At 35.7% G+C, this 143,132-nt stretch overlaps 8 protein-coding genes, 1 long non-coding RNA gene and 2 pseudogenes across 20 annotated transcripts in view; all 11 read right to left on the reverse strand.

Moving 5' to 3' along the window:
- LOC115991700 overlaps positions 1-499 on the reverse strand; it is a 2,430-nt gene extending 1,931 nt beyond the window's left edge. The window contains exon 1 of the long non-coding RNA XR_004092289.1: positions 273-499. This is a non-coding gene — a long non-coding RNA (uncharacterized LOC115991700). The remainder of the gene's footprint in view (positions 1-272) is intronic.
- Positions 500-4,048: 3,549 nt separating this feature from the next.
- On the reverse strand, positions 4,049-11,097 carry LOC115991691 (G-type lectin S-receptor-like serine/threonine-protein kinase RKS1). Of its 8 annotated transcripts, none has more exons than XR_004092286.1 (11): positions 10,804-11,097; positions 9,022-10,612; positions 8,744-8,921; positions 8,394-8,589; positions 7,840-7,903; positions 7,450-7,687; positions 7,196-7,346; positions 6,810-7,114; positions 5,451-5,505; positions 4,555-4,925; positions 4,049-4,345 (listed from the first exon to the last, which is right to left on the reverse strand). XR_004092286.1 is itself a non-coding variant. In XM_031115546.1 (8 exons), exons 2-8 carry the CDS (start codon positions 10,367-10,369, stop codon positions 6,812-6,814), a joined length of 2,625 nt encoding a protein of 874 aa, XP_030971406.1. In that variant the 5' UTR covers positions 10,370-10,612; positions 10,804-11,097; the 3' UTR covers positions 6,666-6,811. The 8 variants fall into 8 exon arrangements, 1 of the variants encoding a protein (XP_030971406.1); XR_004092285.1 differs by having other exon boundaries at positions 4,652-4,925; positions 7,840-8,050; XR_004092284.1 differs by having other exon boundaries at positions 4,644-4,925; positions 7,840-8,050.
- A 29,648-nt stretch (positions 11,098-40,745) lies between these two features.
- LOC115991231 lies at positions 40,746-42,367 on the reverse strand (annotated as a pseudogene).
- Positions 42,368-42,393: 26 nt separating this feature from the next.
- LOC115991232 lies at positions 42,394-46,870 on the reverse strand (annotated as a pseudogene).
- Positions 46,871-52,419: 5,549 nt separating this feature from the next.
- Positions 52,420-58,290, reverse strand: LOC115992054 (G-type lectin S-receptor-like serine/threonine-protein kinase At4g27290). 2 transcript variants are annotated; one of them, XM_031116097.1, is made up of 9 exons: positions 58,210-58,290; positions 57,401-57,971; positions 54,937-55,754; positions 54,444-54,572; positions 54,189-54,346; positions 53,867-54,077; positions 53,428-53,665; positions 53,197-53,347; positions 52,420-53,094 (listed from the first exon to the last, which is right to left on the reverse strand). In XM_031116097.1, the coding sequence occupies exons 2-9, from the start codon at positions 57,862-57,864 to the stop codon at positions 52,786-52,788; spliced, it is 2,478 nt and encodes an 825-aa protein (XP_030971957.1). In that variant the 5' UTR covers positions 57,865-57,971; positions 58,210-58,290; the 3' UTR covers positions 52,420-52,785. The 2 variants fall into 2 exon arrangements, with proteins under 2 accessions (XP_030971957.1, XP_030971956.1); XM_031116096.1 differs by lacking the exon at positions 58,210-58,290 and having other exon boundaries at positions 57,401-58,165.
- Positions 58,291-58,909: 619 nt separating this feature from the next.
- Positions 58,910-72,583, reverse strand: LOC115992053 (receptor-like serine/threonine-protein kinase SD1-8). Of its 2 annotated transcripts, none has more exons than XM_031116095.1 (14): positions 71,073-72,583; positions 68,801-68,923; positions 65,044-65,213; positions 64,701-64,911; positions 64,379-64,616; positions 64,148-64,298; positions 63,737-64,037; positions 61,509-62,726; positions 61,049-61,192; positions 60,454-60,578; positions 60,113-60,323; positions 59,728-59,965; positions 59,502-59,652; positions 58,910-59,393 (listed from the first exon to the last, which is right to left on the reverse strand). In XM_031116095.1, the coding sequence occupies exons 1-14, from the start codon at positions 72,322-72,324 to the stop codon at positions 59,097-59,099; spliced, it is 4,830 nt and encodes a 1,609-aa protein (XP_030971955.1). In that variant the 5' UTR covers positions 72,325-72,583; the 3' UTR covers positions 58,910-59,096. The 2 variants fall into 2 exon arrangements, with proteins under 2 accessions (XP_030971955.1, XP_030971954.1); XM_031116094.1 differs by having other exon boundaries at positions 60,454-60,581.
- An 8,872-nt stretch (positions 72,584-81,455) lies between these two features.
- On the reverse strand, positions 81,456-82,989 carry LOC115991233 (protein FAR1-RELATED SEQUENCE 7-like). The gene is made up of 6 exons (XM_031114964.1): positions 82,595-82,989; positions 82,281-82,452; positions 82,090-82,158; positions 81,710-81,763; positions 81,533-81,586; positions 81,456-81,461 (listed from the first exon to the last, which is right to left on the reverse strand). Exons 1-6 carry the CDS (start codon positions 82,987-82,989, stop codon positions 81,456-81,458), a joined length of 750 nt encoding a protein of 249 aa, XP_030970824.1.
- An 852-nt stretch (positions 82,990-83,841) lies between these two features.
- Positions 83,842-84,300, reverse strand: LOC115991234 (protein FAR1-RELATED SEQUENCE 5-like). Its single transcript, XM_031114965.1, has one exon. It carries the CDS (start codon positions 84,298-84,300, stop codon positions 83,842-83,844), a length of 459 nt encoding a protein of 152 aa, XP_030970825.1.
- A 4,601-nt stretch (positions 84,301-88,901) lies between these two features.
- LOC115988474 (G-type lectin S-receptor-like serine/threonine-protein kinase At4g27290) lies at positions 88,902-93,675 on the reverse strand. Of its 2 annotated transcripts, XM_031112045.1 has the most exons (7): positions 92,318-93,675; positions 91,659-91,799; positions 90,532-90,689; positions 90,209-90,419; positions 89,827-90,061; positions 89,602-89,752; positions 88,902-89,507 (listed from the first exon to the last, which is right to left on the reverse strand). In XM_031112045.1, exons 1-7 carry the CDS (start codon positions 93,594-93,596, stop codon positions 89,196-89,198), a joined length of 2,487 nt encoding a protein of 828 aa, XP_030967905.1. In that variant the 5' UTR covers positions 93,597-93,675; the 3' UTR covers positions 88,902-89,195. The 2 variants fall into 2 exon arrangements, with proteins under 2 accessions (XP_030967905.1, XP_030967906.1); XM_031112046.1 differs by lacking the exon at positions 88,902-89,507 and having other exon boundaries at positions 89,656-89,735.
- Positions 93,676-99,085: 5,410 nt separating this feature from the next.
- On the reverse strand, positions 99,086-107,549 carry LOC115988896 (receptor-like serine/threonine-protein kinase SD1-8). The gene is made up of 7 exons (XM_031112532.1): positions 106,107-107,549; positions 100,820-100,990; positions 100,546-100,736; positions 100,243-100,453; positions 99,872-100,109; positions 99,631-99,781; positions 99,086-99,519 (listed from the first exon to the last, which is right to left on the reverse strand). The coding sequence occupies exons 1-7, from the start codon at positions 107,374-107,376 to the stop codon at positions 99,208-99,210; spliced, it is 2,544 nt and encodes an 847-aa protein (XP_030968392.1). The 5' UTR covers positions 107,377-107,549; the 3' UTR covers positions 99,086-99,207.
- A 25,082-nt stretch (positions 107,550-132,631) lies between these two features.
- On the reverse strand, positions 132,632-136,624 carry LOC115988895 (G-type lectin S-receptor-like serine/threonine-protein kinase B120). 2 transcript variants are annotated; one of them, XM_031112531.1, is made up of 7 exons: positions 135,180-136,624; positions 134,442-134,552; positions 134,088-134,332; positions 133,789-133,999; positions 133,409-133,646; positions 133,160-133,307; positions 132,632-133,056 (listed from the first exon to the last, which is right to left on the reverse strand). In XM_031112531.1, exons 1-7 carry the CDS (start codon positions 136,498-136,500, stop codon positions 132,745-132,747), a joined length of 2,586 nt encoding a protein of 861 aa, XP_030968391.1. In that variant the 5' UTR covers positions 136,501-136,624; the 3' UTR covers positions 132,632-132,744. The 2 variants fall into 2 exon arrangements, with proteins under 2 accessions (XP_030968391.1, XP_030968390.1); XM_031112530.1 differs by having other exon boundaries at positions 133,409-133,649.
- Between the last annotated feature and the right edge of the window lie 6,508 nt (positions 136,625-143,132).

Below are 143,132 nucleotides of genomic sequence, written 5' to 3' on the forward strand. Positions count from 1 at the left end.
ATGCAACAACAAGACCCATATAGTTGATCTAGCAAACCAACCCTCAAATACCCTTTAGAAAACTAATCAACAAAAACCTTTTATCAAAGCAAAAACTCTCAAATGATATGAAATTTTCGGATTTTAACAAAACCATTGCAGCCCAAATCATCTTAACCCTCTAATATTCCATTATTCACCAAAACCCATTAAGTATTTACCATAATAATCATTAAATAGCAAAACCCAAAGGATTTCATTGAAGAAATTGAGATAAAAGCTTAGATTTTTACCTTGGGTTTAATCCACTCCAAAATCTCATGGAGTTTTAGCTACTAGGAAAACCAATGGAGACATAATCCTCCCTAACAAGGAGGTCTCAACTAGAGAGAGAGAAAGAAATAAGGAAAGAGAAAGAGATATGGGAGCTTGGAGGTTCAGTCATCATTGGGGAAGAACTAAGAAGAAGACTGAATATGAGAAGAGAGGGGAAGGGAGAGAGGGAGAAGCGGCTGAAGAAAAATAGGGGGGCGGGGTGTGTGGCTTACCGTATGGTGATGTATGGGTTATTATAGACCACTCATCACAAAAATATCATGGGAAGAAATTTACCATTTCACCCTTAAATTTCTTCTCTTCCTTAATCCTCACTCAGCCCATCATCACAAATCACTTAAATGCCACCTCAAGCTTTTAAAATTTAAAAGACCTCTACAAAAATAATTAACAACCTTATTGAAAAACATAAAATTCACTTGAGATATTATTCGCATTGTAAAATTGCTTTAAAAAGTTTGAGGTGTTACAATTGGTGTTATGAATTGAAGGTGGTGAGGTGTTCATGGTCCCCCCCTCCCCCCCAATGGGACAAGTCAATGTCTAGATGGCTCATACAAATGATCCTAGAAAAAGGCCCGACGAAGGAATACTGTCAATACTCAATAATGCCAAATAATGCTAGATCACAATGATACAAATACATGAAAATGCACTATTATGAATCAACTCAACAACGGCTTTCTCTTGACCTTATTGCACAAGTTAATGATTCCACTTTATCTAAATCTAAAACCATTACTATTATAATTTTATCCATTCCCCTTTCATTTTTTTTTTAATCCAATGAGTTTTCAAAAAAAGCATTCAAATGGCTTCTTAATCACCTTCCTAGCTAGTCTTAGGAATTGGCTATCCCAAAAAAGGCATTCAAAACATGCTTGAATTTGGTCCCCATTGAATATATGAACTATCCCAAAATCCAAAATTTTAGGATTCATCTAACCATCTAAGAGAACATTGCTAGTTTTAAGATCCCTATGTATTATTTTTAATCTTGAGTCTTGATGAAACTACAAAATCCCACGAGCGATCCCAATGATGATTTCAAAGAGTTTCCCCCAATTAAGCAATGAACATCTTGTATGATCTACAATATAATTTAACTCCAATATACTCAAAATGTGATAAGAGGGAGAGAATTATGAAGTTTCACCTCTCTTATCTCTGTCTATGAATATTTTTATTTCAGGACTAAGTATCCCTTCTTTCAATCCAAAGAGTAGCGTATCAAAATGGATGTTGGGTTAAGTCAATAAGTCAGCTTACATAGTCACTAAGCATTGCAAGTCCAGAATTGCGTCAAGGGACTGAAGGCATTCTAGGCATCAATTTTCACCGACTAGCAGATTAAATATCACAATACTTATCTTAAATATATTTTTCTTAAGTTTTAGAGAAACTTAATGATGGCTAGAGTGACATGATAACTTTTGGCATGTATTCCCTACTTTATTGAGTAGTTGATAGTTTGAATAGGTTGGCAAATAAGGGCTGTAGAAAATGGGCTGAGATTGGCTTAATGGGTTTGAGTTGTGAGGTTAACAGTATGTTGTAAGTTGTAACTATCTCAAGACCAAAATACATGGACTTAATAAAGTCTTTTTATTGACTCTTAATAGTGTAACATAATAATCATCTCACTTATTGTACCATATCTCCCATCCATTACAAAATGTGCCATATGAAGAAAGCAAATATGGAAAACTTCAATAAATGATTGATCCTTTGGTCTAAAGTAAGTAGAAAGACCAATGGTGGTCAAACTGATAATTGAGACATTATTAAAGAATGGTAAAAAATATGAATTAAGTGAAAGCTCGAATTTGTGCTAAAACCCAAGAGCTTATTTAGACCCCTAAATAAAAAAATATAGCTAGATTGCTTTTACTCTAACTTAAACTAAATGTGGAAAAAGAGTAAATAAGCGCAATGAATCGATAAAGCTACCCTAAGCCATATCCATCCATCATCAATAATAAAATGAAAGATTAAAGAGTAGAGAAGAAAGATGCAAACACAAGATAACACCAAGACGAATTATCAAAAAGGAAACTGAAGAATTTGATGAAAAACCTCCCTGCAACCCTCCAAGTCAAAATTGATCAACTAGAAAGTAAAGTTGTGAGTACACGAATAACAAAAAACCCTCAAGCCTAGTCTATCCCCATGTACTTGAGCCCAGCAAGCTCTTGCAACCAACGGACTTCTCGGAGTCTTATCTTCTCTAGCTTTCCAAATCCTACAATTTAGCCCGATTTCATTTGCCAATGATTGGCTCCTTCCACTGCTTCCCAACAACATCAAAATCTCAATTGACACTCAGAATGGGTGTGGTAAGTGTTTGGGCTAACAACCTCTCAAGGATTTAGAGATGGAGAGGTAGGAGTTGAAGAAAACCACAAGAAAATATGTAGATGATTGTGAGTATAATAATCTCTAACTCTCAAGTGTATTTGCTAGGGTTTTCTCTCTGAAAAACACTCCTTACAATTTGTGGGTAATGAGGCTATTTATAGTGTGGATAAAGAAATTGGTAAAGCATCACAACTTGTTGCCAAACAGAAACGTGCGTGAGTACTTCGTGAGATGGCCTTTCTTGCAAAACACTCGTGAAATTGATAGCCTGGCACGACTCTTCATCTTCCAGTCATGTGCTCCACACGTGGCATTTTCACGAGTTGCTTATTGCGAGCTACTTGCAAGCTAGTCATGAATTTCACTAATTCATCATTTGAAGCTTGATTCTTCATCGATCTCTCACACTCATCCCTTACAAATAAACCCACATACATTCAAAGAAAATGATTGAAGAAATTACAATCAAATTTGGCATGGAATTAAAACCAACACAAGATAGTTGGAAATCACAACTTTATATTAAGGAATGGTGTGATTAGGTAGCTAAAGAATACCTTAGGACCCATGGTGACTTTGACAGCAACAAAAATTTCCTCCACACACTTTAGCATAAGACAAAGAGCTGAAGTCAAAACCCCAAATTTTATATCTTTGGTTGCATAGTTTCTTCTCCAACTCAATCTATTACCCTTCTAAATCACACATACACATAAACAAAACACAAGACATAGAGAGAGGGATCATTACAAACATTAACTAACATAAATAATCCTACAACCACTGATTGATTCTCTCACCTACTGTTGGGTGCTATTCTTAGTGAGCCATCCATCTTTCTCAATAATACCACAATGCAATCACAAACAGAACACTCTCAAGTCTCAACAAGCTTGCATTTTTCTTCAACAATGGAGTTGGGTAGTACCATACAGACATTTACAAATTTTACTATATTGAGCTTATAAAAATATGTCCCACTAATCATAAATAGACAATTCAAATATTTATTTATGAGGAGGTATAAGTCTAATCAATTTGATTGGAATATCGGTTTGTAAGTTTTATCACTTTATGTAGTAAAATTTGTAATACCTTTAGCATTTTTCTTAATGTAATAGGACCTATGTTAAATGATCGTTCCTCTATTTACCCAAAAAACCAAAAGGCAGGTATCTCTCTCTCTTGAAAAAAAAAATAAAAAAAAAGGTAGGTAATGTCACGCCTCAAACCCAAAAGGGTCCAAAGTTTAAGAAAAGAACCATCAAGAGAGAGACTGTAGGAGATTTTTCTTTTCTTTTCCATAGGATAAGAATATATAACCATACTAAAATCTCCACATTACATGTCAGAGCTCTATAACACATTTACGAACAATAACAAAAAAGTCATGTGCCTCCACATAATACATGAATATATTACAAAACTCCAATTGGATTACACAAACTCACAATCTTACCAAGAATAAGGAACCTTAACACCAAATCTAGACATACCACACCTAAGACTAACAAACCTCAAGTGACCAACCTCCGATAGAATCAATTAAGGTTTCATTGGACATAGCAAAATCGAGTCACCAACCATTTACAGCAAAAGTCTCCAAATTTAACATAGCACTTCAATCATCACCAATGAAGTAAGCTCCATACCCAAGGTATAGCTAATTAATCTGAAAAATTATGAGAGGGTGGGATGAGATAAAGCCCAATAAGTAGCATAATTAATGAGGGCGAGGGAAATGCAAATTTCATGATGATAAATAGTTTACAAATCATGTTTTAATTTGGGAAATTCTAATTGAATACTGGAAGATCATTTCAATAATAGTATGACAAGAATGATTAAATAATGGAGCACAAAGTTTCTCAAAATAAATACCTTGAAACTATATACTGTAATTTGTGAGCACTAGCAATATAATTCCAAAGCCGTAAACTCAAATATAAGGTAATTTATCTCAAATATACCACACTACCACATAGACCGGTCAGAAGATCCACCCATTCACAACTGGCATGATATTGTCCTCTCTGATATACAGTCTCTTGGCTCCATGGGCAGCAGTCTGACCCATACCCTCAAGGTTTTTCTCTACCTCCATGGACAGCAGGTAAAACATGTCAAATAGGACCTCTTTTGCATGTGGTCTTTTGGCAGCAGCCTCACCCACACACAATTAAGGAACCTCTTCCTCCCATGGGCAGTAGGGAAGAACGCGTCATCCAAAGTGAAAGAGCACTGACCTAGATCTGATTCCATTACCACGAAAACTATGGAAATCAATTAGGTGATCATTGGGAAATCACACATGACATAAGGTTAAAACAACATAAAGCTCACAAGTATACATGTACTTTCAAATACAGAGTTTATATCCACATAATTTCAGAAAAACCTTAAATAATCTAACTTTCACAAAATTTGTAAGATTTTCAACTTCATTCTTGTCAAAAAGATTTTTTATCAATTTCCCAAATAACAAGACAAGATAAGCATCTTTAAATTTTCTAATATACCATAAAATCCATGATTTCCTTATCAAAGATTAAATAAAAGATGCTCATTTTTCCATGTCAACAATTCATGCATTTCCCCAAATACAATACCAAATATGATGCATTTTTCATAGATAGTCATATACATTTAAGGTTATGACACAGTAGTTTTTAGGAAAATATAGTTCCCATAAGTAGTTTCCAAAAATTTGTCTAACCCAAAAACAATGTTTATGCAATATGATTATTTTCCAAAAATCCCATTAAAAAACTACTTACCTCACAACCCGCAAGATGCCAATTTCTCCAAGCTCTAAAGGAGATTAACTAGAATCTAAACAATATCAAGCAAACCTATCACAATAAGCATATAGCTTGAAATTGCATAAAGCTTGAAATTGCATCTAGCTACAAATTAGAAATTGTGAAATAAGCACTTAATTAGGCAAGCCTAGTATTTAACCTCACAAATAATATATTCCACTTCCAAAGTTTCTCAAAAATTTAATTCACAAGGCATGGACTCCAATTTATAAAGCTAACCCATTCAATATCATCTCCAACATTATGACTAGCTTCCATAATATTTACACAATATCATCAAGAGACCCATGAAAGTAAAATCACAATATCCTCCAAGACAAGAAATTTAGAACTTCAACGAACGCTAAATAAACCCAATAGTAATGGAAAAATTAGATTTACCAACCATTACATGTTATAACTCAAAACTCCTAAATTTCCATCATAAATAAACCTTAGATAGCCACCATTAGTACAAACCATAAACTCACTCATCAAATAAATCCACCAAGACAAAACCCATACAGATTAACACATGAATATTACTTCCAAAGCTCATAAATCATATGAATATCATTATCAATGCTTAGACTAAAGAACCTCAAGCAAAAGCATATAAAACCCACCAAAAAGATTAGAAAATTTTAACTTAAATAAAATATGTGAAGGTGCTTAGAAGTTTCTAAGGATTTTCTAGTGATTTTGCCGGAAAAATGATGGTCGAGACAGTGGTTTGGAGTGGAACCCGGTGGGAGAGTGTGGGAAATGAGGGTGTAAAGTGAAGAGAAAAGAAAGAAAATGAAAGGAAGAAAAGGGATGGCCGGCCAAAAGAGAGAAAAGAGATGGTGTGAAAATGAGCGGTGGGGAATGTGGGGTAAGTGGGGGGCACATGTGAATGTAAATAAAAGTCTGACCATGCCCTTTTTTTTCCTTTTTCTAAATTTTAAAAGTTGAGACGTTACAGGTAAAACCTATATGAATAATTTACCAGGTCACAAATGAGCTTAAATAACTTCTTGTTTCTATGTGAAATGTATTTATTTCATACTTTGAATTAAATATTATGTATTTAAAGCTGTATTGAGAGAATCATTTTCACTTTTTCACGCCAAAACCACGCAAGAAGCTAGCAACCCAAGCCAGACATCACAGTCTTAAGCCTCACCAGCAATATCGAAAAGAGACAAAGAATAAGAATAATAAATAATGTTTGTTCCTAAATACAAAAAGAGTATATGTTAATTTTTCCTACAAATCCCTATAGAAGCAATCTAGATGCAGCTAACTAGAATCCTTATAGGAGCAAATTTGATGCAGCTTAACTAGAATCTTTACCTTTAGCGAGCTTCAAACTTAGTTATTGTCACGTCATTTATAGAATAAAACCCCTTTCCTGTGACTGATCCGAAATCCTTGGTAGGTCTTTTGAAAACAAAAGCAGGTTGATTCGGAGAAGGAAGAGTTGTTTCACAACTTAGCATGAGAAGAATTGCCAACATTGTTGGTCGATCTGTTGCATCTTCTTGCACACATAAGAGCCCAATTTGAATGCATCTCAAGACTTCATGAGAAACAAATGACTCAGTAATCGATGAATCAACTATATCCAAGGCTCTATCTTCTGTCCATAGTTCCCAGACCTGTATGGTTTATAGCATTATCCAAAAGGGGTTGTATTATAAATGCAAATGGAAAAAGATTGTTGTTTTTTTGTTACTTACATGCCCTATCAAAGTTAGGGAAGGGTGTGTTTGATAAGAAATGTTATTCTTCTTGCCACTAATGATCTCCAACAACATGACACCAAAACTAAAGACATCTGATTTTGTTGAAAATTTCCCAAATATCACATACTCTGGTGACATATAACCACTGCATGTGAATAGTATTAAAAATAGAGTTAAAGCTTGCATAGGCCTTCATTTTCTATATATGTGGAAAGTGTGCAAGGCTTTGTGTGCACATGCGTACTTACTATGTTCCGATAACTCTAGTTGTCTTGTCTTGAATTTGGTCCCCTTTGAATATACGAGCTATCCCAAAATCTGAAATTCTAGGATTCATCTCACCATCTAGGAGAACATTGCTAGTTTTAAGATCCCTATGTATAATTCTTAATCTTGAGTCTTGATGAAGATACAAAATCCCACGAGTGATCCCAATAATGATTTCAAGGCGTTTCCCCCAATTAAGCAATGAACTTCTTGTATGGTCTACAATAAAATTTAACTCCAGAATACTCAAAATGTGATTAAATAGTGTAAAAATATTTGGTTGTATGTAGTCCAAAAATATTCTCTGAATATATATAATAAAAGAAAAAAAAAAAAGATGAATGCAATAGATTTATAGAAAGAAGACGTACCAAAAATGAAGAAATCCAAGCTTTTGTTGGGCATGTACTCATAAATCAACATCTTTTCTTCCCCCTGAATGCAACAACCAAAAAGCTTGACAAGATTCCTATGTTGAAGTTTTGCTATTAACATAACTTCATTTTTGAATTCCTCTATTCCTTGTCCTGAACTATTGGATAGCCTTTTTACAGCTACTTGCTGTCCATTAGATAATTGACCCTGAATCCATGATCCAAAATTAAGCTTAGTCGTAACAATTAGTTCAAAGCAATTGAGTTCAATGCCACAATCTGATTCTTAAATAACTTATGTCTTGCCAAAGGCCTTGTAGCTGAATTGGCACCTCCCCATGCACAAAGTGCTTGGGGGTCTAAGGGGGAAAGGGTTCGAGCTGCAGGGTTAGCAGCATGTTGTAATTATTTCTCAAAAAAATAACTTATGTCTTAGATTATGTAAATCATTTTCCTGTATTCACACTCTCACAATAATGGAAATTGAAAAAGAGAGGAAAAATATGCAAGATGTCAACATTCAACGATGCCATTATGAATTGTAACTTTACCTTAAAAACAGAACCAAAGCCACCTTGTCCTAGTTTGTTGATTGGAGAGAAATTGTCAGTGGCAGCAACTATGCAGCTTAGATCAAAGATCAATAAATCTGGATGTCTACTATTCTCCTCTAGCTCATTTCCCTCCAAATAGCCCACGGCACCGGTAAAATATAATGATTGATTGTGCAATTTTCTCTTCACTGTCCTAAAACATATTGATAGATTTATAGACATTGCTGACTATAATTTTGCAATTGAGCATTTATATAGCTCAAGTGGTCTACTAAAATGACTCTTGATATATATATATATATTCCTCTGTGTTTGTGCGAACAATACAATGGAAGTGATTTTGTTACCTTTTGTTTTCCTCTTCTTCTTTTTTTTTTGAGGGGGATGTTTTCCTCCTCTTCTTCTTCATTAGGCATATATAGCCTATCAAGCATACCAGAAACAATGTCACCATAAGAGAAATTATTGTAATAGCCCGCTGCCTCTTGTGGCCAAGAAAACCATTGGACTTCCTTGTGTAAGTAGCTGAAGGACAAAAAAAAAAAAAAATTGAGTCCACGATTTGTAAGGTGAAATAGGCAGAAATGAAAATTTACGAAAAATACAAGCAAGGTGAGAAGGCCACCTAACTCAGTTGCATCTACACGCACATTTAGATCCCACCTTACATATGAATTCTCCGAAACGTCAACCAATTCACCATACCATGCCAAGCAACGGGTCCCCTTCCCATCAATATTCATGCTGATAAAAGCCGTGCAAGAGCAATTTCTCAAGCATGCCTGCTCGCACTCTGAGCTACTCATACTCATGTCCATCCAAACTGCATTAAATGAATCAGGGCCCTTCAAACGCTCCACCTTCACAAACCCTTCTCCATTCCCACACATCGACAACCCCAACTGCTTCCTCACACACCCCCCAGAACCATCTCTGTGATACCAATTCTTCCAAGACTTGGGTTCATACCCTGGCAAACACGTACACTCAAACTTATTAACATTGTCATCAGACTCACATTTGCCGTAGGCACCACAGTGTCTATAGTTGTCACACCGGTATTTAGGTGCTGACCAGAATTCCTTCCATTGAAGGTCACCATCATTCCACATAAGTTTCTGGATTAATCCAGAGTTGCCAACCACTTCTTTAGAAATGATAGAGGGGTCATCAAAAAAGTAGTAAGATACCTCATCTTCGTTGTTAACAAAATAATACTTAAAACTCGATGAGGATGTTGCTGCTGATAATGATGTGGGCCACGGCCATGGAGCTGACCGCCAATATAAAGTCGAACCCTTATACAAGACGACCTGTGGAGAGCCAGTAGGATTTATCTTACAGAAGTAGTCCCCAGTTCCGGGGTCATCTTGTGACTTCCAAGATGTCAAGAACCTGTCTAACCCAGTCATCCGATTCAACCCAAGCCTCATGCCTGGAAGCAGTGTGTCTGTAGGATGATCAAAGCTTTGCCATATAACCTTTTTGTTATTGCCTTGGACCAATACCAGATTTCCTGAATCTTGAAGCTGTGCAACAGAGGTTGTCCCCTGGACAGACACATTTGTAGACCAAAGAAGACGGTTAGAACTGTCATGGAGGACAAGGTTTCCATACTGGTTGATGGAGAGAACACCGGAGGAATCAATAATAGGATCATTCCTGTTTGCCACCCACACTATAGTTTGATATGCCACTTTGACAAACCAAATACCAAGATACTGGTAGCTAGAATTTCCGGGACTGAAGAAGCCTAAGGCGAAATTATTTTTGTTGGAAATCAAAGACTGGCCATCCTTGATGGATTGGTTTGGTGTTAAGGTGTCAACGGAAGTGCAAAATGGGAAGAAAAGCACGATCAGAATCAATGGCATGACCATGGTTTCAGGATCCATGTTTGTGCGCAGTGGTCTTTCACTTAAAATAACTTTTTTTTTTTGTTTTTTTGGACGGGGTGGTTGGTGGGTGGGCATGAAGTCTTCTTACAAGAAAAGAGAGAGAATATTCTGAAGTCTTCTCTTTCTGATAACTATTGCTGACTAATTGTTTCTTTTAGGACTACACGCCTCTCTTCTTTCAGACAAAGAAGCAGCCTATCCAGAAGGATTTTGCTCCAACTCAGTACCCGTTTGTTTCGGCCTTTAGAAGCCAAAACGCACTTTCTGAGAGCAAAAATGAAAGTCGGGTGTTTGGTATTGTTTCAAAATGAGCTTTTTCTGCATTATGAAATGTAAAGAATTAAGCCAAAACGTGTGGGCAAGTTTGAGAAGCTTTTACAAACGCAAAAGCACTTTGATCAATATATATTACCATTGAAAATGCAAGAAATGACCCAAATTACCCTCATCTCACTAACCACAAAATACACTAAAAATTGAAGACAAACACAGAAAATTAGAGAAATTACCTGTGAAGATCTAGGTGAAGAAGTGCGTGGGTGTGGGCTAAGAGAGGTATTGAAGATTTTTGGTGAAATTAAGAGAAATTACTTGTGAAGATCAAGATGAAGAAGTGTGTGTGTGTGTGTGTGTGTGTGAGATGTGTGTGGTTGAATTTAGAGAAAAAGAAAAGAATAAAGAAGATCAAGGTGAAGAAGTGCATGGGTGTGGGCTGTGTGGCTAAATGTGTGGAGGAAAGTAGAGAAAGAGAAAAAAGAAATTATGTTCTAGAATGAGAGTGGACGAAATGGTGGTAGTCTGGTGAAGAAGAAAAGTATAAAGAAAAGTCAAAAGTGAAGATAGGGAGAAGGTAAAGAATATGTGTGTGGAGGAGAAAAAAAGAGGAAAAAAAATATAAATAACGTGTGGATGAAAGAAAAATAGATAAAGAGAAAAATTAAATTAAAAATTAAAACTAAGAAATGTTACTATAATATTTTTATAATATTTTCACAATAAATCTTAAGTGGTGGGTTGTTACTAGTTAATATGAGTGAAAAAAAAAGTGGTGTATTCAAATTAAAATCAGTAATAATTTGCCACGTATGATTTGTTGTGAAAATATTGTAAAAATATTTTTACAACAAATTTTAGTTAACAATAAATTATTATTATTATTATTATTATTATTATTATTAAGTAGTTTTTTTGAATAAGTATTATTAAGTAGTTAATTTAAGTATGAAATAAACCCTCTTATATATTCATTGTCTTTTTTGGTAATTTATAACTCAAACTGCCACTTTTATAAATGCTAGCCAAACACTCAGTTTTTTTAAAAATCACTTTTTAACAGTTTTTATCAATCACTCAGCTTTTTAAAAATACCTAATTTTATACTGCACTTTTTGAAAACCCACACTTTTTCAAAAAACCCAAGTACAAAAAGCTGAACCAAACTCACCATCAATAAGCCAAGCATCACAAGTCAACTGGAATTGCGTCTAGGGATTGGAGGCATTCAAACATCAATTTTATAAAGGGAAATGTTAACAAGCACCGTGCAATGCTTGTTAACTTTTCCTTTTTTTTGTGTTTCACTTAAAAAAAGGAAAAAAGTTGTCAAAAAAGATTAAAAAAAAAATGTCAAAAACTGAAAAACTGTCGAAAGCTGAAAAAGTTACCCAAAAAATTACCTAAAAGTGTATTGTTAACGAGCATCTTAAAGTGTCCATTAACACAACCCATTTATAAAACACATGGATTTTCTAATATCCTTTATTGACCAGTCAAACTCAACAGTGTAACATAATTGACAACATGAGTTGAACTTAGAATCACATATTGAGTACCTTCTCCAAAAAAAAAAATCCTGACTTTCATGTGAAATCGTTTACTTTTTCAATAACGGCGAATCCCTTTTTGCTATTTCTTTTTTTGACCACGATACCAGAAGAGAATATATATATATATATATATATATATATTAGAAATGGTGTGGTAGTAAGGTGTTAAACAAGAAGACGAAGACAAATCGTTTTAGGCCCAACATGAAAGTAAGGTGTTAAACAAGAAGATAAAAAATCCTACCTCCTCCTCCTCCTCCTCCTTCTTCTTCTTCTTCTTCTTCTGGTGGGTTTCGGACCTTTTTTTTTTGGGGGGGGGGGTGTTTTCGGTCCTGCCAATCTGCCTTAACTTTTTTATTTGTGTGCTTTACAGGTAAGGTACTTGTTAGCCTCCTTTTAATGCTATGTCCTCTATTTTAAAATTTTTTTCTTTGTTTTGTTTTAAAATTTGAATTTTTTTTCTTTGTTTTGTTTTTTTGAGCCCCATGTGACTAATAATAAAAATAGAATGTTATAGCTTTTTAAGGGTTTATTTGGATACTACTTATTGTTGAAAATTAAAAATTTATTGATAAAAAATTAAAAACACTATAGCAAAATAATTTTTAAAGGTATGAAATAGTGCCATGAAACCCAATTTTAAAATTAGATTTGTGTTTTTTTTGTACTTACAGGTCCTATGAATAGTGCATAGGGCCTAGCCAAAAAAACACAGACACGCAAAACGCCACTCTTGCCACTATGGAAACTCACACTAAGTTTTAACCCTCTTCCACTATTCCACCTATTAAGAGCATTTTCATTAAGAGTTTTAAAAATTTTAGCATTTAGTGTCACGACCCAAACCTAACTTCAGAGTTTAGAGCATGACCGACATGTTAATATCAAGTTTACCTCAATACTAACACAAACCAACCTAAACTGAAGGTACTTATCAAGAATTGTTTCTTGAATTTTTGCTTATTTTCTTGCACAAAAGCCAAAATATACAAAAATGATGGCAACCTTGAAATTTCATTTCCTTCGAACTTGGAAAATTACTACCTGGTTGAAACTTAAGGTATACATGCAAATATTACATAGTTAAATGTTTAGCAAAACTCTTATTACAAACCTAACCCCAAAGACATACAACTGGGGTTCAAAACAAACTAAGGTACCGAATTATATCTGTGCTCAAAGGATCAAGTACATCTTGATTCCTCCTATACAACAAAAGAGCTAACTGCTATACAACAAAACTCTACTACATTCGAACAAACGAGAAAACACAGAATCCTTGCCACCTCTAATACTCTCGCTGCTTCCAGGAAGAACTTGTGTACTAAAATATAATAGGGTGAGTTGCGAAGCCTAGTAAGGTTTTAAAGCTCCATGGGCCTTTAATAAGAATGCATGTAAATCAAATATTTTATTGATATGCCAGATTTGATAAAATAGCCTTCATATTGTTCATATTGTTCTTAAAATAACTTAAGAGCTTTTAGATGAGAATACTTCATTTTCCTTTCATATAATAAATAAAAGGACATAATAAGGATCTTAAATATAATTCAGTAATCTTATCTTTGAACAGACTATCAAATACTTTATCATAACTTCTCATCAGACTTATAACACATTCAATATACCTTTCTTATCATCATACTTTTCTTATAATTTTCAAATAGCTTAATAGCTCATTTATAATACATATTAGTTAATCCAATTGTAAGTTTGTCACAACTTTGGGAGACTTTCAGCACAGAGTGTCAAGCATCCAACATTCCTCACAATGCCAAGTAATTCCAGAATCATATCATAATACATGTTTTCAACCATGGGGGTAGGTTGACATCCTCCACAAGTTGGTTGTTACCAACAAGGGCAGGTACAGCAAAGCCAGTCCCACTTTTAATGGCCAATCAAAATCTCCATGGAAATACTAGTACTATAATCCCTACTGGCTAAGTTCAAATCATAACAATGGAATAACCAAAAACTATATTTTCTGATAACTTTGCTTTTACATAAATGTTTCACAATAGTAGCATATCCACTTCGTTCTTAAATATTATGTTCGTGATATAAATAATAGCATCAATATGCTAAAATTATTATGTATATAAAATTGAACAACTCACGAACACATATTTTACTTAAATCATGCATATATGTAATATCTCTAATCAAAAGCTTTAATGTTTCTAAACAATTTTTATACTTATCAAAAGCACATGTCACAAATTCCTTACCTGAAAATAAAAGGCGCAAGAGATTGTACAAGAGGAGCTCAAGTGTCTGTGTTCTCGATCTCGCCACCTAAAGGAAAAACCAAAACTTATTACGGAAAAACTCTTCCTAATATATAAACTTATACCTCAATCACAACCTAACTCTCAAACTTAAAAAAATCTTAATTCCCATCACATAAAGTTCCCCAAAGCATAAGATACAATCATCAAACACATTACGCACCCAAACCATAGAGAAACCAATTCATAAAATTTATATATGCTCCAAACATACCAAAAGATGAGCGTATTAAATTATAGCTCAAAACATACACCCTAACTTGAGAATTAAATCCACAAAGTCAGGCGTAGCATATGTTGTTCACTGCTCATTTCAGCAGCGTATGCTCCATTTGTAAAATACAAATGAGCTGTTCACACACATCCAATTGTCATGAAATTTTACATAACTACTCCCCTGTATGTACAGTATATACCATGATTGACTAAAAATCACGCAAGACAGCATATTCAAATCTATCCTAACATAATTTATTGCAACTTAAGAATTAAACCATTATTTTTATGTTCATCCAAATTCTGTGAGATCACTTCCATCATAACCATGTGTGTCTTAGAATTCATAAAAACTACTCCTAGCATCCTAATTCACAAAATATGATTTAATAAATATTGTTTTTGTTGTAAACATCAAATCTGTCACAGAGACAGCTTCAGTACATAAACTTACAAAATCATCAACAAATAGCAATAGGCCCTAATTTCATTTGGGTATTTTTATACCCATACTATACATATTAAAATATGTTAATAAGCATTCAATTGATCAAAATATCATCAAACTTTCAAATTACTAAAACAGAATCACAAGTTTAGCTTCTAAAATCAGGATAGAGGATAAAGAAGTAGAAATATACACAAAACAATTATGCTATCAACACACCCAAATTCAAATGAGGTTAAATTTACTTACCCACACACTTTGAAGATGAAACCTTAGTGTTAGGATCTTAATTTCTTCTTAGAGAGAGTTGTCTATGATTTTTGGTGTGAGGGTGAAAGAGAGGTGCTGCCGGGTAGAGCAAAGGAAGAAGAAAAGAAAAAGTAAAGGAAGATGAGCAAAGAGTGTTTTCTGGTGCAGCAAAGAAGATAAGGGAATTTGACTTTTGGGGTGGGGTACATGGGATGCTAGGGAAGAAAATATCATGCCCACTTTTCAACTTTTTTGCATTCACACTCACACTTTTCTACAAAAATAATATCACTTTACACACACACACACACACACACACACACATATATATATATATATATATATATCCTTACCTTTATAAAGTTATATCCATCACATTAAAAGAGCATATATGTTCTATAATATCACAATATTAAAGTTTTATGCACTTAAAAGTAATTAAGATAATAACATGCATATAAACCCATAAATTAATTATGAAATTAGGTTGGGGTGTTACATTTAGTATCTAAAAAATCATCTTTATAGCATTTAATACATCACTTTATAATATACCTAACATCAAAACTTCTATTTTTTTTACCACTTCATTAAAATATTATTTATTTATCATTTTTTGTTCTTTTTGAGAGAGAGCAGAGAGTGAGATCTGAGGGGAGAGAGAGAAGGGGAATAAAAAATGAGTAGCAATTTGTTACAGTAGGGTGTTAGAAATAACATCTTACTATAGCAAGGTGCTAAAAAAATTAAAATTTAGCACCATTGATGTAGGGGCTTTTTTAGTGGTTTTGTTGCTAAAAACAACTTTTATCATTTATCCCACCTTTGATGAGATTAATATCTAGGTTTTTTTTTTTTTTTTTTTTTTTTAATATTATCACTCTTATTATATTTTATAAATGATTGAACCGATACTTATTATTATTATTATACCTTCTTTAAAACCCTTACTAATTTATATGGGTCTTTTTTTTTATTGATAGTATATATTTTTTAGTATAAAATAGCGGTAACTTCGAGACACCCTGAAACAGTACGCCAAAATAAGCCAATATCGAAACATTCAATTCCAATGGGCAAATCGAAACGGGTTACGAAACGGTATTCATAACATTGGACCCTACAGTTTTTTATAAACTCTTCTATCTCTTATATTTAGAAGGTTATCTTTATCACAAAAAAATTCTTACACTTCAAATTTGAAACTTATCATTATAATATAATTTTTAAAATGTACATGAACTTTATTGCCTTATCATTATCCCAAAAAAAAAAAGTGATCTATAGATTTTACACATTACTTTTTAAAAAAAGTTTTCAAAAAAATATCAAAAATAGAAATGGTCTCCAAAACTTTTTTTTTTCAATATTTTGAAAATCAATATTGTAAAGTTGTAATTTACAACTATGTGTTTTGTTGACTTTTATTCCATGCCAAATTTGATTGTAATTATGTTCAATATTTTGTACCCTGTATTTCATGTGGGATTTATTTGTAAGGGTTGTGTGAGAGAGAGAGTGTGTGTGAAGACTCAAGGCATTGAAGCCTAAAGTATTTTCGCGGGTAGCTCGCGAGTAAGCATCCCGCGAAGTGATGCATGTGTCTTGCACATAACTGGAATACGAAGAGTCAGGATAGGATGGAGATAGCTGGTTTTCGCGAGTATCTCGCGGGTAAGGCCTTTCTGTAAGACACCCGCGAAACATTCTGTTTTGCCAGGCTATCATTTATGATACACACTTTCTATACCTACACTATTTATACCCACATTACCCACAGATGTTGAGGAGTGCTTTAGAGAGAAAACCCTAGCCACAAACCTTGAGAGTTAGAGATTGTTATACCCATAATTCTCTACACAATTGCTTATGGATTTTCCTCAACTCCTAGCTCTCCATTTTCATACCATTGAGAGCTTAATAGCCCAAATACTTACCACGCCCTTTCAGAGTGTTCAGTGAGATTTTAGTGCTACTGGGAAGCATTGGAAGAAGCCAGGCTTTAACGGATGCAATCGGGCGTATTGCGGGATCCGGAGAACTAGACAAGACACGGTTCCGAGAAGCCTTGTTGGAGTAGGAGCTTGAAGGGCTTAGATGTATCTGGTAGATAAGGCTTGGAGGGTCTCTTGCTAACCCATGTATCCCAACTTATTGTCTAGTGGATTGATTACTGCTTGGAGGGTGGCAGAGAGGTTTTACGCCGAGTACTTTGGATTCCTCTTCGATAACACATTGGTGTGTTATTTTGTGTTTGCATTCTTCTTCCCTACTCTTTTAGCTTTCATATTACTGCTATGTTATATTGAATATGGCTTAGAGTAGTTTGTTTGTTTATCCGCTCGCATTTACTCTATTCCGCACTTAGCATAAGTTAGAGTAAAATCTATCAGGTCGTAATTTTTAATTTGAGGGTCTAAACAGCTCTTGTGTTTTAACACATTTTCAAGCATTCAATTGGTATCAGAGGAGATACACTCGTTGTAATTTAATTACTTGAGTGTGATCCTAGACCCTTTTGTAATGGACCAATCACAATCGCTCAATTCTCCACCATTTTTTTATGGTAGCAACTATGTGTTTTGGAAAGTCCGCATGAGGGCTTTCTTGTGTGCTATAGATGAGTCGGTATGGGACTCCATCGAGAATGGGTATGTTAAACCCACGACAGCCAAGTCCGAATGGGACAAGGCAGCTCTTGCTTTGGCTAATGCAAACAATAAAGCTATTAATGCTATATTCTATGGTGTGTCCACTGATGAATTTCATAGGATATCACATGTGGAGACAGTGATGCAGATTGGTTAAGGAAGAATAAAATATTTTAATATTTTATGTTGTTTTTTCTTTCCTGGTGGAATTAGGATTTATTTGCTTTTACAAGTTCAATTAAAATCATTTTCCTAGTTGAATTAGGATTTTAATTGTTTTTTCTTTTCCTAGTTAAATTGTTTTTCCTTTTTCAACTAGAAGTAGGTTTTATAATATCTTTTCCTAAAAGGAGTAGGAGAAATTCTATTCCTATAAATACTCTTTATAGAGGGGTTGATTGTTATTGTTATGTGTTGATTAATAAAAGCTTGTTAGAGAGGTTTTCTCTATTATTTTGCCTACTAGCTTAGTGTTCTTGTAGAACTTAGGTTTCATGGAAGAGTTGTAGTAATTGTGTGTTACAGATTCTGCTTCTACATGCCTATGCTGCATCAATTGGTATCAGAGCAAGGCTAGGTTCCTACCATGGCACAAAGAGGAGCGTGTGGGGGAAGACCTGTTGCCATAGATGACGTGTATGAACGTGATAAGGTTGCACGCGATGCACAATTAGAGGCGTTCTTTCAATGAACAGAGGAGTGGTTTGATACGCTTTCAAAGCAGCTCACCGCCTTCGCCATTGAAAACTGACCTCAAAACTACCATCCAAATCCATGTTATGTGAAGGAGGAGGAGTATTTTGATATCAAGGAGGAGGACTATGATATCGAAAATGAGGATGAATACATTGAAAGAGTCTGTGTAGTAAATTGGGATTCTCCACCAATTTATGATGACTATCTTGAAGATTATAGTCAAAGAGACAAGATTAAGCTTGATGAAAATAAAGTCATATACATATGAGGTGAGCCCATAACTCACACCGTTGATGAGACTTTTAACATTAAAAAACAAAAGGTTATTGATTTTACTGATTACAATCATAGGTTGGTACAATCGGTTTGTTCAGTAGTAGAGGAGTTCTCAATTGATGAACAAAGTTTCAATCTACTAAAGCTTGAACTTGAACACATTAGACACTATGATTTCATTAGGGTTGATAAGCTTCTCTCAAATTTTTTTGGTAATACAATTAACATCAATTTGGAAAGATTAATGGAAATCGTTATTGATCCCTTCTGGGAGGATTTCATTGAACAAGAATTGATAGAGGTCAACAAGAGGTGTGAACAAGTGATTTTAAGTAATCTTTGTGGAGGAGGCAACATGAAGTTGATGGATGTGAGCTTGGATTCTTTTTTAGTACTTGCTTCATATATCCCACCGTGGCAAAAGAGGTTAAGAGTAAAAATTCTTACATCAAGATTTATTATGAGTTGCATATTGATTCGTCTTGTCTTGCACAAAAGAATAGGATAGAGAGGATTATTTAGGGTTCCAATTGATCGTGGAAGATTGCCTCAAAACTCGAGGACGAGTTTTCCCCAACCCCGAGAGAATGATGCAGATTGGTTAAGGAAGAATAAAATATTTTAATATTTTATGTTGTTTTTTCTTTCCTAGTGGAATTAGGATTTAAAATCCTTTTCCTAGTTGAATTAGGATTTTAATTGTTTTTCTTTTCCTAGTTATATTGTTTTTCCTTTCTCAACTAGAAGTAGGTTTTATAATATCTTTTCCTAAAAGGAGAAGGAGAAATTTTATTCCTATAAATACTCTTTATAGAGGGGTTGATTGTTATTGTTATGTGTTGATTAATAAAAGCTTGTTAGAGAGGTTTTCTCAATTATTTTGCCTACTAGCCTAGTGTTCTTGTAGAACTTAGGTTTCATGGAAGAGTTGTAGTAATTGTGTGTTACAGATTCTGCTTCTACACACCCACGCTGCATTAGACAGCCAAGGAAGCTTGGACGATTCTCGAGACTACCTATGAGGGTACCAAGAAAGTTAAGGACACGAATCTCCAAATGCTTACCACCAGATTTGAAGAGCTCAAGATGGGTGACGATGAGTCTTTTGATTCATTCTATAGGAAGCTCAATGAAATCGTAATTGCTAAGCTCAACCTCGAAGAGAAGATTAAGGATGCTAAGGTGGTGAGAAAGATTTTGAGGTCCTTACTGGAGAGCTTCCAAGCAAAAGTCACAACTATAGAAGAAAGTAAAGATTTGGATGAGATCAAAATCCAAGAGCTCATTGGATCTCTCCAAACATATGAGCTGGGACTGCCTTCTCATAAGTTGAGCAAATCTCTTACTCTCAAAACCATCACCGAGAGAATGGATGACTCCACTGAAAAAGATGATGTGGAGAAGGAGGTGGCATTCCTTGCAAAGAACATTTCGAAAATTTCTAAAGATGAAAAATAGTGGGAAGCCATTCAGCAAAGGAAAGTTTTCATTCTTCAAGGTTGATAGGAAGGAGTTTAAGAAGAAAGGTGGGAAGAAGTTTCAATCCCCTCAAGGAATTGTGTGTTACGAATGCAATGGCCATGGACATCTCAAGAAGGAGTGTCCCAACTATTTGAGAGGGAAGAGCAAAGTGTTTGCCACTACCCTTAGTGATTCTGACAACTAAAATTCAGACACAGAAAGAGAATGTGACAGTGAAGGAAACTACAGAGCATTCATGACAATTGCCTCCATTGATTCTAAGAATGATTTGAGCAATTTGGTTGATGAACTTGGTGATCTTTCCGAAGATGAGGAAATTGATGAATCAGAAGATGAAGACGTGTGCCAAAATGAAGGGAAAATCAACCTACAAGAAGCATATGATTCTCTACTGGAAGATTGTGGCAAATACGCTAAAGTTGCGAATATTGCTATGAAAAAGATAAAAAAGGTTGAAGAAGAGCATAGGTGTATACTTGTGCAACATAAGAAAGCAAAGTGTGAAGTGGAAAGACTCATGGGAGAGTTGGTGGAATCTTACTCTAAGATTAAGTTTCTTGAACTTGAAATTATCCAAACTAATGTCAAGGTCAAGGGCATCTCCACCAAGAAACGTGATAATGTGTTGTCCTCTTAAAAATCTTCACATGATAAGACCGATTTAGGCTATATCGAAGAAGGAAGTTCTCAAAGCCCTCATGTTCCTTTCGAACTTGAACGGTTTTAATTCTTTCCCCTCACCGCCAATTCAAGGGTTTAATCAAAGGAAAGGTTCTTCCAAGGTGTGGAAGGAAAATGGCTTCAAGTGATTCTGTCACTTTTCCATCTCTCTTCTTGTTTTTTTTGTGTGCATTACTTATGTGTTTTGCTTTCAAGTTTTGAGTCAGTCTAGTTTTTATGCATTGTGTTTTTTTTGTTTAACATTTTTTTTTTTTTTTGGTTTTGTTTTGTTTTGTTTTTCATATAAAAATATAAAAAAAAAAAAATGAAAAATCAGAAAATACAAAAACAGTGTGTGTTATGTGTACATTGGTACTTGTGTACCTTGGATGGCCATTGAAACAAAATTTTCTAAACTTTGTATCTTTTGTAGTTTAGATGAGCATCTCTATGCAAACTAAGTAAGTGAGCTTTGTGGCTCTTGTTTGTGATGAGTAAGATTAAGTTATCTCTTGTACTTAACACTCGTATCACTCCTTTTTTACGGAAAGGACTAAAAAATCCTAAGAGAAAGGCATTAATATGACACCTGTATGCTTCGACATAGCAAAAGTGCAGTGTCAATAACATTTGTGTGCTTAGGCATAGCAAAATTGGAATGTCAAATATCATTGGGTATTTCTTTTCTCTCTCTAATATGCCCATGCATGATATGCTTAAAAAGAAAAATATACAAAGAAAATAAAAAGCAAAAAAATCAAAAATGCTTTAAAAATGATTGCAAGCGTGTATTATAGGAGATGTGGGAGTTATAAGATGTACCTCAAAGGTGATAGTCCCAATCAAACAGTTATGATTGTATGTGAGTTAAAGTGATTTTCTCATATTTCAAATCGTCATAACATGTATACACTTATGCAATCTTGCGATGTTTTTCACACACAACATGCAATATTTTTTGCTACTCTTGATACATGTGCAGGTACAATGTGATTTGGCCATCACAAGGTTTTACATGTGTTAATGTATGCTCACTAATCTGTCTTGACTTGTTTTTGAAATATAAAATTGGTTAGACTTGTTGTGTGTGTGTGTGTTTTTCTTTTTTGAGATCCATGTGCTTAAAATTATTGTTGAGAGATGTTTTTGAGAGCTTAATATGTTGATTGGATCATTGGTTGAGTTGCATGTTGGATTGCATTCATGTCTGTGTTTTTCACATCTCGAAAAACTGCTTTTAAAAGCTAGCTCGACACCTTCTCGATACCTTGCTGTCTGTCGAGCTTCTTGATGTGCATGAAATATATACAATAAAGTACTCACATATTTACATATTTAGCCTTACTTTTATGTTATTTTGTGACTGATTATATGACTGATTATATAATATCTTTGTGTTGTAGGTAACAAGGGCTTTACATGCAAAGTGGGGCTAGGCCAATTGAATCAAGCCAACTTACATCCAGCCAGGCATTAATTCAAGAAAAGACCAACCCAATTAAATTTAAGTCCAATTGGAGTAAGGAATCAAAGGAAATTTGCGCCAAATCCAAGTCCAATTCGGATTAGGATTCCAGACTGCACATCGGTTAGTATTTTTGGCATAACTTTCGGCTCAGATGTCCAATCGAGATGATTCAAGTTGGGCTGGAACGTTAACTTAAAGGGCTACAACTTTTTAGTTTACCAAAAGTCCAAATTCTGAAGTTAAATGGGCCAAAACTGTCGGTTAAATGAAGCCTAAAAATCTGGGATTTTCTCTAAACGGGAATTCAACTTGTAATAGGATTCCTTGACCTATTTAAGGACTCTTTAGGGCAAAATTCAGGGAGGCTGAGGCTGAGGCAGAGGCAGAGGCTAGTGCTAAGGCTGAGGGCTGAATGTATAGAGAGTGCGGCTACTTCTTTGGTTTTCTTCTATGACAGTTAGTTTTATTTTATTTTTCTAGTTTAATGTTTAGTGTTTTATTTTTGTGTTTTCTTTCAATTACTATGAGTAGCTAAATTTATAATTAGGGTTGAGGATGAAACCTTGTTAAGGATTATCAGTTATATTTATGTGATTTGATTTTTCCCACAATAGTTGTTCTTTAATGATTTAAATTGTTCTTGCTTCATATCAATTGACTAAGATGGAAATCTAGATATGAGTTCAATCATGTTTTTCTCATGATTTAGGATTTGTCTTAATTAATTGAATGCTTGGTTTATTAATTCTTGATTATAAAATTGGATATCACTTGTGATTTGTCTGTCAATGGATACAATTTATGATTTGATTTTTAGAATTGGATATATCTTGTGATTTATTTGACTACGGATACAATTGATGATTTGATTTTATACTTAAGAAGCGAAGAAGAACATGCTTTAGATTTTTAAACATAAGTTTTAATGATGATATTTTCCATGATAGCAAGATTGATTTCTAGATTATCATGTAGTGAGTTGGGAAAAGTTAATGATCATAAATATATGCTGATATGACTTACAAGGTGGATTCCAAAACCTTAATTCCTTTCTCTTGATTGTTTACATCTTTTTCTTGCTTTATATCTTTTGCTTAGTTTAACTATTTGCTTAACTTTATTATTTGTTTAGTATATTTAATTGCAAAAAAAAACAGTTTTTATTAAACTAGATTAGGATTAGTTTGGTTAAGGTTTAATCAATTTTCCTACATTTATTCAAGTCCTTGTGGGTTCGACCTCGTTCTTGTCCAACTATACTTCGGTACGGTTCGTACACTTGCGAGTATTTTAAAATTTCACAACACTTCTTCAGCCTTTTCTTATCGCAATCTTGACAGCTTCTCGACACCTGGTGGATCGATCGACAAAGTTCCTAGATCCTCGATAGCTTCTCGACACCTGGTGGATCAATCGAGCTTCTGTTCTTGTATCTGTTGGTTTGCTCCTCGACACCTCATCGATACCTTCAACTATCAACAACCATTTTCTCGACACCTTCCTCGATAGATGTCTCGACACCTCTTGACACCTTCATCTGTCGAGATTTACTGAGGGTCTATTTAAGCTTCCTCATGCGATTCGACCTTCATTTCTCTCGATCTCTCTCTCAATAGATCTCTGTTTTCTCTCCCAAACTATCTCATCTCACTCCAATCTTTGTTCCACAAGGTTTCTTCAAGCTTCTTCAAGTTTTTCATATTCATGCATTTTATGTTTTGAAACCTAGGTTTTGGGGTTTTTGAAAAATTTTAGGGTTTTTCAAAATTGATGAGTTTTTATTGAAATTTTGGGATGGGTTTTCACTTAAATGAGTTTAAAACCTCATACATTGAATCACATTAGCATTATAATAGTATTGTCATGCATTTAGATGTGTGCTATCTGTTTGTATGCTGATAGGTTTGGATTGGGCTAAGCCCATGATGCAATTTCTTTTGCATGTCACATGTTCATGCATTTCCCATGCATACGTACTCTCTTTTCAATATAATTGTTATATTTGAAATTGCTTAGGACTTTTCTAATTGTCTTTTCTTTCTCTCCTTTCCTTTCTATTTATGTTAGTCGTGTCTATGGCACCTAGGTGTAAATCTACTCCTGCTTGGAACCCTCTTCATTTCGAAGCTTCTTCATCTTCTGATTCTGCTCCTTTCTCTCTTTGATTCCGTGATGATGATGTCCACAAGGCATTCTCAGAGAACTTTTCTAGACGAGGTGTTCATTCGGAACACCAAGTCATTTTGGCGAACTTCGCCGACACTGACCTTCCCACTGTCATTCACAGTCGGGAATGGGAGTCACTGTGTGATGTCCCGGTCACCTATCATCTCATGCTTATCCAGGAGTTTTACTCCAACATGCATAGGATTGATCGTTCAATACCTCTTTTCTTCACTTGTGTTCAAGGTACGCACATTCCTATCACACCGCAACTTGTTGCGGATGTGTTTCAGGTCCCTAGGATAGAGTTTCCTGACTATCCTAGTTGTGAGCGTCTGCGGACTATGTCCAAGGATGAGCTCATGACTACTTTCTGTGAGGGCTCTTCTAATTGGGGTGAGCGTCAGTTTACACCATGTAGGCCTTTTGCTAAAGGTCCTAGATTCATGAACATGGTGATGACGTTTGTTTTGCATCCACTCTCTCACTACAACTCCATCACAGAGCCTCGTGCTCAATTTTTGTTGTCTCTTCTTAAGCATCTTACTATAGACTTCCTTTCTCATTTCATTCTCTCTATTATAAATGTTTATCTAGATTTGACGTCCCGTGATAAGCTCATCTTTCCTTCCACTATCACGAGGATCTTACGCCACTTTTCTGTTCCTTTTCCCTCTTCTGACCATTTCATCTTCATGTGTGCCATAGATTACGCTACCGTTAAACGTAGTGAGGCCCAGTTTCGGTCGAGGCAGTCGAATTCAACAGTTCCTCCCTCCCGTTCAGTTCCATCTCGTTCTACTCCATCCACATCTGCTCCTTCCTTCGGGTGATGTGACTTTAGGAGACATCATGGCGCAACTGTAGCGCATGGATGCTCGCCTAGATACACTCTCTATGGAGTTGTATCAGCTAAACGTTCATGTCGGTCGTATTACACGCCAACAAGCGTCCATGGGTGGTTTTGCTTCTGAGACTTCTCCTCCATCATCTCCTCCCGTGGCTTTTGATTCTGAGGATGAGGATGATGGTGATGGTGATGACGATGATGTTTCGGATGATGCTGATGGAGATGCTAGCTCTACCGATGAGATGTCTACTTGACACTCTTACCTTTTGTCACTCATGACAAAAAGGGGGAGTAGTTTTGGTTATAAGAGTAGTCATTCTTAAGGGAAGAGTTAGTACAGGACCATTTTGTTAGGGGTAGTGTTGATATGTTTTGAGGGATGTAGTGAGGATATGATGTATCTTTTCTTTTCTTTCTTTTATAGATACATTGTTCTTGTACATTAGGTCTTGTGACCATTTATAGACATACATTGTACTTATCTCTTTCTTTATATTGATGTATGTTTTTCTTTCACCTGCCCTTTCATATGTTGTTTCTTTTCTCCCTTTATACACATGCTTCTTATTACTTGTATGCAATCTATTACTTCTGTTTCACACAAAGATGCCTTGATGAGTTTTGTTTAAAGTGTTTTAGAAATACAAGTTGTCAAAGTCTACTTGCCATAAACTCTCTTCTTGTAAAGTTTTTCAATAGATTTTATTGTATTCAACAAGTGAATATGAGTTGAGTAATTTATGACTTTTCTCATATGTTCATTTGTTTGTTGTGGTTTTGTTACGGATTGTCGAAGGGGGAGATTGTTAGGACATATGTGTTTCACATGTTAAGAACATATGTCATGATTTTATGTAATTGGCTTATCATTTGACAAAACGCACTTTACTTGTATTTGGGTAGATTTAGGATGTGTTTAAATATTTCAAGAAACCATGTTTCAAGATCAAGTGTTGAAGCCTTCAAATTTGTCCAAGAAAACAAGCTGATAGTGTAAATTCATTAAAGCTCGACAGCTACATCTATCGAGCTTAAGAAAGTTATTCAAGCCCCATGTGCTCGACACCTACTCAACATCTCCTATCTGTTGAGATTTAGGAATTTCAGAATTCTAATATGATTTTCTTGGGATCCATGAATATGTCTTTGGGCTTTTTTTCTCCTAACCCTAGACATATAAAATGATTGTTTTAAGGGCTGTCAAATAGTTCACAAGTTGCACAAGCGTTGAGCAAACTCTATTCAAGCAATTTGTAACCGGAGACGAAGTTCTTGCCTTAGTTCATCTCTTTTTCTTGAAGAAGTTGCTGTGTATGTACATCATAAGGTTTTGTAACCAAGCATCTTTTTGATCTTCATCGTGTGGATGAGCTAAAGAACTTTGCAGCTAACAACCTTTTTAGTTGGTGATTGAAGTCGCGTACTGGGATCTGCACAATTGGTTAGTCACGTACTTAGGAGCCGTGCATTGAAAAGGGGAACTATCACTATAGAACAAGTCCAATTGGATATTGGGGTAAGGGTTCAACTGTAGGTTGGTAAGGTACTTGGGATTCCTTTACTTGTAACCGCTTGTTAAGATATTAGTGAAGTTTCGAGAGTGGTGACCTGAAAATCATCTGGTGGGGTTTTTGCCGTTAGGTTTTCCCCATTCATAAACAAATCACTATGTTATTTATTTTCTGCTGCATAATTAGTTTATTGATGATTTTTTTGTGCTACCACGCGTTTGCATGATAAATTGATTAATTAATAACTTGGCTAATTAATTAATTAATTTCTATCATAAGGGGTCATTCAGTTTGTGGCCTATCACAAGTTTTGTTTTGTACTTGTTTTGTTGATCTTACTTTACTTGATCCATTTTTTAGTGTGTTCAAAAAATTCAAAAACCCATAAAAATTGAAAAATCTTCAAAAAGTTTGATCGCTTGTGTTGTGTATATCACATGTGAGTTTGGCCTAGTACCTTCGTACTAATGGCGTAATGCATTTACGAGCTTAGGTTGTTATGTATGCACATTTATTTATGTGGCAGAAATCTCGAAAACTATATGTGATTGTTGTAAATAGATCTTCAAGCTTGTCATGAATGATTGGTCAATAGTCTTGATGGTCTTGATACTTGCAAAAGTCGTCGGATATATACTAGTATTTGACTAGAAAAAAGGGAAAACAATATTTTAAAATTGAAATGTATTGTGCTCAAAAAGCCAAAAGCTAACTCTCAATGTTGAAATATCAAAAATTTCAAGCACCGATCTCAAAAATGAGATGTATTGTTCAAAAAGATCAAATGTTATGATTTGTACAGAAGCCAAATGAAAAGCTTCTAAGATTTGTAATCATTTCCTTGTGGGAGATTATATATGTTCATTTCTATAATTGAGATAGACCACTTGATTTAGTACCAGTTGTGTATGACTTGTTTGAATTGATCATTGAAACTTCACTCTGGTCTAAGGACTATTCCACATTTGATACTCACCCACAACACACACGACTTTGTTCAAATAATGCTTATCTCATTTGTGTGATTGTACATGTTCAAATGTGATGTGTATGCTCAATTACTTGTTGATCAAACCCAAAAAGATTTTTGAGTTTTTTATATGTTTTTGAAAGTGATTTTATACTTTCGTGTTTTTAAGTTTTTGTTTAAAATATTTGTTTGTGTTTTTCTTCAAAAACTAGTTCAGAGGCAGTTTCGCGAGAAGCTCGTGACTTAGAGCTTCCCACAAAAAGTGTTTAAGGGAATTCTAAAAATTTCAATTTAAGACAGAGAGTATCGCAACTACCTCGCAACTATTTTGTGACTAAACCCTTCTCGCGAAATGATTTTTAGGAAAAAACTGAAAAACACAAGTTTCATATAAAGGCTATTACGACTGTTTTGCGACTAAAAGCTTCTCGCGAAAGCTTCTGTGCTTCAATGGTGTTTTTCACGACTAATTTCGCGACTGCCTAACCTGCATAAAATGCGTGTTTTCAATTTTATAAGGCTGATGTGACTATTTTTTAAACACTCTCTATTTCCCTCGCCTTGCCTCTCTCAAACACCTCTTAACCCAAAACTGTTTTTTCCTTAAAACCCCATCACTTTCAAGCAAATCTTTGCAAAATCAATCTCAAAGGTATGTTCTTAACATTCTTTTCATCTTTTCCACTTAGATTTTGCAGAAATTAACTTAGGTTTTTAAAAATTGGGGATTTTTCGAAAAATGTTTGGGTTCTTGATTTTAACCAAAAAATTTTCGAAATTTTGATTGGGCTGTCCCATTTCACTTGTGCGTATCTGTGTTAGCCCCTTATGGCATTTTGATAATGTATTAAGGCATTTTTCTATGTGTTCATGCATTGTTCATTCGTGTAGTGCAGTGTTGCATGCCAAGTGCTTGTCAAAATGTTCAAGTAACTTTTTGTGTTGAATTGGACTCAAATGAGTCTCATTGCTTGGGTTTACTCTTAATTGAACATGTTTGACATGTTTTAGTCAATGGCTGTGTTTTTTACACACTTTGCCCATTTTTTGCCTCAATGCCATGCCATACACCACCTAGGCACTCACTAAGCACACACTATGCATCACCTCCTGCACACACATGCACAGTTGTTTTTTTTTTCTTGCAGTTTGCTCATGTGTACACAGTTTAGCACTAATAGCATGTTGTTTTAACTGTGTTTTGTTCTGTTTTAAGTTTTTATTCTTATGTTTTGAACTAACTTGAATCTAATCAAGTTTGTGTTTTGTTTTTGTGTTATTGCACATGTTTGTCTCTTGCTTGGTAATTATGTGTGCAGATGTCTCCATTCAAAATGTCAGCTGTGAAAGGAGACAGCAGCAAAGGAAAAGAGCCTGTGATTGATGTTGATAACCTTTCCCCAAGGCCAAAGAGGACTCGTTCTTCAACAGGAGTGTATGAGCTTGACAAATTCAGATCTTATGCTGCGTTTCAGACCTTTGAGAACTACTTTCGAGAGAGGCTGCACTATTGGTAGAAAGAGCCATTGACCAGCCATCTCTCATTGACACCAATATTCCCAAATGGTTTGCCACCAAGGATTGGAACTTTCTTCTTTGCACACTTGATGATGCATATGAGAACTTGGTGAAAGAGTTTTATGCCAATACCATTGTTGAAGGAGAGGAGCTCAAGTGCTGGGTTAGAGGAAAGAGGTTCTCAGTTACACCCATCTACTTGGCAGAAATCCTACACATCAACAGGCCAATATTACCTATACCTCGGTATATAATAAACTGAATCTGGATGAAGAGGTTCTTCGGGAAGCTTTAGGAGATAATTTGGAGTTCTCATCCAATGGGAAGTCAGTAAGTGTGGCCTCTCTATCTCCCGAACTAAGGCTACTCACGATGATCATGTTTAGCAACCTTTATCCATTGTCAAGCACCAGGTACATGAATCTTGGTTGAGCATTATTCTTGCATGATCTGATCACTGACGAAGAGATTGATGTGAGTTCTCATATTTTCCATATCTTGGCAAAAACGGTTGAACGGAGTGCTTCAAGGAACTGTCTTCCTTTCTGCTCCCTTATCTTAAAAATCTTAAAGCTCAAAGGTGTGCATCCCTCGAAAGAAGAACGCCCATACCCAAAGCCAAGTCCAATTAACATCCGTACTCTCCATGCAAGTATGAATCACACCAAGAAGAGTACTAAACAAGAAAGTCATGCTGCTCCAAGAAGTGCAAGCTTAACCTCCCATGCCTTTAATGAACAGCTAGACAACATCATGGCTGCACTTCAAGAGATTAATACCAAGTATCCGGACTAGCTACCATCATGCACTCCCAACACATTCGTTTTGACACAAAATTCACATCTCTCCAGACTTAGTTGGACCAAATTCAAAGGAAGCTAGAAGAATATGGAGACTAGCTATTCCATGACAAAAAGGGGGAGATGGTGTCATTGATAGGGGGAGTGTAGTGATAGAGGGAGGAGAAGCTAGTAGCTGCTGTTTGTTTACAAGTTTTATTGCTTTTTTTTAAAGCTTTAGTACTCTGTTTTTATTTTCAGTTTAATATTCAGTACTTGTGTTTATTTCAATGCTTTGTAGCATTTTTTTGTACTTTTAAGATATTGCTAATATGTCTTAAGTACCTCACACTTGTAACCTTGTAGGATCTTGTATCCTAGATGCAAATACTTCGTGTACTTTGCATTGGTTGTGTGTTAGACATTGTAATGTTGAATTTATTCAATCATTAGTTGGCTTTATTCCATGCCAAATTTGCTTGTAATTCAGCATTTAGAAACCCTGTATTTAGGTGAGAATCATGTAAGGGTAGTGTGTGAGAGAGTGTCAAGAAAAGCTCAAGAGTGTGCACTCAAGATGGGCCTCGCGACTAGCTCGCGACTGGCAAGTCGCCAAAGGAGACACACATGTGAAGCATGCAGAGGAGCTTAAGAGTCACACCAGCTAGAGCACTACAAGACAAAACTTCCCATTCTGGCTAGGCAGCTAGCTCACGACTCAATCAAGTTGCGAGATCAAGTCGCCAGACCACTTTATTTAGGAAAAACTGGCCTTTCACATTCCAAACACCCACCAATATAAATACCCCTTATACCCATGTATTGTAGAGAGCTTCTAGAGAGAATTTTGAGAGAGAAACCCTAGAGAAAAACAAGATTGGCTCATCCACAATTTTCATCCTTTGATTCTCCAAATTCCTCTACTTTCACCCTTTCCATTATTACATCCTTGAGTGGTACATTTAGCCAAATCCTTTTCTCACCATACCCATATCTGTAAGAAGATTATTTGGTGCTTGGGAAGCAGTTAAGAAGGGACCAATTAATATTGGTTGATGTTATGGGCTATAGCAGAATTCGGTAAGCTAGAGAAGACAAAGGTTCAGTGTAACCTCGTTGGAACAATAAGCTTGGAGGGCTTAGGTACACTGGGTAGATTACGCTTGGAGGGTCTTCTGCTGTTCATGTATCCCAACTTTATTCTTTAGTGGATTATTAATTGTTTGGAGGGCGGCGGAGAGGTTTTACTTCGAGGACTTCGGTTTCTTCTTCGATAACACATCGCTGTGTTGTCTTTGTGTTTGCATCTCTCTTCCCTTAATCTTTGCCATTTAATTTTTGCTGTGGTGGTGATTTTATTTAGTTTAGATTGCTTTATCAATTCTGTTTTAGCTTATTTTCATATTCCGCACATATATTGTTTGATAATAAGCTTGAATTGGTAATTTGTTATTTGGGGGTCTAAACGTTCATAGGTGTTTTACACACTTTTTGAACATTCAGACATGCAATTGATCATTATGATTGGTCTTTATTGCTTTGAATGTCCGGATGAGCATTTACTTGCTAAATGTTCATTGTAGTCATTCTTTAATGACTGGCCTTGTTTGATCTAGATATGCTTACATGTTATATAGTGTTTACAAACTTGATCGCACTTTACTTGCTTATGTACGTACTATGTATTCAACTTCTCATAAGCTTAATGAAAGTTTTGTTTGTGTGCGAGTGTTACAAGTTACAGGTATATACGTGCAAGTGCTTCATAGCTTCTACATTAGGTGTGAGTGAGTTTTGCCATTGTTCCCAAACTCACGTTTAAGTTTAGAGTCTGTTTTAGGGGTTTTGTCACCAAATAGCCAAATGGGAAGATTGTAAAGTTGTAATTTACAACTATGTATTTTGTTGGCTTTTATTCAGTGCCAAATTTGATTTAATTATGTTCAATCTTTTGTACCCTGTATTTCATGTGAGATTTATTTGTAAGGGTTGTCTGAGAGAGAGAGCGAGAGAGTATGAAGACTCAAGGCATTAAAGACTAAAGTGTTTTTGCGGGTGGCTCGCAAGTAAGCATCCTGCGAAGTGATGCATGTGCCCTGCACATAACTAGAATGCAAAGAGTCAGGACAGGATAGAGATAGCTAGTTTTTACGAGTATCTCGCAAGTAAGGCCTTCCTGCGAGACACCCGCAAAACATTCTATTTTGCCAAACTGTCATTTCTGATACACACTTTTTGTACCTACATTATTTATACCCACATTAGCCATAGATGTTGATGAGTGCTTCAGAGAGAAAACTCTAGCCACAAACCTTGAGAGTTAGAGATTGTTATACCCACAATTCTCTATACAATTGCTTATGAATTTTCCTCAACTCCTACCTTTCCATTTCCATAATTGAGAGGTTGTTAGCCCAAACACTTACCACACACTTTCAGAGTGTTCAGTGAGGTTTCGGTGCCGTTGGGAAGCATTGGAAGAAACCAGGCTTTGGTGGATGCAATTCGGTATATTGCAGGATTCGGAGAGCTAGACAAGATACGGTTCTGAGAAGTCTTGTTGGAGTAGGAGCTTGGAGGGTTTAGGTGCATCGGGTTAATTAGGCTTAGAGGGTCTCTTGCTAACCCATGTATCCCAACTAATTGTCTAGTGGATCGATTACTACTTGGAGGGCAGCGGAGAGGTTTTACGTCAAGTACTTCGGTTTCCTCTTCAATAACACATCGGCGTATTATCTTGTATTTACATTCTTCTTCCCTACTCTTTTAGCTTTCATATTACTGTTGTGTTATATTGAATATGGCTTAGAGTAGTTTGTTTGTTTATCCGCTCGCATTTACTCTATTCTGCACTTAGCATAAGTTAGAGTAAAATCTATCAAGCCGTAATTTTTAATTTGAGGGTCTAAACAACTCTTATGTTTTAAAACATTTTTGAGGATTCAAATATATATATATATATATATAAGTTGAGATCTTATGTGAGAGTGCATGAGGTACTACCATATGGCGAATTTTGAATTTAACATTATTTTACCTTTTTTCATTAAGTATTTTTTACTGTTACCCAAAAGTTTACATTAACTTAGGACACGTTTGGTAGACTATAATAGACACTGTAATGTAATAGATATTCCTATGACATAATTATTCGGTTGTTTGGTTATGTTTTTATTACAGTGAATAGTTATTCCTTATGAATAGCTATTCTTCAAAATGAGGAATAACTATTTCTTATCAAAAGTACTGAATATCTATTCTTTCACCTTATGTAATAACTTTGAAAGTTCAAATAATGTAAAAACACCCTTGAACGTTTAGACCCCCAATTTACAAATTAACCAATTCAAGTTTTATGTCAAACAACAAGTGTGCGAAAAATGAACATAAGCTATAATATAGAATTGGAAAAACTATTTAAGCCAAATTAAAATCACAACACACAGCAGATAATAAAAGGCAAAGATAAAAGGGAAGAAAGATGCAAATACAAAGACAGCACGCGATGTGTTATCGAAGAGAAAACCGAAACCCTTGGCGTAAAACCTCTCCGCCGCCCTCCAAGTGGTAAATAATCCACTAGAAAATGTAGTTGGGATACATGGACAGCAATAGGCCCTCCAAGCCTAATCTACCCAGTGCACCTAAGCCTTCCAAGCTTCTTGCTCCAACGAGGTTGTGCCGAACCTTTTTCTTTTCTAGCTTCCCGAATTCCGCTACTAGACCGTAGCATCAACCAATGTAGATTGATTCCTTCCTAACTGCTTCCCAGAACACTAAACAGCCCTCTCACAGTGATGAATATGGTGAGAACAAGGTTTTGGTAAAATACCTCTCAAGGATTTGACAATGGAGAGGAAGAGAGTTGAGGAATTTGAAGAGACTCAAATGTATAGATTGTAGGTGAATCAATCTTGTTTTTCTCTAGGGTTTCTCTCTCAAAATTCTCTCTAGAAGCTCTTTTTCATTTGTGGGTATAAGGGGTATTTATACTGGGGTGAGAGGAGAATGTGAAACGTCAGGTTTTTCAAAACAGGGGTGGCTCGCGGCTTGGCCTCGCGACTTGACTGAGTCGCGAGACCCAGTCGCGAGATAACCATATGGCTAGTTGTCCTGTTTTGTCCTGTAGTGCTCTAGCTAGCATGACTATTCACCTTCTGGCATGCTTGGCACGTGTGCTGCGTCTGGCGGCTTGCAGCCACGAGTCACCAGTGAGATCAAGCCGCGAGTCTCTGTTTTCTTGCACACTCTTAAGCAATCAACACTCTATCTCACTACTACCCTTACAACAAACCCACCTAAATACAAGGTTACTAAATGCTGAAATACAAACAAATTTGGCATGGAATAAAGCCAATAAGATAGTTGATTAAATTCAACCTTACAATCTCCCCCTTTGGCTATTCAAAATAAGATGTGAGTGAGATAGAGTGTTGATTGCTCAAGAATGTGCAAGAAAACAGAGACTCGCGACTTGATCTCGCGGGTGGCTCACGGCTGCAAGCCGCCAAACGCAGCACACGTGCCAAGCGTGCCAGAAGGTGAATAGTCATGCTAGCTGGAGCACTACAGGACAAAACAGGACAACTGGCCATATGGTTATCTCACGACTCAGTCAAGTCGCGAGGCCAAACCGCGAGCCACCCCTGTTTTGAAAAATCTGGCGTTTCACATTCTCCTCTCACCTCAGTATAAATACCCCTTATTCCCACAAATGAAAGAGAGCTTCCAGAGAGAATTTTGAGAGAGAAACCCTAAAGTAAAATAAGATTAATTCACCTACAATCTATACATTAGAGTCTCTTCAAATTTCTCAACTCTCTTCCTCTCCATTGTCAAACCCTTGAGAGGCATTTTACCAAAACCTTGTTCTCACCATATTCATCACTGTGAGAGGGCTGTTTGGTGTTCTGGGAAGTAGTTAGGAAGGAACCAATTTACATTAGTTGATGCTACGGTCTAGTAGTGGAATTCGGGAAGCTAGAAAAGAAAAAGGTTTGGCGCAACCTCGTTGGAGCAAGAAAGTTGGAGGGCTTAGGTGCACTAGGTAGATTAGGCTTGGAAGGTCTATTGCTGTCTATGTATCCCAACTACATTTTCTAGTGGATTGTTTACCACTTGGAGGGCGGCGGAGAGGTTTTACGCCGAGGGCTTCGGTTTCCTCTTCGATAACACATCGCGTGTTATCTTTGTGTTTGCATCTTCTTCCCTTTTATCTTTGCCTTTTATTATCTGCTGTGGGTTGTGATTTTAATTTGGCTTAGATAGTTTTTCCAATTCTATATTATACCTTATGTTCATTTTCCGCACACTTGTTGTTTGACATAAAGTTTGAATTGGTTAATTTGTAAATTGGGAGTCGAAACGTTCAATGGTGTTTTTACACTTTTTGAACTTTCATCTTTTTAAAAAAATTTCCTAAAAAGCCATTAGTTGCCACATCTTCAAAAGGAAAGAAAACAAATTTTCTTTCTTGTTAATTATTAGCTCTATTTTGAACACCCTAAAATAAGTATATTTTAGGAAATTTGACTTAAAAATGATTTAATTACACCTTCTTTTTTTACTTTACTAAATTGTGGATGCATATTCAGAATTCTATTCCTAAATGGTCATCAAACTAATGAATAGTAATACTTATTACATTCCAACTTAATGTATTCATTGTAATACTTATTCATATTCCTATGTAATAATCATTACAGCGTCCAAACATGCCCTTATATGTTACTGTTATCTCATTAATTTCCCATTGATTGTCTAATCTTATACCATACATCTCTCTCTTTTTCATGTCTTTTAGCATATCCACCATTTTAGTATTAAAAACAAAAGAAAAAAAAATAATTAAGGACTAATAGTAATAACTAACTAGATAAGGCACTGGGAAGAGATAGAAAAACACGAAAATATTGTGGCCTGTTAAATGAAACGCAATGTTTCACTATTACCAAAATAAAAGGCCTGAGTTTGACAAAGCATTTGTAAGAGAGAAAGAGAAATAGAGAGGAATCTAAGGGGCCACCACCTCTTTCATCATGGCCTCCTACCAACATCAAGCCGCCAAAATCTCTACGGGTATTTTTTTTTTTTTTTTTTTTAACCATGGTTTTAAATCATTTATATGACATATGCATATGAACTTGCTCACACCATATATTAATGTCTCATTATCAATGGGTGGAAGGTAATGAGAGAGTTGGGCATACTTTCATTTCATGGTATGCAATCTATGAACACAAATTAATTGATTTTCATGGTCTTGCTACTCTTTCGCATTTATTTTTGGTTTCATGATTTTTTTTTTTTTAAATTAAACTTACCTTGAGAATGTTACAAATGTACAATGAAACTACTAAACTAATATTTAATATCTCAAAATGTATATGTTTTTGTACCCAAATTTAGATTAGTTTTTCATTATAATATATGTATAATATATTCTCCAAAACTGTCTTACATAAAACGTTATAAAATTATCCGTGTATCGCATGAGAAACTTACTAGTTGTTTTTAAAAAGGGAGCCAAACACAGATAATGTAACAATTATTATTTGAAAACTAGTTTCAATTTCAAATTTTTGAAAATTGTTTTCATATTGTTTTGAAAATAAAAACAAAAATCCTTTTACCAAACAGGCCCTAAGATTTCATAGACTTGTTCTATTTTCTTCATTGCTTAGTTCTATTTGGATTGAGGGGGAGGGAGGGAGACTAGAGTAGAATAGACCCAAAATTAGCCTATTTTCAGTAAACTCTACCCTACTCCCCTTTACTCTCCTCCTTTCCCCCTCAATCCAGATTGGCTCTTAGTTTATTCTCTGTTATAATCCTTGCATCACCAAATCTCAACAAAGATCACAAAATTTCATCATTAGATTGCTATGGAATAGCTTATACACATAATCAAAACTGAACTTTCAAGTGGGACACTAAAATCCTTCATATTATACAAGGGGAATCCAATTTTGTGAATCAATAAATAATTTGGTAAAATTAAAAATTCTGTTTGGCCAAATGTGAGAAGCATAATACTTGGCCAAAATTAGACATGCCTTTTGAAGAGTATGTGCACTAAAGATGACTAGCAATTCAACCGCTATACTGTTATATATTTAAAAAGACATTGTCAAACACTTGAGGTTAATTATTTGATCGCAATTGTCCAGATTTCATTATTGATATATAAACCCACATGACCACTAGCAACTTCCCATGGTAGATCGACCGTCGCCATTGCCTCCATTGCCAAGACTGTAAACAAAAAATTGGAATTCTATAATTTTGAACCAGACAAACCCTTCAGAGACACCAATTGTACAAACCCATGACTCTATGTTTCTTTCTTCGTCCATTTCGTCTTCATTTTCTTTGATAGTTTTTGTGCTAGATTAATACAATTTATTTTTGGGTTTGCACTAAATTAATACAAACATACAAGCAAACTCAAAACCCAATTTATGAATTCCTTCTCTATAATTTCTCATGATCCCACCCTAGTTTCAGACCTTTTGAACTCTTCCCTATGAATCCCTTCTTTCAGGATCTACATCTGTGATCACAATTAGACCTTCTAAGCGACCCCAAGGACCACCATAAAAATTTCACTACACAATTAGACCCTACACAACTTTCTGCCCATTTATGTAAAATCCATGTTTATGTTGGCTTTATTCTGAACCAAATTTATTTCTAATTATTCTCTCTTTTTAATGTGTCTTTCTAGGATTTTAATGTAATTTGAGGTAGATGTACTTGAGCCTCTCCCTCAACATTGGAAAGCTGCATCAACTAGTGATATATCCACAACCAGGAGGCGATTTACTAGCGACTAGATAGCCTGCAAGTGACACATGGCAAAAGATCCAGAGAGACTATTGACAGGACCATCTCACAACCAATTAGCCTGCGACAAGGTTGCGAAATACCCACTAGTAGTCTGCTCTGTTCTTATTTTGATCTTCTTTTTAGCCCACACCACATAAGCCAAAACACACGTCCTTTGCATGTGTGAATAGGAAGTAAGTGTGTGAGTAGAACTTATAAGATCAAAAGAGAGCATTTGTTCATCCCAATCCTTTTGTATGAGAGAGAAAGTGCCTTAGCCTAGAGAAACATATCTCTTTATCCCCTCTTCTCATTTTCTCTTACAAATGACATATCCTTCAGAGAAATTTGTAACCTTCACCTTCATCACCAAACCTTGAGTGTTGTGAGTTTGTTGAAGGGCTAGAAACTTAGTGAAGCCAAATCAAATCCAAATCTTTTGGTGGCTTTCTGTTGGCAGCTCAACGGTGGTGACTCTGGTAAGCTAGATGAAGAAAAGACTCAGTGAAGTTGGTTGCTAGCTGGAGCTTAGAGGGCTCAAGTACACAAGGAGATATAAGCTTGGAGGGTTTATAGTCATCTATGTACTGCAGCTATTCATGCTATTGGAGTTTACTAACAGATGGTCGGTAGAGAGGTTTCTTCACCAGGGTGATCAAGTTTTCCTTTTTGAAAACACGTCTTGGTATTTTCATGTGGTTTGTTCTATTTTCCGCATCTTTCATATTGCTCTTTACTTACTTTAGATTGTTCTTTATCATGTTTGCAATATGAAACTTGACTAGACACTTATATTGGACTAAGTTCTTAATTTAGTATTAAAAGTGATTAAGCAGTAAAAATTTGTGTTAAAGGGTCTAAATACTTGCTAGGACATATATAACATATTTTCAATTTATGTCAAAAATTTACTCTTAAGTAGTCCCGTAGCATTGCTTTAAACTCTCACAAAGAATGTGCACCCTGTGAGATTTTTTTTTTTTTTTTTTTTTTTGGCAAAAGCCTTGCTCAATCAGGAAATACTTAGGTAATCTTTGACCTTTCACAAAGTGGGTGAGCCCCATGTTGCGACTCACGCGTAGGACCCACCCACTTTGTGAGAGCCCAGAGCAAGGATTAGGTAAATTTTTTCCACCCAAAGCAAGGACTAGCTATATTTTTTCTGCCCAATCGAACACCCCAGTGGGCACGCCTTTCAGCTCATAGAGAAGTGCAAAAGTTGAGAGGTTGTTTGGATGCATGCAATTTTGATTGATATGGTCCTATTTTCATCACTCATCATCCAAAATTGGTGGGACCCACGGAAAACATTTTGTTTGGACTCATCACTCATGTTTGGTGATTCTATCACTCAAAAAAATGAGTGACGAAGAGAGAAAATGAAAACAGGTTTCACTTGTTTTCATCACTCAAAATCTGATATTTAGTGGCATGTTCGTAAATAGTTGGAGATTGTGGGCCCCAAATCTGACATCCCACCGGTCACTCTCTCTTTTCTTTCTTTTTTTTTTCTTTTTTTCCTTTCCTTTCTACTTTTCTTTCTTTCTCTCTTCTTCTTTATCTCTTCTTCTTTTTGCTTTCTTTCGATTCAGTGTTCTTTCTTTTTTGTTCTTCTCCCACCAGTCACTCACACGTTGACCCACGCCGACCCAAGCCGAGAGGTCATCGGCGTCGATCTTCGATCACACACCGAAAAGCTCCACCGCACGCTCGTTCTCCTCATCGCTACTATCGTCGGCATCCACAGCTTTCTTCCAATCTGGCCGAAGCGTCGAAATCGGTATCCATAGCAATGGTCTGGCCGAAGCATCGAAATCAGCATCCACAGCAACGATTCGATCTAGAAGCTTGTTCTTCGATCTAGAAGCTCTGTTGTTGGTGCCGGGAATAGCTCCGTTGGAAGCTTGTTTTTGATCTGGAAGTTCATTTTTTTTTTAATTTTTTTTTTCGTGGTGTATCATAAATAAGTATGAATGGAGTTTTGAATTTGGGGGTGATGAGCTGCTTTAGGTGGTGTTAAATTTTTGAGAGTTTTTGTTGTTTGTACTTCTTTGGTTAAACTGTGATGGAGTTTTTGTGTTAAACTGTGACTGGTGGTGGCAAAATGAAATGTGCAGTGAAGAAAATGGTGGGAGATGAGGGTTTGGCGGGTAGGCTAACAGCAGTCTCTAAACATTGCTCAGGTATGGATCCCAAAAAAGTAAAAAAATTTGAGTGATAGAAAGTTGAAAATATGTGCCAAATGGGGGAATTAGGAAATTTGGATATTTTGAGTAATGAGTGATAAGTGATGGGTAATGAGTGATGGATGATGAAAACTGAGTGATGAGTGATGAGTGACCATTTTTTTTAAACCAAACAAGCCCTGAATGTCCTTGCTTTTAGCCAACCCTCCCTCCACAAACATCAACCAAAAAAAAACCTTAAGTCTTCAAGTAAACAGAATGCAGTATACCAATAGTAATATAAGTTTCCACTATTCCAAATCAGCTGCAAGACACATAACTCACCAACACAAACACCAATAACTAAACGAACTAGCATTACTATATCAGCAATTAACTATAAGCATCTGATCTGATTATTCAACGGGGGTGAGGGCAAAATGTGACCAAATAGTTGCCACCAGTGCAAGTAGAAATGCTAGTAGGATCATCATAAGCATAAGAGTAAGCCTTAGGACAAGCCGCCTAGAAAATCCTAGAGTATGCTGTGGGTTTACAAGCCTGAGGATTTCCAAAGCTCCCAGTACAACAATACCTCGGCAAGTTAAACGCGAAGCAAGCACTCTCACAAGCCACAACTCTTCTATTATCATGGGACCGAACTTGAAGTCCAACTGGGCACATCATGGAGGTCGCTAACACACCCAGCGTAGCTGCATTTGCCTGAGCCTTTGATGGTTGTGATTGAAATGGCTAAGTTGTAGCCATCAACAAGGCTTACAGCATTGAAGTCTTGCTCGTTTCCAAGAGTTTTTTCTGCCAGAGTGGCTGGTGGGGTGCCACCTAGACCATTGCAGAAGAGTGAGCCGCCACAATGACCAGTGGCGCAGAGGCCACGTCCGGACCAGAGAGCAGTGAGGTGGAGAGAGTAGGCCTTGCTTGGTTGGAGCTTGAAGCCACCACGGGCTAAGATGGGCTTGCCTGCGCCGGGTTGAATGCCCGGCCAAACTGGCTGGGTGCACTTGTTGTAAAGGTTTATGGTTCTTAATTGACCATATGAACTTTCCCAGAGAAACTATTATTAATTTATGTGCTTGGATTAATCACAGAGAGACATTTATTAATTTAAAAGAAAACCACAAAATCCCAAAAGAGAAAAAATGGAAAGATCTATACAGAGCAAAACAAACCTCAAAATAGAAAGGAATTACCTTTAGCCGAAGCAGAGGCAGAGAGTGGTTTGTGGTCGAGACTGGAGACTGGAGAGAACAGAGAACAGAGCAGAGAAAGAAGGGAGTTCAGTTGGTAGAGACTAGAGAAAGTGAGTGAAAACAGAGTTAATGTTAAGGCGCGAAAAGAAAATGAATAATTTGTTTTCCCACCCAAGTTCTCCCTCTTTAGTCTTTTTCTTCTCCAAAAAAAAAAAAAAAAGAAAAAAGAAAAAAAAAGAAAGAAAGAGTGAAGAAGAAGAAATTTCATTTCAAACAATCAAAGAGAATAACCTAATCATTTGATTCATTTCAATCTTTTCTTTGGATATTTTATTCAACCCTTTGTTTATGAGATGTACAAAACTATATTGAGCTACATTTGTGGAGCTATTAAATTTAATCGCGAAGGATGAGACCCTACACAAGTATATCTTACTTTTGGATCACTTAGTAAGAAAAAGAGATTTTTTTTTTTTTTTTTTTTTCATTCATTTCATCAGATTTAAATGAAAGAAAAGACATATTATTTTCACTTTACATACGGGAGCTAAACTAGGAGAAAACAAATAGAGAAGTAGTCCATGTCTCAATTATTGAATCTTATGGCAATGACCAAGTTTTGATTTTTTTTTTTTTTTTTTAATAATAATTCAATAGTTACAGCAATGGAGAGGGAGAATTCAAACCCTACTAATCAAGTTAAGATGCATTCAGCCTAATAGTAAGAATATAAGCAATAACACAAACTTACATATGTTCTTTATTACAAAAAGATTAAAATGTTATAGTCTTACAAATCCTTACAGAAGCCATTTAGATGCAACTAACTAGAAGCTTTTTTAGCGAGCTTTAACCTTAGTAATTGTCACGTCATTTATAGAATGAAAGTCTCCCCCTTTCACTAATCCCAAATCATTGGTAGGTCTTTTAAAAATAAAAGCAGGTTGTTTAGGAGAAGTAAGAGTTGTTTCACTACTCAGCATGAGAAGAATTGCTAACATTGTTGGTCGATCTATTGCATTTTCTTGCACACATAAGAGCCCAATTTGAATGCATTTCAAGACTTCATGGGAAACAAATGTCTCATTTATTGATGAATCAACTATATCCAAGGCTTTATCCTCTCTCCACAGTTCCCATACCTGTGTTGTAACGACCCTGTCCCAACTGTTTAGATATTGTCCGCTTTGGGGCTCATGCCCCTCACAGTTTTGTTCTCTCCCAAAGCACAAAGAAGTGGAGAAAAAGGTCTCTATCTATACATTAAAGGGAGGTCATTCCTTATAAACACATTCCCAAGAGCTTTTATAGGCGATGTGGGATTCCATGGATTGCAAGATCCCCATTTTTGGGTCACTACAATCCACCCCCCTGACGAGCACATGCGTCCTCGCATGTGAGGCCCACATTTCCGACTAGGGCATGGCTCTGATACCATCTGTAACGACCCCGTCCCAACTGTGTAGATATTGTCCGCTTTGGGGCTCATGCCTCTCACGGTTTTGTTCTCTCTCAAAGCACACAACAATGAGGGGAAAAGGCCTCTACACATTGAAGGGAGGTCATTCCTTATAAACACATTCCCAAGTGCTTCCCTAGGTGATGTGAGATTCCATGGATTGCAAGACCCCCTTTTTTGGGGTACTACAATCCACCCCCTCTTACGAGCACACGTGTCCTCGCGTGTGGAACCCACACTTCCGACTAGGGTATGGCTCTGATATCAACTATAACGGCCCCGCCCCAACTGTGTAGATATTGTCCGCTTTGGGGCCCATGCCCCTCACAGTTTTATTCTCCCCCAAAGCACAAAGCAATGGGGAAAAAGGCCTTTACACATTGAAGGGAGGTCGTTCCTTATAAACACATTCCTAAGTGCTTCCCTAGGCGATGTGGGATTCCATGGATTGCAAGACCCCCCTTTTTGGGTCACTACAATCCACCCCCCTTACGGCCACACGCGTCCTTTGTTCATAACTCTTTAATTGGTAGGAAGCATAAGCTATGACTTGGAGTTAGCTGCAGTGGTGTTTGCATTGAAGATTTGGAGACATTATCTGTATGGTGAAAGGCGTGAGATTTATACAAATCATAAGAGCTTGAAGTACTTCTTTACTAAAAAAGAATTGAATATGAGACAATGAAGGTGGCTTTAGTTGATTAAAGATTATGATTGCTTAATCAATTACCATCCAGGCAAGGCTAATGTGGTAGCTGATGCACTTAGTCGAAAGTCTTCTGGTTTCTCAGTTGCCTTGTTAACTACTCAAAAGGAGATTATTAAGGACTTGGAGAGGATGGGAATTGAAATTATCATGGGTGATTCCCAAGTCTTTATGGCCAGTTTGACAATACAACCCACATTGATTGAGAAGATTAAGAGTTCACAGGTTGATGATGCACAAATTGTAAAGATCATAGAAGAAGTACAAGAAGGGAAGAGACCAGAATTTAATGTGTTTATAAGGAATGACCTCCCTTCAATGTGTAGAGGCCTTTTCCCCCATTGCTATGTGCTTTGAGGGAGAACAAAACCGTGAGGGGCATGGACCCCAAAGCGGACAATATCTACACAATTGAGGCAGGGCCGTTACATGTGTGGTTCATAGCATTATCCATAAGGGTTGTATTATAAAAGCAAATGGTAAACATTGTTGTGTTTTGTTACTTACATGCCCTATAAAAGTTTGGAAGGGGTGATTTTGATAAGAATTATTGTTCCTCTTGCCACTTATGATCTCCAACAATATGACACCAAAACTAAAGACATCTAATTTGGTTGAAAATTTCCCAAAAATTACATACTTCGGTAACATATAGCCATTGCATGTGAACAATGTTAAAGATAATGTTGAACTTTGTGTATGACATTATTTTTGTATGACTGGCATGTGTTTGTTTGATACTTACGATGTTCCAACAACTCTAGTTGTCTCATCTTGAATTTGATCCCCTTTGAATATACGGGCTATCCCAAAATTTGAAGTTTTTGGGTTTAGCTCAATGTCTAATAAAACATTGCTGGTTTTACGATCCCTATGAATAATTCTTAATCTTGAATCTTGATGAAGATATAAAATCCCATGCACAATCTCAATGATGATTTCAAAGCGTTTCCTCCAATTCAACAATGAACTTCTTGTTTGATCTACAACAAAAATTTTCTCTAGTGTACTCAAAATACATTGTTTTATGTACTTCAAAATTATTCTTTGAACTTATATAATAAAGGAAAATAAGATCAATGAATGCAATAGATCTTTAGAAAGAAATCATACCAAAAATGAAGGAGTCCAAGCTTTTGTTGGGCATATACTCATAAATCAACATCTTTTCTTCCTCCTAAATGCAACAGCCAAAAAGCTTGACAAAATTTCTATGTTGAAGTTTTGCAATCAACATAACTTCATTTTTGAATTCTTCTATTCCTTGTCTTGAATTCTTGCATAGCCTTTTTACAGCTATCAGTTGTCCATTAGATAGTTGACCCTGAATTCATAATTCAAAATTAAGCATAATAATAAGTCATAACTATTAGTTTTAAGCAATTGAGTTCAATGCCTATTATGTCTTAGGCTCTTACCTTATGAAATTCATTTTCCCCCATGAATTTCAAAAAGTTAGGGGGGGGGGGGGAGGAGTCATTATGAATTTTAACTGTACCTTAAAAACAGAGCCAAAACCACCTTGCCCGAGTTTGTTGGCCAGAGAGAAATTGTCAGTAGCAGCAACCATGCAACTTAGATCAAAAATCAACAAATCTGGATGTCTACTACTGTCCTTAAGCTCATTACCTTCCAAAGAGAAATCAGTGGAAGCAATTTTGTTACCTTTTTTTTCCTCTTCTTCATTAGCCACGTAAAGGCTACCAAGGATGCCAGAAACAATGGCACAGCAACGGATAATATTGTAATAACCAGTTTCCTCTTATTGGCAAGAAAACCTTTGGACATCTTAGTGTAAGTAGCTGAACCAAAACAAAACAAAAACCCAAAAAAAAAAAACGTTGAGTCCACGGTCCATGAAACTGAGATAAGCAGAAGTGAAATTAAGTTTACACAAAAAAAAAAAAAAAAAAAAAAAAAATGCTAGCAACCAGAGAAGGCTACCTAACTCCTTTGCATCAACACGCACATTTAGATCCCACACTTCATATGAATACTCCACAATGTCCATCAATTCACCATACCATGCCAAGCAACGGGTCCCTATCCCGTCAATATTCATGCTGATAAAAGCTGTGCACGAACAATTATTCAAGCATGCCTGCTCGCATTTTGAACTACTCATACTCATGTCCATCCCACACATCGACAAACCCGACTTCTTCCTCACACATCCCTCAGAACCATCTCTGTGATACCAATCCTTCGGAGACTTGGCTTCATACCCTGGCAAACACGTACACTCAAAATTATCAACATTGTCACTAGACTGCGGACCACATTTTCCATACGCACCAGTGTCCATAGTTGTCACACCGGTATTTAGGTGCTGAATAGAATTCCTTCCATTGAAGATCACCATCATTCCACATAAGTATCTGGTGCAATCTAAGTTGTCAACCACTACTCTAGAAATGATGGAGGGGTCATCAAAAAAGTAGGCGTAAGATACCTCATCTTTGTTGTTAACAAAATCATACTTAAAACCCATAATTGAGACACTTGTTGATGAAGATGGTGATGATGTTTGCCAAGGCCATGGATCTGACCGCCAATACAGGGTCGAACCCTTATACATGGCGACCTGTGGAGAGCCACAAGTAGAATTCATCTTATAGAGGTAGTCCCCAGATCCAGGGTCATCTTGTGACTTCCAAGATGTCAAGAACCTGTCTAGCCCAATTATCCGATTCAACCCAAGCCTCATGTTTGGAAGCAAAGTGTCTGTAGGATGATCAAAGCTTTGCCATAACACCTTTTTGTTATTGCCCTGGATCAATACCAGGTTTCCTGAATCTTGAAGCTGAGCAACAGAGGAGGTTGTCCCTTGGACAGAAACATTTGTAGACCAAAGAAGACGGTTAAAACCGTCATGGAGGACAAGGTTTCCAAACTGGTTGATGGAGAGAACTCCAGAGGAATCATTGATAGGATCATTCATTTTTGCAACCCACACAACAGTTTGTTTTGTCACTTTGACAAACCAAATACCGAGATACTGATAGCTGGAGTTGCCAGGGCTGAAGAAGCCCAAGGCAAAATTATTTTCATTGGAAACCAAAGATTGGCCATCCTTGATGAATTGGTCTGGTGTTAAGGTGTCAAGTGAAGTGAAAAATGGAAAGAAAAGCGTGCTCAGAATCAAAGACATGACCCTTTTTTGGGGGAAAAATATATTGATATGTGGTTTGATTGAGGATTATGAAGTCTCCCTACCAAAAGTGAAAAGTCAGAGAGAGAACTTTATACAACAACCATTTTTACTTCTTTATCAACCTATGATTCAAAAGTCTTTATTCAACAATGGAGTTGGTATTTTGGCGATCAAGAGCTGAAGTCACAGTCTATTAAAAAATAATCAGAACAATTTATAATAATAAAAAAAATGACAATCACACTAACACAAACAGACAAAAAGGAAAATCACAAATATGAAATATCTACTGCAGTACTAGAGCAATAAACATCGTGGAGAGAGAGAGAGAGAGAGTATGTATTAATTCGGCCGTTTGTCATGATATACACTCTGGGACGTTTGTTGTCATATTAATTCAGCCGCAATAGGCCACCCTTGCTTGCAATGAAGTTTGTGGCACTCGGTGGCTTTCATAAGTCAACGTATCCTAGTTGACTATGGCATTTACAAATTAGTAGAGACTATGGGATGGCTTTCGCTAAATGCTTTGCCTTTATCCAAAAAGAAAAGGTTGAAACCCATGTCTTGAAGTAATTTAAAATAGGTCAAATAGGGAAAGACCACACGGGTTATTAATTTTAGTTTAAAAGACTCTCGGAATTCACAACCAATCATATATATGAGATCAATGTATACTTTATCTGGCATTTAAGGCTTATGTACAAGGTAAACTGTATTGCACAACCAAAACACATGGGTTCATAATGTTTTTTGTTGACCCTTTAATAATGTTATAACGGTTCAAGTCTCTCTCGTTGTTGTAGCTAGTGAATTATCCAAAACAAAATGTATATAGTCACCTCATTTGTTGAACAATATCTCGCATCCAATGCAAAATCTGCTATATGAAGAAAAAAATGCAGATATAGAGAATGTGAGGGCCTTTTTTGCGTATTGTGCGTTGGGTTGGGTTGCCTCCTATGGTAATGGGCCCGAATGTTTTTGAGTAAGGGAGTTGGGGCCGGTCCAATTGTAACTCAACTTGGGCCGGTTTGTGCACAAACTATACCTCGTCTATCAGGAGTAGGCTTACGGCAAGCAGAACTGTTTTAGATGAGTTACGGCAGGCAGATATAATAATAATAGCAAAACAGAGTATTCTGACTATTTAAATAAAATGGCCAAGTAATCCCTACTTATAAAACATGATTACAGTCGTGATAATTTCATTTACAGAGAAAGTAAAGGAGAAAGAAAATAATATGAACTAATCAAGAATTGGCATAAATCAAGTTTTAAGTTTGGTCCGCCAAAGCAAAACCAAAGAGGGGAGAACACCTCCTCTCAATGCAAATAATCTCCCAGGAAAAAAATCCTACCGTGGGAATTAATGGCTTTGAGGGAGTCGAACCTAAATGGTTATTACCCAAAAGGAATCCTTGTTGTGTTTTGGAAGAGAGCAGGATTTGAAGGGGGAGAGAGGGAAACCGGCCTACTGGTGCATGCCCATTGTATTATCTCTCTTTTTTCCTCAATTTCCTCTATTCTTTCCTCTGTTTTTCTCTCTTATCTTTTTCTTTTCTTTCTCTTGTTTTCTTTTACTTTGTTTTTCTTTTACTCCGTGAATGCCCTCTGTTTTTCGATCCCGTTTTCAAGGCATGGCAAGGGCCCTTTTATAGTGCCTGCCATGGCCAATGTTTTACCACTTTACCCTTTAACCGCCTTTGTCTGGTCTGAGCGTACTTACCGACCACCAAAGGATTCGTTTGTGTGTCTCACCCTTGCCAGGCAAAGGCAGGTTTGTTTCATTCGTCAGTCCACCGTAGCACTCTTACCTGCCACGACATAAATGCTTTCTTTCTCTTTCCTTCAAGGCATGCACCTAATGGTTCTCCTCTCAACCTTGCCTCTTTTGGGTGGTCTGTCATCCCAGTAGGATGTACCTCCCAAAAGGGCTTGGGTAGAAGCCGCAAAATAGGTCTTTTCCCCTCTCCCCACCACCAAACCATACCCCCTTTACCTTTTACCTCTGGCCCATGACCCCACAACGTCCCATATTGGCTAGGTACAGGCTGGTGGTGCCTGGGCCTTGCGCATGCTTTCCTTTCATATATGTCCAAAAGTCTGCCTGCTGTTCATGCGTTTGCCGTGATCTGGAGACTCTTCGTCCGTGTTTTCTGACCTCTTATGTGGGCTTTTCTTTGTTTTCTCGCTCCATTCAAAAGCTGGACTTTGTCTGATGATGGACCTTTCATTTCTTTGGCCCACTCTTGGTTGCCGTAATAACTTAATCCTGCTGGGCCTCTTTTGGGCTAGCCGTTTATTCCTTCTCTTAGTGGCTTGTCATGGCCACTGTTTTGCTTTTACTTATGGGCTCCTATGTCCTTTTGGGCTTTCCTTTGGGCATCCACGACCCGTTTGTTTTCTTTGGGCTTCCCCAGCCCGTTTGCTAATTCCACACTCCTATGGGTTTTTTACTAATTTCATTGGACTTCCCTGGTCCAATAACCTTATTCTCATCCTTGGGGTTCATGGGTCTGCCATAAACCCCTTACTCTTTTAGTTTGCATTGCCTTGGGCCTGCAGCGGCCCTTTCTCGTTTTTCTACCTCATACACTGCCCATGGGATGCTATTTCTTTCTTTCTGGGTTTCTTTGAGCCTACTTGCCTCTTCAAGACCCATTTGTTTATTTGTTGGGCCTGTGATCCATTATTCCTACCGCTTGGGCCTAATGGTTTTTTACTATCTATTTTGTCAATTCCTTATTGCCCTTATTATTGGGCTTTCTTTCTGTCTGCCTGGGCTCTCACAAATGGCCCTTAACAGAGAAATTCATAAAACAGGCATTTTTACTTCTTTTTTTTTCCTTTAAAAAAAAAAAAAAAATCATTTCCTGGTATTTTGGTAGATAGGAAGCATAATATTTGCAATAATTTCCATACATGGTAAACGGACATGTAAAGTAAGAATAAGTAAAAAAAAATGGCAATCACATTCACTCACACAAACAAACAAAAAAGGAAATCGACAAATATCTCCAGCAGCTCTCAAGCAATAAACATAGTAAGAAAATATGAATTAAAGAATGGCGTGATTAAGTAGCTATAGAATAACTTAGTACCCATGCTGACTTTCACAGTATCAAGGCTCTCAGAGCAACAGTGATGAGTGAGAGAGATGGAGAGGGTGAGATTGAGAGAGATGGAGAGGGTAAACTATTGCTAAAGCATTAGGTGGGAACTTTTGTTATAAAAATATTTTCCTTTTCCTTTTCATCTTATCTTCTCACTGAAATTTGCGAGAAAAAAAAAACACATTTCATCTTCCTAAATAGGGAAATTGTAAATTGTTTTACCAAAATTTTGACAAAGGATTTTTTGGTCAACCTAAAAATATTTTAAAATGAAACAAATATTGAAAAATACAAAAAATATTTTCTTGAATAGCAAACAAAGTCAGCGCAACCCTTCAACCAATGGCATCTCTCTTGGTGAGGTTTTTTAAACGAGTTGGATCTACGACGGGCTTGAGCCATGAATTGGGCCACCATTACAGGTTGGATTTTTTGTCATATTAATTCAGCCACAATATGCCACCCTTGCTTGCAATGAAGTTTGTGTCACTGTCACTGATGGCCAATTTTATGTGCCCAAGAACTTCAATCTTTCCCAGAACATGGTCTTGAAGGCCATTAAAAATAAGAAAAAAGGAAAATTTTAAATTATCTTAGCTTTTAAAACGAATTAAATTTATTGTTCTTTGTGAGCTTTATTTAGTAGTTTATGGTTTCTATAAATTATAAATTACATAATTCAATGAGTTTGTGTATATGTTGATGTTAATGTTTATGTTTGTGTGTGTGTCTTGAGAGAGAGAGTGTGTGTGTGTTTATGGTTTCTACCTTTGGCACTACCTTTCTTTCAAACTAGAAACAGAAAGACCATGCATATGACAATCACCTTGAGAATGTTGCACCGTCTTTGGAGCCAACTTTTGTTTGTAGCATCAACTAATTGATTGCTTAAGCAAACCAAAGACACATAATTTATTCTTGCTCCCAAATGTCCATTACATAGAGAATGTTGTATGGAAATAGAGCTTCAAAGAATGTGGGACAGAGTATGATGAAATTGTGATATTCACCTTGAGAATGTTATGCCGTCTTTGGAGCCAACTTTTGTTTGTAGCATCAACTAATTGATTGCTTAAGCAAACCAAAGAAATTGAATTTATTCATGCACCCAAATGTCCATTACCTTGAGAATGTTGTACACAAACAGAGATTCAACAAAATAAGAGATAAAGTATAATTAAGTTGCTGGGGTCCTAGCTACAAATTTTCAATTAATTTCCATAGTCCTTAGATTCAACTCAAAAAAAAAAAATTCTCGATATTGTTAAACTATCAAATCAGGTAATTTCATTAAAATAATACTTTCATCCATTTATCTTCCAAATTATTTTGAAAAAATTTGACTCCATTTTTTATCTTTCATTCATTGCACACCTCTTTTGCTAACTAAAATAGTGAGCTTTCATATAAATACACCATTAATAGTTATATTGATAAGTTACTGAGAAAAATATAGTAAATAAGAAATAGAATTTTAAATCAAGATAACAATACAATTAAAATAATTTAAAAATTACCATTCATATATCATTCAATTTTTCTTCATAAATTTTTGTATATAAATATTTAAACTTTATTTATTAAAATACATATGAACTCATATTTTTGTTTTTCTCTAATAAATTATTAAATTTTGATGGTCATTAGATACCAAATATTTTAATAAATTATTAAAATACATACGAACTCACATTTTTGTTTTTCTCTGTCAATAAATATCTTGATAGAAATCAAAACCTTAGTGGTATGGTATGAGTTAACCCTGAAAATCAGTTCATCAAAAACCCTAAAATTTTGACGGTTCGCCATCACCAAGATTGGGGTTTCTCCTTCCTCGCCATCTCCCTCCTCTATCTATAATATATGTTTAATGAAGGAACCTAAAGAGTCCTAAATATCCCACCCAGATTTTCTAAATCTATAATTGTCCCTAATTTATTTAGGTAGATTTGGACTCCAAAGTTTATTTTAATAACTCTAAAGTCCAAGTCAAATTAAATTTCATTCACTTATCATTTCTTAAGCAGCACATAAGTAGTGGGAAATATATATATATATATATATATATTTTTTCTTTTTCTTTTTCTTTTTAATTGAGAAACAAGTAGTGGGAATAGAATACAAGTTAGATCACAAATTTCCAATCTCTAAGTTGTTTTTTTAATAAATAATAATAATACTAATTAACAATAATTAAAAAAAAATTCGTGCAGGGTGTCACATGGACAACTAGGGTATTTCATAAAATAATATAAGAATTTTTCTCTGTACAGGTTTCCCTTTTAATTGTAAGAAAGCATAGTTTTGTAGGAAAAGTTAGGACTTCACAATTGTCCAAATAATCCAAAAAAATATTTTGGATGGTTGAGATAAATCTTCCAAAGACTTTAGAAGCTTAAGGTTATAATTCTCTAGTTGCACAATAGGTTCAACTTATAAAAAAATCATATCACACTTATTTTTTGTCCAAAATCGATCAAATTTGTAATCATTCATGAGCTACAAATAGATAGGTGAGTATGTTCCCCAAAAGGAATGGGGCAACAATAGAGAATACAGGAATACCCTACAGAGATTAAATCCTATAATTCTCTCTCTCTCTCTCTCTCTTCCTTTTCCTTTTTCTTTGGTCAAATTTGAGTAGCTTTCTAAGGATCTCATACCCACAATGTACATAAGTGGATCAACATGCTTCAAATCAAGCATGGTATGGTATATCTGTTGACTGTTGCAATGCAAATTCAGATAGAATAATTATTTCCATCTTCTAGGACACAGAGTAGCACAAACCATATCCTAACGACCCTCTAACAATGTATCAGTTATCTCATTTGAACTGGAATTCATTCTATCATTTAATGATGGATATGGCTCTGGAAGGCATCTTTCTGCATAAAATCCGGGTCGTCCAGGCTGAGCTAACAACACACTTTCACTATCCAACATCAAAAGCACAGATGGCATTGTTGGCCTCTCTTCCGGGCGCTGTTGGACACACAAAAGACCCACTTGAATATATCGTAGTGCTTCAGAAGCAGGGAATTGATTCTCAAGCAACACGTCCATTAGGTCCAAGGCGTTTCCTTCTTGCCAAAGTTTCCATGCCTAAAATAATGTCAAGTTATATCAAAGCATAAAAATAAAATTTCCCTGTAAAGTAAAAATTATTTTCAACAATTTGGATAGGATCATATTTATTTTACTCACATGACCAAGGAGATTTAGTTTGTGGTCTGGATGAAAAAACAGCCTGTTCTTCTTGCCACTGAGCATCTCTAACAGTATAACACCAAAGCTAAAAACATCAGATTTGAAAGAAAAAAGTCCATCTATTGCGTACTCTGGAGACATATAGCCACTGCATCCAACACAAAAAAGAGAGATTTTAGTAGCAAAATACCAAAATGATGTATATAAGGTAAGTATGTGTTTACTCACTAAGTTCCAACAACTCTCTTCGTCTTTGATTCAGTTTGATTTCCACCAAATATTCTTGCCATTCCAAAATCTGAAATTTTGGGATTCATTTCACTGTCTAACAGAATATTGCTGACTTTTAGATCCCTATGGATTACTCTGAGTCTTGAATCTCTATGAAGATAAAGAAGTCCTCGAGCTATCCCAATAACAATGTCTAATCTCTTTTGCCAGTTGAGTGAACGACGCCTTGCTTCATCTGCCCAATCATTACATTGTATACAAGTTGACTTCCAATGGTTTGAAACTATGGCATTTTAGCTAGTTTGGAAATATAACTTATAGGACTAGAAAATCAACAAGAGAGACCAAATGACCAATATGCTGCACTAAATTCAAACATACATATGTTTGTGTGTGTGCGTGTATGTGAGAGAGAGAGAGAGAGAGAGATACCAACCAAAGATTAAGGAGTCTAAGCTTCTGTTTGGCATGTACTCATAGATTAACATTCTTTCTTCTCCTTGAATGCAACAACCTAGAAGCTTTACAAGGTTCCGATGTTGAAGTTGGGAGATCAAGATGACCTCATTCTTAAACTCCTGTAGGCCTTGTCCAGAATTTTCTGCAAGCCTCTTTACTGCTATTTCTTGCCCTGATAGTAGCTCACCCTACAATCATAACAAGAAAGTGCTTATAAAGAAAATTGCAGCTTGTAGGGCCATTTTAGGATTTTGAAAGTGTCTGAATGAGAACCAGCCAGTGAAACTGTTATATTTTACCTTGTACACTAGGCCGAATCCACCTGCTCCAATCTTATTGGCAGCAGAGAAGCTGTTTGTGGCAGCTTCAATGGTAGCCATATCGAATAATGGGAGCTCAAGGTCATCCCTTTCTCCTTCAACTCCACTAACGTTTGCTTGATTATCTGGCCTACTGGCTATTTACAAGAACACAGACAACTTAATAAAAATGATAGGATTGAAACTTCCATGAAATGCTATAATGGAACTATCAGAATTTTGTGGCAAATTTACATTTGTTTCTTCTCGTCTTCCAAATAATGAACCAGCTGATTGAAGCCAATATGATCACTGCTGAAGCCACAGAAACAGTCACTGCAATTATTATTCGCCTCTGCTTCTTACTTCTATCAGCATTTGCCTCTAACAACCACAAACAAAAAATAATACAGTATATTAGTTGTTTCAATAATTATAGAATAAAATAGGCAATAGTTGACCAATTAAGTTAAAAATACAAATAGTCATAAGACAACATTTCCATCCCAGCTCCATGTTAGGCCAGAGCTGGGCTGTTTCGAGCCTTTCTTGAGCAAACACAATGCTTGGTTTAAGAGTCTATCATGACAGCATGTGTGGTGAGACAAGCATGTTCATTGCCTATAACAGCAAAGTAGAGATCTTAAGATTATAACAACAACAAAGCCTTAGTCCCAAGTTTTGAGTTCCCTAAATAAATTACAGCTGAAAACTGAGAGGTAAAGGTCACAGACTCAAGAATTCTTACCTAATTCTGAAGCTGCCACTCTCACATAGAGATCTTGCCCATAATTAGCAACCTCTCTGATATCAAGTAAATCTCCAAACCAGGTCACACAGCCACTGCCACTGCCACTGATGTCCAGTTTAGCATAAGCCGTACAAGAGCAATTCTCCAAGCACTCTGCCTCACAATCTTCAATACTCATACTGACATTTACGCTAAATTGTGATGCATCTGGCAGTTTCAATCCTGTTAACTTGATAAATCCCTCTCCATTTCTGCAAATACGATGATCATTTCGAACACATCCATCTAACCAATCAAGCAATTTCCAGTCTTGGGGTGATTTGGGTTTAAAACCCTTTAAGCACTCACAATACAGTGTATTGTTAACTTTACAGCTACCATAACTACCACAATAACCATAACTGTCACAGCGGTCTTCTTGAACGGTGAACAAGAGATTCCAACTAGAGTCTTTATCATTCCAAGAGAAATGCTGAACGAGACCGGATTGACCCAACACAAATCTTGAAGTGATATTGTCTATAGTTTCATATATATAATAAACTTCTTCAGCATTAGAGACAAATATGGGTTTGAAAACCGTGTTTGCCACCAGAATTTGATCGCCACTAAATTGTTCCCCATACCAAGGCCCACTTCGGAATAGCTTCTTTGATCCTTGACGAAGAACAAGTTGAGGAAGCCCGCGGGGATCCACACTGTAAGTGTAGTCTCCAGGAGAAGGATCATCTGAGCTTTTCCATGACCGCAAAGATCGATTCAACCCACTTGTCAAGTTCCACCCAAGCTTCATGGTAGGCAACAAAGTATCATATGTGTTAAATATTAGCAACAATGCGATGTATTATATCATGTTGTGTATGCTTAGAGTGGATGTGGAAGAGGAAGCATAGAGGAGGAACACTGAGAACACGAGGGTTACGTGGTTCAGCCTTACGGCCTACATCCACGGAGGAATCCCTTAAGGGCTACATCTTTATTGTATGAGAGTGTAGTACAATAACTTCCTATGTTACAATGAACCCTAACATGAGTATATATAGGCGACTAAACCCTAAACTACTAGTACAAGCAGGAATGGGCTAGGGCCTATTACATTGGGCTAATATGTCTAATATATATCTCTAACACCCTCCCTCAAACTCAAGGCGGAAGCTCGATGAAGGCTTGAGGTTGGATAAGCATTGAGAAGATCACTTGGAGATGCCTTGAAGAATGCCTTTGAAGAAACCACAATGAAGAATGTGCCAATTGTCCAATTTCAGAGTTTCAAATGAAGAAACGGAGGCCAAAATCGGAATCTACGTGAAAAACTGAGCAAGATAGGCCCTTTCGGAACTTTTGACTTTTAGTCAAAAGTCAACGCAAAAAGTCAAAAATCAAAGTCCAGAGTCAAGTCAACAGTCAAAGTGCTCACGGGTCAGATCCGGGTGGTCCGGGTCGGGTCGGTCCGGGTCGTGGTGCTGATGAGACGACACTGCTGACGTGGCTGATGACGTGTCGCTGATGTGGACTAGGGCTGACGTGGATGTGCTTGCGTGGCTGCTGACGTGGAGTGATGACGTCATCCGGATGACATCAGATGACATCAGCAGCAGATTTCCGACGCGTGGAATGCGCGTGACAGCGTTACCGGCGCGTGGAGGAGAAGCCAGAAATCTTGGAAGTGCGTGGGGGCGCGTGTAATTTCAGATGAGAGCCGGAATCGCAGGTTTCGTAGATCGGCGGACGAGGAGGCCGATTGGGCGGCGCGTGCTCGCAGAATACGATCTAGAAGTCAGGATTCTATGGCGGCGCGTGGGAGATTTTCCAGAGGCTACGGAGGCGCGTGGAGGCGCGTGGCAAGGCTTTGGGTGACTGGATTTCTGGGTTTTGGTCGCGGGAGATCTTGGAGCACGTCTGTGGTGTTGGTTTCATCGGGCAAAGCTTGAAGTTGCATAGATCTGGGATTGATGTCACGGGTTTGCTTGAGTTTGTGGATCTTGGACACAGCACTGCGCCACGGTGGCTGCGAGATGCCGTGGAGTCTAGATCCAGCAGAGAAGCATGCGTGACTTCTGATGGTGGTGTGCATGTGATATTCTTCTTTGCTTGCTAGAGATGTTTTGTTTTATGCCAAGAACGAAGTTTGGCTCTGATACCATGTTAAATATTAGCAACAATGCGATGTATTATATCATGTTGTGTATGCTTAGAGTGGATGTGGAAGAGGAAGCATAGAGGAGGAACACTGAGAACACGAGGGTTACGTGGTTCAGCCTTATGGCCTACATCCACGGAGGAATCCCTTAAGGGCTACATCTTTATTGTATGAGAGTGTAGTACAATAACTTCCTATGTTACAATGAACCCTAACATGAGTATATATAGGCGACTAAACCCTAAACTACTAGTACAAGCAGGAATGGGCTAGGGCCTATTACATTGGGCTAATATGTCTAATATATATCTCTAACAATATGGATGATCAAAGCTCTGCCATAGGTAGTTCTCAGAGTTGTCATCACCCATATCTTTCAGAACAAGATTTCCAGAGTCTAAAAGCTGTACAACTGGACTTCTTGCTGCTTGTGAAATATTTGAAGACCAAACAATGCTTCTTGATTGATTGAGAAGAACAAGATTTCCATCATAGTTGAATGTTAAGAAACCAGAAGAATTCTGAAGTGGGCTGTCTCTGTTTGCAACCCAAACTTTAGTCTTACTTGGGATATTCTTGTACCATATTCCTAAATATAGATCACCAGAACCTCCAGCACTGAAGAAGCCAAGTTCAAATTTTTGGCCTGATGAAACCAATGTTTGGCTATCATTCATGGACTGTGTTGCAGTTATGCTGTCAGCTGCAATTGAACTTTTTGGAAACAAGGATATCAAAGTGAAAGAAATAGTGAGAAACAAGAGGCTGTCTTTCCGCTTCTCCATCAGTTTCTTGATCTTTCATTTTACTTGCTCAAATAAATCTCATGCCTCAAAACTTTTTCTTCTGTTTCAAAGTGTAAAGTTGAATACTTTCAAGGCACGTGATATACCTGCTAAAGAATGCAAAGACTTTGTCAAGTGCAGAATAGTTGTATGTCATGTGCCCGGCCTTCCATATGGTGGAAGTCTCAATTAGAAAACAGCAAACTCTACATATAATAAAAATTTGTTAATAAAAATTCCTGAGTCACTTCAATAATTCAACAGGAAATATGCAAATTTTATATGCCTGAAAGATTGATAAATGTGCAAATATTAAAACTAAAATCGACTTATAAAAACTCAGACCATTGGTGTTGCCATGTTGGCATGGAAAGTTCATAGTAAAGTGACACTCGAACACGGGTTCATCTGTGATTAACATCATTTTTAGGAGGTACATACTGGGAAAACTGGAAGGAGCAGAGAGGGACCCAAGTTTGCCAGTGTGAACCTGTTGAATTTTGATAATCCCATGACTTTCAACTCACAGGTCTTTGTCCATTATTTAATATAAAGAACCTTCTTGGTTTTTTATTTTTTATTTTTTTGAATAAGTGATGAAGAATTTTCTTAACGCAATGACTAGTGGTAATATATTATTTTTTTAAGGTCATAATCATCTATCAAGTCCACCAATTGTCCTGCGATTTTTGAAATTTCATTTAAAAGATGATTAGGACAGACCACCCATCTGCTTTCATTTGCAAATGCGTAGTTGACATTATTCTTATTTTAATCAATACTTTGAGTTGAAATTTTTACTTAAATGTATTGGCAAGTATATGTATTATTCTTGAGTATAGAGCAAATAAGAATAAAAAAAAAAAAAAAAAACAGTCAACCTGTGTCCCCAATCTTTTAGTTGTAAGCACAATCTTTAGGAACATTTGATAAATTTTGCTGTTTTCACACCTACCACAATTTTTGTTCCAGATATTATATTCAAATAAAATACAGTTTAACTATATGATTAGTGCAGCTAAAAAATAATTTAAATCACCTGTTATCTCAGTAGTTTTGAAAATTTGTTGGTATTTTGAGTTACTGGTGTGCAGCAACATCCCAAATGAGTACAAACAAAATCCAGAAGAAAACATAAAAGGCTGCTCTGTCATGACATGAGCATAAGCATTATACACGTTATTTATCTATCTTATTAACAGTTCGGCAAAAAATTAATTCTAAGAGGGTTATTATCTAGCTTCCATTGATGTAAAAGTCACAGCATTACTACAACAATGCGCTTCCACAGTACAATGATTAGAAGATTCTTCTGTGAAGAACCCAGGCTCCTTTGGCTGGGGCAGTGTCACACCTTCATTACCCAACATGAAAATAACAGATGACATTGTTGGTCTATCTACAGGGGCTTTTTGCACACACAAGAGACCAACTTGCATGCACCTCAGTAGTTCTGATGAAACATATGAAGTGTCCAAATTAACATCCATAAGTTCCAGGGGCCTGCCATCTTTCCATAGTATCCATGCCTGATAGGATCAAATTAGGTAATTCTCATTAAATTACATAGTAGCATTTGAGCAATGAGACATGGGTATAAAATGAACAAAGTATGAGTAATAGATTGCAAAACTTACGTGCCCTAACAGGTTATGGTGGCAGTCTGGATGGCAAAATTTTCTGATTTTCAAGCCACTCAATATCTCTATCACAATTACTCCAAAGCTAAAAACATCTGATTTAACAGAAAAGCATCCATTGATTGCATACTCAGGAGACATATAACCGCTGCATGTTATCAATGGATAAAGTATGAGTTATGTGATAAGAGAAAATGACTAGGTATTTTATTATATAACTTACTATGTCCCGGCAATTTGTTTTGTTTTTGCTTCAGACTGATCTCCTTCAAAAATATGGGCCATGCCAAAGTCTGCAATTTTAGGGTTCATTTCACTATCTAGCAGAATATTGCTGCTTTTCAGATCTCTATGAATAATAGTCACTCTAGAATCTTGATGAAGATAAAGTAATCCTCGAGCGATCCCCATAATAATTTTAAGACGTTTCCTCCAATTAAGAAATTTGCTTTGTCTTGGATCTGAAAAGACATTATTCATAAGTCAAACCAGGCTCTCTCAATATAGTACAATATAAAAAGAAGACGACTTCATGAGCTTGGCATGTATCAGAAAAAATCTAGTAAGCTTAACAAGTCAAAGTGAGTCCAGAGTAAGCTTAAACGTACCAAAGATGAATTGATCCAAGCTTTTGTTAGACATGTATTCATAAATCAACATCCTTTCTTCTCCTTGAATGCAACCACCGAAGACTCTAACAAGGTTACGATGTTGAAGTTTTGCAACCAGTATGACTTCATTCTTAAACTCAAAAGTGCCTTGTTTAGAAGTTTTTGATAGCCTTTTCACAGCTATTTCTTGTCCCTCTGCTAACTTGCCCTGTGTTATATCATATATACTACACAAATTAGTACAAGAAAGCGTGAGCACATACATACGCATGTATGTTTATGGGTACAATACTGAGTGAGAGAGAGATCATTGAAACTGCAACTAGATGAGACATTACCTTGTAGACAGGGCCAAATCCCCCTTCCCCAATTTTATTTTCACTAGAGAAGTTGTCTGTTGCAGCTACGACAGTACCTAAATCAAACAAAGGCAACTCTGGGTCTACATTCTGGATACAACTACCTGCTACACAAAATAACAAAAGCAAAATGAAAGCTTAAACCCAGAGTCTTAAGCTATTGTAACTAAATTTTCAGACAAAATGAATCAATCTGTACGAGATGCTACTGGTAATAGTAAGTTTGACAACTTTAAGTCAAAGATGAAATAACAAGCAGTCCCCAATCACTTACCTTTTTAATAAAATTATTTTTTGACAAAATATCTCCATTAAAAAGCAAAAGGAGAGAACCAAGAGACACATTACAAAATTGTTTACTGGCTTCAATCAATACTGACCCTATTGGTGGACATGACCTAAGAACAAATCAATCCTGTTGTTTGTTGTTGCATGAAAATGCATAGTTGTGCCATGTACAAATATATATATATATATATATATATATATATATAAGGATCATTAGTTTTCTAGTTCCATCAAGTGCAGTAGAAAAAAAATCTTACTCCAAAGAACAAATTGAAAAACTCTGTACCTGCCAGTGGAGTCTTCTGATTTTTCTCTTTTTTTATGACAAAACAGATAATGGAACCCAAGAGAAGTACCCCCGAACCTACTGATATCATCAGTACCATTATGAATAGCTTTCTCTTTTTACTACGGCGCCCAGCAATTGACTCTTAACATGCATCAAATAAAGATAGTCTTAGTATAAATCATCCACAAAATTATAAATTAGCAATAAAATAAAATGCTGTCAAGAAGGCAGTAGATTGAAATGGTAGGAAAGTAATTTTGCATTTTGCATTTTCTGAGGGGTGAAAGGATCACATAGAGGTTCCTTGCTTGATGAATAAGAAACTTATACCATCCCAATTTGTTAATGATGATTAAATATGACAACCATATTAGTAATCATTGATGCTTCTGGACTTAAAGCAAAAAACATGTCAAGGGCTGTATCGAAAAAGCACTGAAACAGAACCTAAACGTACCTATTTCTGAAGCTGCTAACATGACAAAGAGATTTTGGACTTCATTACCACCAACTTCATTAATAGGAATCCTGATATCAACCAAGTCCCCAAACCAAAGCAGGCACCCATGAGCCCCTCCACTGACATTTGAATTTGCATAAGCTGCACAAGAACAATTCTTCAAGCACTCTACTTCACATTCTTTAAGATTCATGTTCTTATTAATCCAAAACTGCAACAAGTTGGGCAGTTTCACACCCTTTAGTTCCAGAAACCTATCTCCTTCAGTACAGTTTAGCTGTGTCTTCCGAATGCACCCATCAGCCCAATTGAACGCATCCCAGTCTTGCTGTGACTTAGGAATGAAGCCTTTTATACACTCACATAAACTAGGCATGCCATTAATTTTACAAATACTGTTAGGCCCACAGAACCCATAATTGTCACAGAGATCTTTCCTTGCTTCATATGTGGCATACCACCGATGAGTTTGATCATTCCATACATAGCGTTGAACAAAACCATTTTGATCCAAGAGAAGTCTAGTGATTGTTGTGTTTTTTCCATTTTCATACATATAAGACACTCTATCAATGTTTACGATGAAGTATGCTTTGAAGGCTGTAGAAGGATTCCAATTTTGGGAATTAAAATGTACACCATTCCATATCCCACTTCTGAATTTGATAAGCGATCCCTCGAGAATGACAATTTGAGGTAATCCACCAAGGCCAATGCCGTAGGAGAAGTTTCCAGGAGAAGGGTCATCAGCACTCTTCCAAGAAGTCAGGAATAGATGCAAACCAGTTTTTACATCCCAACCCAGCTTCATGCCTGGTAACAATGTATCAGCTGGATATTCAAAGCTCTGCCATATATAACTGTCAGTATTACCATCACTTTCATCCATCAGAACTAAGTTTCCAGAATCTAAGAGCTTTGCAATTGACACTTTCATTTCTCTTGATGATTTTGAAGACCATATAGTGTTTTCTGCTCCATCAAGTAGTACAATATTTCCATCAGCACCAATGCTTAGATGACCATATGAGTCATTCAGTGGGTTCTCTCTATTTGCAACCCAAACAATTGTTAGTGGATTAATATTCTTGAACCAGATTCCCAAGTATCGCTTCTTGGAGTTGCCTGGACTGAAGAATCCAAGCACAAAGCTTTCTCTAGAGGAAACAAGTTCTTGGCCATCCACAATGGACTGATTTGGGGTTATGGTGTCAACTGCAAAAGAGGTTATGCAGAGAAAATATAGAAAAGTATAACAAAGTAGTAAGATATGAAGGTTTTGCATGTTTCCACTTCTAACTTTATGCCGTCTGAAAGTTTAGATTTTAAGCATTGGACTCACCTTCCAAAAGTCATCAAGCTGCCATGATTTGTTCAGCAATATAAGTAAGAGAACTTATACATATGAGATCTAAGGTCATATTATTTTCCTTTCATGGCTTTGAAAAAAGAAAGCTGTAGTCTTGCTTTCCTGATTTTGAATGCATTATGTGGTGTTTTAAATAAACTTGATTAAGATTTTGAATTCAGGCATTCTAAAATGTGAGTTTAAATCTTCAAAAACCTTTATACTTTATCACCAAATTTTGACTTTTGATACATATCCTTATAATTGCTTTCAAAGTTTTCAACCTTGTTGACATAAACGACAAGGTGACAAAATTGACAATTGTTCAAAACAAGAAACACGGGTTGACTAGATCTTTCTATATGAGTCACAAGAAATTATAGATTTTTAGTTTGGTATACTTATTCTGTGATCAGTGAGAATGAATATTGCAATCTGCACAGAAAAATAATAGGTTGAAAAGGCTTCATTATCTTCACTGTCCTTTATCTTAAACTACTGTACTGAAGGTGCAATTTCAGAGGACAAAATCAAATTCATATGAAAAGATAAAAACTTTTAGGTCGCATTAAAATTTGCCTTTGATTTTGTTCTTTATGTCAGTGATGTGCTAGGCCTACTAATCACAGAATGTGTATTTGGAGGCTTTGACTGGCTTGGTAGTGGTTCACATCTTCACAAGTATATTGTGATCAATTCCAAATTGCTTCATTTTTAACAAAATAAGATTTAACTATTACATAGAAATAACCAAAGAATATATATATCTTCCTAAACCTTGTACATTTTAGATTTTGGAGGAAAATAAATTGAACATATAAAGCTACATATGCTTTTTGAAGAACATATACAGAGTTCTAATCACCATGCTACCTACCCTGTAACATTGTAATGGTTAATTCAGTTGCAGTATATGGAGTTTTCCCTGATAATGACGAGTCAGTCTCTGTAATAGACCTTTCTGTGTAAAATCCAGGCTGTTTTGGTTGAGTTAGTGAAGAATTCTCACTATCCAACATCAAAAGTACAGAAGCGATTGGGGGCCTGTCTTCAGGGTGTTGTTGCACACACAATAGACTGACTTGTATACATCGTAAGACTTCTGATTCAGGTATCGGCTTTTCCATCAAAGCATCCATCAGTTCCATGGCCCTGTTTTCGTTCCATAATTTCCACGCCTAAAAAAATTCCGAATTAATGAAAACAGTAACATATAGAAGGTAAAAAGATATAAGAAAATAATTGGTTTAACTATCCGAAGAAAGAAAATCTTCTGATTCAAACTCACATGTCCTAAAAGGTTGAAATCATGATCAGGATGATAAAATCCTCTATTCTTCTTTCCACTCACTATCTCTAAAACCAATACACCAAAGCTAAAGACATCAGACTTCACAGAAAAGAGCCCATCTATTGCATACTCTGGAGACATATAACCACTGCAATGAACAAAAACATATATCATTGGCATATGACTACATGCAATTAGGAGAAAGAGAGACACCATTGTCATACATACTATGTTCCAATGATCCTACTCGTATTCGCTTCAGTTTGGTCACCTCCAAATGTTCTTGCCAATCCAAAGTCTGATATTTTGGGATTCATCTCACTATCTAAGAGAATATTACTAGCTTTAAGATCCCTATGAATGATTCTCAATCTTGAATCTCGATGAAGATAAAGAAGTCCTCGAGCGATCCCTACTATGATGTCAAAACGCTTTTGCCAATCAAGTGCAGTACCTCTTGTTTGATCTGGGCCAATATGAATCAAGTAAAAAAAATAGCATTGTTAATGAAGGAGATAAAAGAGATTTCAAAAGGTTGTGGGTGGCTTACTGAATATATATAACTCTAAACTTCTGTTAGACATGAACTCATATATCAACATTCTATCTTCTGCATGAATACAACATCCCAATAGCTTTACAAGATTTCGGTGCTGAAGTTTTGCAATCAAGATAACCTCATTCTTGAACTCTTTGAGGCCTTGTCCTGAATATCTGGAGAGCCTCTTGACTGCTATTTTTTCTCCACTTGGGAGCTCACCCTGTGTTAATCAATACTATATTTTTAGCCGACAAGAGATACCCATGTGCAGTTCATCATGACTAAAAGGAACAGTTCGAAAGCATTGACTAGCTTTTTCTACAATGAGTTCATATATGTAATGTGAAATTACCTTGTAAACAGGACCAAAACCACCTTCACCAATTTTATTTGTGAAAGAGAAGTTGTTGGTAGCAGTTGCAATAGTATTAGTGTCAAATAGAGGAAGCTCTAGGTCTTCCTCTTCCTCTACTATGCTAGACTTGTCATCTTGTTTTGGGTTATGTATTCTCTGCCTTTGAGCTGTCAAATTAAGAAATCATTAAGAGAAAATACACGCAGACAAAGGTTCTCTAGCACATACAAGTTCAAGGGTGACAAGCCAAATGAGATGTTTGATTACACATGCAACAGTTTTATTTGATCAGATTACAGCAGCAGTATATCATGGAAAAGTTTCCTTATGTTGCCTGAAAAATCTTATTTAGACTCCTAACTACTTACACAGCAGATTTATTGGATTGATTGCACACAGACCTCACAAGCAATTATATCAACAACAGTTATACTGCCGAATCTAATTAACAACACACATAATTGATAACAAAGTGTAAAACCAACAACAACAAAAATACCACGGATCCAATCTTGGAAGAAAATCAACTATAGAGGAATAGTTACAATAGCCTATATTTACAAATCCCTTGCAGCAATCTATGAAATCCTTCTATATAGAGATCTTCTCCACGAATGAACCTTAGTTGCACGAACTAAAACTTCTGGCACCGCATGGAACTCTTCAAAGATTTGCGGAAATGAACCCATTGGGAAGATCTGTGTGGTTTCAAACAAATCTCACAATAACTCTCTCTTTGGGATCACAAGGAGTAGATACATCAAGGTATTTTCTCTTTGGCTTAAGAGAAAGAAGGGATCAAATTTGGAGTTGTTTAGCTTTGGTATGGCACTTTTCCCTGGATCAAAAAGTCATGCAAAATGTGATTTACATACATGCACAAAGTAGGAATCCCTCTTCTAGCAAAATTTGGATTCTATTTCTACATAACTTCATTTGAGCAAGCCTCTTGCGAATTTATGTATCTCGATAAATGATTGTGAGAGCAATCTTGAACTTTGCTTGAGCAAATGTGCTTGTCTACAGATTTTTATAGCAGCATTTTGACAGACTTTTAAACCCTATAACTTGACTTGATTGCATCAGAAATCAACCCTTGAATCTAACATTGCCCGTTACTATGCACAGAGATCAACTAAATCTCCATTAGAGAACAACCATATTGGCTTTCATAAGTAGACACATTCCTCTTTCTCAATTAAATTAATAAATTCTTAGGACTAACAGTTTCAGTCTAGTTCAAATTCAGCAGTAGATAACATGTTAAAAAGCACAATGCATGTGAATATGCCCTATGCCTAACACATGCACAAAAACCTTGTAATTAAAATTTTGTCTATCCTATTGACATGATAAAAAGAGACTACAAAGTACACCTTACAGAAATGTTAGGTTTTTTTTTTTTTTTTTCATTTTTAATTGAAATCATAACTTCATGATTTTAGTTATTAAAACTAAGCGTGTGTGTACAATATGTGTAAAAGTTATTTCCCTCTCTTCTAAACAGATACATCAAAATAAGGCAGGACATGAGCCAACCTCTTTATGCATCATTCTTAAGTTTAGATGCTGTTGTGTTGTCTCCTATTTTGCACAAACTAGAAAGGTTGTGGCAATTTCTCTTTTGAGTTTTATTTTCCAGAATTATGTTGTAACAAGGAACAAGCAATTGGACTGCGCTTTTTTTTTTGGTACATATAATGCGCTATGTGTCTTGTCACAACACAGAAACGAGTAAGTGGGCCGAAGATAAAATGTATTCTTATGTTTGGAAAAGTTTAATTATTCTAAGCCCAAAATCAGATATTTGACCCACGATGGTTTATGTTTAAAATTCATTGTAGTTCTAGGCCCTACTGGAAAGTAGATGGAACCTTAAATCTGTCATGCATAATGTGTACTTCTTCGGCCACACCAGCTGCCTTAATGAATCCAATAAGACTTGACAATCCATAAGGGGAGCTGAAATGTGTTTCCATTTTAGTAAAATTAATCACATTTTGTAATTGTGATATAATGTATAATTTTTATTTAAATTTTGTGGAAGATAATTTGTTCTTTCTAAAAATTAAAAATTTTCTAAAATTATTTTCCATCTATTTATCTCTACAAATATATCATTTTAATATCTAAAGTGCGTTTAATTGATATTATTCATTTCAAAGGTGGTCCATATTTTTCTAAATTATGTTATGGTACATTATATCATTTTTTTTTCCTAAATTTTTTTACAACTAAACTCTTTAAGTTTCAAATATATTTAAAAAAATAGAGATAAGAAGAGTCAAAATAAAAGTAAGAGAAATGGTATATAAAAAAAAGTGACATTAGGTTAAGAGTAAAAAAAAAAAAAAAAAAAAAAGTGTAAAAAGAATAGGAAAATGTTGGAGGAAATGTAATAGTAATGTACAAAATTAATAAGAAGAAGAGTAACAAAAAATAAGAGAGAAATTGATAGAAATAAGTGGATAATATGACCACTGATGTAGCTCAATAAAAACATAGCAACAATAAATGTTACGTCTCAATTTATATTTATATATATATATATATATATATATATATATATATATTAGGATAAGATTTGTGATAGCCCCTTTGGGCCCTAGTATGGCTCTGTCCTTGTCCCGTGGCCTGTCACATGTTGTCAATATTCCTCTCGTCTTCTCCAATTCCCATGACACCATTCCTTGCCCTCCCTTTCTGGCTCTTAAGCTTATACAGAGATCTTTGGATTTGCATCATCTTACCCATTGTGATACCACCTAGATCACCAACATCATCAACATGGGACTTACAGATTCAGCTAATCCCAAGACGAGAGGGTGCTACATATTACAGTAACATAAAATAATAACAATTCCGTGATCAAACCCTAATGTCACTAGCATATATGCTATTCTTTTTTGTCTTGATCTTTTGTCCTTTTTTTTTTTCCCCACATACTGTATCCTCAAAACTTTCACCCAGAGACTAATCATTGTTCACAACGGGTACTGTATCCTCAAAACTTTCACCCAGAAACTAATCATTGTTCACAACGGGTGGGCTCTAATGGGGTAAATCGCTGACCCATAGAGTTTTTTCAAAGTGCAGGTACCCAGACTCGAACTAAGGAGCACACCCAATCGAACCTAGGATAAACACTTTGAAACCAAGTGCCCAACCACTTGACCAACCCACTTGGTTTTGATCTTTTGTCCTTGGATCAGATGAGCATCTCTCTCGGCAAAGTTATACAGTCATGATGGGCCACATGACAGGGACAGAATCAAATTAAATAACAATATAACAAATGTTACTCACCAGTTCAGTGCTACCTAAATCTATAATAAAGCTCTTGTTTTCAAAATCCAATGATTCACCAAATTATAATAAGCAATCAAAGAAACATGAGGAAGAAAAAGAGCTTTTCTTTTAACATTTTCGACATGATTGCAGGGACCCAAAAGGTGTTCATAAATTTTCGTATGTTTGGGTGCAATATGGAACAATTCAAGTCTATCTGTCTATGATATTGGCACATTCATATAGATGTAATAAAACCATGGTAGTTGGTGTGAACTGCCATCAGTTTTGTCGACTAAAAAACTTCTTAAACCATATAAATAAATATTATAAGAAAAAAAAAATCAATAAATAACTAGATATTTTATTAGCACCAAAAAAAAAAAAAAAAATATATATATATATATATATATTTAATTAAACAATTAGAGGACATAGAGAATAAAAGAAGTGTTCATGTACTTACCTTTGCTTCTGTGGAAGGTCCTTTTCCAAATCAACAACCAGCTGATTGATACCAACAGAAGAACCCCAAAAACTACTGATACTGACATGATCACCACGGTTCGTTGGTCCTTGTTCTTCGATTCTATAAGCATCCACAGCACAAAATTATAAAACAACAACAACGACAATAATAATAATAATAATAGCATTAAATAATTAATTAATATATTTTTATTGGGCTAGCATACTTGTCCAGACGTGTCCACTGGTTTTAGATAACTTATCTTCATAGATTTATTAATTTGATTGAAACAACATCAGCAGCAAAGAAAATTTGGACTCTCTCTAGACTTTGGGGCTTGGTAAATAATTAAATATATAAAAGAATTCAAAATTCAACTCAACCCAGTCAAGTGACAATGCTTCCAATACAAAGTTTCAATAAAAACAGAAAGCTGAGCTATGTGTTCAGTGCTTATACCATTCAAAACTATTGATTATAAATATATATTTTTGATAAATGATTATACATGAATATATAACAGAACAAGAATTATAAAATTGATCGTTTATGGACTTGATTTTGTCTTTGTCAATAAGGTCATAAGATAGTGAATAATATGCATATTGCGTATCCCATGCGAGACAAATATGGGTCACTGTCAAAACTCAGTCAAAATTAGTTTTTGTTAGTAGTATGCATGCTATAACCTAAAAAAAATGTCACAGATGGGATTTCCCGTCATTTTATAAAAGGGAGAAGAAAGAAAGAAGACCTAGTACATTTTGCCTATGAAGCATAATCTATTTTGTCATTAGTCTCCTCGAACAATTCTTTCTTTTGTTTCCTTCTACTTTTTCTTTTTTCTTTTTTTTTTTTTTTGGCCGAATGAAAATAAATGGTCTCTAGTATGGACTCATTAATCTCACGTTAAGTGACAGCATTAGGTAATATCATGTGAATCACTCCAACAGCTCACCAAGCAAAGCAAAAACTCCTACCATCAAACCTCTCCCCTATAGTAGTTGCTTCCCTCTACCTTGGTCTTAAGTTCATACACTTCTAGGCTTTGTTCGATCATGGCTCATCATCCTAATCAAAGGGAAGCGTTTGAGACCTTGTTTAGCCTAGTGGTCTTAATCTTGAAAATTTTCTGAAGGGTTGCCAAAAGACTACAGTCTTAGGTCGGACTAAGCTAGGCAAAGTCTAGGCTTTATAGGCCTGCGTAGGGGTTCAGCCATTCTAGGCCTAAAAGATCTTCCCCTTCCAAATCTAAACGAATGGGGCGCTGTAAATGAACTAAGCTATTTATGAACAGCTCAAACTTGATTCGAGAAAAGGCTTATTTATGTTTGTTTGTTTAGAAAGCAAGCCAAGTTCAAGCCTTAAGTTTAGGCTCAATAATTAAACAAGCCAAGCTCAAACAAATAATGTGTTTAATTGTGAACAAACTCGTGAATATGAGAGTTCAATTTAACTATATATAATATTACATTTATATATATATATATATATACTTGTCTAAAAATATATTTATATAAACTTGAAATTGGATTGTATAAATTTATCAATAGGTTCATATGACATAAAATTATTATTTATAGCTTATTAATGATATAAATGGTCCATTCATAGTCAAAATTCATAAAATTATGAAAAGGTAAAACATTTTAGTCATGATTTCACACTATATAGGGGAAAAAAAAAAGTTAATTAAGCAGTTCGTGACGATAATAAAATGAGTCAAGTTTGAACATAAAATCTTGTTTGATAATAAGTTCAAGCTCGGGTCGTGTTTGAAAAAAAAATATTTAAATGAACAAGTTTAAACATTTAATACTCGGCTAGGTTTGGCTCATTTACAGCCTTATAAACAAATGCAATTTGGGTATCATAATGATCTCAATCTCATGTTGTAATAATCTATCTAATACCTTATACTCAATTCAAAATGAATGCTAAAATGTTTGCAAAAATTCAAAGTGATTAAGCTAAATTCATTATGTAGGTAAGCACCTAAAGTGTTTGATAAAATGTCAAATACATGTACATGGGCTGAACCAATGAGAAAAATATAGTGATATTACACATTTGAATTGCTATATCTCTTCCCATTTTTTCATCTAAATAAACTTGACATTGTTATGTGATTGTTGATGATTTATCTTTGGATTACTTGTTTGTATTTTGTCATTAGCCATTAGCCCAATGAAAGAACAAAAATGTGCCATATTTCTGCATTTCACCAGAGCAAAGTACTTAATTAGATTCATAGCAAAGAGTGACTTACCAAGTTCAGAAGCAGCCATTCGAATATACAAATCTTCCCCAACTCCATTGTGCACTCTAATATCAAGCAAGTTCCCGAACCAAGCCACACAACCACTAGCCTCAGTTTTGGCACAAGCTGTACACGAACAGTTTCTCAAACAAGCTGCCTCACACTCCTCCAAGCTCATCATCGCACTATTGACAAAAAGCTCCGAAGTATCAGGCAACTTCAACCCAGAAAACTTCCTAAACCCGACTTTTGCACTACAGTTCAAAGGCATTTTTCTTATGCACCCACCAGACCATTCCATCAAGTTCCAATCTTCTTGTGTTTTTGGAGTAAACCCAGTTGGGCACTGGCAAACTGGGGACTTGTTCAAGTCGCAAATGCCATTAGGACCACAGTGTCCATACTTATCACATTCATCTTTCTGCATGGTATATATATTCGACCACTCACCACGCTGCAGGTTCCATTTGAGGATATCTATAAAGCCTGACTGGTTCACCACAAACCTTGAGATTGTTGAACTATCACTGTTTTCAAAGGTATAGTAGACATAGCTTGTGTTGTAAACAAAGATGGGATTAAGCACCGGCGTTCCTTCAAGCTGAGGATCCCCACCAAAGCGAATACCATCCCAAGGCCCGCTTCGAAATTCAATCTCAGTACCCCTGCGAAGAACCAACTGTGGAAGCCCACGAGGGTCTACTCTGTACGTGAATTCCCCAGTGGATGGATCTTGAAGACTCTTCCATGAAGTCAGGAACCAGTTTTGTTTAGTCCTTAGGTTCCATCCAAGCTTCATGTCCGGTAACAATGTATCACATGGATGATCAAAGCTCTGCCATGAATAAGCATAGCTTTCATCATTACTATCTTTAAGCACAAGGTTTCCCGTGTTTAAGAGCTGCAAGACTGGATTATTTGCCGATGACTTCGATGACCAGATGGCAATATCAGATTGATTGTTGGCGATAACTATGTTTCCGGTTGGGGTGAGGGTTAGAACACCAGATGAATCTGTGATGGGGCTATTTTTGTTAGCAACCCAAACAACCGTTTGTTGGTTATTTTTGTACCATATTCCCACATAACGATTGCTGGAATTCCAGGGACAAAAGAAGCCTAATATGAATGCTTCGCCTGTGGAAACCAGAGTTTGGTTGTCTGTGAGATATTGGTTTGGAGCTAAGGTGTCTAATCCAAGAGAGGTTTTGGAAAACGAGATAGAAATGAAGCAGAAGAAAATGGAAAAAAAGAGCTTCATGGGCTAAACCTTAATTACAATTTTACTCAAATATTTTGTAGGTTTGATCAATTGGTTAAACAACAGGAATCAGATATGGGTCAGAAAACTGACTTCTTGATAAATCTAAGAATTTTCTATGAGGAAAAAAACAAAGAAGTTGGGAGAGGAGCTCATGATGTAAACACAAGCCGCCTGTATTGACCTTGAAGTTAATGGTTTGTACAGGAAGTGAACATGGGTTCCTTCTTCTAGCAGTAATGGGAACGCTATTAAGTATTGGTTCATAAATCTTTGGAGTGGTTATGACCAATTGAGTTCTCTCCATGACATTTGCGTACATGAGGGGTTTTACTTCTGGAGCGCATTAAACAGAAAACTTGTTGGAACCTATCTAATAAAATATTTATGAGACCAAAGATATCTGGCACTGAGTTTTATTTTTTGTTTGGCTGGCTGAGCAAGCAATGATGCCGACAGAACTTTAAACTAATATATTTTGGCCATTTAAATGAAACTTTGAAGCTTTGTGTCACTAGACTCACTACACAAATGGGCTACATAAATAAATCTTTGAGGATCTTTGTAGTCTTATGTCATAATATTGAGTCCCATGGCTTCTTATGGCTGACACATAACTAGAATGAATTCACAAGAGAAATAAGAGATGTCATCAAAGCTCATGCGTTCAAGGTTGTTATATAGTCCTTGTATTTGTGGGTGACGAAACTAAAGCAAGATTGAAAAATGTAGCTGCAATTGTATGGTTTTTACTTAATTATTAAGTGATGGCCTCAAAGATGGCATATTCCAATTCCATGGTTTGATAATATTTTCTTAGTAGTTGATTTTCCTCATTACATAGCGTGTTCTCATCTCAATATCCTTTCCTCAATACATAGTATGTTATTTTGCATTTTCCTTGTTAGCTTTTCTCTTGAATCATCCTTCCTATTTGTGATGTCTGCCTGGGAACATTTGGTTCCAAATTATCATTCTTTAACCCAATATTGTTCAACTGGTCTTTGTTGGGTAAGGAGATATGCTTCTTTCCTTTGGTTCACATTGTCAAGTAGAATTGACTAGAAGCAACAGACAACATATAGCTCTGTTGATTACATATGCAGAGAAGTGTTAAGAGTCATGACACAACCTATACTTCTAGAAACTACAGAGGATTTGTATTCCTGTCACAATAGTACTACTCAGCCATTTTCCCTCGCAATCAAAGAAAAATTTGTCTATTAAATTTTCAGTACACGTTTTTTTTATTTTGACATTCCAAAATGAAATAGTTAGTCAAACAAGATTAAATGAAAAAAATTTAGGCACAATTACACTTTTAGTCCCTACATTTTGAAGTTTTTCCATTTTAGTCCCTACATTTTATTTTTTCCATTTTTAGTCCCTAAAACCAATTTACGCTTTCCGTTTTAGTCCTTTCCGTCAGTCAACCAACGGAAATAGCTGAGGTGGCAGCCGGAACAATTAAAATATTATAAAAAATGCCACATCACCCTGACAAATCAGCATATATATTTTAAAAATTAATTTATTAATTTTAATTAAATAAAAAAAATAAAAACATAATTAAAAATAATAAAATCAAACCTAAACCCAAAAAATCAAATCCAAGAACACAAATTCAGAATTAAAAACAATGAAATCAAATGCCTATGAACACAAGAACACAAACCCAGAAAATCAAACCCAAGAACATGAATTCAAAATTAAACCCATTGAATCAACTTCCTTTCCCACTTAAAATCAAATCAATAAATCTAACTCTTCTAACGTCCGTTAACCCATTAAAGCCAACTCATTTTTTTTTCTAAATTTTAGATTTGAATTGAGTAGGTGGGTCTTTAAAACTTTTGGGAATATAAAAACTCTTCGTTTTTTATTTTTTCCAATTTTACCTTTGAATCTGGCAATTGGCAAATATATTTCCTGGATGAGTACTTTGCTCGTCCACCAGAACACCCAACCCCACCAACTCGAACAGTGACCTCTCCTTTAGCTTCCACTCATCCTCGCCCAAAATGTTCAGCCGCAAATCGCCCTATCCCTCTCTTCCTACTACAGCAGCCTCTCGAGCTCCCTCTTCATCTCGGCCTCAATCGCCAGGAATTTTAGAGACTAGGATTTTATTTTTATTTTTTATAGTCTTTCACCTGTTTCTGAGTACTGATGCTTTGATGCTTGAAGGCGATGGCAGTGCTTGAATTCGACGGTGGCGATGGTAGATCTTGAAGGCGATGACGGCGATGACAGAGTTTGAAGACGACCTTTTACTCGCCTGGGTTTGTTGTTGTTGGTTGTGGCTTTTGCTCACTGGGGTTCACTTGTTGTGGGTTATGGCTTTTGATCGCCGGAGTTTGCCGCCGTGGGTTGAATCGATTTTGAGGCTTGGGTTTGAATGGGTTGTGGGTCTGAATAGGTTGTGGTTCTTAGGTTGGTTTTGAAGTTTCGACGGTGTGTGGCGTTGTTTTGGTGGTGGGTATAAATTTTGGTGGTTGTGGGTTGCTGTTGGTGGGTATAAATTTCATGTTCTTGGGTTTGATTTTCTGGGTTTGTGTTCTTGTGTTCATAGGCATTTGATTTCATTGTTTTTAATTCTGAATTTGTGTTCTTGGATTTGATTTTCTGGGTTTAGGTTTGATTTTATTATTTTTAATTATGTTTTTATTTTTTTTATTTAATTAAAATTAATAAATTAATTTTTAAAATATATATGCTGATTTGTCAGGGTGATGTGGCATTTTTTATAATATTTTAATTGTTCCGGCTGCCACATCAGCTATTTCCGTTGGTTGACTGACGGAAAGGACTAAAACGGAAAGCGTAAATTGGTTTTAGGGATTAAAAGTGGAAAAAATAAAATGTAGGGACTAAAATGGAAAAACTTCAAAATATAGGGACTAAAAGTGCAATTGTGCCAAAAATTTAATGATTAATTATGATCCCCCCTTAAGATGTTTGGTGACCAGGAGAACACTAAGCCTTGCACGCGTTGAGTCTGTGTCCAGTAAACAATACCATGTTGTTTCTTCTAGTTTCGTATTCTTCCTACTAAAGCAATACGGTGCCATTTTTTTATTCTCTTATTCTTATCACTAAAATAAACGACATCGTTTTGGTACTTCAACTAGAATAGTCACCAATTTGGTGAATCAAAACACGTTTAAAATAATATGGGCATGGTCTTTATTTCCAACTAACCGCGAACCCACACGTTGAGCGTAATAATTAGTTTTATGGTAGTTTTATTAAAAAAAAATTACAATTTAAACTAATCTAATAATGAGTAATGTATTTCGTAATTATATTTTTATTTATTATAACAACAATCATAAATGTAATATAAAAACAATCCAAAACACCAAAAAAACGTAAACTTAAAAAAATTAATAAAACTTAACAATGATTAATTGAACCAATATTAGAATAAAATTTTGTTTTTGATAATTTATTAAGATTATTTTCTTTGAAGAAATTATAATTTCGGCCACCCAAAACATATTACCAAATAAAAAATTATTAGCAAAATCTAAGAATTAAATTTCTATACATGCATTGTTATAAAATAATAATAATTAAAATAAAATTGTAAAAGTTAAAATTTGTCACCTATCTGATTATTTTCGTTTGGCTAATCTTTGCTTTTCTTTAAATAAATGGCATTATAGAGTACTTTTCCCACTACAAAGGATTAGAAAATAAACAAAAATTAGTAAAGTCTCATAGTTTAACATCTAAATTGAATACTATAAAAAATCATGCTATGTAACAGAATAAATAGCAAATTATCCAAATCATGCTATGTAATAAAATAATATTATATTTGTATATGCTATATTTAATTTTTTAGAACACAATAGGATAACATTTAACAATCAAAGAGAATAAAAAATTTATAAAAAAAAAAAAAAAAAAAAAAAAAAAAAAAAAGACAACAACAACATTAAAAGAAAAAAAAAACTAAATCGCATTAACCCAAAATAGAGTTTTAAAGAATATAAAAAATTATCAACCTAAAGTAGAGATGCAAGAAAAATAAAAAAATCCACCAAAAATTTAGAGGAGAGAGAGAGAGAGAGAGAGAGAGAGAGGAAACCTTTTTTTTTTTTTTTTGTGAGGGAAAACTATGCATAGAATAGAAGAGATAGTGGCAAATTTATAGTAAGAGAGTGTGAATAAGAAGAGACAAAAATAAAGGAAGATAAAGGGAAAGAGGAAGAATGATATTAATGTAGAGGGTAGTGGGGAGATGAAAAGGTAAGGGAGGAAGAAAGATTAAAGAAGTAGTGGGGAGATGAAATGGTAAAAGAGAGAGAAAGGTTGGAGAAGTGTAAATATTAAAAAAAAATGTTAAAATAATTATATATAAAAAAATAAAAAATAAAAATAAAAACCCTAAAGCTTGAAAGGCTTCAACTTTCTTTTTCTTTTTTCTTTTTTTTTTTTTTTTAAGCTGAAAAAGCTCACACAAAACTTTAAAGCTGAGCTGAAAAAGCTTTAGGTTGGGCTTGATAGTGAAACTAAATAAATAAGAGGTGAGCTAGATTAATTATACAGATTTATTAAATGGTGATAGTGGAAGTAAATAAATAAGTAGTGAGCTGGATTTATTATAGGGTGATAGTGGAAGTAAATAAATAAGTAGTGGGCTGCATTTATAGAGCAGAAAATTGTAAAAACCATTTTAAAATTGTAGGAAATTTTTTTTTTTTTTAAATGACGTGGCAGCTAATGTGACGCAACGTGAGAGCAACAGCAGCATTAAACACTACGCTTTAGCTTTTAGTAATATATAGATTTAATTACGAACTCCTAACCAATCAAAATGCAAAATATATCACAGTCAAAACACTATCTCCAAATTTCAATATCATCATTGAAATTTTTCAAGGAATAATTATGATAAACTTCATAAGGAAAGATCAAAAAAAAAAAATATATATATATATATATATATATAAGGCCTAATTGTAATCTATTGCAATTACTTTTGTCAATTATTTTGCAATCTCATGACAATTGGATATTGTTTCACGGCTATTATTACAATATAGTATATTATATTTATTATAATAATATATTATTGATCAACAAAAAATTATTACAATATATTAAAATAATTGACAAAAATAATTCAAGTCAAGTTATTGCAATAATATCTATGTTGTAATTGTTTATTGCTTCATGTTTGTCATTGTAATAAATTGCTATTAGGTTATTGCAATGAAATCTTTGTTGCAATAGGTTATCACTTCAAAATTTTGTGGCAATAAATTGCAAAAAATAATTGGTATCAATTTATTACAATGATTTCTTTGTTTTAAGTTATTGTAACAAAATTTCCTAGTACAGTAAGGTAATAAGTCATATATTGCAATAAAAAATAAAAAATAAAAATTATCAGATCTAATTATTGTTGATGCAATAACTTACCACTTTTAAGTTACTATTACAATAATCGTAATTTTTGTTGCATGAGAACTTAATGTAATAGAATTTGTTTTGGAATATTGGGGGAGCTAAAATTGATTTCCCTTACCATATCATGTAGCCGATACCATTGACTTCACCATATGCAGCGCATGAACAATTATGGAGACATATGCTCTCACAATTGTCATTTGAATCCTCTACCACCACCTTCGATTCCACAAAATCAGGTAGGTTCACACCCTTAAGTCAAGAAACACATCATCTTGATTAATTTCTTGTGTTAAATTATGGTATTAATTCCTTTGAAAATTTAGTTCAACTCTCCTTTGACACCAACTTGCCCAGTTGCCCTTAGACCATTGGCCAAGGTTTATTGGAACAAAGCCATCCATGCAACGGTAGATAGATGAGTTCAATGAATTGCAAATCAGAATTTTCCACACTTGTTGTAGATGTCACATTCTTCTGCTGGCAAAGACTTATTTCCAAAATCGATTCCCTATAAGTGCTTTAGATACCCATCCCAACTAATCCGAAACTTGGACATCTTCGATGCATTGAATTATGTATAAACAAAATATTTTTTCCATTATGTAGAGTAATTCTAAAACCATACTTATAGTTGGGTATCAAACTTGGAACACTAGTAAATACATTTCCATCCCAATGCCTGTTTCTCCACCTCATATGCTTTGCCTCCCATATCACCAGCTATGATGAGGCTTGATTATCAATCCCCATGGTGTAATTTCCTGGTGATAGATCACTGGGAGACTTCCATGAAGTGAAAGCACAATTCTCACCCATTTTGACTTTCACACTCATGTAAGCCATAAATGTATCTGTTGGATGAAAGAAGCTATGCCACAAGACTGATTCTTCGTTGCTGTTGTACATAACGAAATCTTAGTATTTGGAAAGAAAAGCTAATGAAATCTCCATACCGAAGATCATGGGTTATTCACTGTCAATTGTGTCCTTAAATGCCCTTTTGTGTTTGGTTTTGTGAGAATCTATTTTGTGCGTTCACATATAATTTTGTTTTTATTTGGTAGTAAGATGCACTTATCTGAATTTGATTAGTACATTTATTACTATAATTTAGTAAGTTGATTTACCTTTTTTTTTTGTTATTAGCGCACTTAATACTATAATTTAGTAAGTTGATTTACTTTTTTTTTTTTTTACCCTAAAAATAGTGAAGCTTTTGTTGGTTTCTTGTAGATTCACATGCGTAGGTTTCATCTTTCTAGACTTGCTTGTTTGATTTTCCTTAGTGTAATCATTGAAGCAACTGTCTCTCTTGTTAATTTGTCCCATAGAACACACCTTGGTTAGTGTTTTATTTTCTTGCCTAAAAGCATTAGTATTGGGGCTTGTATATGGTATATGTTGCTATATTGTTTAATGGTGGTGGTGGGTTTTTTGTTTGTGGTGGTGGTGGGTTTTGTGTTAATGATGGTGGCTGGATTTTTTGTTTATTGTGTGGTTGGTTTTTTGTGTTTATGGTGGTGATTGAGTTTTTTGTTGAATGTTGGTGTTGGGTTATTTGTTTATTATGATGGCTGGGTTTTTTGTTTATGGTAGTGACTGTGTTTCTGTGTTAATGGTGGTGACTGGGTTTTTTATTTATGGTGGTGTCTGAGGTTTTTTGTTGAATGTTAGTGGTGGGTTTTTTTGTTTATTGTGATGGTTGGGTTTTTTATTTATGGCAGTGGCTGAGTTTTTGTGTTAATGGTGGTGGCTGTGTTTTTTGTTTAATGGTGGTGGTGGTGGTGGGTTTTTTGTTTATGGTAGTGGCTGGGTTTTTGTATTAATGATGGTGGCTGTGCTTTTTGTTTAATGGTGGTGGTGGTTTTTGTGTTAATGGTGGTGGCTATGCTTTTTGTTTAATGGTGGTGGTTGGGTTTTTTTATTTATGGTAGTGGCTGGGTTTTTGTGTTAATGGTGGTGGCTGTGTTTTTTTGTTTAATAGTGGTGGTGGGTTTTTTGTTTATTGTGGTGGCTGAGTTTTTTGTTTATTGTAGTGACTAAGTTTTTGTGTTAATGGTGGTGGCTTTGTTTTTTGTTTAATGGTGGTGGTGGATTTTTTGTTTATGGTGGTGGATGTGGTTTTTGTTTAATGGTGGTGGCTAGTTTTTTTTTTTTAATAGTGTTGGCTAGATTTTTTATTCGTTGTGGTAGTTGGGTTTGTGTTTATGATAGCGGCTGGGTTTTTGTTTTGGATTTCATTTTATATGTTTTGTTTTAAATTGGGATTTTTTCTGCATTCTTTTTGATTTCTCCATGGTTTGTAATGTGGGTTTAGTTTTTATTTGATGAGAATGTTGTGGGTCTTCTTTCTTTGATAGTTTGGCTTCATATGATGTTGCATTTTGAATATTTTGTCTAGTTTGTTATTGGGTATTCTATGAACTGTTTCTGCATTGTCTTACTAATAATAATCTTTTTTTGTTGTAGTACATCTTATCAAGGATATAGGTTTGTAGTCTAGTTTGTTATTGATGTATTTTCCTTTATACTTGTGCAGATATGGGATTGGTGGCAAAAAGATAGCTTTTGTGGGACTACTTGAACTCAAATAATTTTTTGTAAAGTTTGGAAGCCAAGACATCATTTTATATAAATGGTTGTAATAACTTTGTGAACATCTTTATTGCATTTTTAGAATGTATGGATGTTTTTTTTATGGATTTGGTTAGAAATGAATGGATGTTTGTTTTTATGGATTTGGTTAGAAATGAACAGGTTAATGTAATGGCAAGTAAATGTAAAGAATATTAATACAAAAAATAAAATTGGTGACATAATTTTCATCGCCATATTTGACTATAAGCAGAAATTAGTGACGAAATAATTCATCACCTGATCTATTGAAATTAAAAAAAAAAAAAAAAAAAAAATCGGTGATGCAAAACTTTGTCACCTAATCTATTGAAATTGGAAAAAAAATACATTTGGTGACTAAATATTCCGTCATTGAAAATAAGGTTTAGTGATGAAAACATTAGGTGACGAAAAAATTTTGTCACCTATCATTTTTTATTGGTGACAAAAAAATTTCGTCACCTATCATTTTTTTATTGGTGACGAAACATTTTCGTCACCAATACATTCTGTGACGGAGCTTAGGTGACGAATGCTGTTTCGTCACCATTTCGTCACCATATGTATTCGGTGACAAAATAAGAACATATTGTGACGAAAGGTTTCGTCACCGTAGTCCACTTTTGTTGTAGTGCATGTCCACTGTGCAATATTAGCCATGTTCACTATGCAATATACTCTTAGACAAACGGTCAAAAAATGTTGTCCTTCATACTACAAAATTAATATTAGCCTGAAACAAAATCAAGTTACGTTTTGAACTTAAACAAACATAAGAAAATTTCACTATAATTGAACTTACCATTCATTACTTTTTACATACCAAAAAAGTTTTGTGTTTGCAGGCAAGCATTTATATTTTCAACACATGGAGTTAGTGCATAATTGTACCTAACTTCATTTCCCTGTGTATATATATAAACAAATAAATTTATTTTATAAACATGTAAGAGAACATTTATTTTTTACTTAACCAATATTCACAAGATTTGACACTTGAGACGACAATGGAGTGAAGGTGGTATTAATGAATGCTATCAATGTAATCACAATGATTATAAGAGTAAAAATCTAAGAAATATTCTAGCTATTTACGACTACAAAACATAAAAAGTATAAACAAATAAGTTTATTCAAAATTTCATGTATGAAAACATTTACATGTTACCTGACAGACATTTGCATCATTTGATACTTGAGACAATGATGGAGTTAATGGTGCCTATGTAATCACAATGATTATAAGAGAGAAAATTTACATTATCATCTAATTACTTATAAATTATAATTGCAAAACAAGTAAAAATGTAAATTTATTCAAAATATGACAACGTTTACATTTTACCTGACCAACATCCGCATAATTTGATACTTGAGACAATAATGGAGTTAATGGTGCCTAAGTAATCATAATGATTATGAAAGAGAGTTTAAGAAATCATCTAATTACTTGTAAGTGCAAAACATGTTAACAAGTAAGTTTACTCTTAAGAATGATGTGAAACTAGTTTGGTAACTATGAATTGGTCCTAATTCAGAGGTCATCATTGGTGTGGAAAGGTTGATAGGATAAGTTAGCTATATCAAAAAAAAAAAAAAATGAAAATCTTATTAATAAATTCACAAATGAAAAGGCAAGTGTAGTACAACTTCCAATTGCACAAATTATCTATAAGTTATTCCACAACAACAACAACAACAACAACAACAACAAAAAACTCTTACTTGATGTAAATAATGTTCTCCATGTGAGTCATAATTATTGTATTGTATGTTAGGAGCAAAACTAAGTTCCTATATGAAAGACATAAATATTATTATTAGCCAAAACAATATAAAAGTTTTACAAATAATGGAAACTTAGTAGAGGATAAAAATAAATAAATAATATTTTCTTTGGAAAACTGTTTACTAACCTCATCATTTAATTCAGCTCTACCCTTCTTCTTCTTTTGCTTCTCAACCCAACTTTTCTTTCGTTCTCCACCCTTGCGACCTTCTTTTTTGCGACCTTCTTTTTTCTTAAGACCTTTAACCCTTTCAACCAATTTTTCCAAATGTTGGTTAGGATCAAGATTTTTATTACCACTACACAATGGCATTTGATGGGGCAATTGATGATCAGCCACATTTTTTGTCACAATATCTTCAACATTTTTTTTCATATTCCTCTATCATCTTCTCTATTAAAGCAAATGCCTCTTCATTGTCTGCTGCTCGAGAAGCTAACCGAACCAACTTGGAACATAATCTTCTATACCGCTGTGCAGCAGTCAAGTTGACATCCTCTTCCACATTTATTCTTCTATTGTCCAAGATACATCCACTTTTTGCCTCTCTTGTCCATCTTTTTAAAATGTATATATCAGAAATTGTCTTTATATCAAGGGAATCAAAGACTTTCAGAACATGACAACATAAAATCCCAATTATTTCAAACTTTCTACAACTACATGAAAATGTCTTATCTTCAGTATCATAAGATACTATGTACTCACCAAGCTTATGCAAAAACTCAATAGTGTATGTATGCACTAATAAGTTCTCTTGGCGATTTTTTATCCTTGCTGCTGATGCCAAGTCATATTGATCATGAAGCATTCGAAATATTGTAGGTGTGTACATTTGTACTGCTTGCTTCAACAAGGGAGAATTTTTCAAGCCCAACTGGGGAAATTTTTGTCTAGCATTAAATTTAGCTTGTAACTCTTTTTCTCATTTTTGCTCAATCACTCGATCAAAATGTGCAAAAAATTATGCTACATCCAAATCAAATTTCAAATAATCTTTCAAATCTCCATTCAAACTTTCACTGAGGTACTTCACATTCCTAATGTAAATTCATTCTTCATGTAACACTTTGTCCATTTTCCTTTCAATTTGTAGATACTATCCAACCAACTACGATCATGAATAGTATAAGTGTCAATCATGTCCTCCCATGTTTTTTCAAACTCAATTTCATCATTAAACTCAAACATACAAGTTTTTAAAAACTTGAAGAAAAGAACCATCTTTCATCAAATTCCCCAAATGTTTTATCCCATTCTGCATTATGTGCCAAGTACATAATCCATGGTAAGTGTTAGGCATTACCTCATTCAATGCCTTTACCATTGTAGGATCTTGATTTGTAAAAATTGTTTTAGGTCTTTTAACTGCATGTGCAACTAGAAAGCTTTCGAAAAGCCACTTAAATGAATCCACTGTTTCATCATATAAAAGAGTAGCCCCAAAAACCGTTAACCCTCTATGGTGATTAAAACCGATAAACACCCCTAACGGTCTTAACTCTTTATTAGTATCATATGTAGTGTCAAATGTCACCACATCACCAAAATTAGCATAATTAATAATCATTCTAGCATAAGCCCAAAAAATGTTTGTAATCTGCTCAACATTATCTAATTGTACTGCATATTAAAAGGATGGATTTGTAGTCAATTGTTCCTGAAAGTATCCTAATAAGCATGCAGCTTAACCATAAATCAAATTTTTTTGCCGTCTTGTTCTAAGATAATTATGCTGATCAAGCCCAGTGAATCCAAGATTAGCTCTCCCACCAACCTCTCTACTCATTAACTCATGTGCTGCTTTTGACTTGATTCCAGAAGAGGATGCTAACTCAATCAATCTTGCATGAACTTCTGAGATTTTCCGTTGATATCTCATCATATAAACTGTTTCTGATAGATGAAGAGTGTGATTATATTCTTTAATAAAATCAACCACTTTATACTTTCCAGTTTCTCGCACTAATGAAACATATAGCTTTACAGGACAATTAGTCCTTGTATCATCTCGATTACAAGTGTGAATCATATCTTCTTTTTCTGGACCTCGAATGCCCTGCTTTGCACATACAAATCCCCTTGATGTTATCTTTCCATCCTTCTTACTTTTATTTCTGTAATGTTTTCTAACATCAAAGCCCATTTGCCTTCCATATTTTAGCCAAAATTCTCATGCATCTTCTAATGTATCGAATTCCATACCAACTCTAGGACTCAAATCTTCATTGGCATCCATGACTCTAGGACTCAAATCTTCATTGACATCCATGAATCTAGGACTCAAATTTTCATTGACATCCATGAATCTAGGACTCAAATTTTCATTGGCATCCATGTTTTGAGAGAATTCTCTTGTCACACTATGCAATGAATTAAAAAAATACTCATGTAATTAACAAACAAATGTACAAAATATCAACTATTATAAATATAGAAGAATGAATGTTTTTCATTAAAAATAAAGGCTGAAAATTTGTGTACCAATATTGTGCTTATCATATATAAGAATTACAACAAATCAATATATGATCATGAGAGATGATGACCCAATTGATAGAGGGAAATTTCAAGCTAAATTTTTTTAAGAAACTATTAAAGTGTATCATACCTATACAAAGACAAACTTTCAATTATCAAAATTTTATCTCAAAAAAAAATATTTATCAAAATTTTCTATCCCTATGACAATAAATTTTTATCACTAAATTCTGACTGCAAACTTTAAAGGCAAAGATTAAAACACTACAGTTTAAATACAATGAGGACCTAAAACCATAGAATTCAAGCAATGTAGTAGTAAAATAGGGATTTTATACACCTGGGTTTTATCCATACGAGCTTTAGCAAGCCAATTTATTGAATCAATCATCTTCTTTGGTTTATTCCTTATTGTCCATTTTGTTCTTGTAAGAAGGTTCCTATCATTTTATGAAAACACTTTTTTAATGAATATTATTCTGTATAAGGAACCTGAAACAACACGAAGAATCCAATGCAAACAAGAATGAACATTTATGTCTCTCTTTTCTTTTGTTGTGAACTTGTGATGGCTAAGTATTTTACTATTGTTAAAATAAAATTAATCAGACAAAACCTAATAGGTTAAAGATTTTTATGGAGGAAGTGAAAGAAAAGGTTAGGGCTGTAGAAATGCAAAGGTGCAATAGCCTCATAAGGCGATTGGAAATAAAAATCAAAATTTCAAGAGCTTGGTTTCAATAGCCCCAACTATCTTGACCCTTGACCCAACTCTCCTTTTACCCAAAAAATATTTTATTATTATTATTATTATTATTATTATTATTATTATTATTATTATTATTATTATTTTGATTCAATGTATACAAAAGAGAGAACTCACCTCCTTGAGTCAGTTGATGTCGGAAGCAACCAATCAAAGATGGACCTGCGATGACTATCACAAAGGGGATTTTGGGGATTTTCCGACGATACAATGGCCAAGTACCGTTGAAACCACAAATCTGGCCAGTGGCTTCGTTGCTTCAGAGAGACCTTCACTCCATGAGAGTTGGGACTTGGGACAGCTTCACACACGAGAAAAAGGGAGTGTGAGTGTTTGGGGGTTTGGTTTCAAATGCTAAGTTTCAGTGTTTAGGTATGAGCTGGAGCTGCTGTGACAATGGATTGATAGGGAGGCAGAGAATGGGTTAAAGGAGAGGCAGAGAGCGGCAGCTGCGCAGGGGAGAGAGAGAATTTTTTTTTTTGATTTTATGAAAGTTTACTCAAACTTACAAGAAACAATGGGCGGGCTGTGAAATTTTTTAAGGGTAAAATAGTCTTTTTGTTATTTGGTGAGGTGTCAAAGATTTAAGCCATTAAATTAAATCTATGGCTGAGAATTTAGGTATTGCACGAGAAATGAATCCATATATATATATATATATATATATATAATAGGAAAATTGATTAACACGTGTTGTGTGTAACATATACCTTTATAAATTTGGAAGGAAACTTTGTGAGCTAACTATGTCAATGTAGCGCATTTTATAGAAAATAATTCGAATGACATAAATACTTTCCATTCTAAGTGAAAGTATAATGGATTTGACTTCACAAATAATGAATAACTCTAGTAATAATACTTTCCATAAAAGTGAAAACCACACTCATGTTATAATGAAAAACCAAATATTTGGCAACCATATGAGCCCAAATAAGATAACCCATTATCTCTCAAAATAAATAAACCAAATATCTATATATTTTTTCCATGTTTGGTGACCGTGAGGACTCTATATATAATAATCTTCATCTTCTTATTAGGTCAAGTGATCAGCCAGACAAGTTTATCGGCTTTCATCTTCCCAATATTGTTGCTATGCTCTACTGGCCCAGGGAAGAATTAGTTTGATTTTTGCCACAGTTCTATTATTGGGTTTGTTCTTTCACTGTGAGAACGTTTGGGCAAAAACCTATTTCGTTGGATATGATCCAACTGGTTGGACCTTCAACATGGAAGATTGGCCCACTGGACAAAACTTCAAACCTAATGACACACTCGGTAAGTATGAACCATCATTTTCCTTTTTCTTTTTCCTTTTTTATTAAAGGAAAATTCGTTGGTACATAGTTGTATTAATAATCATATTTTAGATTAGATAATAAAAATTATGTCCTACACATTGTGGTTGAACTAAATGACTTAGTGTAATCCTTACTTATATTGTATTTGCTTTCACTATGTGGCTCACAAATTATTAGTCAATAGCCTCAATACTGATTATTGTTGACACTTTATTACGAAAGTTTTAACAAATTTAAAATATTATTTCAATTAAAATTTTTCTATTCATTTTTAACTTATTATGACATCCCAATCTAGTAACATATAAGATTAGATTAGTTCTATAATTTTTGTTCAAGTTGATTTTGTCTCTAAGTGCCCGTTTGTTTGCACTTTTATATGACAAAAAACACTTTTTACTTCAAAGTTCAAAAAACTAGGTATTTGGTGGGTATTAAAAAGTTGTTTTAGCAAGAAAGTTGTTTTTTCAAAAAGTGCAAGACTCCCAAAAAACCAAAGGACCTTCGGCCAGCTTTTGCAAAGAAGCTACTTCAACTTTCAGGAATTGTAGGTTCAATTACCAAATTGTCCACTTGTTTTATTAAAAACCCAACTTTACCCTTTGAAATCCCTTCAGACCATTATGCCAGAACGGATAACACCATATTCAATGAGACAAAAATATTATTAAAATAGTGATATTGATATTATTAAAAATAGATAACATTATTAAAGTAAGATAACATACTTGGTTCAAAAATTTTAGAATAACAAATAATTGATGCTAAAAAAACTAACATTATTAAAATAATACCAATAATAGTAATAGTAATAACAAATAATTATGACAATAATATAGTTATTATTATTAAGTAGTTTTTTTTTTTTAGTAAGTATTATGAAGTAGTTGATTTAAAAATGAAATTACCTCCCTTATATATACATTGTTCTTTTTGGTAATTTACCACTAAAACCACCATTTTTATAAGTGCTAGTAAAATAATCGGATTTTTCAAAAAGTACTTTTTAACAGTTTTTACCAAATACTTAATTTTTTTAAAAAGTCCAGTTTTATACTAACCTTTTTGAAAGACTCAGTATTTTGTCCTTGTTTCAATGCTACAGTGTTTTCATACAATTGAGGAGAGCACAATGTGATCGTTGTAGACAAACAAGGTTACGAACTTACGATACATGCAAAGCACCAGAAAATGCTTACGTACAAAGTAGTGGATTCGATTACATAATCCTTAACAAGGGAGAAAACTATGTCATTTGCAATTTTACTGGACATTGCGAGGCCAAAATGAAGATGGCTATTAATGTCTTGTAATCTGAGGAAAAAAAAAAGATCTTTGAATTGCCTTTTTTTATTTTTTTTATTTTTTTGGTTGTCAACAAGATTATCCAATGGAGTGATCAGTAAAAGTAATTAATGCTATGTTTTGAATATGTGAATTTGTGTGTGTGTGTGTGTGTGTGTTTTTTCTTTTTCAATAAGTGGTAGTTTACATGATCTACAAATCATTATTTGATTTTTTGGGTTTAATGGTGTAGTGTTTAGGTGAAGAAGGCCTTCACTGTTGAATATATTGGGAGTTTTTATGTAGAGTGGACTGGGCTTTAAGGATCTGTAGGGTTTGAGTCTCAATTGAAGTTAAATCTTAGTTGGGCTTTTGTGGTGTATTGGGTGAGTTTAATTGGGCTCGTATTTTAACCCAAAAAATTTCTTGACCGGGTTAATTTTAGTTGGATTTGAGAAGAGATTTTTGATTTTTTTTTTTAGAGTTTTAACTTATGGCGTCTGAATAATAGCCATTTAAGACCAAGACACCAATCAGTTTTTGGCTTGAACTCTAGAGTTAACGACTTTAATAGTGTACAGGGAACTTTTGATTTTAAGGCTGGGCTTAATAAGAAAAGTGTTATTGGGGTAATTTTCAAAGTTGGGCTGAGGGTGTTGACTATTTCAGATTGGGCCCTAATACTGAAAAATAAATAAATAAATAAATACAATATTGTTCGGGAAAAAGTTCTCTCCATGTATCATGATTCATTTGTATAGTAGAGGCACAAAAGAAGAAATAATAAAAAGTTCTTCGCTTGTGGGGATGAATGTAGAAAACATTGAAAATCAAAAGAAAGATACACAAAATGTGGAAGAAAAAGTAGAGGATCCTAAGGTGGGGATATCAACTCAGCAATTCATTGAGAGTATCTAATAATTTTTCATTCTAATGACCCATGTATGGTGATCACAGTCAACAAGGACCCAAAATTCAAAACTTTATGAGATGTGACACACAACTGCCCTACCTGTGAGTGCTCTAAATGTTGATTGTCATGTCATAAACCAATCTTAAAAATTATGTAATTAGTTTTGCTACTCTGTGGAGAACTGTACAACATAAAATCTGCAAAACATTTGTGAGGATTTATAACCAAAACAATTCTTCTATCATGCAAATCTATAAATAAATCTATAAACATTTGTAACCCAAACACCTCTTCTATCTTGCATCTAAAATAGTGACAGTAACCTCGTTAGCAGTATAAGGATTTTTTCCACTAGATGATGATGTATCCATTCCCATAGAAGAAGCTTCAGTGACAAAACCAGGTTCCTTGGGTTGGCGCACCATTGCATTCTCAGTTGACAACATCAATAACACAGATGACATAGTTGGTCTGTCTTCCACGCGTTGTTGCACACACAAAAGACCCACTTGGATACATCTTATCACTTCATTCTCAGAATATGATTCATCAATGAGTGCATCCATGAGTTCCAATGGTTTCCCTTCATTCCATAACTTCCATGCCTGAAACAGTTTCAATCATTTTTTAAAATTTGTCAGAATTGAAGACTGAAGTTCACATCAATAAAATTCAAGCTTAATTAGTTCTTATTCTTACATGTCCTAGTAGGTTGAGATCATGGCCAGGGTGATAAAATCCCCAGTTTTTCTTTCCGCTTATTATCTCTAATAGTAACACACCAAAGCTGAAGACATCTGATTTCACTGAAAAGTGCCCACTCATTGCATATTCTGGAGACATATAGCCACTACATGCCAAAACAAGAATTTCAGCATTTGTAAACAGGGAAATGCATTTTCAAAACATTCTTAGAAAACTCACTATGTTCCCATTACTCTCTTGGTCATTTGTTCTGTTTGTTCTGCTCCAAAAATTCTTGCTATGCCGAAGTCTGAGATTTTGGGGTTCATCTCATTGTCTAGTAAGATGTTGCTTGCTTTAAGATCCCTATGGATGATTCTTAACCTAGAGTCTTGATGAAGATATAGAAGTCCTCGTGCTATTCCCATAACGATGTCAAAGCGCATCTTCCAAGTCAACTTCTTTCTAGTCTCATCTAGAAAATCATATAATCAACAATGTTAATTCTCTTTTTCTTTATCAAAATATGATCTTTATCTTTTAGCACTATGCAAATGAAGCAAGCACACAATTAAGAATGATGAAACAAATCAAGTGTTAATCAAGCGTTAACGGCTCAAACCAAAGAGAAAGTTGTCCAAGCTTTTGTTTGGAAGATACTCATAGATTAGCATTCTTTCTTCTCTTTGAATGCAGCATCCCAAGAGCTTAACAAGATTACGGTGTTGAAGTTTCGCAATCACTATAACTTCATTCTTAAACTCATTGATGCCTTGTCCAGAATTTTGAGAAAGCCTCTTCACTGCAATTTCTTGTCCAGTTGGCAATACACCCTATGAGAATGGCATAAAATTAGTAATCCTATCATATACAAGGAAACATATAGCCTTATGTTCCCCAATTTGATATTTTGTGCTTAAGGTGCCTTCTCTCATGGCAAATTACCTTGTAGACAGGACCAAAGCCACCCTGTCCAATCTTATTTTTAAAGGAGAACTTGTCAGTAGCAGCAGAAACAGTCTCCAGATCAAAAAGAGGTAGCTCAAGGTCTTCCTCCTGAGTTTCTTCTGTGAAATCTCTATGGGAACTGTTTAAGCTTTCAGCTGCAACATACAAATTGATCAGCAAAAGAAAAGGATAAATTGATTGTACTTATTTTGGCAATCACAAGCACTGCCACTATAAATAACATGGCAGTATTTGGAAAGAATTTGTAAATGAATTTATACACCGCAACTCAATCAATCAAAATTGATAAATACATAAGTAAACTTAAAAATATATGCCAATTCAATTATTCATACAGCTCCCTAGAATTTCAATAAATTGTTCTAGCCATGAGATTTACAGCAGCAGACAGCAATTTTTACAACTAGTTTTCCACAAAACAAGCAACAGTGGAGCAAGCAAGCATAGTCCTTTAAATAAAATGTTTTGCATTCCCTTCAGTAGAGAGCAGTGAAACATCAAATATAAAGTTATATACAGGGGAAGCAGACAATGACAAATCAGGTTATTAAGAAGAAATTATTAAGCTAAGCTCCAAATTGGGGCAAGACACAAGCCAAAACAGGCACTTATTGCTTAACACATACTGGTATTTTTCAAGCCTTGTCCCACTAATTTGTCACTTATGCATATATGAAAAAGAACAACCATGTTTAGTAGTTTAACAGTTAAGGAAACCTAAATATGAACACAGAGCAGTTAATAACTCTGCCTTATTGAAAAATATCCATTCTTTTAGAAATTATTACCCTTAGAAAAATCATTCTATATTCAAAGTGACATACTGCAATTTTATTACACCCAAATGAAATTATGAAAGCTACTGAAATTTTTATTATTAATGAGATGGCATATCCCACTTAGATGCCCCTCTGTCAACCAAAGATTCCTATTATGCTAATGTAAACTGTAAGGGGTTAAGATAGGGGCAAAATTAAGCAAATAAGAGCTTCAATCAATATATTAACATCTTAAAGATTGATTAAGGTCCAAAAGATTTGAGCTATTTCATCAAACAATTTTATAAGAATAACAATACTAAGGCACTTTATGAGCTGTTTTACCTGTTCTCCATCTCCTTGCCCTTCTCATTCGGCAAGTGTACCAGCCAATGATGCCAACTAGAAGCATCCCAGTAACTGAACATATGATGCTAGTGACAATCACCTTCACTCGTCTATCCCTCTTAGCATCTGCAATTGCCTCTGAACACCAAAGAAGTTGACAGAGTGAATCATTTTTTCTAAAAATGATAGCCCCATTGTGAGTAGCATAGAAGTTGCTTTAAGTTTTAATCCACTTGGGTCATCAGTGCTCAAAAGATAACATAGCAGACTAGAAAATTCAGGCAAATTAAATATTAACGAGCCACAGATTATAAGGTCTGGCTATGCCAGCAAAGGTCCCTCATCCATTTAGTCCAAGGGACTTATGGTTCCCTATGACACTGTTTAGTTTACTTCATGAAAACGAAAAAGCTGCTTTACAATGAACTTTCAGATGTCAAATTACAGCAAGATAACTAAACTTATGCAAAAAGCTAGCTAAATTTACTTATCTTCTGAAGAATAAATTTCTACTAGCCATGAAGTCCATGTTCTGCCATAAAAATTATGATTATTATGTTATCCTAAAACCTGCACTCTGGAGGCTGAGCTCTGTGTGTGTGTGTGTATGTGAATTATTCAACTATCGCAATAAATCATTAATGAACATTACTTACCGAGTTCCTCTTTCGCCATTCTTATATAGAGATCATCCCCACCTCCTGAAAAATCTCTCATATCAAGCAAATCATCAAACCACAACACACAGTCTCCTCCATTTCCATGGATATCTATCACAGTAAAAGCCATACATGAACAATTCCCCAAACACACAGACCTACATTCCTCAAGGCTCAAATTCCTACTTGCCGCCAAATGCGAATTATCAGGCAACTTCATTCCTCCATACTTGACAAAGCCATCTCCATTCCCACAGTCCAATTCCCACTTCCTCACACACCCACCTGACCAATCAACCCGTGCCCAATCCACAGGTGACTTAGGCCTAAAACCATTCAAACACTCACATTTTGGACCATCATAGCAATTGCCATAAGGCCCACAAACCATATAGCTATCACAACTGTCCCTCTGAAGTGTAACCATTATAGCCCACTCATTGCTATTCTTACTCCATTGTAGGTACTGAATCAAACCATCTTGGGTCACCACAAACCTTGACAACAATGATTGGTCTACAATTTTGAATGTATAATAAACCTCCTCAATGCTTGAATTGAACATAGGAATGAACACAGGATTGGACCTCAGTGCAGCACTGCCACTGAACCTGGCTCCATCCCATGGACCCCACCTATTCCTCTTCTGTGTCCCTTTCCTCAACACCAACTGAGGTGTCTCAGGTGGGTCCAAACTAAAACTGAACTCCCCAACAGAGGGATCATTAGCAGATGACCATGATCTCATGTACATGTGAAGGCCATTTCTAAGCTTCCAACCGAGCTTCATGTCTGGCAACAAGGTGTCAGTTATGTAATCAAAACTTTGCCAAATATACCCTTCCGAATCACCATTATTTTCCTCTCTAAAAACTAGATTGCCATTATCCAATAGCTGCAAAATGGGACTTTTTAGTACCGCGGTGGCATTGACAGACCAAATAGCAACTGAACTATTAGCAAAAAGTGAGAACCCATTTGAGCCCATTGACAGTGACCCTGAAAGCCCAGGGATTGAGTTGTTTCTATTGGCGATCCAGACCACAGTAAGAGGGATATTCTTGTATGAAATGCCCAAATACCTGTTGCTTGAACTTGAACTGTCTGGGCTAAAGAACCCAAGCTCAAATCGTTGCCCAGATGACACCAAATTTTGGCCATCTTTAAGCACCTGGTTTGGTCTCAAGATGTCTGAAACTACTGTTGCTGCAGTGGAAGTTTGTGATGCTGAAGATAACCAGATGTAACAAAATGAGAGAAACAAAGAAAACCCCATTTTTGTTCAAGTTAAAATGGAGGAGTTCTTTTAACGATAATATTAAAATCATAGTGTATCATATGGCGTCTGGGTTCAACTTCTTGAGCTGGAAAAGTCAAAATAGACGAAAGCCAGTCGATAAATTGGGCTTAATAACTTCTCTGGAAAGTCAAACACGACTTTATGGTACTTTCACTTGTCAGTAGTGAGACCTGAGAGACGCCATGAAACCTGTTATACGGATGGCAATGATTCCGTAGCTTTCTCTTAGGTTCTTTTCATTGGTCAACATAAGACCATTTCTCTGTAGACTCTTAAATATTCAATTAATAACTACTTTTGATAGATGCCCACATTCAATCAACCACTATTGACCAATGTCTCTCGAAAAAAAAAAAAAAAAAATAGACACTGAAGGTCTGTTTGGATAGAATTTATTTTGCTTAAACTGAAAATTGAAAATACTGTAACAAAATAATTTTTAAATATGTGAATAATACTGCGAGACCCATTTTTAATGAAAAAGTTACTGAAAAATGGAATTTGTGAGTCCGTGAACAGTGCACGGATGTACTATTCACTGTGGAAAAGTCAACAAATGCTGCTGAAAAAAAAAATGTAGAAAACGTAAACACAGTTTCAGTGCTATCCAAACCCCCTCTCAATCAATTTTATAACATTTGTCTTTAAATATATATCATTAAATTTTATACTAAAATAACTAAAAAAATCATTCAATTGAACTAATGAAATTTTCAAAAACTTGAATGATGCAAAACTTGGAGGAATAAGTTCAACTCCAGACATATTTGAAACTATCTTGCTCTAACCTATTATGTGGCAATTATAAACACATTTCATGTGTAGTTTTAGTAACAAGATTTTTTTTAATGAATTAATAACTTTTTAATCGCCACACAACAAGTTTAAAAAGATAAATTCAAGCTTGTTTGATGTCAAATTTTATCAAATATTTAACAAATATAAGAGCATATTTTACAATAAAAACAGAATTGTGAAAAATAAAGTTATATCTCTATAACTATTAGACCAATTTTATTTTTTTTTAAACATCATTAGACTAATTCAAATATTTGGGGGGAACTCTTATTTTTATAGACTAAATTTTGAAAACATTAAAATAATTATATATATTTAAAAAATTTCAAAATTTTGGGGGGCCATGCCCCCCTACCCTTCAACATAGCTCTACCCTAAGTATGACTACATTCATGAGCACAAATAGCTAATAATTCACTATTCGAGATAATATAGAGTTACAACAATGTTTATCCATTTATAACAATGTTTATCCAAAATATAGAGTTAAAATACCTCTATTTTGTTTCACTTGTTGTCATTTAACAACTCAAAAAGTCACTTTATAACATTTAACATCTCACTTTATAATACACTCAATATCAAAACTTCTATTTTTTTTACAACTTCATTTAAATATTTTTTCTTTATTATTTTTTATTCCTTTTTTGTTTTTATTTTTTTCATCCTCTCTTCCTCTCGGTCTCACTGTTTCTCTCTCACTCTCTCCCTTTCAGTCTCACTGTCTCAACCCAGCAATCTTACCCACTACCAACCACCAGCCACCACAATTCCAACGACCACCACAACGATCAGAGACCCACGCCGATCAACCACCACAATCCTACCAATTTTTTATTCTTCCTCTCTTTGTCTCTCTCTCCACTGTGTCTCTCTTTCTCAACCCAGCGCCGCCGGCCACCATACCCACCCATATCACAACCACCACATACACCCACCATTGCCGTCACCAGCCAGATCCACCACAACCACAAACAACAATAGAGAAAAAAAACTGAGAAAGACCCAGATCACAGATAACTCCAAACAATACAAAAATCCATTTAGTTGTGCTAAAAACAAAAACAAAAACAAAAACAAAAAAAAACTAGAGGATCAAATTAACTTACCAAATTTCTACAGATCAAGACCAATTTTGTTTAGGAAAGAAAAGACTAGAGAGAAAAAAAGGGAGAGAATGAAATTTTCAGACAAGCAAGAATTGAAATAAATAGCTTACAGAGATTTGGAAGAGATTGGGAAGATGGAGGAGAGATGAGGTATGGTTTGACATACCTAAGGAAAGCTTGAGTCGGATGAGAGAGAGAGAGAGAGGAAAGCTTAGGGAGAAGAAACACGCACGACATATGAGAGAGTGGGAGAGAGAAAAAGAAAAAAATATATTAAAAAATTTTAGGTTATGTTTGGTAACCGTTTTTGTTTTCTATCTTCAAAATTTTGTTTTTGAGAATATAAAGAAAAAACAATTTTCTTTTATTTTTGAAATCAAAAACATGTTTGGTTAGTTGAAATTAAAAAGATAATTTTTTGAAGAAAAAATAGAAAATACTAAAATATGTTGTTATCAGGATTTAAACTCTAATACTAACTCATTAAATGAGATAGATTCATTAAATTAAATGCGTGTTTTCATTGACTTTTGAAAATTAGAAACTGAAAACAGCATTTTGTATATTTTCAAATTCCTTCACAAATTGAGTTTAGAGAACAATTTTTGTTTTCTATCCATTTTGAGTTGCCAAACAAGTTTTTTAGTCTCAAAAATAGAAAATTATTTTTGAAAACAGAAAATAAGGAGAAAAAACAGTTACCAAACATGCCTTTAGCATCTTGCTATAGTAGAGTCTCAAAAATGAGATTCTACTATAGCTCAATACTAAAAATTTTAAGATTTAGCATATTTGATGTAGGTGAGTTTTTATCATTTGAGGTGCTAAAATGTTTAAAAATAACATTTAGTATTTTTAGCACATTTGATAAGAATACTCTAACTGAGTTTCTAATAACAAATATGATCCAACTCCAACCATCCACAAATTATTGAGTGATGTATTGATTTGTGTAATATCAATTTCTTTAGGATTATCTATAATATTACTTTGTACGCTAGTCAAAATATGTCATTTCAGGCGGTTATAAAATTTATAGTATCTTTATATTTTGATTATTAAAAAAAAAAAAATGTATCTTTATATTTTTCTATGCACGTAGTTTAATGTTTATAGAATTTTTGGCTACCCACCTATGTAATCTCTAAAACACATAATTTTCCTTCCCATGATGTCAGATAATGGTCGGAATTAATCACGTGAGAATAATCACCAAACAAATGCTTCATGATGCACTTAAACGTGACTGACTCAAAGACCTGATTGAGTAAATCCTTGGGATCTTAAATTCAACTTATAAATTTTGCTATGTGATCCACCAAATAGCGTCAAACCCTCGTGTTTTAGACTTTTAGATAGCACTTTTATACAATTAGTGCTTTATGATTAGGAATTTAACTAAATTTTTGTTTGATTAGGTGTTTGAAAACTTCAATTTAAAAAGAGAAATTAGCAATTTCAAAATGTGCTTTTTCAAAACATAAAATTCAAAAATGTAATTGAAGGTTTTTAAAGTTTTAAAAAATTATTGCTATGAAAGTCTTGTGTTGTGAATAGGCAATTTAGTTGCCCATTATCTTGCTAGATCATCAAAGATAGGTGCAGGTTTGGCACGATTCAGTTCCTGATGATATAGCCCCCCTAGTTACACGGGACACTTTGTAGTTTTTTGTTTTATTCAATAATACAAGACCTCATGGTCTGTTTCCTCAAAAAAAAAAAAAAGTCTTTACATTGTCACAAATTATTAAAAAAAGTAATTCAAATATTCATTTAGTATGTTTTGAAGCCCACTAATCACAGCATTCTCACACCAGTTTACAATAAAAATAAAAATTTTGTAACTCCAACATGTTTTTTTTAATAATACATCCCATTTCACGTTAGTTTATAATAATACTACTAATCACATCATTCTCACACAAATTTAAAATAATAATAAAAAATTTGCAACTCCAACATTTTTTCCTTTTTAATAATACATCCCATTTCACCGTCAGTTTATAATAATAACAATAATTTTGTAACTCTAACATGTTTTTTTCTTTTTTTAAATATATCCCATTTCCCATTTGAGTGTGCATTTTTGCCCAGTTTCATTAACACAATTTAAAAATAAAAAATAAATTAAAAGGCCAAACACCAACTTTTCTTGATTATTATTTATTTAAAGTGACTCGTTTTCCTCATGAAATTATGGTCCGTTTGGATTGAGAGAGAAGGAGGGGAAGTAGAGTAAATTTAGTACAAAATTAACTTACTTTTAGCCAACTCTACTCTACTCCCCTTCACTCCCCCTCCTTCCCCCTTCTATCCAAACAAGCCATTAAAGAAGTTACATGTATCCATCCACCTATTTATAGTTGAGAGAATTGACAAGTTTGAAAAGGCGCTCTCATGCTGAACTATGACTGAGGGAAGTGTAAATGGACATTTCGTTGTAGTCATTATTTTGGTTGTTTCTCGATCTTATATGTATTTCTCTTTTGTTTAATGCTAATTTCTTCTATTTGTGTACACACTCCAAAAAAAAAAAGAAAAAAAAAAGTTTTTTCTTAATAAAAAATAAAAGAAAAAGAAACCAATAGATTTTTTTTTTTTTTTGGGGTGCAGACAAAAAATATAAGAACAAGAGGCTGATTATTGATTAAGATTTAAGATTCTGTTGGAGTTTTGATACAAAGCAAAGACCTAATTTGTTTGAATAATGGGTAATTCAACCAAATCGTGTAAATCATTTAAATCAATTTATAAACTATAGGCCGACATTTTTTTTCTTCTAGGTGGTACAAGTCACAGGCTCACAATACTCAATTTTTCTAATCATTTTTATAGGGGAGAGATATAGCCGTAAATATACAAGGGTTGTAGTTTTTTTGTTTGTTTTTTTTTCAGAAGTGGGTGGCTAGAAGAATTTCAGACATTTTGACCATTATAATATGACGTATATGGTATAGGTTCCTTGGTTTTTCACCCATCCCTTTCATTGAATATTATGAGAGGACTATAAATAATAAATAGCACTAACTATGATCCATTTTTGACAATATCAATACCATGATCAATTGGAAATGTGTTCAAAATTTCTATGCTATTTATGCTGCAGTAAAAATCAATCCCACTCCCACTTCAATTATCTATAATCTATAGAGTAAAATAGTACTAATCTCCATTAAAATTGAATAAAAGATTCATTTCATGATTTAGATTTAATATTTCAAATCTAAAAGTATATCTAGTGCCATGTTATTTAAAGGTTTATATTCAGGGTCCTCTCCGATTCTACTCTTCAGTTCCTTGTAGTTTATGGCACTCAACGTGTCACGGGGACTCACAGTGTTGGCTCCCTTCAACTGTCTATAATTTTGGGGTGACAGTGGCCTATCCACGTAACATTTCACTAGCATGAATAAGACATGAGAGAAATATGCTGCAAGAGATTATGACTGCATGTGTATGAATTTTATTTTTCTTGTACACTTTTGACAATATAAAATTTGAAAGATATGACGTATATTGTATTAAGTGATATAAATTAAGATGGATATCTCTTACAAGTTAAATAAAAGAAGGTTGATTATGCTCAAAACTGTGGGGGAAAAAAAATCACAGACGATGTACACAAAATTTCTGAAGTGTATGAGATATACAAACATGCCAGACTCGGCCTTTACCTTTCACTACCTGGCGTCAAGCATTGTAACTGTAACTTGGTTTACTGTGAATGATTCTTCTTGCCTACTAGAAGATGAACTAGTTTCAGCTGGATTTCTTCCTAGGCAAAAACCAGGCTGTTTAGGCTGGAGCATTGTTGCGGTTTCACTACTCAACATCAAGACCACAGATGACATGTTAGGCCTATCTTCTGCTCGTTCCTGGACACATAATAGGCCAACCTGTATGCATCTCATTACTTCAGACGGGGAATATGAATTATGCATAGATGAATCAATTAGTTCCAAAGCATTTCCTTCTTTCCACAGATTCCATGCCTGCAGTAGCATTGCAAATTCAATTTTTTGTTAGATATATAGTGAGATGCAATGTGATTGCAATGTCTTATTTTTGCTTCAAAGAAAAATTATGTACTCTCTTGCACTTACATGTCCAAGAAGGTTTAGTTCATTGTTAGCGTAGTAAAAACCTCGGTTCTTTTTACCACTTATAATCTCCAATACTAGAACACCAAAACTAAAAACATCAGATTTCACTGAGAAGAGCCCATCCATTGCATATTCAGGAGACATATAGCCACTGCAAATAATCAACACATTGAAATCAATAGTAAGAAAAAATCAGTATTTAGTCCAGAAAATAATATAGAAATCTTATTATGGTACTCACTATGTTCCAACGACTCTCCTTGTATTTGCTTCTGTTTGATCCTTACTAAAAATTCTAGCCATACCAAAGTCTGATATTTTTGGGTTCATTTCTCCATCTAACAGAATGTTGCTTGCCTTCATATCCCTATGGATGATTCTAAATCTAGAATCTTGGTGAAGATAAAGAAGCCCTCGAGCAGTCCCGCATATAATGTTGAAGCGCCTTGGCCAATCTAATAAGGAGCATTTTGCTTTATCTGGAACCAATTTGTTTTTAATATTATCAATACTGTGAAACTAATCCACCTTTGCAGTTGGTTTTAACAAATAGATATGTCTACAAAGATATCCCAATCAAGCTAAACTAATAAAATGGAGAGATGAACTTACTAAATAGGATAGAATCCAGGCTTTTGTTTTCCATGTACTCATAAATTAGAATCTTTTCATCCGTCTCAATGCAGCAACCCAGCAATCGAACAAGATTTCTGTGCTGGAGTCTTGCAATCAATTTAAGCTCATTCTTGAATTCTTCCATTCCTTGCCCAGAGGTCTTAGAGAGCCTCTTTACTGCTATATCTTCATCTTCTACCAACCTACCCTGGCAATGTCATGCATGCTTGTGTTAGTATTACATATTGACTGCATTTGTGATATGGCATTTATAGGGTAGTATGTTAACAAAAAAATTACCTTGTAAACACAGCCAAAACCACCTTGTCCTAGTTTATTTTCATCAGAAAAGTTGCCTGTTGCTATTGCAATGGTACCAAAATCATAAACTGGCAATTCTAGCTCATCTAAGTTACTTTCACCTGAGTACTCTTTCTTACTTGAAATGACCACTTCATTTAATAGTAAATCCTGGCTTCTTTCAGGAAGACCTGGTTAGGAGACAGTAAGAACATTAAAATAAGGTAGTGAATTCATTTTACACTCTTTTTTCTGATTAATAGATTCTCAATACCTCTTTGCTCTGTCTTTCCTTTCTGTAAGCTTTGCAATAAGTTTCTCTTCCACAGAAAGCAGGCAATCAATCCTGATAGTACAATGACAGTACCAACTGTAATGGCTATAACCACGATTATTTGTTTTGTCTTGTCAGAACCACTTCCAGAGCCCACACTTGCAACATTATCTGAAATAATGAGATTGGTGCTATTATTTAGGCACAATCAAAGCATCGCTTTGCATTCTTTATCATCCTACTTGATTTTCACAAGTTTTTAGTATGCAAATGAGTAAATTCATGGCACTGCAATAAGGGAAAGGAATGAATGCTTAATTACAACCACAGACGCTCTTACCTTAGGACAATAACTTATATGATAGTTTTCAACCACAATCATGAGCTTGAGACAAGCACAAATTGCATGGTACAAAACGAGAATGTTAGACTAAGTTCATTACAAATTTACACTGGGGCCAACAGCCAACTACTACTATGCTTCCTAATTAGAAATTCACCAACTAATAGGTAGTATTTAGTGCATGAGATTTTTGTTTTTACAGGTCTGAGAGAGGTGGTTGGTAGGTAGTTTTGCCCTCAATTTTAGAGTGACTGATTCCCAAACTCAAATCTATGATATGTCCATATCACTTGAGCAGACAGCATTTGCCATTGCACCAAGGTACTAGTTAGTGAAAAAAGGAAAAAAATGGAACTCGAACTTTGTGACAGAGTGAACTCATTACCAGGATCATTATATGTTGTGCTATGCAATAGTGAAAATGACCAAACTAACTCTATGGATCTGTTCGGTATTACAGAAGGAAATGGAGTTGTAGGTGTAAAACTTTTACAATAAAATAGCTTTAATTAAAAAGGGTTTCAATGTTTAGAGTGTTTGATAAACTACAATGATAAAGTTATTTCAAGTTGTTACCCCTGTTTGGTAACTAAATTTCAACCAAAAAAAAAAAAAAACGTGAGCAAGGACAAAAGAGGACAAATAAAAATGTTTTGTATTTTCATACTTGAACCCAATTAATGTTCAATGTTTATTATTATGCTCTTTCTCAAAATGGATGGACATTAAATGTCATTTTGAACAATAAATATGGACGTTTATGTCAATTACTATTTCTATTAAAAACTAAAAAAATAGACTAAAAAGTTCTAATGCTAAAGCTCAAAATTCCTGCTTTTTCTTAAAGTTGTTTTGTAGTTTTATCAAGGGACCTTTAAAGCATATTAGCAAAATTATCAGGCATGAGGCAATTTCCACTGAAGAAATTTTTTGGTCCTGTATCAATACTGCAACCACTAATAATGCAAACTGTAAAACATCACTTTCAATATTTATAACCATATTTGCAAGGAAACCTACCAACTATAATTTTATATGCGAATGTGAGGACACAAAAGGTTCATCTAAAAGAACTATATTGCTATATTTATGATTGCTTTGGTTGTTTGCTCGACCATCTAAAGCTACTTACTGAGTATGTTCACCTAAAACATAGTTTTCTTATAGTGTATGGCAAAATGAAAGCTACTGAGTATATTGTTAAATTTCAAAATATCTTACGAAGAGCCTTATAATAACTCAATTAGTTGGCACTTTTTGGTGTGTCCATAACATCTATGGTTCAAATCTCCCCTCCCTCATTGTAATTATCGAATTATAAAAAAAAAAATGCATTAAGCAGGCTTATAATGGCCTACGATATGATTATTACAATATCTTTCTAACAATATAATAAGTTGAAATTGAAATAGCTTTACCATTTTATTGGCACCAATAACAGCATATCATCTCAACAATTTTGATAAGAATTGTGAAAAAAGTTTGTATCCTTAAGTTGATTCTATAAAAAAAATGATAAAAATCTATAAGAAATTATTGTTGATGGATTAGGTGAACTAACCCACAAGTGGGCCCGAAAAGTTTTTGCATTATTATGGTTTTGGACATAGAACAATTATTACTAAAGCAATGGTCTTAAATTTCCACTTTAGACCTTGGTAAGAAAAGCCACTCTAATTTGGCTTAGGCCTATCTAGTCTGTGTCCACATCATTAGACAAAGACTACACTCAGGACCATGAAATTATGAGACATGTTTATCTAATGTAAGCAATATGTGGCAATCCTAAGGGTAGCACAGTTAATTGGGACCAACTTTTATGAATGGGAAGTTATTAGTTTTAATTTTCTGTTCCCTTTCCCTTGGGACCATCTATATGTGTGTACTGTTTCCTCAAACAACAAATATATACGTGTGTGTGTGTGAGAGAGAGAGAGAGATAAAGTAGCAGTAGCACACAAGGTTCTGGAATTTTAGCTGATTACATCTACTAGGCAGGTGGTCTTCACATTGAAAAATATAAAGAAAGATAAGCCTAAAAAAGTAGAGAAGGAAAAGTAGGTCTCTGCTGCCTTTTTTTAAAGAGGGGTTCAGACCTAAAATTAAAAATCTGAGAAAGAAAAAGTACTAGCACTCATTCCTACCATGATGGACATTCTAGCATGATTTTAAAAATCGAATCAGACCGACCAGTTCAACCGGTTCAATATAAACTTTATACTGATGGTTCAACAGTAACAACTGCCGATTCAACCAGTAAAAATCGAAAACCAAATCATTTTTGGTTCTTTGAACTTTTCAGTTTTTAAAACCATGTCCTAGCAAAAGTGAACAATAAACTGATTATAAAATCAGATATCAAGGCTAACCTTTTCTTTTATCTAGACACCTTTAATCTTTTTGAAGTTTGAACTATGAACCCCTCAAAGATTAATATAAAGGTTTTTTTTTTTTTTTTAATATTTAGATTGAGTACAAAATCATAGTGGTAGGTACCCACAATAATGTTGTCCCCGCCTTTGGAAATTTAAAGTTTGATAACAGTTTCCGTGGCACAATTTGGCAAAGCAAAAGAATGAAAATGACTATTTTTACTGGCTGTAGCCCAATAAACTCATAATTTCAAAAATGACGGCCCACTATTAGACGTAGGAATTCAAGTCGGGGCCCATTAGCCATCCAAAACGAATTGTCATCTATGAGGTCAACTTTTTTTGGGTGATCCGAGAAAAAGTTAAACAATCACTTTATTTTGTTCTGTTTATATCACGCAACAAATCAAGGAATAGACCTTCCAAGAAAAAAAGTTTTTTTTTTTTTTTTTTTTTTTTCAATCACAACAGTTAAGTTTATAAGTTTTTATTTGTATAACACGTATTATTGACGTCACTATATTATCTTCATTCTACCCTTCACAACTTACACCTCAATAAAATATTTTATGAAAATTAGTGAAGAAAATCTAGTGAAAAACAACTTTTGTCCCATAATTCTAAGCTAGTTGACTGTGAGTGTTGAAAATCTAGTGACAAACAACTTTTGTACCATAATTCTAAGCCGGTTCATTGTGAGTGGTAGATTCATCATATTGTGACAAAACTTATAATCAATTGTATGACTAGTAAAAAAAATGTATGACTTTGGAAAAAATTGAAATTAGTGACCCTAGATTTATTGAAAAACAAAATACTAATATTAGGACCAATTCAAAATATCACAACAATTTCATAAAATTTCTAAATTAGCATACCAACTCACACATGAGCCCACTACAGTCTCCCATTTACATTTTTGTTTAATGCTAATTTGAAAATGTCGTAAAATTAAAAGGGTCATGTTAACGGATGCTCGTAGGATAATTGTTAATAAACTATATTAAAAAAGTTTTAACATCACTTTCATAGAAAATATAAAAAATTAATTATTTTATCATTTTTCTATAAAATGTTTTTAAAAATAATTTCTAAACCAGTACCTTTAAGACAATGTTTAACATTTCTCAAATTCAAATTATTGTGAATTTGTGTTTGTCTTTGACTTCTTGGCATTACCGGAGAAAACAAAAACAAAAACAAAACAAAACAAGAGACAGTAAAGTTATCTTAACAGGAACTACAGGTGTACTTCCATCACAGACACCTTTATCACCGAAAGATTCATGTGAAACTGAAATCAAGAAATTCAATTTTCAGTTTAGCAAAAAAAAAAAAAAAGAAATTCAATTTTCAAAATATGTGTGAAACAGATGTAACCCTCTTGCACTAAAGGTTCAAAGGCACATGGATTTGTTGTAATGAATGAGTGTGTGTGACACAAAATTTCCTCGCAACCCACTGCATCTAAAAGACTCATTCATGATCATGATTTAATGGACCTCACTGTGTATGACCCAATCCACTCTGGCTATTATAACTGGACCGTCAATAACACCTAGGACCCAGCAATGGTTTTGATTCTGAAACTGACGGCTAAAAAAGCAATCAACTTGTCTTTGATGAACACAAAGAAAGCAACTGTTCAATACTCATACTCATGATTCATGAATTGGAAAAAAATGATATACTTCCATAGTTCTATTCTATGTGTCTTTGTAGACAAATTGAAATATAACAATACTGTTTTAGACTCACCTAGCTGTCATGCTTTTATGTTTATTCTTTCTTGTATTTATGTGTTCAAATCTACCGACTGGTGTCACGTGACTCATGTCAATTCTAACATAAATTTTGGGGGTCCCCAAAATTTATGAACACAGTGATAATACATAAAACCAGCTATTTTCTTTAAATTTGGATGATTTTATTTTGACTTTGAGAACCTGCAACTTTTTAAAGTATTAAATTTGATATTGATTGCCTTTTAAAAGTTTTAAAAAATATATATTATAGTTTATGTTTTGTTGATCTTTACAACTACAAATTTAAATTTAAGTAGAGAATCTAGAGTACTGCAATGAAGCTATATTTAAGTTTTTTCAAGATAACGAAATATAAATGAAATAAATTAATAAAAATAAGCTCATCAAAACTTTTTTTTCATTTTTTTTGCAAGAAAATGTGAATTTCACATGAATTTACTGCTTTTATTATGTAACGACAAAAATTCTACACTCCTACTCCTACACTTATTGTTCCTTTGAATTTTGAATCTCATGGTTTCTACTTTCTAAAACTAGTTGTTGTCTTTATCTTTTGTATTTTTGGCCAGATAACTGTATGCCTTGTGTTTTCAATTTGGAAGACAATATCATTTGTGGAACAGTCAGAATATATGCCAATGAGTATGGGACTTTAAAATGTTTGACAAGCAGAACATGTGCATCTCTAACTAAAATCTCATTATGAACACTTGGATTATGAGTGAAGGAAACTAAAAAAAAAAAAAAAAAAAGGCATAGAACCAGGAAAAAACTATAGAGGAAAAAGGAAAATTTGAAGAACATACCTATTTCAGAAGCTGCTAATCGAACATAGAGATCTTGGCCACTGCCTTCTGCATATACCCTCATGTCCAAAAGCTCATCAGTCCAAATCACACACCCACCAACTCCTTGACCAGTAATCTGATAGTTAGCATAAGCAGTACAAGAACAATTCTTCAAGCACATTTCCTGACACTCAGTAAGACTCATGGACTTGTTCACAAAAGCAGTTGTACTATCTGGCAACTTCATATTGTTCAACGGCAAGAATTTGTCTTTCTCACAATCCAATGATGTGTTTCTCAAACACCCATCAGACCCATCTCTCAAATTCCATGCTTGCAAATTCTTTGGTGCAAAACCTTTCACACACTTGCATACTGGTGACGCATTTGTGTCACACATTCCATACGGACCACATGAACTATAGTCATCACATTGATCTTTAGGAGCATACCAAAATAAATTCCACAATTGGCTACTTTCAATCCACACAAATCGTTGAAGATAGCCGGTTGAATTCATAATCAAACGAGAAATCAGAGACGCATTTGTTTCTGAAAATGAATAATATACCTTATGCTGATCATTAGCAAACTCAAAACTGAGACCATCCAGAGGCTCCATTTCAGGCACCCCACTAAACCTTAGCCCATTCCAAGGCCCACTTCTATATACTCGTTTTTGATTGTTCCACAAAAAGATTTCTGGGAATCCATGGAAATCTAGCTTGAAAGAATATGCCCCAGTTGAAGGGTCATTCGGGTTATTCCATGAGGTCAAGTACCGATCCATATTGGCGTCTAAGTCCCACCCTAGCTTCATGCCTGTTAACAAAGTGTCCGTAGGATAATCAAAGCTTTGCCAGAGATACTTATCTGTGTTGCTCTCTTCTCTGACTACAAGATTCCCTGAATCTAAAAGCTGCACAACTGGATGAACAGCTTGTGTTTGATTTGAGGACCAAAATATGGACCCAGATTCATTGACAACAACGATGCTTCCTTGGTCACCAAACTTGAAGGTGTTTGATGGGTTTGAAAGTGGTTGGTCTCTGTTTGCAACCCAAACAAAAGTTCTAACTGGGATTTTCTTGTACCATATTCCAAAGTACCATCTTGAATTGTCAGGAGTGAAGAAACCCAGCTCAAAAACCTGTGCTGGAGATGAGACAAGGGTGTGGTTGTTTGTGAGAGATTGAGTTGAAGTTAAGGTGTCAACAGAGAAGGCTCTGGTGGGGAAGAAAGTGAGGCAGAGAATGGTGAAACATTGGAGCTTAGTGATGTCTCTCATTGTTCAGCCTGGGGATTTTCCTGTGAAAGCATTTGGGTTGGGATGTGGTATTTGGTTTCTTCTATGTTGTTGCTGTTGTTGAAGGCTTTTGGTTTTGTTGGATAGTTAGAAAAGAAAGCTGAACATATTGACCTTTGCCTTTCTTGTCTGTTCCTTCTTTTGAAAAAGCAATTATAAAATGTGATTACAAAATATTTAAAAAAAAAAAAAAAAAAAAAAAAATACACGTTTTTATACTGGCTTGGACTTAAAAAGTTCAACTTGGCCGGCATTGAAATGGCTTTGCTAGATCATATCATAGCTAAAAGATGACCTGGCTGTTTTGATTAATGTTAGGCACCTAACTATTTTTTTCCTACACGTTGATAAATTATTGGAGGTGTTAAGTTGCGAGTAGTACAAGAACATTTTCACATGGTCTTACTAAACTTTTATCATGCGCTGATCATAATATGCCATTTCAACTGTGAATTTTATGTCACTAAATTTCTTAAATTTTTTTTGTCCTTTTTGTTATTGTTTAGGTAGTCATTTTAGTACAAATGTTTTTTTGTTTATTTTATGGGCGGGGGGGGGGGGAATACTTTGGGTATAGGTTGGTTCAATTGTCAAAGTGTTTTTTTTCTTTTTGGTTGTTGGCTGTTGAATAACAGAATAAGGGATTTTGCTGAATCTGAAACTTCATATCTATATGAGGAAGAAAGCTTTAGGTAGAGAGGACTGTCTAGCTTCTAGAATTATTGGACTTCCAATGAAATTGAAACAAAACAAAACCAAAAAATATATAGATATTTGTAATTCTAATTTTTTTTATGAGAGAATTTTATTTATAATATGAGTAATGCTAGGAATATAATTTTTACTACAACTTTTGTCATAACTTATTTACGTGACAAGGGTGGTGAGCGATGAAATTGTGATCCTAACATTTTCTTTATAATATTGCACATGGTCGCTCATGATATGGCCTTGGATCATATAAAGAACTAGACCTACTTTGAGGTTCTTTTTTAGGCATAGACATGGAATATGCTTCAAATGCCAATGGGTTTTAAACTTTTAATATAAATGGGATTTTCTCTCCCTATGAAAATGAAATAAAGGATGAGGTCTTATTACCTCTTACGTTTAATTTACCTTCTTCTCAAATTAAAAAAGTTTTAAAAGGTCTTAGGTTAAGAACGTAATAGACTATTTCCTAAATCGTAGCTTTTCATACGTAAAAGTATAAAATATTATATATGCAAATGTAATTAACTAAATATATATTTATATATAATTACACTATTGTTTTCACTTTTTAAGAGTGGTGATACATTGTTATTAAGCAACTGTATACACCGAAAGAGCATGACACTAATATTTTTGTTTATGTATTAATAAATATTACTGTTTATTAAAAAAAAAAAAAAAAGTAGGGATATTTATCCCACATTGGTTATGTGTGTCTAGTGTATGCTGTTTATAACCTCATTTTATAACTACAAATGTTAGACTCTTTTATAGTTGTACCCTAATTATATAATGTATTATAAATCCGATTTAAAACACTAATATTACTATTTTTGTGTATATTCTAATAAGTATTATCGTTTACTCAAATAAAAAAAAGAACAGAACACTAGGAAGCATGAGAATATATCTTCACAAAGCACTTTATATATGTTATTAATTAAGATAAAATCTAATTATGCTACCAAGTGAAAATAAATGGAAGAATTTTCCATTCATAATGTGAGGGATTTCACAATTTGCTCCAATACCAATAGACTTGGTCTGCGATTGAATGTTATAAAAGATTTGTGCCTCCTCATCCTTCACCAATTGGTCGTTGGATGAATCGGTAAGGCACACGGTCTGACAAGTGGTATCAGAGCCCGGTTATATGTTCGAGTTGTTGGAGCCACATTGTGAAGGAGGGATTGTGAGGGATTTCATAATTTGCTCTAATACCAATGGGCTTGGTCTGCGATTGAATACTATAAAAGATTTGTGTCCCCTCATCTTTCACCAATTGGTTGTTGGATGGATCGGTAAGGCACACGGTCCGATACATAATAATAATAATAATAATAATAATAAAATGAAATGTGACAAATAAAAAGAGAAAATACAGGAAATTAACCCATAGTAGGATATTTATAGTAAACAAAATCCTAGACTAGAGTTACAAGACTTGTAGTCCAAATACTATTAGCGCTCTGTTTATTTTGTTGGAAAACTTTCTGTAAAGATAGTTTTCCACATTTTCTAGTTTTTGGTAGCATAAAAGAAAAAAAAAAAAATCAGTCAACGGAAAACTACTTTTAGTTAATGGAAAACTCTAATAAAATTAAGGCTATTTTCTATTGCTTGTTTTCCAATAAAAATATTTGGAAAACAAACTCTCTCCCTCATAGCTCTTAACTACTATATATATTCTCTTTTGTTTGCCACGAGAAACAATATTGATTTGGCGCTCTTTCACTCTTTTTCACGATAAGCACTCACAAAATTGTTTTTCTTGCATACTAGGCGAAATTTCTTTGCTTATACACTAGTAGGATTGGACGTGAGCCTTGACACCTTTGCCAATGAGTTCATTTGTACAAAACTTCCAAAGAATTCTTTAGAGCACCAGAGTTCTAGGTCATTGTAGACAAGGTTCATTCACATAAGAAGTTGGTGTAGAATAATTTAGAGTAGTGTTTATTAATTATTATACACAAACTATTTTACACACTCTCAAAAGCAATTGAAATCATGACTTGAAATTACTAATCTTTGCTTCTTTTTTTTAAAGAATGCCTTATAGGTATTATCATTTCTATTTTAGAATGTACATAGGGCACATGACTTCGTATTTATTTATTTTTTTTTTTTTTTTAACTTTTGTGCCCATGTATCATTTTGTTTCATTTAAATAAAAATTTTAGATATTTTTCTTGCAATAAATTAAGTAGGGACTCTAAAAGTAAGCTCCTCATCTAGGTGATATTTATCTACAGTTTGAATCACTACATAAAATCCACAATCTACTAGATCATGGTTATCATAGCCATCGAGGTATTGGTGGTAACTTTTTCGGGTGTCCATTGTGGGCAACCAAGTGAATGGCAACATTTCTGGTTCCGGAGGCAGTGGATCAAATACCTTTGATGTGATAGCAGTTGTGGACAAACTTAATATTTTTGTCAATTTCAGGTAAAATCTCTTTTTGCTTTGTTTTAAGAGGGGCACATGTATGTACTATATAAGTGGTCATTTTCAAATTTTGGAGTCGGTTTGGGCTAATTGTTTCTGTTTTTTTTTTGGGAGAGATCATGTGTGATCTTTATTGCCAAATTTTAAAACTCTTATTTTATTATATATATTATTAAAAATAAAAAATTTTGGGTATTTGTTATTAGTATAGTCTTTTATTCTTCACAATTATATAATTTTCCCCCCTTTCAGTTTAATTCACTATGTGTGCTGGTTTGGTTTAACCATTTTTTTTTTCATCATAAAAAAGAATGTACATGTTTTTAAAAACTCAGTTTTTAATGTACAATTATACTTTTGTCTAATTTATTTTTGAAGTAAAATAAACCAAAATGAAAATAGGTTTTATCAAGCAAACACAAAAAGTTAACTTGTATGCAGTCTAAACTTGATGAAGTAAATACCCAGCCAATCAGCTTGAAATATATGCTTGATGCCAGTTTTATGACAGTATGTTTAGTAGATTATAACAGGCACTATAATGTAATAGTTATTTCTATAGTTTAGCTATTAAATAGTTTGATTATGTTTTTATTACAGAGAATAATTATTCTTTATGAATAGTTATTTTTTTAAATGAGGAATAACTATTTATCTCTAAAAGGGATGTAATAGTTATTCCTTAGTAGGTGTATTAATTTCTACAATTAATATATTTCTAAATAAATAAAATTTTCTACAATTAATGTATTTCTAAATAAACAAAACTTTCTATATGCACATAAAAATTATGAAAATAAAAAATCATAAAAAATAGCTAATCTCTCTTTCGAATTTTAAAAAATATATCTTCACAAAGCACTTTATGTTAATAAAGATAAAAAAAAAAATCTAATTATGCTACCAAGTGAAAATAAATGGAAGAATTTCCCATTCATAATAATAATAATAATAATAATAATAATAATAATAATATGAAACGAGACAAATCAAAAGAGAAAATATAGGAAATTAACTCTTGGTCTGACGGCTTATGTCATAATAAAAAACCCTTAATTATTACTGTGGGGCCAAAGAACTTACGACCCGGCCCACTTTCCACTAGGGCCCAAGGCCAGTGCCTAGGAGGGTAGTTGCCGAGGACGAGTAGGGGAAGACCAAATAGCCTAGAGACGCAGCCGAGGATGACCATGTCCTCGGCATCCAAAGACTCCAAAGGGAAGAGTGACATGTCATTAAGGGCAGCCTCCAAAAGGCCCCCAGAAGAAGAGGCGAGTAGAATGGGACCCACATGGGGGTACGGTGTGGAGGTGGTTCAAGGTAAATACGTCCCCTCCGCATTGAATGCGTCCACAAACATCCCAACCATATTAATGAGAAAAGACGCCTGAACAGTGTGGTTTCGGTTATTGCAACTAACAAAAAGTAAGGGGAAGCGACTGATGGGACAGGTACTTGAATAGGCACCTGCTTGATCAACAGGTGGAGGGTTAGGATCAGCCAAGAGGGGCTATATAATGTGAAGACTGATGCGCCAAAAAGGGTGGCTGGGAAAAAAGGCCAAGAACCAGAGTCTCCCAGACCGTCTCGAGGAGAAAGATTCCCCGAGCGTAGGGGTGACCACGGGTCGGTCCGGGTCGGGTTTGTGCCCAACCCGCGACCGACCCGACCAAGTCGGGTTCCAATTTCTCAGACCCGCCGCCGACCAGTCAGAAAATCGGATCGGATCGGACGGTTCTTACCGAAAAGTGGTCGGGTCTCGATCGGGGTTGATTATTTGGAAAACGGCGAGAATCCGGCCAAGAAAATACGAAAAACGGCAGAATCCGGCGAGGAAATTTTGAATAACGATAGAAATCCGGCAAGATCTCGCCAAATCCAGTGAGATCTTGGCCATTTTCGGCAAGATCTTGGCTAGATCTAGCGAAATCTCGCCGGATCTAGCTTAAATATTCCCAAAGAAAACTCAAAACTCACCGGATCTACCCAAAAAAATCTCAAAACTCACCGGGAATATGATGGGTCGGTTGGATCGGGTTTCTCGGATTTGAGAGGAGGAGATCCGATCTCCGACCCGTTGATCTTAGGTTTTGGAGAATAAAATCCGTCGCCGACCGCCGGAGCAGTCGGTTCGGTCAGCGGCAACGGGTGGGTCGGTTCCAGCGGGTCCTTAGACAACCCTACCCGAGCGAACATGGTTTAATTCTGTATGAACACCACGACTAACCACCGTTCAGTGACCAAGGTATAGCCTTTCAAACCCACGCTCTACAAATTGTATTGTTTGAGCCTTTTTACGTGCGAACACAATACTGTTTTGGGGCCGTCGCGAATTGAGTCCTTACAATTGGCGCCGTCTGTGGAAAAGGCTTGTGTGTTGGCACAGGCGGTGGGTCAAAAAAATCCACCCATCACTTCCAACAGCCTGTTGCTAAAGTTCCACTAGGGGCTACGTTTTTCCACTAGGGGCTTGGCCGATGGGCTACGCTTCGAAGCGCCAGTAGCGCGGATGGTTCTAGGGGCTTGGCCGAAGGGCTAATCCCCCCAAACCAATGTCCCATACCTTTGCCGAGGGGCTAATCTCCCCAAATTTTAAAAAGCTAAGTTTTGGACAGAACCAAGGCATTGCATGGTCCTCGGACTCAAGCCTATGGGGAAACCAACTACTTAATGAAAATATCTAAGTTTTGGACAGAACCAAGGCATTGCATGGTCCTCGAACTCAAGCCTATGGGGAAACCAACTACTTGATGAAAATATCTAAGTTTTGGACAGAACCAAGGCATTGCATGGTCCTCGGACTCAAGCCTATGGGGAAACCAACTACTTGATGAAAATATCTAAGTTTTGGACAGAACCAAGGCATTGCATGGTCCTCGGACTCAAGCCTATGGGGAAACCAACTACTTAATGAAAATATCTAAGTTTTGGACAGAATCAAGGTATTGCATGGTCCTCGGACTCAAACCTATGGGGAAACCAACTACTTAAAAACTAAGTTTTGGACAGAACCAAGGTATTGCATGGTCCTTGGACTCAAGCCTATGGGGAAACCAACTACTTAATGAAAATATCTAAGTTTTGGACAGAACCAAGGTATTGCATGGTCCTCGGACTCACACCTATAGGGAAACCAACTACTTAAAAACTAAGTTTTGGACAGAACCAAGGTATTGCATGGTCCTCGGACTCAAACCTATTGGGAAACCAACTACTTAAAAACTAAGTTTTGGACAGAACCAAGGTATTGCATGGTCCTCGGACTCAAACCTATGGGAAAACCAACTACTTAAAAACTAAGTTTTGGACAGAACCAAGGTATTGCATGGTCTTCGGACTCAAACCTATGGGGAAACCAACTACTTAAAAATCAAGTTTTGGACAGAACCAAGGTATTACATGGTCCTCGGACTCAAACCTATGGGGAAACTAACTATTTAAAGGAAATCTGGATACCAAGTTGGTCCTAACAATACACAGGACATCTCGGATGGTGCCTATATCTCCACTAAAGTGGGTTCAGACACGATTTCAACGTCCTATGGGTGTGGGTAAGTTAGAGCTCCGGGATATAATCTCAAACATATCATACGCACAACCATTCATATATGTTAAAGATAACTAGTTCAAAAATCAGGAAATTCACAACAACAGTAAGCATCGGCAAGGACAGCTAACATGTAATTTAAAGAAAGAAAAGAATTCCACATATATGGTTAATGAGTTCAACTACAAGCAAACTATAAAGTTTTCAAAATAAAAAAGAAACTAGTTAATCAGTAAACTACAAACAAATGCGGAGGCTGGCCGGGGTTTCTACTTCTTCAATTCTGTGTCGGCCATATCCTGGGAAGGCAGAACAGGACTAGCTTCGACACCCTGGAGGACAATCCCTTCTGGGGAAGGCTGAGCAGGATCGGTTTCGATGCTCTTGGGGACCTCAGTGAGGGGAATTGCCTGTAGGGGCTGAGCAAGAATGGCTGGCTCCTCTGCAACAAGAATCTGAGCTCCAACCGTAGGCTCGGCAACCTCCTTGGGCATCTCGGGATTACTACCTCCAGGTGCTTCTATCGCATCATGAGGCTCTTCCCCTTCAAGCGACTCGCCAGGAGGGACGCTGATCTGTGTAGCTTCTGACTGAGTAACCCCTACCTCGTGTTGATCGCTCACAGCCTCGGAGCTGGCAGAGGCGGCCTCACGGATGGCAGGAGGATAAAATATGCTCTCTGCCTTCCACAAATCAGACGACGCATCCACCCCAGCCCGTTTTAAGGCCTCTTCCCAAACTTGGGAGCAGTATAGCCTGCACACTCCGGGAATTTGGGCTTTAAGGGAGACTTGGGTTTCAGCTACCCCCGTATTGTAACCCTCATCCTCGGCCTTATCCCTAGCAGCTTCGGCCTCGTTCTAGCAAACTCAGCCTCCTGCTTGGCCCTCACGGCTTCATCTCGGGCAAACTTCGCCACGCCCTTAGCATTTTTTGCCAGGATTAGTTTTTTCTTCAAATCACTGATCTGCTCCTTGGCTATCTGCAACTGATCCTCGGTTTCGAGTTGACATTTTGTCTATTCCTCAGCCTATTTTTGGGCGCCATTTAAACCCGCCGAGGCATTATCTCTATCTCAGATAGCCTCCTTTAAGGCCTCCTTAGCCTTTGCAAGGTCATCCTCGGAAGCTTTGAGGGTCCGCGCGGCGTCTATGCGTTTGGCGCGTTCATTCTTGGCGGTCTTACTTTGCTTGTTAACTTCCTCCTCCATCCTATAGGTGGTCTGGAGAGCCTGTCAAGTGAGATAAATACATCGTGAGTGAAAGACCAGGAGCAAGAGTTAATAAAGTTTTAGGTTTCAAGAGTCTTACCATACCCAAGTACCTCTTCGTACTGAGGAAAACCTCTTGCATTCTCATATTCTTCAATTCATCCACATCGGTGGGAAGCAGCATGGTTCTCCCTAGCGCGTTGGCCACATAACCGCCCTCACCATCTCTAAGGTCCCTCATGGATGCGGTTTCCAGCAATGGCCCCCGTGGAGCATGGGGGCGGGAAGCCAAGCACTCGGCGCGGATTGGGCTTTGATCCCTTTCCCCTTGCCTTGGGCGGATTGGGCCTCGGCCCCTTTCCCTTTGCTCTGGTGCCCAATTTTTAACTGTTTTTGAACTCGCGAGGGTTCATCCCTCTCCTGAGAGGATTGGGATTTTCCGCCGTCCATGGGTTCCTTTCCCTTGGGACTCCTCTTTCTCTTTGAGTCTGTAGGCTCCGGCCGAGGAGGCAGAGCTGATTGAAGAGGAGCAGGAAGTTTGGAGCGGGGAGATTGTAGCTACGACTTAGTGGAGGATGACCTAGTCTGGATGGTCTGGGGCTGAGGTGGTGGAGATGGAACACTGGACTGTGGTGTTCCCTGCGCACCCTTCCCCGGTTGACCCTCGAGGAGGTCGAGTAAGCTGGTCAGGGGCTTTCTCTTAAGTCCCATCTCGGCTCGAGAGGATGTACCCACTGACGATAGCTCCGCTTCGGACAAGTCTGGGTCCCCTAGATAGCCAGAAGGATCCTCGGATGGGTCGGCTTGATCAAATGCCCCAAAACCCTCCTCGGACGGATCCAAATTATCTTCGTCCTCCACTGTGCGATGAAGTGACGAAGAGCCCACCAATGGGATGCCCTCGGGGACAGGAGATCCTTCGGAGATCAAAAACCCTTGTTCAACTACGATAATTTTTGGAAGCCGAGGACGGTTAGCGCTAATCATGTGCTTTGGGTCGGCGAACGACTTCTGAAGGGGAGCGTACCCTAAGATTTTGTGAGCGGCTCTGACTTGACCATCATTGTCATTTACAAAAACTGCCACTTGAAGAACAATCTCCAAGTCCACCCGGTTAACTAGGTGAAAGTGCCGATGAAAGGCATTGGGATCTGCAAGAAAAAGACATGCACATGGTTAGTAACCGAACCACATCAAATTAAAGAGGCGCAAAGGATCAGCGCCCTTCCACTCTCTATACCCCACCTGGTTCTCCTTCCACCATTGGGCATGGAACGCCGTCGTGCCATTCCCCAGATACAATAAGAAAGTCTTTGTTCAACCCCTTGTTGGAGTCGGGGAGGCACTGAATTAGCCGAACCCTTTCGTCTCTGGTCTTCATGTAATAGATTTTGCCCTTTAATTTTTGGAGATTGTAGCACCAATTCACGTCATGATGGGTTAGTCTTAGCCCCATTTTCTCATTTAGGGCATCCACACAACCCAGAATCCTAAACATATTGGCGGCACACTGGGTGGGAGCTAACCGGAAATGCCTAAGGTAATTCTTCATTACTGGCCCCATAGGGATTCTCATACCCCCCTCTACGAAGGCGAGAACAGGGATTACCACCTCGCTTGTATTTCTCAGAATATGCCACTCCTCCATCTTACAGTGCCTCAAACTCACGTTGGGGGGAATTCTATAATCGGCGATGAACTTTTCCATCGCCTCTTCGGTCTCAACCAATTTCCTCAGTCTCATTTTAACCATCTCTAAGAACTACTAAACAGACTCAACCAACTACGGGAGGAGGAGAGGAACAAGAGAAAAATAAACCCAGAAAAGAAAAAGCACGAGTTAATGGAGGCTGAGAACTTACAGAAAAGAGTAAAGGTGCCTCGGACAGGCTTTTTGTGTTGGAGATAGACTTGAGTTTGGACGAAAGTTCAGATGAACCAGGGTATATGCGCTAGAACTCTTAAGTGCGAAATTGAAGAGACAAATCGGTTCCAAAAACCATTTATGCCTCCCATCGAAAGTAACTGCACGAATTTTCCCGCCCATAAAGGCAAGGAAATCTCCATTGTTAGATCTCCATCACGCCGTTGAACATGGGAAGCACGGAGCCGCCCGCATTTAATGAGGACACGTTTCGCCTTCCAAAGGTTCCAGGAACGTGTCTTGGGCAGACGAAGAGTCTCGGGAACCGATAGGTGACAAGGATTGACAAGCTTTGGCAGAGGCTTGATGTCATCAAAACCCTCCTATCCGGCCGAGGATCCGAATAGCAGGATTTTGAGGGGCTATTGTGGGGCCAAAGAACTTACGACCCGGCCCACTTTCCACTAGGGCCCAAGGCCCGTGTCGAGGAGGGTAGTTGCCGAGGATGAGTAGGGGAAGACCAAATAGCCTAAAAACGCAGCCGAGGATGACCATGTCCTCGGTATCCTAAGATTCCGAAGGGAAGAGTGACATGTCATCAAGGGCAGCCTCCAAAAGGCCCTCAGAAGAAGAGGCGAGTAGAATGGGACCCATGTGGGGGTACGGTGTGGAGGTGGTTCAAGGTAAATACGTCCCCTTCGCATTGAATGCGTCCACAAATGTCCCAACCATATTAATGAGAAAAGACGCCTGAACAGTGTGGTTTTGGTTATTGCAACTAACAAAAAGCAAAGGGAAGCAGCTGATGGGACAGGTACTTGAATAGGCACCTGCCTAATCAATAGGTGGAGGGCTAGGATCAGCCAAGAGGGGCTATATAATGTGAAGACTGATGCGCCAAAAAGGGTGGCTGAGAAAAAAGGCCAAGAACCAGAGCCTCCCAGACCGTCTCGAGGAGAAAGATTCCCCGAGCGAACATGGTTTAATTCTGTATGAACACCACGACTAACCACCGTTCAGTGACCAAGGCCTAGCCTTTCAAACCCACGCTCTACAAATTGTATTGTTTGGGCCTTTTTATGTCCGAACCCAATACTGTTTTGGGGCCGTCACGAATTGAGTCCTTACAATTACATCTTTGCTATTAAAACAATGTGTTTTATTTTATAATGAACCCATAGTAGGATATTTATAGTAAACAAAACCCTAGATTAGAGTTACAAGACTTGTAGTCCATATATTAAAAGCGTTCTGTTTGTTTCGCTGAAAACGCTCTATAAAGATAGTTTTACACATTTTACAGTGTTTAGTAGCATAAAAAAAATCAGCCAACGGAAAACTATTTTTAGTTAATGGAAAACCCTAATTAATAAAAATAAAGTTTATTTTCTATTGCTTGTCTTCCAATAAAAAAATATTTGGAAAACAAGCTCTCTCCCTCACAGCTCTTAACTCCTATATATATATATTCTCTTTTGTTTGCCGCTGGAAACAATATTGGTTTGGTTCTCTTTCACTCTTTCATGGTAAGCACTCACAAATTTGTTTTTCTTGCATACTGGCAAAATTTCTTTGCTTATACACTAGTAGGATTGGATGTGAGCCTTGACACCTTTGCCAATGAGTTCATTTGTACAAAACTTCCAGAGAGTTCTTTAGAGCACTAGAGTTCTAGGTCATTGTAGACAAGGTTCATTCATATAAGAAGTTGGTGTAGAATAATTTAGAGTAGCATTTATTAATTATTATACACAAACTATTTTACACACTCTCAAAAGAAACTGAAATCATGATTTGAAGTTACGGTTTCTAAGTTGGACAAATTAGGATTATAAGATTGTACAATCCCATAACCCGGATCACCATTTTGATAACCTTTTGCCTAACACTTTTCCATCTCATAACTTTACCCATTTGAACCAAAATTGCAAATGTAAACTAGGTTACTTATCTTTGCATTTTTGTTTTAAAGAATACCTTATAGTTACTATCATTTTTATTTTAGAATGTACATAGGGCACATGACTTTGTTTTTTTTTTTTTTTTTTTTTTAAACTTTTGTGCCTATGTATCATTTTGTTTCATTTAAATAAAAATTTTAGATATTTTTCTTGCAATAAATTAAGTAGGGACTCTAAATGTAAACTCCTCATCTAGGTGATATTATCTACAGTTTGAATCACTACATAAAATGATAAAATCCACAATCTACCAGATCATGGTTATCACTAATCATAGCCATCGAGGGCTTCTGGTGTCCATTGTGGGCAAGCTAGTGAATGGCAACACTTCTGGTTCTGGAGGTGGTAGATCAAATACCTTTGATTTTTTTTAAAAAATTTTATGAATCAAATACGTTTGATGTGATAGCAGTTGTGGACAAACTTAATTAATATTTTTGTCAATTTCAGGTCAAATGTCTTTGTTCTTTGTTTTAAGAGGGGCACATGTATGTGCCATATAAATGGTCATTTTCATATTTTGGGGTGCGCTAATTATCTTTTTGTCTTTTTGTTTCTGTTTTTTTTTTTTTTTTTTTTTTTTTTTTTTTTTTTTTTTGTGGTGGGGGGGTGGGGTGGGGATGGGGGATCATGTGTGATCTTTTTTTGCCAAATTTTAAAACTCTTATTATTTTTTTTCATATATATAAACATATTATTAAAACAAAATTTTGGGTGTTTGTTATTCGTATCATCTGTTATTCTTCACAATTATATAATTTTTCCCCCTTTCAGTTTAATTCACTATGTGTGCTGGTTTGGTTTAACCATTTTTTTTTTCATCATAAAAAAGAATGTACATGTTTTTAAAAATTCAGTTTTTTAATGTACAATTATACTTTTGTCTAATTTATTTTTGAAGTAAAATAAACCAAAATAAAAATAAGTTTTATGAAGCAGACACAAAAAATTAACTTGTATGCAGTCCAACCTTGATGAAGTAAATACCCAGCCAATCAGCCTGAAATACATGCTTGATGCCAGTTTTAAGACATTAACTCAATCTATTCGTGGTTGCTCTTTACTAGTATTAAATTGAAGATATTTTGTAAAAAAATAAACGGAAAAATTATCGGATACCCTAAGTGTATTGACTTAATAAATATTTTTAGAAATTTTTTTATAGAAAAATAAAAAAGTAATATATTTTTTTTAAAAGTAATGTTAGAGATGCAAATTTTTTTACAAAAAAATTTACAAACTGCTAATATGGTGAGTGATTATTGGTAAATGAAAAAGTGATGTTAATGGTGGATTTAGATGAAAACTAATAAGAAGTTAGTCACATTAACAATTTGTAAAAATGTTATAAAATAGTTAGTGGCTGTAGTATTATTCTTTTTTTTTTTTAATAACTTTTTATATTTCTCATTAAAGTGGTATCAAAACTTTCCTAAAATTGCTCTTTAACAGATATCCTAAGTGCATTCGTTAACGCAATCCTAAAATAAAATAGAAAAATTTTAATACTATTTTTATGAAAAATATAAAAAGTTGTTAAAAAAAAAGTCAATTATATATATTTTTTTCCCCCAAAAATATTTCCTAAGAATTAGTTAACTTTTCTTAATAAAAAAAAAAGAAAAAGGAATGCAGATCTCACACCTATAATTCTTATAACCTTCATTTTCTCATGGCAGTACTTTCACTTTTCACACCTAGAATGCAGGTTTCACACCAACAATTCTTATAAGAAGGCATTAATTATTTTTAAAACAGTCATAGTCCTCTAATTTAATAAGTGAATAAAATAATTTTAAAGCAGTTCAATTTCACCAATAAACTCTTGCTTCGAGATACTATATATATTTTAAAGAAGACTTTGAAAGAGCTGAAGAGATAGGAATCCGTGAATTCTTAAATGTTTTTGAAAGGGAATTCTTAAATGTTAAACCTAACATTTGGGAATTATTAATGAAAGAACATTTGGAATAAGCAAGGGTGCAATCATCAAATAATTGAAATTCTCTATCTAATTTTTTTGTATTTTACTTTATATTGTAAAAAAAAAATACACAAATTGTACACCAGACAATATACCAATAAAATGCAAGAGCTGTCACGTACAAGTTGTGCGGTGGCAAGGGACCATATAATTTTCAGTGCATGCATTGAACTAACGCACAGAAAGTAATGAACCTGAAAGGAAACAAATCATGTAAGCCCAAAAGCCTGTAGCTTTTTAAATATTGGATCCCTGTCACACTTTTTTCTTCATTATAAAGATAAAAAAGAAGTTGAAATGTTATTGCACAGGAAGTAATTCAGACACCCCCCCCCCCCCCCAAAATACTAGAGATTTATTTAAGATTTGAAATCGTGAAGGTTCTATTGTTTTCACTTTTGAGGAGTGTGCGAAAAACTGTGGAATAGAGTGTGTTTAATAAACACCTCTAAAAATATGTTGGGAATATACATGAATTTTTAAATTTATGAAAGGTTAAAAACTGATAAAAAAAAATACACACACAAGACAATCACATGACACAAAAAAATTATGTGATTTGATAATTTGTTTATGTCTATGGAGATGTAGTGATTTCATTATTTTCAAGGAATAATACAAAATGCGATAGTATAATTTTTATTTCAAAATAACACACCCAATCCTAATATGAAATGATAATATTTATATCCTACATAGGCCCTAGTGAATTTACAATGGACTAAAAAAAGGCCAAAAAATTTATCAACCTAAGCCTTCGCTCTATGGACTAATAAGCCTCATAAAATATTTCATTTAAACCGAAATACTTTTATATCTGATCGGGTAATAAAGGAAAAGTTTAGGATCATAAAATTTTTCATAGTTTTTTGTCACAATTATGACGTGATAGAGTATGATTAGTAAATAAAAAATAATAGATTCATGTATAAGTGATAGTTAACTATTTACAGTCTATCACGTAAGAATTATGTCTAAAAGTTGTGAAATAATTTATCATAATGCAAACTTAACTCCACGTATCCAAAAAAAAAAAAAAAAAAAAAAAAGGCCTTCATTCCCTATTTCCCTTCACATTACGTACGACGTTTTTTTCACTCTTTCATATTGAAAAAAAAGAGGAAGCCACGATCACCAAAAAAGTAGGTGGTATGGTGTGGTGGAAGATAACGTAGATAAAGTGATTTTGCTTTGCACCAGGAAAAGCCTGATCGTGTTGCGCGTATCTTTCAGCTGTTTCTTCGTCAAAATGCATTTGTTTTTCTTATCTTTTACCCTCTACCAACCCTGTAGATATCTGGATTTTTCATTTTAGTTTAGTGCTTCATTCCTTTGTTAATTTGGTGTTTCTAGTATTATTATTTGCCAATACACTGACCTGCTCACCTATTCTCATTCAATTTCAAAGATCAAATATGTTAATCATAGTCAATCAGGATTTGATAATGATTACACCAAAAGATGTCCGATCTGGCTTAGAAAAAGACCAAGGCTAAAGAATATTATTCTTGATGACGAAAAACTTGTTGAAATCTGTGGACTGTTTGATGGAACATAGGAAAAAATATTCAAACAAGAATATATAGTTGTTGGACTAAATACACACACATAGTAGAAAAAGACATAATAGAAACTAATAGAAAATATTGCCAACGAGAGCTTGGCTGAGTGCGTAAGACTCGGATGCTTCGTGCAACACACCTAGGTTCGAGTCCCACTGCCCGCAGGAGTCCGTTGGTAGGCATCCTTGGTGAGGTAGCTCCTCACACAGATTGGCTAAAACGGCTTTAGTCTATGTCAGACTGACGCCTTGTCTGGAGGTGTAATATAATCATAAAGACCCCCATTTTCGTTAACCACACAAAAAAAAAAGAAAAAAAAGAAAATATTGTGTTTGAATTAGTTAATATATGGTTATGATACTTCCTTGAAAATATGCAATCACAAAATTGAAATTTGAGGAGTTTCAACCAAGCAAAGTTTGGTCATCAAAATAATCTATTGCTAATGCTATATTATTATTATTTTTTTAAAAAAATTGGTGGGCTTCTAATTCACACGGATGACGCCTCACCATTTTCTCCTTCTTCTTATTATTATTATTTTCTTTTATTCTTTTTAGTAAAGTGAAATTTCATTAATCATCCAAAAGAAAATAGCAACAAAATCCCTCTTCCACTATTCCCAGACAAAATGGGGAAGGGAAGAAAAATTACAACTTAAAACAAAGCGTAGCTAAACTATGAGCAACAGAGTGAGATTCTCTTCTAATCCAATTTAGCATGTAGCCTAAGAAGCACTTCTTCAGCACTAGGATATTCAACAAGATGCTGGTGATAGACCAAATCATAGCATTGCAATACATAGCTTTGAGTCCCCTTCTATCATAACATTCTGATGCTCTTCTTCCAAGGCTAGTTGAAGAGCCCATAGTATAGCACTTGCCTCAGCTATAGTAGGATCACATGGAGGAATGCCTTCAGCCCAAACTTTAAAAATAATATTGCTATCACTATTTTTTTAGCAACAACTGCATTGGTGGTGCTTGGGGGATTAACAGCAGCATAAATTTTGGTTCTAAGGCTTGATTGTTACTATTATTGTAAATATAATGTAATTTTAGACTTTCTACTATGAAAAATAGAGGCATATATGTATATATAGTACTTATACCCCAATGAATATTTCAGATAAGTTACGGTTTTGGATACATATGTAATTATATGTATGAAAAATGAAAATTTCCCACTTTAATTGTTCTTTCTATCCATCTTAATGTATCTAAAGCCTTAAACTTATCCAAAATATTCATTGAGGTATAATTAATATATATGCTTCCATTTTTCACAGCAAAAAGTCTAAAAGCATACATATAAATCAGCCAAATATATACATATAATATATAGTTACACCAACAATATCAGCCAAGCCTTAATATCAAAATTTTGAGATCGGCTATAATTCTCTAATAAATTAATCAGATTTGGCGACATGTAAATGCCTATCATATTTGGAATCTCAACACACACTTCGGGATTTACCTTTCATGCTCAAGTTTAAGTTGTTTTTTTTTTTTTTTCAGTGGGCTGGTTTGGGTTTTTATATTTTTATAAAAATGGATGGGCTAGAACTTAAGTTGGGCTGGGATTTTTTTAAGTGTGGGCCGATATTTTGTTCAAATAATTTGGACCTTATGTTCTGGACTTTGTTTTAGTTTTCTTTCATATTTAATTAGCTTAGTTGGGCTTGTTAGAGAGTTTAATTGGACCTAGTTTAACACATTTTGTAAAGGGATAGCATGGAATTGGGCTTAATCATTGGCAAGGAACTGTCAGGCAGGTCTCAAGCATAGAAGTGGGCTTAGTCCTTCGTGTATGGCAGTATTTAAAACGGGTTACAATTCTCTTCCTCCATTACTGGAGCTTGTAAACGCGTGACAATATGCCATTGTGTGCTTGTGTGTGTGTGATAGTGTGAATATGTTATTTAGCCTCTGAGCATGCGCTCACAAGCTAGTGTTAGTTGAGTCTAGGTGAGAAAAGAAGTTAAAACTTGCATGCTTATGCACAACTCCTTAGTAATTCTTTATTTTTTAAAATAAATAATTGCTTTATTATGTCTGTAAGGACACGATTCGTAACGAACCGTAATAGTGTTGGGTTCGCACGTAAAAATGCCCAAACAATATCATTTGTAGAGCGTGGGGTTTGAAAGGTTAGGCCTTAGTCACCTGGTGGTGGGTTTTTCGTGGTGGTCATGCGTGGTTAAGTTTTCTTCACCCCTGGAACCTTTCTCCTGGAGGTGGGCTGGGAGGCTCTGGTTTTTGGCCATTTTTTCCAGCCCTTCGCTTGGTGCACCTACCTTTTTATTATATAGCCTGTCTTGGTTGATCCTGGCCTTCCACTTGTTGGCCAGGCAGGTGCTTATTTCTGTATCCATCCCATCAATCGTCCTCTCTTACTTTCTATTAGTTGCATGGATCGAAGTTTACACCGTCCAAACGTCTTTTCTCATTAATCAGCTCTGGGTATTGGCAGGTGCATTTACTGAAGAGGGGACGCATTTTCCTTGGTCCAATTTCACACCCTGCTTCCCTATGGGCCCCATTCCGTTCACATCCCCTTGAGGGGGCTGTTTGGGGATTGCCTCCACCACGATGTTGGTCTTCCCATTGAAGCTCTGGAATGCCGAAGACAGGGTAGTTTCTCAGCCGTTCCCCTTGCTACCCCGGCCATTGATTATTCGTCCTCGGCAAGAGACCTCCTCGGCACGGGCCCTGGGCCCAGATAGAGTTTGGGCCAGATTGCAGACCTCTCGGACCCACAATAGCCCTCAAAATCCTGCTATCCATCTCCTCGGACGGATAGGAGGGTTTTGATGACATCAGAGATCTGCCAATGCCTATCAATCCTTGTCATCTATCGATTCCCGAGGTTTTTCACCTGCCCAAGGCACGTTCCTAGAGCCGTTGGAAGGCGAAACGTGGCCTCATTAAATACGGGCGGCTTTATGCTTCCCACGTTCTACGGTATGATGGAAATCGAACGGTGGTGATCTTCTGGTCTTTTTGGGCGGGAAAAGGCGTGCAGTTACCCTAGAAAGTATAAAAGATTTTTTGGAGATGGATCCGTCTCTTCAGTTCTGTACTTAAGAGTTTTTGTGCGTGTATCCTGGGTTCATCTGAACTTCCGCCCAAATTCAAGTCTATCTCCAGCACATAAAGCCTATCCGAAGCGTAATTCTTCTTTTATGTAAGTTCCCTACCTCCATTAACTCGTGCTTTTTCTTTTCTGAGTTTATTTCTCTTTAACTCCCTTTCTTTCCCGTCGCGGGTTAGGTTTGTTTTAGCAAATGACAAAGATGACTAAATTGAGATTGAGGAAGTTAGTCGATACTGAAGAGGCAATGAATAAGTTCATCGTTGATTATAGGATTCCCCCCAACGTAAGTCTGGAGCACTGTAAGATGAGGGAATGGCACTATAAGAGGGGAACGGGCGCGGTAGTAATTCCCGTCCTCGCCTTTGTTGAGGGAGGCATGAGAATCCCTATGGGGCCAGTGACGAGGGGTTATCTCAGACATTTCCGTCTAGCCCCCACCCAATGTGCCGGCAACGTTTTTAGGATTCTGGGGTGCGTGGACGCTTTGAATGAGAAGATGGGGTTAAGACTGACCCATCATGACGTGAACTGGTGCTACAACCTCCAAAAATTGAAAGGGAAAACCTACTACATGAGGTCGAGGGACGAAAGGGTTTGGTTGATCCAGTGCCTCCTTGACTCCAACAAGGGACTGAACAAGGATTTCCTTATCGTCTCTGGGGAATGGCACGATGGCGATCCATGCCCCGTAGTAGAAGGAGAACCAGGTGGGGTACTGGGAATGGAAGGGGGATAACCCTTTACGCCATTCTAATCTAACATTGTTCGATAGCTAACCATGCATATATGTTTGTTGTTTTCTTTTTTTGTAGATGAACACGCCTACACACGGTATTTTCACTTAGTCAATCGGGCGGACTTGGAGACCGTTTTACAAGCGGCGGTTTTTGTGAATGACAGAGATGGCCAAGTCCGAGCAGCTCACAAAATACTAGGGTACCCTCCTGTTCAGAAGTCATTTGGGGACGCAAGGCACGTGATCAGTGCCCGCCGTCCTTGGCTTCCAAAAATTACCGTAGTTGAGACGGGATTCTTAATCTCCCAGGAGCCAGCTGTCCCTGAGAACATCCCACAGGTGGGCCCCTCCTCGTCTCACCCAGTAGCAGAGGACGAAGACAAGCCAGATCAGCCCGAGGAAGGTTTTGGGGTATTTGACCTAGTCTGTCAATCCGAGGACCCTCCTGGTGACATAGGTGACCCAGCCTTGTCCGAGGCGGAATTGTCGTCAATAGGCACCTCTTCTCAAGCCGAGATGGGAGTTAAGAGAATACCCTTAACCCCTCTTCTCCAACTCCTCGAGGGCCCACCAGGGAAGGATACACAGGAAACACCACAACCCGATGCTCCTCCTCCACCACCTCGGCCCCTTACAATCCAAACCAGGTCATCCTCAACCAAGTCCCAGCCACAATCCACCCGCCCCGAACTTCCCACTTCCTCCCAACCAACTCGGCCTCCTCGACCTGAAGGTGCTGATTCCAAGAGAAAGAGGAGCCCCAAGGGCAAGGATGTTGTGGACGAGGGAAAATCCCAACCTCCCAAGGAGAAGGATGAGACTCCGCGCGCAAAACAACTGAAGATCGGACACCAAGGTAAGGCCAAAAGAACCGAAGTTCAAACTTCTCAAGGCAAGGGAAAGGGAATGGATTCCCAGTCCCTACCGAGTGCCTGGCTTCCTGCCCCAATTCTTCATGGGGGTCCACTACTGGAGACGGCCTCTCTGAGGGACCTTGGGGACGACGAGGGTGGCTACGTGGCGAATGCATTAGGGAGAACCATGTTACTCCCTAATGACATGGATGAGCTGAGGAGAATGAGGATGCAGGAGGTTTTTCTCAGTACTAAGAGATACTTGGGCATGGTAAGATTTATTGAAACCTAACACTTTATTAACTCTTGTCACCGGTTTGTCACTCACTACACGCTCATCTTTCTTGACAGGCTCTCCAGGCAACCTATAGGATGGAGGAAGAAGTGCATGACAGGAGTAAGGCGGCCGAGAACGAACGCAAGAAGCGCATAACGGCCTCAAAGACTCTCGAAGCTTCTGAAAAGGAACTTGCCAAAGTCAAGGATGACTTAACAATAACTACCCGCGAGAGGGATAATGTCTCGGCGGGCCTTGCTAGTGCCCAAAAACAGGCCAAGGACTAAACAAAGCGTGCACTTGAAGCCGAGGACCAGTTACGAATAGCCAAAGACCTGATCGAGGATTTAAACAAGCAGCTGGGCGCGGCTGTGCATGAAAAGGGAGTGGCAGAATATGCCCGAGATGAAGCCCAAAGGGCAAAGCAGGAGGCCGAGTTTACTAGGAATGAGGCAGAGGCTGCCAAGAATACGGCCGAAGATGACGGTTACAACATGGGAGTAGCCGAGACCCAGGCCACCCTTAAGGCGCAGATTCCTAGAGTGTGTAGGTTTTATTACTCCCAGGTTTGGGAAGAAGCATTGAAGCAAGCTGGGGTGGATGCTTCATCTGATTTGTGGAAGTCGGAGAGCATATTCTACCCGGCGGCCATCCGTGAGGCCACTTCTACCAACTCCGCGGCTACGTGTGATCAACCCGAGGAAGAGATCACCCCATCGGAAGACTTACAGGCCAGCGGTTCCTCTAGCAAGGCGCCCAAAGAAGGAGAACTTCAGGATGTGATAATGATATCTCAGCATACGGGTCCTGAGGCACCTAAAGAGGTTACTGAGCCCGTGGTTGGCATTCAGGTGTCTAGTATAGAGGAGCCAGCCACACTTGCACAGCCGCCACAGGCCATTCCCCTTGCTGTGGTCCCTCAGAGTACCGGCGCTGGCCCTGTTCAGCCTTCCCCAGAAGGGACCATCCTCCCGGGCATCGAAGCTGATCCTGTTCCTTCCTCTCAGGACGTGACCGACAAAAAAGTAGAAAAGTAGAGACCTTGGCTAGGCTTTTGTATTCATTTTTATTTTAACGATTAACTTGTTTCCTTTTATTTCAAAAACCTCCTAATTTATTGATGATTTGCAAGCATTTGAACATGTATATATGAAATCTTGTTTATCCTTTTTCTTTCTGGTTACATCGTTAACTGCCCTCGTTGATACGCAATATTTGTTTATGAATTCTGCGCTGTTTCATTTTATCATGTACGAATATCTATGCATGCAATACGTTTATCATCATGTTCCCCAAACCTTAACTTATTTGCACCCGCAGAGGCTTTAGATTCATTTCTAACCCTCGTTTAATGAAGATATAGGCACCATTTTCGACGTCACGCATAGTAGCTAAGTCTTGCTTAGTGCCCAATTTTCTCATCCAAGTAGTTGGTTTCCCCATAGGCTTGAGTCCGAGGACCATGCAATGCCTTGGTTCTGTCCAAAACCCAGTTTTCCTCATCCAGGTAGTTAGTTTTCCCATAGGCTTGAGTCCGAGGACCATGCAATGCCTTGGTTCTGTCCAAAACCCAGTTTTCCTCATCCAGGTAGTTAGTTTTCCCATAGGCTTGAGTCCGAGGACCATGCAATGCCTTGGTTCTATCCAAAACCTAGTTTTCCTCATCCAGGTAGTTGGTTTTCCCATAGGCTTGAGTCCGAGGACCATGCAATGCCTTGGTTCTGTCCAAAACCTAGTTTTCCTCATCCAGGTAGTTGGTTTTCCATAGGCTTGGTCCGAGGACTTGCAATGCCTTGGTTCTGTCCAAAACCCAGTTTTCCTCATCCAGGTAGTTGGTTTCCCCATAGGCTTAGTCTGAGGACTATGCAATGTCTTGGTTCTGTCCAAAACCTAGTTTTCCTCATCCAGGTAGTTTGGTTTCCCATAGGTTGAGTCCGAGGACTATGCAATGCCTTGGTTCTGTCCAAAACCTAGTTTTCCTCATCCAGGTAGTGGTTTTCCCATAGGCTTGAGTCCGAGGACTGCAATGCCTCGTTTCTGTCCAAAACCTAGTTTTCCTCATCCAGGTAGTTGGTTTCCCCATAGGCTTGAGTCCGAGGACTATGCAATGCCTTGGTTCTGTCCAAAACCTAGTTTTCCTCATCCAGGTAGTTGGTTTCCCCATAGGCTTGAGTCCGAGGACTATGCAATGCCTCGGTTCTGTCCAAAACCTAGTTTTCCTCATCCAGGTAGTTGGTTTTCCCCTAGGCTTGAGTCCGAGGACTATGCAATGCCTCGGTTCTGTCCAAAACCTAGTTTTCCTCATCCAGGTAGTTGGTTTCCCCATAGGCTTGAGTCCGAGGACCATGCAATGCCTTGATTCTGTCCAAAACCTAGTTTTCCTCATCCAGGTAGTTGGTTTCCCCATAGGCTTGAGTCCGAGGACCATGCAATGCCTTGGTTCTGTCCAAAACCTAGTTTTCCTTTGGCGCTGGACCTTGGCTTTAGGGGAGTTAGCTCCCCGGCCAAGCCCCTAGAATTATCCGTGCGATTAACGCTACCAAGCGTAGCCCCTAGTCAAGAAGCATAGCCCCTAGCGGAACTTTACTCTAAAACTCTATAACCAGTTGTCAGAAATGACAAGGGAACTCTCTCGACCCACCGCCTATGCCAACACACAAGCCTTTCCCACAGACGGCGCCAATTGTAAGGACACGATTCGTAACGAACCGTAATAGTGTTGGGTTCGCACGTAAAAAGGCCCAAACAATATCATTTGTAGAGCGTGGGGTTTGAAAGGCTAGGCCTTAGTCACCAGGTGGTGGGTTTTTCGTGGTGGTCATGCGTGGTTAAGTTTTCTTCACCCCTGGAACCTTTCTCCTGGAGGTGGGCTGGGAGGCTCTGGTTTTTGGCCATTTTTCCCAGCCCCTTGCTTGGTGCACCTACCTTTTTATTATATAGTCCTGTCTTGGTTGATCCTGGCCCTCCACTTGTTGGTCAGGCAGGTGCTTATTTCTGTATCCATCCCATCAACCGTCCTCTCTTACTTTCTATTAGTTGCATGGATCGAAGTTTACACCGTCCAAACGTCTTTTCTCATTAATCAGCTCTGGGTATTGGCAGGTGCATTTACTGAAGAGGGGACGCATTTTCCTTGGTCCAATTTCACACCCTGCTTCCCTGTGGGCCCCATTCCGTTCACATCCCCTTGAGGGGGCTGTTTGGGGATTGCCTCCACCACGATGTTGGTCTTCCCATTGAAGCTCTGGAATGCCGAAGACAGGGTAGTTTCTCAGCCGTTCCCCTTGCTACCCCGGCCATTGATCATTCGTCCTCGGCACGGGCCTTGGGCCCAGATAGAGTTTGGGCCAGATTGCAGACCTCTCGGACCCACAATGTCTAAGTTTATTGATATGTGTAACACTTACATTCTTTAATTAGCTTATTTTTTGGAATTAGTGCTATAATTTTTCACTTATTTCAATGTGAGGATTACATTTTTTGATAGATCAATAATTGCACATTTAGAACCACTAATACTAGCAAAAGTATCATAGGGCTTCTCTAAAAGAATGAACAAATTCACACCCGAATATATGATTTCAATGCTATTTTGGTGTCATGTCCCCTACCTGCTGTGTAAAGGGTCTATGTATATGAATTTGTGCATGTACTATATGAGTTGTATGAAATAATATGCTTTGTGGGTGTGTGTTGATGACTTTATGGCAACAATTTTGCAAAAACAATGCTATGCGTACACAGGGTATGATGCAGTAGACTGTAGATACAAAGGAAGCGATTTTTAGTAGAATATCAAAGAATTCTGAGGTCACCTTTGTGTTCCTTTGACTTTGTTTTGGTTCTGTTCCTCTCCGTGTCCCTGGTTCAGTTGTTCTTTGTTTGTTGTTGGGCCTTGCTTAAAGCTATATATTTTACTTCTTTCTCTTTTTTGGTTCTGGAATTCCCCGAATGTTGGCAATTGTGACTCTGTGGTATCCTTATGATTTATACTTCTGGGATTGTTGTTTTGTGGTGGTTTATTTGTTATGGTGTAACTTTGTAAGGCTCTCTGTTCAGTCTCTTGATGGTGTTTTTTTTTTTTTGGTTAAATTGGATGAGTTTTTGTTTTTGTTTTTGTTTTGTGGCAGAGAGAGAGAGAGAGAGAGAGATTATATATAAATTGAGACCAGAAAAGATACAAACAGGCCATGAAGCCCATAGTCCATAATACAACCAGCATGGAGCCATAACAGCAAACTGTAGCAGACTACAAAAACAAAATCCAAAAACCAAAAAAGCTCCCACAACAAACTCAAGAAACTAACAAAAGGAATGCAACACCAATTCTGGGAGTTTATCCCCACTTGGTTCTCCTTCAAAGTAAGATTTAGATGTCCATTTGTCTAGTTCATGTGCCATTTTATTAATGTCTCTATCCACCCACTTGAGTTTTGAAGAAATTAAAAAAAATAAAAGCAAAATTTACAAAATTCATGTTTATCTATAAACACTAAAATAAACTTCAAATGGGTCATTTTTGTATTTTCATCATATATATATCACTCGATTCAAGCTCGATTTTTTTTTTTTCCTATGAACAGTCAATTGTAGGCCATTTCATGATCTTCAATATAGGAAGGTAGGACCAAATTAATTTGATCAATTGGTTGGATTTTAGTTAAAAGTCAATCATATTTGGTCAATCCATTCAAAATTGATTGAAATTGACAAAAAAAAAGGGTTTAGCCATTAAATCCTTCGAACTGAAACTCAAATTTCCGACAAGGTTTTGTTTCAATGGACCAATTTACATGATTGGTAATTCAAAACTCTATAGTACTAGGTTGGTATAGATTACATAAACAAATTCCACAGCACTTTGTTGTCGAAGTTTGCACATCGTTACCTTTTTTAGGCCTAAGCTTTTCACAAGCCAATCGAATCAATGTTAAAACTACTCATGAATGTATTAGAATTGAACTGCAAATCTGGAATATACTAAAAATTTTTTAGAATTTTTGGACAACAAAAATATAAAATGCTGCTTGTATGTAACATGCACAGAGAATAACATATACACATTAAGAACTATAAAGGAAAAAATGACTCTTATCTTCCACAAATCATTGTAACTGTCAAATTATTTGAGGATACGATGTCTTGGCTTTCCATGTAAGATTCTGTATCTATAGAGCTTTCTCTCATTGAAGTAAAAGTAGGTTGTCTAGGCAATGGAAGAGTTGCACTTTCACTCTCTAGCATTAACACAACAGAAGACATAGTTGGTCTCTGAGATGCAGAATCTTGGACACACAGCATTCCCAAATGTATGCATCTCAATACTTCATCACGAGAACATGAATCCTGAATAGAAGGATCAATGAGCTCCATTGCTTTTTCTTCATTCCAAAGATGCCATGCCTAATACCATTCCAAGACATTGTGTCAATACATTTAATCTCCAATTAAAATTTTAATTTCTAATCTCAAGTGAACTAAAACAGAGGACAATAGATGTACTTACACGTCCTATAAGGCTTGAATATTCGGATAAACGAAAGCTAGTGTTCTTCCTGCCACTCACAATCTCTAGTAGTAATACCCCAAAACTATAGACGTCTGACTTTACTGAGAATAAGCCTTCCATTGCATATTCTGGAGACATGTAGCCACTGCATTTGAACAAAGGTTGTGAAATCCAGATTAATTAAGGTGTTGACAAGGGTAAGAAATGTGTTGATTTATTTTACATGCATAGAAATGTCATACTTACAAGGTGCCAACAACTCGATTTGTATTTGCTTCATGTTGGTTTCCCCCAAATATCCTAGCCATTCCGAAGTCTGAAATCTTTGGGTTCATCTCTTCATCCAACAAAATGTTACTAGCCTTTAGATCTCGATGAATTATTCTCAACCTTGAATCTCGATGGAGATAAAGGAGTCCTCGTGCAATCCCTTCAATAATTGTGAAACGTTTTCTCCAATCTAGTAGTGCTTGCTTGCTTGGGTCTGCTAATTATGTTCAATAAAAAATGAGAAAAAATTATTGAAACAAACTCCTTTTCACAAGCTTTATAAATTCATTAGTGCATATTTCTGCATGGTTTTATAGTAACAAGTTTACAATCTATAGATTCAGAAAAGGACATACCGAAAAGAAAGCAATCCAAGCTTTTGTTTGGCATGTACTCATAGAGAAGCATCTTTTCTTCCCCTTGAATGGAGCAGCCTAATAGTCTTACAAGATTTCTATGTTGTAATTTGGCAATCAGAATAATCTCATTCTTAAACTCCTCCAGACCTTGACCAGATCTTACTGAAAGCCTTTTTACTGCTATTTCTTGTCCCCCCGGAAGCTTACCCTGGTAATGGAAAAAAGTAGCAACTTTAGTACATTTGACCTCACTTCTCAAAATTCTTGCAGAGATACTTAACATAAATATTCATCACCTTGTACACAGGACCGAATCCCCCCTCCCCAAGCTTGTTTTCTTCACAAAAGTTGTTTGTAGCAAATGCTACACAATTGAAATTAAACAATGGTAATTCCAGTCCATTTGCTTGATCTCCATCAATGCTGAGGTCAGCTGGTCCAGAAAGATCAGTAGAAAATTCCATACTTTTGCTTGATTCATAAATTCGCAATGGTGTATCATTGTCATTGCCACCGGAAATTGAGGACACTGTGGCCAAAACTAAAGATAAAATGAAAAGGTGAGAAGTTAGTATTACAAACAATTAAGTTCTTAAGCTGTCCAAAAAGGATTTACTTTCATTCATCTAATGGAACAATTGAAGTACTACCTTTCCGTTTTGTTTTGAACCTCCATAACAGGAATGTGAATACAACTAGGAGGACTACTCCAGCTACAACAATTATTATTATCACAAGGATGGATAATTTTCTCTTGCCACCTACATACACAGAGAAAAATGTCATTATGTGTAAATTGTTCTGAGAATTCTTATTATCTCTGTTTTCCTACAGCTTCCAGACAACCAAATGGAATTCATGACAAACCAGTTTGGGTTCGGTCACTTGGCTAATTGGAATATTATAGTAGAGTTCTAAAGCACACACTAGCTCTGTGATTATCCAAGCTAGCTTTTTGAATATTATGCTCTATGTTTTGAACAGATTGAATGGAGAACAAAGAAAATTCAAGTGATAGTGTGATCAGTCTATCCCTTAATATCAAGGAAGAACAGTTAAATAAACAAGTAGTTGGTTACTACTATAACACATTTAAATAATGGGAATCACCATGGAAGAATGTTTACTACAGATCTAGGCAAAGGCTCAATTCAGCATATTATTGTTCCAAAACAAACATTCACACTAAAGTTCTAGTTGCATTTTAGGAAATAATTGAAAATAGATGACATAATAATATTTGGAAATGAATAAGAGACCTGCTGATCCACATTATTTCGTTGACATCTTAGAAATTTTCCATGGATAACAGTACTGCACTATGATCTATGAATAACTAAACTTCTTAACTCAAGAACAATAACAATAACAAAGGGAGTATACTTTACCTAATTCAGAATCTGCGAGACGGATTTTCAGCGTATTTCCAGCTCTTGGGAATTGATGCATATCCAACAAGTCCCCCTTCCATATCAAGCACCCAATCCCACTAGCATCTGCGTATGCAGTACAGGAACAATTGTTTAGACACTTGCTCTCACAGCTCTCATTGGAATCCTTCGTCACCACTTCAAGATTTGCAAAATCTGGCAACTTCGAGCACTTGACATCCAAAAACCCGTCCTCTCCAGCAGTTTCCTGTGTCACACTACTAAGGTTCCTTTGACACTGCAATTCAGTTCTTCTCCTACACCCACCGGACCAATTCCCCTTGTACCATTGATCAGGGTCCACTGGATCAAACCCTTGTACACAACTGCACACAGGTGAATTTAACTCATTGCAAAGCCCAAAATTACCACAAAAATTATAGAGTTCACATTCTTTATCTGCTGGCTGAGACTGGATGGTATCCCACTTACTTCCACCTTCATCCCACCTTAATTGCTCTTCATATCCATCCCAACGAATCCGAAACCTTAACTTATCTGAACTGTTCATTGGGGTATAAGTAAAATACCTGCTTTGATTTTCCAAATCAGAAAGTTTAAAACCATACAAATAGCTGCTTGTTATGTTTGGAACACCAGAAAACGTTCTTCCATCCCAATATCCACTTCTCCACCGCCTATGCTCTCCTTCCCATATCACGATTTGTGGTGAGGCCCGAGGATCAACCCCCATGGCGTAGTTTCCTGGTGAAGGATCGTTGGCTGATTTCCATGAATTGAAAGCGCGATTCTCACCCCTTTCAGCATTCACTTGCACTCTCATGCCAGGCAAAAATGTATCCGTTGGATCATTGAAACTCTCCCAATGTTTCTTGCCGTCATCGCTAGAGAGAATGAGATTTCCTGTATCATCAAGCCTCGCTGTTGTGTTTGCTGATACGATTGAAGCATTACTTGACCAAACTTCTGTATTATTTCCAGCCACAACCATCAAATTACCATCGTCTTTAAACATCAAGACACCCTTTTTATCAAAGAGTGGATTTTTTCTATTTGCAACCCATATAACTGATGGTTCATTTTCTTGAATGTTGTGATACCATATTCCAACATATCTTAATGATGAATTAGCAGGGCTAAAGAATCCCAGTTGGAAGTTTTGGTCATCTGATATCAGATGGCCATCAAGCCCATCACTCAGGTTTTGGCCTTGTGTGATTGTATTAGCTGCATGGCTCAACAAAGAAAGATAGTAGGAAATGAAAAAGAACGAGAACAGAAAAGCGTCAACTGGGTTTCTTTTGCTAGTGATAGCCATCTCACAACTTGTGACAATTTTGGAGATTCATATGTAGGAGGAGCTATAGAAGTAGCAATGTTAATGGGGGGTATGATATTCAAGAAAGAGCTCCAAAGGCCGCCCGTTGATATTATCTGACTAATGATGTAGGTTCTATGCCACGAAATGCAAAAGGTCGTAAAAGAATATTGGTTAGGTGAATGCCACCAAAGTTCAATCCCTGTGTCCTTGACTTGCTTCCAAAACAACTTTGTTAATTAGGATTTGGCTTCTTGTTCATTATCTAAAAATCAAATTAATGGACGGGAAAGTTTAGGACCATATAATTTTTCACAACTTTTTATCATAATTGTAAGGTGGCAGAGTGTGATTGGTAAAAAAAAAATAGTAGATCCTTATGTAATTGATATTTAATCACTCATAATCTATCACGTTAGAATTATAACAAAAAAATTGTAGAATAATTTATGATCTTGGAACTACTTTTATCGCCCAATGGTGTCCACCAAAAGCCACTGACCAGGTAATATAATGTCACATCCAACTGTTTAACTTTTACGCATTACTTTCCAAGACCTTTCTTCTCTCTCTAAAATATGGTCATTTTTCAAACTAATTCTGCTTCATCTGGGAAGGTTTATTATAATGTACTACTACTTTATTTATCTATTTATTTTGCATTTCTGTTGACTTTAATAATGGGAACATGATAGATGTAATTGAGATCTTGAACTCATGTTTTACACTTGGAGCTGAATCAAAATTTTGCACTAAAAACATATTGGTCACATTTATCTCTTCTAAGGTACCATTTAATATGAGATTGATTCAGTTTATTTATTTATTTTTAACTTCTAAAAACTAAGCAGTGGTAAATCTCCCTTTTTCCCCTAATTAGATTTTTAGATTTTCACCTGAAAATCTGAAAGAAAACCTAAAAAGAAAAAAGAATGAAAATCTAAAAGAAAACCTAAAAAGAAAAAAGAAAAAAAAAGTAACCACTCGATTCAACACAACCTGTTCATGGTTCATGGTTCTGTTTGAGAACACAAAAAGAAGGAAAAATAAAATTAGAAGTATGATAATGTTTTACCAAAAAAAAAATTTGTGTTTCATTGTTAAACAAAACTAATAAAAGAAAATGGATGCTACTGTCAGCATGCTTTTTAGAGTTTTCCAGAAGAACACCAAATTGGACCCCATCCCATGTGGAATTGAAAATACTTTCTACCTAGTTGCTTGATAAAGAAAGAATAAAGAATTAGGTTTGAACTACAGCCCACGTGATAGACTAGTCCTTAATTTTATCATAGAATTATTAAAGAGAACAGTTATTAAGTTACCTTTAAATTATAAATAAGTTTGACCATTTTATGTACTGGATTTGGACTGTAATGCCTGGAATGGACCTAAATAAGGGAATCTAAAGAACCCAGTACTGGATTGTATCTAGTATTATCATGGTAGGTTTGTTTACTAAAATTTCCTCTATAGCCCTTACTTACACATGGGCTTACGTTGCCGCGTTAGAGTCCAAAAATGTGCAGGGAAACTGGGCACGTTTAGTCTGCATTTTTTGACAGGCAGCAAATAATTATGTAATTTTTCCACTCCGTACACAAGTGTTACCGTGTAAAATGAACGTGTTTGGTAAAGCACTGTACATGACCTTAACAATATGATTGGATGAAAAAGAAGAAGGTAAAAAACATTATGTTTATGGGATATGGGACTGGACATACTCAAAAAGATAGTTAGATATTTAAAGAGGTTTGAATACCTTCATTTGTTAAAAAAAAGAAAGAAAAGAAGCTAGATTGGAGGGAGGGAAAAGAAATAAGGGGAAGTTAGAGGAGCGGACAATGGTCATAGACATTCCTTCTTTTTTGTTTGAATGTTTTAATAATTTAAAAGAAGAGGAGAGAGGAGAAGATGTTCGTCCTCTTATTTGGTTGTAGGGTTGTAATAAAAGAAAAGAATAATGTATAAAGAAATTGGCAATTATACCATCTATGTTTGAATTGCTGTAATAAATTTTTTGAATTTTCAAGTGTTTGTCTCGATTAAAATTGTCGGTTTGACCATGAAAAAATGGTTTGCAGGCGTGTAAATTGTTTTATGCCCTTCAAGGGGTGGAATGTTGTGAGATCAAACGATCAAAGTAAGGAAATGAGTTAATGAGTCAATAACATTTTAAGTTAGGAGTAAGCTAATAGTCTTGTACTACCTCCGACAAAGTTGTTGTTACAGTATTAATTTGAAATATTTTATAATTTTTGTTGGAAGAACAAAATATTTCAATACTTATAAATATTGGAGTATTGTTTTGAAAACAATGAGTATTGAGAAATAAATAATGTCGGTAAGAGTCTTGTAACTCAAATAACACTTTTTAGTATTCTAATGAAGACATCTAAATTCAAATACCATCTTCCCATTATAAAAATAAACTAAGTGTGTGTTGGCTTTAAATTAAAAAAAGAAAAAAAAAACAGCTTATTTTACTATTCAGCTTATTTTTTCTATTATTCATGGGCTCCACTGCATTTTTTGGTACTATTTATGGGTTCTATTGTACTATTTTAGCTAACTTTTATCTTTACCTACAGTACTTTCAGCAAAAAGTTTTTAATTTCAGCAAAATAAATGGATCACAAACAGATCCTATAAATCATGATATTTGACAACTTTATCCCCATTTATCTTTTAATATATACTTATAAGTGAAATGTTAATTAGAATGCTTTTCATGTCCCCTCATCCCTCTCTTCTTAAAAACAAAAAAAAGAAACATTTATTTATTATACTATATTTCTTTTGAGAAAAATGTCATTTTCCATTCTTTCATTTTTCATCTACCCACTTATTTTTTTATCACTCCCACCAAAAAAAGAAAGTACGAGAAAAGGAAAAAGCAGTAGGTGCACTTCACTGCATTACTACTCATCAGGTGTCCTAAACCCACTATTTTATTGTTAATTAACTCGCATATTACATCTAAACTCTTAAACAAAGCTTTCAAGTATAAACCATAGGGTTCTAATTAATGGTGGAACATGCCAACATACAATAACACGGCTTTGAAGAGGAGACTCCAATGTTGGATCTCCAACATGCTTCATATGGGTTAGGTTTAAGAAAAGTATTACTTAAAGACTTGTATATTGACTTGTCTCTATGTTCAAGAATAGATATATTAGAAATAAATGAGTTACACAATTTTATTTTATTTATGTTAACAAGCGATGCCTATCCAATATCAAAACAATTGGGTGGTAAAGACAACGAGTCAATTAAATAATAAGAGAAGTGTAATATTTACAATATTTTCATAATACTTTTACAAAATATGCTAGATGATAAATTGTTATTGGTTCTAATTGAACCCACTTCAAATATTACTTTTTTATCTATCAACAATAACCCATAACAATTTGTCACTTTAAAAATGTTATAGAAATATTATAGATTTATCATTTATAGTTAAATAAATGAATAGGAAGATCCTATTTGATAGCTAGTGTCCAATGAAATAAATATGTATAGGACACTCCGTATTGCCGAAATACAACAACACGGCTTCCTGCTTCCTCATTAGGAAGAATTAAAAAGTGGTACGTAGTAAGGAGACTCCCATGTGGGTCTCCAACATGCTTCATATGGGTTGGGATTTGAGACGAGAATGAATCGAAAAATACAAAAGAAAATTATTACTTAAAGACTAGCATATTGACTTGCCTCTCTATTCAACAATAGAGATAAAAGAAATAAACGAGACACACATGCAATTTTATGAGTTTTTAATGTTAACAAGCTATAGCCATGCAAGATCAAAGCTATAGGTGATGAAGATGAGGGAAGTGAAGTTAATTAAATAAATAGCAAGGTTCTATTTCGTAGATGGGGGTTCAAATCACTATATATATATATATATATATATATATATATATATATATATAATTAAAGCTTACAAACTCAATTTTTAATTTTTATATACAACTTTTTAAAATTTTAATTTTTTTTCTTAATTTTTTAAAACTCGTATAAATATAGTACTTTAGCACACTTTCACACCTTTTCAATAAAAAAATTTTAACAAAAAATTAAATAAACTCTTCTCAAACGACACACCATATGCTGCACGACTTGCTCTACCTTTCGTGGAAGTTTATGATTACTGGGTAGATACTTTCTAATTGAAAAATGTGATTCTTTTTTATTAGTTCCTACTTCCTAGTTCCTTGTCGTGACTTCACAACCAATGTGATGAAGACTGAGGGCACTTGATAAATCAATCGAAGACTTCTGTCTCTTTATTTTGACTGCAATGGTTATGAATTTCTTTGATAGAGAGATGCCTAGCTACGCTCTTGTTTTTCTTTTGTGCTCCAAGGTAGTTTCCCCACTCTTTCCCATTGGTCGGTAGCTCCAATTGCAAGTTTATCGTGGGTCGCAATTTGCAACTTCTAAAATTCTAGCGGTTGCCCCCCACTTTGAATAGTTAAAGACTTAGTCTTTGTTTGGTACTAAATTTAGTTGAAATTAAATTTTTTTTATTAAAAATATTGTAAATAAAGCTAAAAAGTAGTTAAAATAGTATAATAGGATCTATAAATAGTATCAAAAAGTGCAGTGAAAACTGAAACCCATGAACAATAGCAAAAATACGTTGAACATAAAAAAAACTGGCTTTTTAAGCCAATGCCCAATGCACACTTAAAATGACTAAATTCATTATTTATTCATAAGCATATATTTTTAGGATAGATGGAAATTTATCAATACTTTTTTTTTTTTGTCCTATTATCCTATTCAGAAGTTCAAAATGTTAGAATTCAATGTGAGAAACATATAGTAAATAGTTTTAGAGATAAGTGGCAGTTTATAAAAGAACCACAAATCGGGATTGTATCTAGAATTATCATGGAAGGTTTGCTTACTTAAATTTCCTCTATAGCCCTTACTTCCACATGGGCTTACGTTGTCGCGTTAGAGTCCAAAAATGTACAGGGAAACTGGGCACGTTTAGTCTGCATTTTTTGAGAGGCAGCAAATAATTATGTAATTTTCCCATTCCGTACTCAAGTGTTACCGTGTAAAATGAACGTGTTTGGTAAAGCAGCGTACATGACCTTAACAATATGATTGGAGGAAAAAGAAGAAGGGAAAAAATATTATGTTGGTGGGATGAGAAACTGCATATACTCAAGAGAATAGTTAGATATTCGAAATTATTTGAACACACTCTCATTTGTTATATTAAAAAAAAAGGTGAAAAGCAGTGTACATGACCTTAACAATATGATTGGAGGAAAAAGAAGAAGGGAAAAAACATTATGTTGGTGGGATGAGAGACTGCATATACTTAAGAGAACAGTTAGATATTCGAAATGATTTGGACACTCTCATTTGTTTATTAAAAAAAAAAAAAAAGGCGAAAAGCAGTGTACATGACCTTAACAATATGATTGGAGGAAAAAGAAGAAGGGAAAAAACATTATGTTGGTGGGATGGGAGACTGCATATACTCAAGAGAATAGTTAGATATTCGAAATGATTTGGACACTCTCATTTGTTAAAAAAAAAAAAAAAAAAGGCGAAAAACACCTTCTAGTCCTTACATTTTCAGGCTATTCTCATTTTAGTCCCTACATTTTATTTTTACCGCTTTTAGTCCCTATATTGAAAAACACTTCCCGTTTTGGTCTTTGCCGTTACATCAGAAATGGAGAAAAATGATGTGGCAAACGGTAGAAATAAATAATACTAAATTAATGTCCACATGGACTAAATTAATAATAAAAAATGTTTTTTGACATTAAAAAATGCCACATCAGCATCTAAATTAAAAAAATTAATTTTGACAAAATAAAAAAAATTAAAAACTAAAAATCATATGAATTGAGATCTAAGGTTGTCTTGAACAAAAACAATAAGAATACAAATCTAGATCCAAGAACACAAACCCAGAAATTTATAAATAAATAAAAAAAAAAAACAAAAAACAAAACCCAAAACATTTTGGACCAATATACATTTATATTCAACCATAAATAGGTCTAAGACATTTCTTCTTCAAAATTTCAATAGCTAAAAAGCACATTTTTTCAAAAAAAAAAAAATGAAAAAACCAAATAAATTAAATGCATCTAAAGCAAAATTCAAAGGAAAATTGGAAAAAAAAAAAAGGCTAAAAACTGTGTCATATTGACCTACATAATTGCCCATAAAGAGATAATTGGTATCGGGAGCATTTCCTCCTATCCGAAAGAGCTCGATGAGATCGTAGAATTGGCCATGGATATCACCGAAAACCGTCACTGGACACTTCACCGGCTATACGTGCCAATCCTCAACGAGAATCGCCCTCGCCTGATCGCAAAGTGTTTTCACCTCTGCCTCCTGCAACGGCTTGCACTCCATCAGATGCTCAATCTGACGATCCAGATCTGTGTGTGACGGCATCGTTTCGTGTCTTTTTCAGTTAGTCAGTCACTCTCTCTCTCTCTCTCCCTCCGATCAGATTTGCACCGCTGAGATCGCCGACTTCACTAATCAAAATCAAATCAATACCGCAAAGGTCACACTGATCTCTGAGATTCAAAGATTTTCTTCAATTGAAAATGTTTTTGGGTTTTGTTTTTTATTAT

The sequence above is a fragment of the Quercus lobata genome, chromosome 5, assembly GCF_001633185.2.
Source record: "Quercus lobata isolate SW786 chromosome 5, ValleyOak3.0 Primary Assembly, whole genome shotgun sequence".
Taxonomy (NCBI): domain Eukaryota; kingdom Viridiplantae; phylum Streptophyta; class Magnoliopsida; order Fagales; family Fagaceae; genus Quercus; species Quercus lobata.

What these genes read in the sequence shown, in the direction of transcription:
- LOC115991691 (XM_031115546.1), bottom strand. Translation starts at nt 10,369, where the DNA reads ATGCCCACCCACCAACCACCCCGTCCAAAAAAACAAAAAAAAAAAGTT. An exon ending in TGTAGATGCAACTGAGTTAG is followed by an intron (nt 8,922 to 9,021) that starts GTGGCCTTCTCA and finishes TTTGTCCTTCAG; the next exon opens with CTACTTACACAAGGAAGTCC. An exon ending in GCTTTGGTTCTGTTTTTAAG is followed by an intron (nt 8,051 to 8,393) that starts GTAAAGTTACAA and finishes TCATGGATTCAG; the next exon opens with GGTCAATTATCTAATGGACA.
- LOC115992054 (XM_031116097.1), bottom strand. Translation starts at nt 57,864, where the DNA reads ATGGAGAAGCGGAAAGACAGCCTCTTGTTTCTCACTATTTCTTTCACT. An exon ending in GATTCGGCCTAGTGTACAAG is followed by an intron (nt 54,078 to 54,188) that starts GTAAAATATAAC and finishes TTATGATTGTAG; the next exon opens with GGTGAGCTACTATCAGGGCA. An exon ending in AAGAGAGTTGTTGGAACTTA is followed by an intron (nt 53,348 to 53,427) that starts GTGAGTAAACAC and finishes TGTTGGATGCAG; the next exon opens with TGGCTATATGTCTCCAGAGT.
- LOC115992053 (XM_031116094.1), bottom strand. Translation starts at nt 72,324, where the DNA reads ATGAAGCTCTTTTTTTCCATTTTCTTCTGCTTCATTTCTATCTCGTTT. An exon ending in AATGGCTGCTTCTGAACTTG is followed by an intron (nt 68,924 to 71,072) that starts GTAAGTCACTCT and finishes GGATGCTTATAG; the next exon opens with AATCGAAGAACAAGGACCAA. An exon ending in GTTTTGGTCCTGTTTACAAG is followed by an intron (nt 64,912 to 65,043) that starts GTAATTTCACAT and finishes TGATTAACACAG; the next exon opens with GGTGAGCTCCCAAGTGGAGA.
- LOC115991233 (XM_031114964.1), bottom strand. Translation starts at nt 82,989, where the DNA reads ATGTACACACCTACAATATTTCGAATGCTTCATGATCAATATGACTTG. An exon ending in TTATGTTCCAAGTTGGTTCG is followed by an intron (nt 82,453 to 82,594) that starts GTTAGCTTCTCG and finishes GCCATTGTGTAG; the next exon opens with TGGTAATAAAAATCTTGATC. An exon ending in GAGAACATTATTTACATCAA is followed by an intron (nt 81,764 to 82,089) that starts GTAAGAGTTTTT and finishes ATGATTACTTAG; the next exon opens with GCACCATTAACTCCATTATT.
- LOC115991234 (XM_031114965.1), bottom strand. Translation starts at nt 84,300, where the DNA reads ATGGGCTTTGATGTTAGAAAACATTACAGAAATAAAAGTAAGAAGGAT.
- LOC115988474 (XM_031112045.1), bottom strand. Translation starts at nt 93,596, where the DNA reads ATGGGGTTTTCTTTGTTTCTCTCATTTTGTTACATCTGGTTATCTTCA. An exon ending in GGCAAGGAGATGGAGAACAG is followed by an intron (nt 90,690 to 91,658) that starts GTAAAACAGCTC and finishes TGTATGTTGCAG; the next exon opens with CTGAAAGCTTAAACAGTTCC. An exon ending in GCTTTGGTCCTGTCTACAAG is followed by an intron (nt 90,420 to 90,531) that starts GTAATTTGCCAT and finishes CCATTCTCATAG; the next exon opens with GGTGTATTGCCAACTGGACA.
- LOC115988896 (XM_031112532.1), bottom strand. Translation starts at nt 107,376, where the DNA reads ATGAGAGACATCACTAAGCTCCAATGTTTCACCATTCTCTGCCTCACT. An exon ending in CCTGGATTCTATCCTATTTA is followed by an intron (nt 100,110 to 100,242) that starts GTAAGTTCATCT and finishes AATTGGTTCCAG; the next exon opens with ATAAAGCAAAATGCTCCTTA. An exon ending in AACTAAACCTTCTTGGACAT is followed by an intron (nt 99,520 to 99,630) that starts GTAAGTGCAAGA and finishes ATGCTACTGCAG; the next exon opens with GCATGGAATCTGTGGAAAGA.
- LOC115988895 (XM_031112530.1), bottom strand. Translation starts at nt 136,500, where the DNA reads ATGGCTATCACTAGCAAAAGAAACCCAGTTGACGCTTTTCTGTTCTCG. An exon ending in GTTCAAAACAAAACGGAAAG is followed by an intron (nt 134,333 to 134,441) that starts GTAGTACTTCAA and finishes TTTTATCTTTAG; the next exon opens with TTTTGGCCACAGTGTCCTCA. An exon ending in CTTGGATTGCTTTCTTTTCG is followed by an intron (nt 133,650 to 133,788) that starts GTATGTCCTTTT and finishes GAACATAATTAG; the next exon opens with CAGACCCAAGCAAGCAAGCA.